At 40.5% G+C, this 121896-nt stretch overlaps 11 protein-coding genes and 3 long non-coding RNA genes across 32 annotated transcripts in view; 9 read left to right on the top strand and 5 right to left on the bottom strand.

Annotated features, from left to right (window-relative positions):
- Positions 1-213: 213 nt before the first annotated feature.
- Positions 214-3030, bottom strand: hccsb (holocytochrome c synthase b). The gene is made up of 8 exons (XM_088363585.1): positions 2910-3030; positions 2227-2340; positions 2102-2152; positions 1899-2032; positions 1663-1811; positions 1458-1577; positions 1285-1371; positions 214-795 (listed from the first exon to the last, which is right to left on the bottom strand). The coding sequence occupies exons 2-8, from the start codon at positions 2333-2335 to the stop codon at positions 597-599; spliced, it is 849 nt and encodes a 282-aa protein (XP_088219711.1). The 5' UTR covers positions 2336-2340; positions 2910-3030; the 3' UTR covers positions 214-596.
- A 3031-nt stretch (positions 3031-6061) lies between these two features.
- Positions 6062-22800, top strand: reck (reversion-inducing-cysteine-rich protein with kazal motifs). 2 transcript variants are annotated; one of them, XM_088363959.1, is made up of 21 exons: positions 6063-6252; positions 11865-11923; positions 12966-13040; positions 13362-13398; positions 13531-13616; positions 13692-13739; positions 13847-13880; positions 14014-14211; positions 14544-14808; positions 15345-15518; positions 15698-15910; positions 16121-16257; positions 16481-16624; positions 16759-16947; positions 17495-17617; positions 18691-18862; positions 19450-19639; positions 19876-20086; positions 20203-20276; positions 20420-20575; positions 20642-22800. In XM_088363959.1, the coding sequence occupies exons 1-21, from the start codon at positions 6180-6182 to the stop codon at positions 20855-20857; spliced, it is 2874 nt and encodes a 957-aa protein (XP_088220085.1). In that variant the 5' UTR covers positions 6063-6179; the 3' UTR covers positions 20858-22800. The 2 variants fall into 2 exon arrangements, with proteins under 2 accessions (XP_088220086.1, XP_088220085.1); XM_088363960.1 differs by lacking the exon at positions 17495-17617 and having other exon boundaries at positions 6062-6252.
- Positions 22801-23034: 234 nt separating this feature from the next.
- stk17a (serine/threonine kinase 17a) lies at positions 23035-31589 on the top strand. The gene is made up of 8 exons (XM_088363933.1): positions 23035-23476; positions 25700-25912; positions 27826-27973; positions 28050-28176; positions 28277-28325; positions 28425-28601; positions 28679-29354; positions 31449-31589. Exons 1-7 carry the CDS (start codon positions 23292-23294, stop codon positions 29016-29018), a joined length of 1239 nt encoding a protein of 412 aa, XP_088220059.1. The 5' UTR covers positions 23035-23291; the 3' UTR covers positions 29019-29354; positions 31449-31589.
- vopp1b (VOPP1 WW domain binding protein b) lies at positions 31225-35823 on the top strand. The gene is made up of 5 exons (XM_088363934.1): positions 31225-31647; positions 34582-34640; positions 34773-34850; positions 34921-35054; positions 35365-35823. Exons 1-5 carry the CDS (start codon positions 31597-31599, stop codon positions 35559-35561), a joined length of 519 nt encoding a protein of 172 aa, XP_088220060.1. The 5' UTR covers positions 31225-31596; the 3' UTR covers positions 35562-35823.
- A 614-nt stretch (positions 35824-36437) lies between these two features.
- On the top strand, positions 36438-40576 carry lancl2 (LanC lantibiotic synthetase component C-like 2 (bacterial)). Its single transcript, XM_088363922.1, has 10 exons — positions 36438-36642; positions 37169-37362; positions 37443-37560; positions 37631-37838; positions 37911-38058; positions 38380-38526; positions 38621-38803; positions 39231-39407; positions 39589-39661; positions 39727-40576. The coding sequence occupies exons 2-10, from the start codon at positions 37198-37200 to the stop codon at positions 39801-39803; spliced, it is 1296 nt and encodes a 431-aa protein (XP_088220048.1). The 5' UTR covers positions 36438-36642; positions 37169-37197; the 3' UTR covers positions 39804-40576.
- Positions 40577-42977: 2401 nt separating this feature from the next.
- On the bottom strand, positions 42978-60569 carry tgfbr1b (transforming growth factor, beta receptor 1 b). The gene is made up of 9 exons (XM_088363525.1): positions 60471-60569; positions 52316-52567; positions 51685-51951; positions 50929-51159; positions 50063-50230; positions 48880-49036; positions 48161-48285; positions 47824-47954; positions 42978-47732 (listed from the first exon to the last, which is right to left on the bottom strand). Exons 1-9 carry the CDS (start codon positions 60532-60534, stop codon positions 47607-47609), a joined length of 1521 nt encoding a protein of 506 aa, XP_088219651.1. The 5' UTR covers positions 60535-60569; the 3' UTR covers positions 42978-47606.
- A 7847-nt stretch (positions 60570-68416) lies between these two features.
- Positions 68417-70076, bottom strand: LOC148380743 (cytochrome c oxidase subunit 7A2-like, mitochondrial). 2 transcript variants are annotated; one of them, XM_088363927.1, is made up of 4 exons: positions 70058-70076; positions 69191-69313; positions 68984-69118; positions 68417-68654 (listed from the first exon to the last, which is right to left on the bottom strand). In XM_088363927.1, exons 2-4 carry the CDS (start codon positions 69257-69259, stop codon positions 68514-68516), a joined length of 345 nt encoding a protein of 114 aa, XP_088220053.1. In that variant the 5' UTR covers positions 69260-69313; positions 70058-70076; the 3' UTR covers positions 68417-68513. The 2 variants fall into 2 exon arrangements, with proteins under 2 accessions (XP_088220053.1, XP_088220052.1); XM_088363926.1 differs by lacking the exon at positions 70058-70076 and having other exon boundaries at positions 68418-68654; positions 69191-69417.
- On the top strand, positions 69242-71991 carry LOC148380742 (uncharacterized). Of its 2 annotated transcripts, none has more exons than XR_015854707.1 (3): positions 69242-69431; positions 70341-70443; positions 71687-71991. It is a non-coding gene; the product is annotated as an uncharacterized LOC148380742 (long non-coding RNA). The 2 variants fall into 2 exon arrangements; XR_015854706.1 differs by having other exon boundaries at positions 71690-71986.
- Positions 70873-75147, bottom strand: LOC148380741 (voltage-gated potassium channel regulatory subunit KCNG3-like). Of its 3 annotated transcripts, XM_088363925.1 has the most exons (4): positions 74796-75147; positions 73527-74232; positions 72950-73448; positions 70873-71895 (listed from the first exon to the last, which is right to left on the bottom strand). In XM_088363925.1, the coding sequence occupies exons 2-4, from the start codon at positions 74099-74101 to the stop codon at positions 71845-71847; spliced, it is 1125 nt and encodes a 374-aa protein (XP_088220051.1). In that variant the 5' UTR covers positions 74102-74232; positions 74796-75147; the 3' UTR covers positions 70873-71844. The 3 variants fall into 3 exon arrangements, with proteins under 3 accessions (XP_088220051.1, XP_088220049.1, XP_088220050.1); XM_088363923.1 differs by having other exon boundaries at positions 70873-73448; XM_088363924.1 differs by having other exon boundaries at positions 70873-73448; positions 73527-74146.
- A 310-nt stretch (positions 75148-75457) lies between these two features.
- On the top strand, positions 75458-77134 carry LOC148380740 (uncharacterized). Its single transcript, XM_088363757.1, has 2 exons — positions 75458-75705; positions 76234-77134. The coding sequence occupies exons 1-2, from the start codon at positions 75607-75609 to the stop codon at positions 76894-76896; spliced, it is 762 nt and encodes a 253-aa protein (XP_088219883.1). The 5' UTR covers positions 75458-75606; the 3' UTR covers positions 76897-77134.
- A 207-nt stretch (positions 77135-77341) lies between these two features.
- ubr2 (ubiquitin protein ligase E3 component n-recognin 2) lies at positions 77342-88770 on the top strand. Of its 2 annotated transcripts, none has more exons than XM_088363756.1 (45): positions 77342-77484; positions 78322-78605; positions 78841-78919; positions 79158-79268; positions 79352-79482; positions 79565-79703; positions 79896-79958; positions 80034-80154; positions 80230-80337; positions 80414-80601; positions 80723-80886; positions 81045-81144; positions 81210-81338; positions 81415-81598; positions 81666-81727; positions 81845-81955; positions 82058-82123; positions 82202-82318; positions 82393-82456; positions 82549-82673; positions 82754-82806; positions 82895-82997; positions 83067-83115; positions 83233-83387; positions 83509-83611; positions 83685-83794; positions 83887-83970; positions 84044-84225; positions 84432-84643; positions 84736-84829; positions 84922-85083; positions 85196-85284; positions 85351-85411; positions 85478-85626; positions 85699-85754; positions 85903-85999; positions 86078-86145; positions 86308-86446; positions 86520-86610; positions 86668-86795; positions 86930-87038; positions 87168-87299; positions 87378-87548; positions 87614-87715; positions 87834-88770. In XM_088363756.1, exons 1-45 carry the CDS (start codon positions 77398-77400, stop codon positions 87973-87975), a joined length of 5274 nt encoding a protein of 1757 aa, XP_088219882.1. In that variant the 5' UTR covers positions 77342-77397; the 3' UTR covers positions 87976-88770. The 2 variants fall into 2 exon arrangements, with proteins under 2 accessions (XP_088219882.1, XP_088219881.1); XM_088363755.1 differs by having other exon boundaries at positions 81666-81745.
- A 357-nt stretch (positions 88771-89127) lies between these two features.
- Positions 89128-104944, bottom strand: hecw1a (HECT, C2 and WW domain containing E3 ubiquitin protein ligase 1a). 5 transcript variants are annotated; one of them, XM_088363895.1, is made up of 30 exons: positions 104772-104930; positions 102640-102729; positions 101628-101943; positions 101374-101481; positions 101041-101135; positions 99386-99461; positions 99101-99270; positions 98279-98421; positions 98110-98210; positions 96866-97749; positions 96145-96712; positions 95430-95528; positions 95024-95177; positions 94791-94900; positions 94613-94719; positions 94352-94537; positions 94149-94283; positions 93953-94067; positions 93761-93857; positions 93586-93669; positions 93386-93492; positions 93195-93309; positions 93005-93118; positions 92778-92930; positions 92593-92691; positions 92387-92516; positions 92156-92302; positions 91977-92091; positions 91690-91888; positions 89128-91616 (listed from the first exon to the last, which is right to left on the bottom strand). In XM_088363895.1, exons 2-30 carry the CDS (start codon positions 102664-102666, stop codon positions 91505-91507), a joined length of 4866 nt encoding a protein of 1621 aa, XP_088220021.1. In that variant the 5' UTR covers positions 102667-102729; positions 104772-104930; the 3' UTR covers positions 89128-91504. The 5 variants fall into 5 exon arrangements, 4 of the variants coding, with proteins under 4 accessions (XP_088220021.1, XP_088220022.1, XP_088220020.1 ...); XM_088363896.1 differs by having other exon boundaries at positions 102640-102697; positions 104772-104909; XM_088363894.1 differs by lacking the exon at positions 102640-102729 and having other exon boundaries at positions 104772-104944.
- Positions 96222-104819, top strand: LOC148380738 (uncharacterized). The gene is made up of 4 exons (XR_015854701.1): positions 96222-97232; positions 97891-97953; positions 99135-99282; positions 104723-104819. It is a non-coding gene; the product is annotated as an uncharacterized LOC148380738 (long non-coding RNA).
- A 2145-nt stretch (positions 104945-107089) lies between the features above and the next one.
- The window catches only part of LOC148380735 (uncharacterized), a 183964-nt gene continuing 169157 nt past the window's right edge, over positions 107090-121896 (top strand). For all 9 annotated transcript variants that reach the window (XR_015854696.1, XR_015854694.1, XR_015854691.1 and 6 more), the window contains exon 1: positions 107090-107427. This is a non-coding gene — a long non-coding RNA (uncharacterized LOC148380735). The remainder of the gene's footprint in view (positions 107428-121896) is intronic.

Here is a 121896-nt window from a genome sequence, read left to right as displayed (position 1 = left end):
CACTTCCCCCTTTTGTTCATACTTGAAACTGCATCCATGAGGCTGGAGGGTCACTGTTTGTTTCAATTCCCCTGTTTAAACATCTTAAGCATTAATTCACAATTTTAAGAAAATATAATTTAAAATGTCTCATAATAGTTTGGAGATTTTAAACCACAAATGTGACCCCCGAGGAAAAGTTGTTGATATAAAGAGTCATTATTTTGTGTCCAGTAGGTTGATGGAAATCTTTATTAGTTCCAGAAATACAGTATATTGATATAATATGGAAAACAGTGGTGTCCAAACGTTAACATGAGAATTACTTTAACAATTAACTACTTTGTTTTATTTATTACATAACACTTGGTGCAATACAGTTTTTGTGATATTTCAAGGTAATTTGGACAAATGAAAACTTGAGCAGTAATAACTTATCCTATTAAAAAAAAATAACAATAACAGTGAACTTCAAAGCAAGTCCTAGTCATACAATTAGCTGAAGATTATTTCTTACAAGCCGTGATTAGGTCGCCAAAAGCTGATTTGTCTTCACACAGCAACACAAAAATTGCAAAGAGCTGAAATGAGCACCTTGAAGTTCATGCAAGAGTTCTTCAGGAGGTCCATCGCCACCAGGCCACTTTCATGCGATCCCATACGGCACCTAAAGAGTCAAAAGCCGGGCGTACATCCAGGATGGAGAACTGGTACGTTTCTTTGTCGATTTCCCCATCATAATAGTCGATGACGTAGCGGACCTCCTTTCCACAGCGGTCAACGATCCAGTCGTGACGGTCAAAGGGCAGCTCGTAGCTACGAGAGCGACGACGAGGCATCGGAGAGGCAAATGAGGTACTCGCTATGCTACTTTGTAGCGCTTAAGTGCCGTTTCTCAACCAGCCTCACATAATGAAGCCATTGTTTGTATGATTATCAGAGAAGAGCAAAGCACAAAAAAAAAGAAAAGATGCAGCTTGTGTTTGATCTGACTAGAGGCTGCAAGTGGATATGTTATTTATATATATATATATATATATATATATATATATATATATATATATATATATATATATATATATATATATAAATAAATTCTGTTTATTGCTTTGCATTATGGACAATTTTTATATACTGATGATATATCTCAATACATTTTTAAAATGACATTAAATTAATGGCAATTTACATTTCATTTATAAACCACATTTTTGTGTAAAACACAATTGAATTCATATTTGATGAAATCAATAAAAGACAAATACCCAGATATCAATATCCACATTAAATTGAAAATTGGCTTACCCCATCCAATGACGGAAACGAGCCCTTGGCGAGTACTCTTTGGCTTTCCCTCCAAACCTCTTCAAAGATGGACCACATGGACATTCACTGCAGGAATATTTTACAGTAGATCAATTTAAATACAAATACGATGGAGGAAATATTCTGGTTCTATCGATAAATTCATGCCTCACCCTGCATGCAGGGCCTCCCACTTCAGGATCTCATGCCAGGCTTGTTCATTGTTCTTGTTGTGGATTTTGATGATGTTGGTCATGTCGCCAGCAGCAAGGTCATCGTCACGCCAGCGCCACCTAAGTGTTCAATTAAACAAAAGAGTTAAAATACAAAATGATGATTATGATAAATAGGAGAAACACTTCAGGTTTACACACTGACCCCTTCCTCAGCATGGCATTCCAGAACATCTGTTCAGATGGGTACACCCAGTGCTTTTCGCTGCCATGGCGAGGAATGTTAGATTCTTCTCTGTTGAGGGATAACTCGAAGGGTTGGTCTGGAGCAGGTGTTTGGTTAGGAGGAGGCATCTGAGGAAATGAAAGAAATGTTGTGAAAATGATATTCCTTTTGTAGCCATTTCAACAAATAATAGAACAAAAAAGGATTTATTGTACCATATTTGTGGGGTCGATGTCATTCTTCAAGCCTGCTGCAGCTTTCATGGGACACTCCACAAATTCATAGGCCCGAGCCTGGTGATCTGGGCCGGGTTCAGCTTTATGCATCGGACACTCCGGTGGCGGAGACGCTGCAAAATGATATGATGTGTCACAATGCAGACAGTAAGCTGCAACTTGACCTATTGACCTGTCCCTACCTGCAACTGGCTGAGTTTTATGCATGGGACACTCTGACGGGGGAGATACAACTTTAAAAAAAATACAAGACAAGTATTAGATAATATTACCACAGTTTCTATGAAAATAAAATATGCATCAGCACCTTTAACAGGCTGATTTTCTTTGTGCATAGGACAGCCTTGAGGAGGGGCGGCAATCATTGCCTCTGCTTGAACTGTAGAAGTTGCAGGTGTTGAAGTCAAGGCCCCCATCCTGCCTGAATTGATGTGCAAACAAACAGAGAGACAATTAAAAAGTGGAAGCAAGCGGGAAAAGAAAAATCAATACTTCTGCAAGCTTGGGAATCACATCCAAACAAGTAGGTAAATGTTTTCTTATTAGTTTGTCTTGTACAGATACTGGGGGGGAAATAGAAGTACTAATTTGACTCCTTTACTTGAAAATCTACTCAATTACGCAATTGCGTCATAATGTCCCTTTTAATGCATGCAAACAAATAATAACATAATACCTCTGTAAAATAACCTCAGTGCTAACTAGCATCAGCAATTTAGCAGCGACACTTGAATTCTGAACCCGCATACTTGCGTTTTATTAAATATTATTAAATTAAAAACTGTGATTATTAAAGTATCAAACAGCTGATATTATGTAGACGCTTATTTATACCCAGTCAAGAGTTTCGTAGCATTGCTAATATTACCTGAAGACCCAAACAAAATTCGTTTAATCCGGCGAAAAATTCACAGTGAGTAAAAGCTAGTTGTAAGGGTTACTCAAATATAATGTGAAGTGTAACAACAAAAAATCAAAATAACAACTTACTGTAGTACTTTTAACCACGTTCTGTTCCAATGTCAACGGTCCGGGTAGCTTACGCATGGGGTTATGTGATGTGAGTGTACGTAAGGACCTACGTCATGACGCACACAAACGTCACCAGCCACTTCTTCGTTTTGCGTGACTCTCAAACAGCGTTTATATACACTTCCGCCATCTACTGTTGGAGGGTAAGTATTGTAAAAATACCCTGTTCTTGTTTTTTACCTTGTTTTTTTTTTAAATGCTAGATTAAAAAAAGAAAAAAAAGAAAAAAATATTCCAAAATGACGAAAATTCCATGAAATTTAAAAAAAAAAAATCTGTGAGTGCCACTAGTGGTAGGCAGCCCCCTTCTAAGAATCACTACATTAATTTATGACCCCTTTTAGAACAAGTTTTTAGGTTAATTAAGATTCTGTGCAGCAAACAAACTAAAACAAACTGTAAGTACAAAACAATCAAACATGAAGGTATATGTACATTAATAAACACGAAACAGACGTGAATATACAATGGGCTTTTTTCAGCAGTGCTCATTATACCGGCTTTAACTCAAAATTATAGCTTTTGTGGCTGTCAGCAGAAGGCAAGCGTGCGACCGCAATTCATCTGCAAGCAAGCACTAAACTTGCTTGTTTGGCACCACAGGCTCTGCAGTATTCATTCTAATGCTATGTATAGGCCCACTGCATGCTAACTGTCCAATACAAACACAGAACTATTGCATTGGCATTGAAAAAAAATCCCTCCTGGACAGAAAAGAAAGAGGGACTGAGTAGTGGACCAGTGGTGTCCCAAATGCAATGTTTTTCATCTAGGCTCACTGCATATTCGAATAAAATTAAAGACAGAGTTAAATTAAAATGAAGCTCCTATGACTCAATAATTGGAATGTTTTTGCGTTTTATCATAAGTTGCTATATTAAAATTGTCCCACAGTATATATCAATGTTTCTTGAGAATGTGTTTTTATTCCGTTTGTGGGCACATTTGGTTGACATATGGCCTCAAGGTGCACTCCACCCAACAATCATGCTCCCCACCCAAGTAATAATTTGCCCCACTATTAAAAATACCCATGTATACAATTTTAGGTAGCATGTAGGGTGAAGTTTTTTTTTGTGATTTCAGTTTATGTGCACTCGAGTAAGCATCTGTGCTCTACTAGTACTACAAGTGAAGCACTAGATGTTTCCTAACCAATTGCAATTTGATAAAAACAACATGTTACGCTGGCTACCCCTTCAGCTCTGTGGTTTGTGTCATTCCCTTCTATTTTGCACTCAGTAACAATGTGTCATGTTCTGTCCCACTCACGTCAATGCAATCTCAGTCCAAACACTTGGAAATGAAGCTAACAGCCACACGCTAAAAGGAGGATTTAGTAGGAAAACAACAGTGGACCATATGTTCCTCTCTTGTCATCCATCTTTCTTGACACTCAAGCACTTTGTCCGTGTCTGTCTTCCCCCTCTCTTGTGTCGCAACAAAAAGCAAGACGGCTATGCAAAGTGTGTGTGTGTGCATGTGTGTGTCTGTGTGTGATGCATCAACACTACTGTACAGCTAGTGTTAACATGACAGGTGTTTGCTTTGGGTTTTTTTTCCTTTCAGCCACTTTGGCTTTCAGTCTTGAGTGTGTGATTTTTCTCCACATTCTGACAGATGCTGAAAGGCCATTAATTGCTGTCTGTGGAACGTAAACAAAAAAGTTGCTGCAATGGAGGGATGGGACATGTCAGATGCGGCGTCTGTCATGAAAAGCTTGGGAGGAAGGTTCCTCTGGCTCAAGCAAGCCTTTACTAGCCACGATGAGACATGATGCCAGTTGAAACTCGAACCCACAGTACAAATTTTAACAATGTAGCCAGAATCATAGTAGGACCCAACCAATGTATATTCTTTCAAAATTTGTCAGAATGAACTTTTGATAACCGATTAATAAAGTAATTTCAAAAAATACAACAAATTTTTTACAATACATTTGACTCTTATAATAATTTGTTTTCTTTTGCACGGGCAACCTAAGGATTTGCATATTCACATTTTTTACTTTATATAAACATTTATTATTATTAATGAATATTGAGACATCCATCTTTATTCCTATACAATTGCAAAATCCCATTAGTGGCTTCAGCAACAGGCCTAATGGAGAAACAAAATAAAACAACAGTGAATCGTTGATCTGGTCCAACCAGTACAATGAGTCTTTATGTTAAATCTGCTGCTAAAAAGAGTGCAATGGTGCAACAGGCTTCAGGGTTAGTATTGTACATTCAAGAGCAAACAAGAGACTCTCTCTTCAACCGTTTTCTTTTTTTTCCTCCCTTGATTGTCTAGTTTGAGAGATGGTGACACGGACATGGTCTTTGCTAATTTGAATCAATATATCCATTTGAAATCAATCAGCCCCACACAAATTTATGACATCTCACTCTTTCCTGGGCCCCTCACTAGTCATGTTTGCTGACATGATGTAGTCTCCTCACATGGAGCCAATGTGCTGACTCCAGCCTTTGACATCCTCCTTACGCTGACCTTTGACCCATTACAAAAGGAGGCGTTTCATTGGACACAGATTTCCCTGCTGCGAAATTCTCCGTGCAACAAAAAGCCCCTCGGCTCAGCCGACACGGGTTTTAAGGGGGACAATGAAGCGACACACTTGGAAAGCCATTGCCCCCCCACCCCACCCCACCAAACTTTCCTTGTCAAATATTGTGTTCCATTCATTCCACGATCATGTAATTGCGATTTCCTGAAGGTTTATTTGCTCAGATTAGAGCATTAAATTTGTGACTAACTAAAAAAAGACTGCAACTAACAATTACTTTAGTGATTGATGTTTCAGTGTATTTCACCATGCATTTCAATCAAAATATTGCATCTTAGAATTGTCAAAAAATATTAAATATATTCCTGTATTGCATTATATTGTTTTTATTGTATTTTTAAAACCTGCGAGAGAAAAAACAAGGGCAGATTTTTTTTTTGTTTTATTTATTTATTTATTTATTTATATATTTACTAAGTTTAACTTTAATTGGGTGAATTATTATATTAATATGTCTTCATGTGTGAAAAATGGGGTGGCCCAAACTGATTCCACCCTTCTGCGCATGTCATCGAGGGAGAGAGGAGAGGGGAGGGGTGGGGGGCATTGACTGAGAAGGAGAGCGAGCGAAGAGAAAGAGAGCTTCATGGACCATGTCACAGTTTCAGTCTTCTCCATATCTTCTCGTCCACGATGCACTTTAGGATTGCAATAAGATGCGTGTGTGTTTGCAGATAATCGGCTTCCTCTTCGCCGCAAACTTTTACCTCCAGCCGCTCCAAGCTCAGGGTGAGTCTTGGTTTTAAAATGTTCTCTATGACTTCTCCTCAAGACGACCAAAGTCAGTTGTCAAGTTATTCTCATTCTCCGCCTATTTCCTGACATTCTCTAGAGGGGGGAAAAAGATGTTTACAGCTCGAGTGTTAACTTCTTTTTCCAAAGTTTGTTGTTGTGGATTTAGTGACAGCTGACATCCCGTTGGCCCGATCGGTATGTCCTCTATTAACTATTTGCAATCCAATTTATTCTCTGAGTATGAATTATTGTGACTGAATAGCAGATTTTGTTTCATAGAATATCAAATTTCCTGCTATAAAGTTAAAAGTATTATTTAAGTACTCTACTTCTCGGGAGACTTGTGTTTGAATAACGGAACCGTTTAAATGATGATGCTGGATTATGGCGCGGCATTGGAAGAATTCACGTAATCATTTTTGCAGTTTTACCTCCAAAACTTGGCGTTAAATGTCATTTTAAGAATTGCAAACAATCCTACCCTGCACATAAAGTACGCAGTTTTGATTCTAAACAGAATCATTGCTCATCTATAGTGCAGCACTAGAATACAGTAGCATAATAGGCGCAAGTGTTCATCAAAAAATAGTCTGATTTTATTCCCAAAAAGTTTTTATTTAATATAATTGGAAATTATAACATCATACACAGATTGAATATCAACACTCTGTGTAAAATATAAATAAAATGTGGCAATATTTTTACTCAAACAGTTCTAAATGATTAAATGCACATTTTTCTCCCAGGTCCAAGGGGTCAAAGGCTTAGTATATAACATTATGCACAGTTTGTACATATAATTCAGTGATTTTCATGTACGAATGGCACTCATAGCACATTTTGGGATTCACATGACTGAACTATTGCATTATGTCGACAAGTGAAGAAAGTGAAATAAGCCTTCATAACTATTTAGCGAATAAAAAAAAGAATTAAATTCTGCAACTGTTCATTCCAAAACCTTCCTATTGTAATTTATTCTGATATCAGCAAAAAAATATATGGATTTGACTATTATTCTGTCCTTTTAAGTTAATTAGGTTAATTCTCTGATACTTGTCAAGACAGACAAACACTGAGATGTGTATTGGGGCTTTAAATTGAAGCTAATTCATTGCAATGGCTGGGTTAGCCATAGTCTGACATTGTTTCTTGTTATCACATTTGGAACCATTTTGGAAGGTGAGCTCCTAAACACCTTTTTGTGTTGCCGGTCTATTTAAATACGGGTCCAAATTGCATGCTTACTTTTTAAGGGTCTCATCTACATTATTACAACATGTAGGTCTTTGAAGTGCAAGTCCACATGGGTTAAGGATGTGGATTTGCTCTGGCTATTACTTTGAATTTTTTTTTCATTCACACATCTGCCCCAAACATGAAAGTAACACAGCTCTCAGATCCTCATTTGGGGTGCACATTGTCTACGATATAGAAAGGCCTGAAAATAGGAACAGAAGGTCTCGAAAAGGTACAGCTAACATCACCAAATGTGAGCAACAATATCGCCAGTCTTTCTCATTTTACGTCAGAATTCCTGGCATTTTTGTCTCGATCGTGTTTGGTGAAACTTCTTCTCCGTCATGTCTTTCATGTTGTGATTTTGTTGTGGAGGCAAGCCGTGATAGAATGCATCTGGAACCAATTTGACTCCTCAAAGCAGAAGGGGTGGAGAAGGAGGTGGAAAAAAAGGGGGGGAAGGAGAGTTGTGAACGGCTGCTCTTTTTCTTTCCGTGTCCACTGTAATCAAGAATGGGCTCCTATCCCGCAAACAAAATTATACTTTTTGGAACATTAGATTAAAGTGGACTTGAGCTTCTTGGCCGTCTTTCACTTTCGTGATTGTTGAATTGAGTATGAAATGTTGTTTTTGCGCAACAGGGTGACCTAGTGGTTAGCACGTCTGCTTCCCAGGCGAGAGGTTCCAATCTCTGCTCGTGCCCCTCCTGTGACGAGTTTGCATGTTCTCTCTGTTGCTTTTCTTTGGAGCTGGTGAATTTAAGTGTGAATTGTTGATTGTTTATTCCAACCTAATGTCGACAGGCCGTCCTGAAAATAGACGGATGTTGTTTTTGTCTGACATTGCCCAGTGAAAGTTAAATATATGGTATTTTATATATACAACATGAAGCCCAAGAGGCAAGTAAAAAATAAACACTTTTTAAAAAAATTTACAAGATTAATGTCATGCACAACTGATGCTACGCATGCTAAAACTAAAATGAATGTGAAAGGAAAATTGTGGGACTCAAAAAAAAAAAAAAAATTTAATATCTGCTCAATTAACCGAGAGGGAATTATTTACAAAAATGCAATATTTGTAGTGTTTGCATGTGTGAGGGAATTTTGAATTCTATCTTAACTGAGAATCACCGTTTTGTTTTGTTTTTTAATTTGGGCTGGTCATTAATAGAGCAACTTCTGTTTGGACCATGAAAATGGGAAATTGTTTTCGGGTTGCCACTGTTGGCTTTCCATTTGAATGAGTAATTATTGAACAAAGGAAATGCCCATCTGTGCAAATGCAATAATAATACTATCAATATTAAATTAGATTTATTGAGGAGAGAATAAACATTCACATTTGGCTTGTCTTGATTATGACGAAGAGAAATACTACTTTGGAACGCTGACAAGTGTTGGAAGTATCTTCTGCTTATTTCCTGTCAACCTTCTGTTATCATATTATATTATCTCAGCATCTTCAAACAGCTGTTATCATCAAAAACAGATTTATTTTTTTTCTATTGATCTTTAACTGTTGACAGCTGGTACGGACTCGACTAGTTGTTACTCACGAGCTCCAGATCCAATAGAACCACTGGTGATACTGGATGTAAAATTCAGTTCTTATTTTTATTTTAAAACGTCAACACTGACACTTGGTAATATTTTGTATGGTCAATTTCAAGCTCCATGTTTGCAATACTGATGTAATGCTGTGGTATGAATGGGCTGTGGTCAGAGGATGACTCTTATTCATGGTGGTGTGATATGTGGCACATCAATCTTGACACTGGATGCCTGTCGTTACAGTAAACACAAAACTTGATTCCGTTCCATGCTCTCCTCAGCTCTTCTTTTCCCAAACCTGCTAATACACCTTGCTCGAAATAATCGATTGATGCTCTGCCGATGAGAATATGTGAAGAAAAAAAATGAGCAGATGCCTAAAGAAATCAAACATCTATTTCAACTTCCAAACTCTGTCGACCAGATAATACCCAGCTCCTTATGGCCATTCATAATTAATCAATTCACAGGAAGTGACCTTGGACCCCATCCATTAAAATCTCTCCCCCCCCTCCCCGAGAGTCTGCTGCGGCTCTTAGGAATGCAGGAAACTGAATGTTAGGATAGCTTCTCTGGTGCTGCTGGCGGTATTGTGTGAAACGTGTATGTTTGTGGGAATGGGTTAATTAGTTTCGGAACTACCCTGAGAACAAGCAGAGCAAACAAAAACATTGATGCGTTCCGAAGGAAATTGAAGCTTCATTCGCAAACCTACTCTGTGTTTTTTTTAATGACTCCAACAAGAAAAGCATTGTGGGAAAATTGGCTGGATTCATAACTAGTCGTCAATTCAACTAAATTTGGGCAGCAGTTACTAGAAGATCAATAATGTGACTCCCATGGCGATATTGAAATTCATGGTTGATTTACAGCTTGTTTTCCCTTGTGAGTGAAATCTTTTTGTCATTGTTGTTTTGAGCCCATCACCCCCCACCCCATGCAGATTTGTTTTTCACTCACACTCACCCCTAAATATACACACTCAGATAACCCACGGTGAGCGAGTGATTTGGATAAACCCCACAGTTGGACCACATGTTTCCCCTGCAGAGATGTCAGAGCTCATGCTGGTATCACTTTTAATCTGTGATTAAGATGTTAGGTAGGTATTAAAACATCTGAGTACGGGTCGGCAAAAATCCACTTTTTTTTCTTTTTTTTATGAACAGTAGGATTACAGTGTGAGGTCGGACACAAGAGCTGGCTTTCATTGCGCAATGAATGTAACGTAATGTAAAGTGTGGCTGAAGGGGAGGACTTGTTCTTAGTACGCCGAAGCAAAATGGGGCCAGCGCTCATTAGCAGCAAGCGAGAGGCCTCATATTTGACAGAATGGCCTCTATCATCCCTCATAGATGTTATTTGCTATTGTTCGAGCAAGCAGTTATGTTGTCTCAGTTGTGGTATCAAAAATATTTTTTTGTTTCAGAAACATCGCCAATACAATACAAAAGCCAAGGTCAGTGAAAGAGCAGAAGTTGTTGAGCTCAAAAAAAAATGTGCTGAGTAACCGAATTTTTTACAGTATCGTAAAAGTTTTGCACGACAAATGATGCCGTTGAATATTTTCAGAATGAGAGTCTTAAAAAAAAGATACTTTGCACCAACTTAAAAATATACCAGGCTATTTCAAACCTTAAATTTGGAATATTTGTATATAAATCATATAGATAGATATAATTAAAAAAATTACATTAATATAAAAACAAGAGACTATTTTGACGTATGCTTCTTCCGTTCATTCTATTTCCCTTCAAATTCCTTCTTTCCTTTCCTTGATTCCTTCCTTCCCTTCCGACCGACCGACCTTATTGTCTTTCTTTTCCTTCCTTGTACGTATACTCATTTCTTTTGTCCACCCAAGCAGTAACTATATAGTATACCGGTTTGAACTAGAAATTTTTTAAAAACATTTTAGCCGAATAATGCAATCGTTTCACTTTTCCTGATTTGATTTTGAACACTATATCCCCAACTCTGCTGACCATATTTTTATTGTCCAATAGCTGCAAGCGTCTTTCAAACCAATCCTTAAAGAGTCCTGTTAGAACGCATTCTGTGCTCTTTCGCTTTAAATCACACAATGTACACCCAAATCACATACAGTGGTCGTCTGCTCTTCCTTAAAGCATCAAAGACGACCGGACCTGCTGATGGAATCCAGAATCCCTCGTGTCAAGCAGTTGAGGACACACCAACATTATTTCACCCCGCTTTCCAATACATATAAACCGAGCCACAAGTGTGCTTATCCATGACACATTGATAAGTGGCTGCAATGGTTGGTCATTTTAAATGAGAAGGTTAGAGCTAATAGATGATAGTGATTGGACCTGGGAAATAAAACACCTTATTGTCTGTGATCAACTTTGGAGATGGCGAGGAAAGTTTCACCTGTAACTGCACAAGAGCAGCTAAAGGTCCAACATCACTACTACGTTAAAAGTGTTTGGCCGCATGGAGCAGGCTGGAGATGTTTGCCAAGACATTTACTGGAACCCTAGGCCGTGCTGTGGTTTGGACCTCACTTGCCACAAAACACACCCTTTCTTGCTTCTGTGTGTTTGTTTATGGATGACAACAGCTGCAACGGGTGATACGGTAAAAATAAGCCCTCAAGTATAACAGCAAACAATAATAATCAGTATTTAATGCAAATAAATTTAGGTCCGATTATTCGATGGAATAATCAATAGAATAATCCTAAATTTCTAATTTGAGGTTTGATAAAAAAGTCAAGGAAATCAAGCACCTGACTGTAAACTCCAGTTATGCTGTCCAAATATTCAGATTGTAAATCTGTTTGTTTGCAGATCCTTCCTGTTGCCACCATGCTGCTGAGTTCTCCCCTTGTAAAGAAGCTTGTGATCAGGTATGAATATACACACACGCACACACACACACTAATCCATTCCTCAGTCCGTCTGTTGGCCCATGAAAAGAGGCTTTTGAACAGGAAGGGGTGGTGAGTTGTTGTTTTTTTTGAGTGTGTGTGTGTTTTTACGCTTTGAAGTCCAGCGTAAAAGTTCTCGCTCACCCTGCTTCAATTAGGAGCAGGTGACACAATGTCCCATTCTCAATCCACCACCGTGGCCTCCTTAACAAAACAGGACATGATGAAATGAAGCTTTTTTTTTTTTTTTCTTCCAACAACCAGCAAACAGGGCCAAGTCTAATTCAAGCTCTTGAAGTGGAAGCGTTGAGGAGGGGATGCATGTTTTAGGAAACGGCACAAAAGGGAAAAGAAATAGATGAGGATCAAAAAGATGGAGGATGAAGGACGATGGACTTTATACAAGTGGAGTCACCTCGCGATGTTTGGATGAGTTGGAGTGGCGATTGGTGTGTTCTCGGGCGGGATTTTTGTGCTAGGCATCAGACTTGATTATTTTGGACTGAAATAAAAACCTTCTGATGTTAGCCTTTGATGCCATGTTGCATTATCATCTACATTTTTTTTTTCCTGAGACACGCACTGAGATTGGCTCTATGCGGTCCAACTAATTTTGTTTTTTTTTGCTACAAAGAGTCAGACATCCTTTGTTATATTTTCAACACATGATTATCACATTGCCATCCTCCAGGTTTATTTTCCTCCCATTTATTTCTAGCACCACAGGCAGTGTTTGTTTTTCATGTCGTTTCTAATAACTACTTTTCTTGGAAAGGAACTAACTTAAGCCCAATATGATGCGCATGTGTGAAACTTACATCATTCTTGGCAGAGCTTGCGTTCTTCCAGTGCATATGTCGCATAACACCTAAAATGGTGATGTGTGTATGTGTGCCGTTGTGAATTTATCTAGTAAAAGCCATCCTGGATTGGATACTAAAAGTAAATCTGAGCCGTAGTTAAATAAAATTTGAAAACAATTTGAATGAAGAGTATTTTTGTGACTCTTCTTTTCCCGCAGCTCACCATGATAAAGAGTGAGTCTCGTTTGAAACATCTCCTGCAGAGGTTGCCAAGTTACTGTCCGGAGTCAATGGTAAGTAAAAGCAATTGATTTTTGGGATGTTCACTGCAGGAATAAAACTAATCAGGTAAGCAGAGCTGCAGTATTAGCGCAAATTAGTTTACGTTTAGCATTTAACCAGAACATGATTGATGACGGTGGACAGGGAGGGTGGTAATGGAGGATATGACTCAAGGAAAAAGAATGATTCTTAAGTCTGTTTATTTAAGGACTCATGGCCCCGTTGCACGACGACATGTCATAACACATCAGACGTCCTTCAACATCTTCAAGCTGTATTTCACACTGTTAAAACATTACAACATGAATATTTCTTATTTGTATTTTCCGTAGAATGAGCTCTGGGTTTGCATCAACTCTACACTTCCAGGTAAGATATTTCTTTTTTTAAATTAAATGTGTTTTTAATTTTAATCGAGCATGAGCAGTTTTATAATGCTAACTGCTTCTCATTAAAATGAGAAAATATTTCATCTTTCGAAACGGTTTGATTTGTTTTTAGGAGTATCAAGGAAGTCAGACAGCTGGGTCGGGCTGGGTTGCTGTGAGCTCGCTATCTCATCTGAGTGCCGCAGGGAATGCAGACAGGTATGTAGGATTGTAAATAAATCGTGTCTAAACTTTATTTTGCAGATATAATGTTCTCCTCTTTTCTCTTTACAGGCATCATCCAAAAATGACCTAACTAAAGTATGCAAAAAAGTCACAGAGGTTAGGGAAATTTATAATCCAGCTAGTTGTTTTCTTAACTTCCTCAGAATTTCTCTTATCTATATCGCTGTCAATGCATTTTCTTAACTGCATTTTTCATCTTGCAGAATCCTCTACACAGCTGTATCACCAAAAATGAAAGTAAGTTACCAACTACTAACAAAAGACCCACATTATTAATTATACATAACATTCACCATTGAAACATAATCACATCCTTATTAAGTACTTTCTTATGACTGTCATAAAAAGATGTTTGCCTGTGGTCTTCTAGTGGGCTCCACATGTTGCAGCTATGCGGGGCGTCACACCACATGTAGGGAATACTGTCAAGCCATCTTCAGGACGGACTCAACCCCCACCGTGTCTCAAATCAATGCCGTCAAAGAGTACTGTCAAAGCCACAGTGCTCAGCTGCTCGGCTGCGTCAGCAATTTCACCAAGTCCTACCCCATTCGAAGCCCTATAGACAGTAAGTCAGCACTATCTGACCCACATGACTTCATCTGGTCAAGTCAAGTCAAGTCAAGTCAAGTGACTTGACATGACTTCATCTAAAAAAGATTTGTTGTATGTTCCCTATGAAAAAAAACAAAATCGTGAAATACCCAAAGGTCAATTATCTGGTCTGGTACTTGGAGGAGATCCAAGTATATTTCAAGTGGAGCAGTTCCCCAACAGTCCATTGCGTAACTCCACAAGCGACTTCACCCTAATGGAATTTCCACCTTATTGTGTAATTTCAAAATACATTATGAAATAGATATGACCCGATTATTTCATCTTCAATCCCGTCACCTCCAGGTCTGTACTGCTGCGACCGAGCAGAGGCTCCCCACTGCCAAGTGGCTTGCCGGCGGATCCTCCGTACCTTGAGCACAGAGCATGAGATCATGGAGGGCTTGATTGACGAGTGCGGTTCCCAGCCTCTCCCCCAAGATCCCATGTGGCAGTGCTTTCTGGGAAGTGCCCATCCCCCATCCCCGACTGAAAAAGAAGTCCCGCATCCTGCCAAAATGGACTGTGCCAAACTGCACTGCTGCTCCAAAGCCAACACCTCACTCTGCAGGTACCGCCACAAACGATACTCTTTATTTAACCTTGAATTGTAACCAAAGTACATTTCAAACAAGTGGACAAGAAACTCATTGGCCAGGAAAACAAATATAATATTATTTGTCATTTAAGTTTGTCATCCAAAACCCTGTTGTGCATTCTTCCCCATTTGGTTCTTTGCTCTGCTTGGTCTTGTGCTTCGCTTAATGTTTACCAGACTCTGTCGCATGATTCCAACAGTAGTAACGGCAGGCAGTTAATGGCTAACAAACAAACAAGCCGTCTGTGCTTGGGTGGGCAAGGCTATCGCCTAAAGTTTTTGGTCCAAAAATAGAGAGGATCTCGATATTGCACGAGGGTGCACGACTGTTACGTCATACAAGCACAGCTTCGGTGGATTTGCCGTCCTTGGTGTAAACCACGCATTTGCGATCATCGTTGGCCCAAACTGGGAGGAAAAACAGCGAGTCGAGATAATCGGATAATCGGAGGCGGTGAACGATAATATATCATTCGCTTATTCTAATTGACATCTCTTTGCTCTGATAGGGACATGTGTCAAGAAATTAGCACAAATTGGGGCAGCCAGACATGGCAAGACTTTGACCAGCTGTGCGAGTACAACCCAGGGGAGACGGAGCTGATCAACTGCCTGGCCGACGTCAGAGAGCCCTGCCAGTTAGGCTGCAAGGATCTCTCCTATTGCACCAACTTCAACAATAGGTCAGACTCACAAAAACTCACCCTAATCATCATACAAATACACAAAACCCTTGCTGAAGATAAACAAAGCTTGATGGAACACACCCAAACTTTCTAAATCCAAGCGACGTCTGCTTTGAAGCACCAATTAGCTGACTCTGTTGAGACCGGCGGACGCCTCCTATTATCTCTTTCCGCAGGCCGACAGAGCTGTTTCGCAGCTGTAACATGCAGTCGGACCAGGGAGCCATGAATGATATCAAGCTGTGGTCCAACGGAACAATCAAGATGCCTTTTATGAACATTCCCGTGCTAGACATCAGGAAATGTCTGCCGGATATGTGGAAGGCAGTTGCTTGCTCTCTGCAGATCAAACCCTGCCATAGCAAGTCCAGAGGGAGCGTCATATGCAAGTAAGTCTAATCTAGTAGGTCTCAGAGATCTTTCTATTCAACCATTCTTAGCTTAGGAACAAATGAATATTTGATACAACACTTTTCATATTGTGCAAGTGGGACAGTATATCTTCAAATCAGAAGTCTGTTGACTCCGCTAAGGAGACACATTTAAGTATTTGTATTCTTATGTGTTGTTGACGCTTAAATAAGATTGATTGGTTTTAGGTCGGATTGCGTAGAGATCCTGACCCAGTGTGGGGACAGAAAACGTTTCCATGAGGGACAAACCCCTGAGAGGATATGTGAACTTCTGTCGCCCATCGATGACCCTGAACGCTGCATTCCCCTCCGCAGATACCTCAGTGAGTGACAATTTTACAGTACAGGAGAAAAAGCTATCAAGAGTCAGATTGACTACCGTATTTTCCGCACTATAAGGCGCACCTAAAACCTCCAATTTTCTCAAAAGTCGACAGTGCGCCTTATAATCAGGTGCGCCTTATAGTGCGGAAAATACGGTATGTCTAGTTCAGCAAACGCACCATCATCCAAAAGTATATGAATTGTGTTTATTTTCTTCATCAGCCCCGAGTTCTCTTGGAAACAACGTCGTCGAAGAGGTCATCCATCCATGCAACCCTAACCCTTGCCCGAGCAACCACTTATGTCAGGTCAACAGGAAGGGTTGCCTTGATGACCTCAACTGTCAACCATATCTCTGCGTGCCAGGTAGGACCACATCTGAACAGAGGTATCCAGATCCAGGAAGTCTGGTTCTGCACTTGTGGCTAAAGCCAAACTCTGGCTTTCTCAACCTGGATTTTAGATACCTCTGATTCTGAATATAGTTTGTCCGTTTTCAGGATGCAAACTCGGCGAAGCGTCAGACTTTCTAGTGCAGCAGGACGCTCGCTTGCAAGTGCCGACTCGCAACGGTCCGGCCGGATGTTATGAGGTCTGCACTTGTGGTACCAGCGGGCGCCTGGAGAACTGCGTGGAGATGCCTTGTGTGGACACCAACAAGGCTTGCATTGTCGGAGGACAGAAGATGAGTGAGTACCGTTGAATAATCGTTCGTGGGGGGGTTCTCTTTTAAACATCAAGGAGTTAATCTGAAGATTTATTACGTCAAATTGCCTGCGGGAGATCATGTCACAAGAAGTGTGTTATACTGTATGAAATTTTGGAGACGCTGCTCGAAACCACAAAAAGAACTTCCTCGGTAATTCCAAGCATACTTTTAAGGAGGAATAACCGATATGTTGCTGGGAATTGAGAGAAGTTTTATTGTATGCTCTTAAAATAATCCTCACACTGTCATGGTTTTTAGAGCAGCAGGTTTGTGGTTCCCGTTTTTTTCCAATTTAGGTATTGTGTGCCAGCCATTGTTTTGGTTGAAATTAAAGTTGTTTGCTTTCCTTGTCTCTTGTATCTTGAGGTCACTTTTACGTCTAATCGTTAACCGGCATGTTCAACGAGTAACCTTGAGGGGGGAATTAAAGATCAAATTTGTACGTCACACCATTTGAATCATCCAAGTAAAATTCAATTGTGTGTTGTGTGATGCGTGTTTGTGTGTGTGGTTTGTGTCTTCGCCAGATCACGGGGTATCTTATAGGCTAGACTGTGACACCTGCTACTGCTTTGCTGGCCACCCCATCTGCTCTGACAGAGAATGTCTCAACATTGAAAGCTCAGATGACGACCGTCTACATTATACTGGTCTGTCTTGCTTGTATGAGAGCTTTTCCGGATTTTTTAATCATACACAATGTTCTACATCTCTCTGTCATCATCATTTTTCAATATTCAGGGTTTAATGGGAATTATATTAAAGCTGTTGTATACCAGGCCAGAGTTTTATTGGGGCAGCAGAGGTTGAAATATTTATGAGAGCTTCTCTGCGAAGTTTGTTTGTTCACTGCTTCCGCAGGTTTACAACAGATACTCTGATATAAACTTAGAGAATATGTTTGGTTCTCCTGTCCAAAGTACTAACTCAAGATTTCCATCAGGTCTTCCTCATGTTTCTCAGTTCACTATAGTCTACATAAGGTAGTCTTCATTACAAATTGTCCCTCACTACTTCCAGTCCAACGAAAATTACGAGATCATCAAGACAAGAAGTTGAAAATCCAGGTCCAGAAGTTAGCTAACGTACGGCAGGTTTTTACTTTCTGGATCTGGATTTGACACGTCTGGCTGAAAAGCTATGCCAAATTGATATTCAGTGATTATCACACTTCATTATCACGTCACATACCTGGTCGATGGACAGTCTCGATGTTTTGTCCGAGCCCTGCTAAAAAAACAAAATGTTCTCATCTGCAAAAAATGTGTTTGTCTTCTGTCCATCATCCCGTAGTGGTCAATGGTAATCCCTCATTCTGTAAATACACTTGCATCTGGGAAAACAAACCAAGCTTGGCTTGAAAAGATCTATTCAGACAGCTATGATAACATTTTGCCCGTGCATAAATTTAGAATACGGCTAACCTCAACAAACTTTCCTAGACTTATCCATTCTTTTTGCGTGAGATCTAACATATGGATTCTTGAATTTCCAGCCAAAAACGTATATAAGCGGTGGTGCTAATTAAAGTTAGCGACACTAATGTTATGTTTTGGGAATATGGAAAGAAAAAACCAAGACCAGAGCCGAGAATCGAAACGTCAAGACCATATGCGCTCATGTACTGTCTAATTGAAATAGATAATCTGATAATAGCATTTCCCCAATCTAGTTAGATCCAGTCAAGGCTAACTGACTTCTTGCCTCGCCTGTCTTTGCTCAGGTCTTCCATGCAACTGTCCAGACCACTTCATCCCAGTGTGCGCTAGCAACGGCCGCACGTATCCAAGTGCCTGTGTGGCTCGCTGTATCGGTTTCACGGACGGTCAATTTGTGTACGGCCAGTGTCGTTTCACGAATCCCTGCGCCAGTAAACCCTGCCAGCGAAACCAGAGGTTGGTACAGCTGGTCTATTCCCAGCTAAAATGCAGCCACTCATGACAGTGACAAATAGATTTAACCTCACAAACCTATTATTACGACATCTATGGCATTACCCGCTTATATTTTTTTGAATTTCATAAATTCAAATGTCCGCTCAAAGCTGAGGAGTTTCACTTGAAGCATCAATGTGGTCTGGAAAACATTCTTCATGAAAATTCACCACCCTCATGCCGTTTTACCACTTTCATTCACACCCCATGATGTCTCTGATCCCTTTCAAAAAAAAAAAAAAAAATCCCTAAAGTCTTTTTCCTGGCACACCGATCAAAGGAACATGCATGCAGTCATCACTGCATGATTGAATGGATTGAAAGTCACAAACATGCACATACGCTGCGAGCATGCACGGCTCTAAACAGTTTGACCTTATGAGTGTACACACTAGAAACACAAATACATTTTTTGTTTGATCATAAATTATTTGCTGTTTTCTTTGGTTGCGTAACTTTATTTGCATGTTACGTGAAGCAGCCGGCTATTTGTTTGTCTCACTATTTCTCTGCATGAATCCTGGAAACGATTTAAACTGTATTCGTAGGTGCATCCCGAAATATCAAGTTTGCCTGAGCGACTTGTCGGACTGCCCGCAGTACGAATGCGTCGGCCGGCAGTTGGCCTGTGACAAGAACAGCGTGGAGCCTGTCTGCGATACGGACGGTGTCATTCATGCCAGTCTGTGTCAGCTACAGCAAGCTGGGAAAACTCTTGCCTATATGGGCCACTGTCAGGTGAGAGAAGAACCGCAGACATTTCTCCTCCTTCTAAAAAACACAATCATTTAAAGACATCTTGAGATTCAGGCCTCAAACTAAACTAATTAACCACAACAAGCCGTCCAGGTCTTGACGGCGCAAAGCAGCCCCAATACAACTGAACATTATTATCTTAACAAACTCTGCACTCTGTGGTCATCGTACGTAATGTTTTGGTCACCAGCGAGTTAATTCGAGGTATTTGTTTTTAGGACTCCTGCAAGAGCCGGGAACAAGTTTGCGGCCACAACGGCGAGACCTATAATACGGTGTGTGAGGCCTACTCAGACCGGGTGGCTCTGGACTATAAGGGACATTGTCAAGCCGTGGGGGTCGCGTCCGGCACGGCAGCTGAGTCGGCCTGCAGTCTTATTTCCTGTCCACGTCTATCACCTCCGGGCTGCCAGCCTGTCACACCCCCAGGTGAGTCATTCAGCTCACTCATAGAACTTTAAATGGCCGAATGTATATTTGTTTATATTAACTGCTATAAAAGAAGGATTTTTGTGTGGTGAAGGCATCATAACGTCCTTTTTCAGGAGCCTGCTGCCCAATCTGTGCCAGTATGCTGCAGGTCCTCTGGAATAAAGAACAAATGAACACATTCTCTAAGGTTTGGATACAAGCACGGTTCTGTTGCTTTATGATCCTCCGTATCGTACTTTTCCTCCACCTTGTGGAATCTACTAGTACTGCATTTTGGGTAGTTTGTTCGAATGTTCCGAGTGTTGTTTGACCTCATACTTTTTTTTACAGCTAAATAAGAACCAGCCAGTGTCAGTGCACGACGTCCTTCAAATCTTACGACTTCACGTGTCCGTCCCACAGTGTGATGTCTTTGGCTACCTCAGTATTTATCACGAGCTTGTGATCCTCATTGCTCCTGTGGATCAGTCTCCGACGCCTCTGCAGGTAACACATAAACGTATTTATTCACCAGTACTGTACAAAATAAAATATCAAATGCATATTTTCCAGATTGAAGCCTGCAGTAAAGAAGCCGAGAAGATCGATTCCCTTATCAACTACGCTAGTCCAACACTCGTCTCCCACGTTCCCCTCTCTGCTCTCGTTGCCTCTGAGACCAAAACATCTTCCGTCAATTCCTCAGGGGAAGCTCGATTTTCGCCTCTGAACCCCGTCCTGTGCTTTTTCTTGAGTCTCTTTATGGCCTTGAGTCCCCAACTGCTGTAAATACTCCCTTCCCTCCTGTTATAATTTGCCAACTTTGCAGAAGGAAGCCACGGCGGCACCTTCGGACAATCACAGTAATTGACTCGCCAGCGTGTAAAACAATCAAGGTGGAAAAGCTTTTAATTTGAAAAGCTTTGTACATACAGTATTATGAGTGCCTCACTTTATTTCCCTACACTATGGTGTGAATTGGTGAGCTTGTGATTACAATGTCACCTCTTGTGGCATCTTGGTGCCAAAGAATTATGTTCAAATGTGTGGAGGAGATTTGTTGGCTCTGTCTAATAGAAAAGTAGTGCTTTGACACTGACTTTGTGTGTGTGTATGTTTATGAAGCATCTGGCTTCGAATGATCAGTGTTAAATCCCAGCAGCAAGCTCTTCTCTGACATTAATTTGGTCAGACTTGTATTAGCCATTCGAGTTTATGTAAGCCTTTTTACGTGTGTACTCTTTAATGCTCATACACACGTCAGGATTTTGTTGTACCAGCAGTGCCAGCAATCAATCAAAACGTGCATTGATTAGCGTTTGAATTAAATCCTTTAGCAATTCACCATAATTTCACAAAATATTTACTCAAATGTTTTTCTGTAAATTGGACCATAGTTGCATCACTACAACTTTGCACATTCCTTCGATCACGTAAAGTTTCAGGTTTCAATTTTGATGTATTCAGTATTAGATTTCAACTTTTGGAATTTTCTTTGGGGCTATGAAGGTTTGCGACATACATGACACTAATGGGTTATGAAATTAAAAAAAAAGTATGATGTCGTCCTTATGTCCCAGGCAAATCTGATTTGGAATCACAGATGACATAATACAGTCTGATTTACTAGTGAATTATATTTTCTCTATTTTGTCCTTAAGATTTTAAGGTGGGATCCTTCCTGATGCCCCCCCTTTCTTTTTTTATATAAGGCCAGTCGCTCTTAAGTTTCAAGTATTAAAAGGGAATTCACCTATTTACAGTATAAAGTCGAAGCCATCTAATAACAAGACAATCAGCTTCTTGCTACCTATACTCCTCTTGGGGTAGAGAAGACTTGCACTGTATGCCTTGCATAATAGTGTCTTATGAAGTATTATCACTAATGCAATATCTTTTTTTTTTGTTAAGAAAGTTCTCTATATTTGATAAGTATCTGAAAATGTTTAAAATATCTATCATGTGTGCCGTGTTTTGAAATAAATAGATGTTATTTTTGTGCATGATAATGGTAAGGAAGTGATTTTAAATTTTTTGGTGTTGTTTTTATTTGTATTATCTAACTACCTGTACAGCACACACGTCCCAGACTTTACCAGTATTACTGTGCGATGTGGATTAGTTCAGGGTACAAAGGAAAATTAGTGCCACAATTTGTTAAAACAAAATAAAATGTATGAGAATAAAGCTAGGAGAATTTTGTCATATTTTAAAATAAAGTTGTAAACTTATGGGAATAAAACCATAATTTTTTTTAGAATGAATGTAAAAAAATCCCATTTTACAACTTTAATCTTCTAATATTAAGATTTGACACATTATTTTGACTTTAATGTTCAAATATTTCCAATTAATTCTCACAGTTGTATAAATGATTTTTTTATATATTCCTTCATAACAGGGAAATCTCACCTGACTCCTACACGTATTATTGTATGTATGTATGTATGTATCTGTCTATTATTATTTTTAATGTCGTGTGTTATAACTGAATGTGTTTTGTTTGTTCATGTCAATATTGATTCCTTTAAAAATTTAATGTTTGTATATGCATTGATTTCCCTACAACAAAGGGATGGATCTAAAAGTCTTTCCACATTTGACGTGACTTTTCAAGACTGAAAGACTAAAAATGTTGCAAATAAAATGTGAAGACTGAAATGGATAGAATGTGGCAGAACAGCATGGCTCTGTCTAAAATTGAAAACAAAATAAAGATGAGGAAAAATTGATGGTCCGTTTTTTTATTATTGCATTTTTCTGCATGCATTTCAAATGGACATTATTTTATTGTCAGTTTGTTTGATTTTTACCAGATATAAATACAAGTTTGCTGTTGAGAAAATAATAACTTACAAGCTATAAAGTAATACTGCCTCCTTTGCTAAATCTGATAGGTTACTCAACCTGTCAATCAAATGGTTTCCATGGTTACTGCAAGCTCTCAGCCCGAGGAGAGTCAGTTGACAACCACTCGCCGAGCCAAACGGACTGACAACTCCAGCACGATGAGATGCTTTGATGCCTTTTTTATTCATTTTTTGACTAAACATTGCAATTAATTTAAAATTTCCCCCCAGAATTTGTCCTTAGGACAAATGTTTACTCGCTTTTTTTCGCGTCTTTTGCTTATTCAGCAAGTTTAGCTTCTGACCGAGTGATTTCACAGAAGTTCAAAGTGACCTCTTTTGATATAATTAACATTTTCATTTTCAAGGACGCCATGATCCCCGAATATCCAAGTGCCGTTGTGGAGACGGTCGATCGGACCAAATACCAGCACAGTCCGCCGGCCGATCGGATCCAGAGCACAATCGTTGGAGGCTTGTTGAATCAAATTACAACCGTAATCAAGAACGAACCTTTCAACGACCATTACACCATTATACCTGGCAAAGAACTTGGAAGGTAAGACTACCCTCTGACAATTTAATTTAGATCAATTCCTCAATAATAATCATTTAAAACCCGTTAATGCAAATTTAATGAAACTTGCAAAGGGTGTGATTTCTTTCTGATTATACACAATGAAAAAGTACATTTCTATCTCTGCCGTGGTCGCTTTTGGTTAATTAAAATCCATATTTTTTGTGTCAACTATTATCTATATTTGTGCAATTTTTTTAAAATTAATCTTTTTGGCCATGGAAGCCTATAGTTTATGATCATTGCATTTTAATGGAGCAATTGAATGGCTCCAGGAGTTACTCCAGGTGCCTCATTGCAAAGTTTGAATCAGCGTCAACATGTTTGTTTGTCATTGTGTTTTTTATTTTTAACAGCTAACATCATTTTGTCATGTGTGCACGCATAGCTACCACAACAGCTGCACCAGCACTATAAAACAATGCTCATGCCAAACCATATTTATCTGACCTCTATGCATTTGCAGTCTTGTGGGGCGTTATTTTCCAGCCACTTTCTAACTGTTGTTAGTAAGAATATAAAATATATTAACCCCTGTGAGACTCAGTGGTAGACTCAGTGGTCACCAGAACCCCCCGCCCCCTTCAAAGCTCTTCAAAATAGATTAAATCCTGAAAGTATTGATTGATTTCATTATGTTTCCATTGTTCACTGTGGGTGGTCTGTCACCAGATTAAAAAAAAAACACCTCCTGACTATTGGATTACAGTTTAGTGAAATGAATTCCTGTTCATATTTCAGTTCTTCTGGGTAATGATGATTAATAAAGTCACAAGGCCTGCATGGAATATTCTTTCATAATCACCCACACTGACTTTAGTCACAGTGTTGGTGTGAATTGACTCTTTTTTTTTCAGCTCACCTCAAAGTAACCTTTCAGATAAGATTTGTTGGCTGAGTTCAAGTTAAATCAGCCACCAGTCAGTTTCTTCTTTGAATAGCTGCAAGACTGATTGAGTGCGTGTGCGGGCGGGCGGGCAGGCGCGTGTCTGGCTTTGCATCGTATGACCTGACATTGTGACTCAGCTTAACTACCAAATCAAAATCAAAAGGTTACATTGATCTGCAATGCCCGAACACTCCCCATACTACGGGATTGTAGTCAGCAAGTCATCTGACACAAGTTCAAATGTCGCCAAAGATCACGGAATCGTCAAATCGGAATACACGATTTTTGCAAATGTCGTTATTCCCTATAAGTTAGTAATGTTGGTCAACTGGATGAAAAAAATGATGAAGTTTTTGGACGATTACGATTTTAGTCAGACTTTTCGGTACGGATTAATCCCAAAAATCCCACTGTACATTTTCAGATACATATTATTAGCGTAATATCATGATAGTCAAAAGTCTTTCAACAAAAAACAAATTGGCAAATCAATTGGGTCACATTTTCAAGCCCTTTTTTTTTTGGGATCACAGCCACTCGTGATAACTATTAAGTTCCCTGAGTTCTTTCCCCAAGTCTTCCCTACGACCCTCACCAGATGGTTACCGAGCTGGGCTTGAGGATGTAGTTTAAGCTAATACTCTGCCCCTGCAGCGGAGTCCCAGATGGCTTGTGGCCAAGCTCATTCCGTAGAGTCTGCAAATGTGAGGCTACAATGGAATTCCATATGGTTAAGACACAAAGCTTTTTTTTCCTGGGTGCGTATTAGCTCATGTGCTACTCACTAGACTAAGCTTTTGAGTGATTGCTCCTGCAACTTGTCTGCCTCCAAACACATAAGACAATATAATAGCGGTCACATGCGTTTTTATTTTATAGGCACAAAATTGAATTTTGAGAAAGTCAAATTGAATTAAATTAAACGCACAGGACTTGCTGCCATGCTCACAAATCAATTTTGAACATTTTATATCAGCTTAGTTTACACGCACACATAGAAAACCCAAAGCACCAGGGTGTAGTCTGTTAGTGAGGCTGCCGGCTTTAGAAATGTGCTGACGCGGCTTCAGAACAGGCTGTGGTCATCCAGGATGGTTTCTAAAGAGCAGGCCTGGTCTCCCAAACCACTCAGCGGTGTATATCTGCTGTTTCCAGTTGTCGTGACACCAAAAAACGCACCGGAGTAGCAAAAATGTCAGCTTTTATGTTGGGGTTAGCAAGATACCACTTTTTTTTTTTCTTCCCAGACTCAAGAAATTGGGTTCATGACACGGGGTGAAAGTACTGGAAAAAAATGTCTGTCTTTTTGTCCTCAGGGGAAAATTTGCTGTGGTTCGAAAGTGCGTGAAGAAATGTTCCGGTCAAGAATACGCCGCAAAGTTTATGAGGAAGAGGCGAAAAGGGAAGGACTGCCGTATGGAGATCATCCACGAGATCGCCGTGCTGGAGCTAGCTACGGACAGTCAACGTGTGGTTAGTCTTCATCAGGTCTATGAAATGGCCTCTGAGATGGTGCTGGTCCTGGAATTGTAAGTATCGAGCTTATAGTCTAAAAAATACGGCATTTAAACAAAACTTCACCTTGTCAAAATAACGGCAAGGCAACACAGGATGTAAAAACCCTGTTTTGATTCCAAGCACCAATTAGTGGTTTGGTCTTAGAAATGTCAACAATACTAACTGGGCTAGATTTGATTTGGTCCAGCTAACACGAGTTATTTCAACAATGCATCCAGCGCCATCAGCAACACACACACACACACAGACACACACATAGCATCTTGCTGAGTGTAGTAAGTAGATTCACCCGTTGTCAATGATCTCATCTCACTGGACGTGTCAGGGCAATGCTTGACCTGGTTCCCATGGAGAGAAAGAAAGTGTGTTTATGTTTGTGTGTGTGCGTGTGTGTCTTTTAATGGTCCATGCCGCCAAAGAAGGTCCCATCTTTTTTTTCTTTCTCCCTCCCTCCCTCCCTTCTCATGTCATTTTCATTTTGTCTCCTCGCCAACGCACACATGCACAAATTGGGGTCGAAGGGTGTTCACAACATTGAGGGCAGCTACTAAATTAGATGGTATTGACCTACAATGGATCTGTTTCCGTGACCTCTACGTATGTATGACATCACTCCCGTGACACCAACGTCAAGCTTCGCTCCCCTGCTGTCGTCTCGCTGGCTGGCATTGACTATTTGTAAAGAAATAAACATATATCTAAATAAAAATTAAGCATCTGTGGCTAAAGCGAAACCCCGAAAAGATTGAAGTTGAGATTCATGCTAGCCGAACTCCAGTTGTGATGATAACTGCAAGTGCACGTGACTTGCAAAAGCATGGCCCCTCGCCCAGAGAAAGAGTCAGGTCACGTGAGCGGAAAAAAAAAAAAAAAATAGCAGCCTGACAGTTCAAATCTACTTGTCAATATTCTCCATAGCAGATTTTCCAGGCCAACAGAATTTTGGCACCGTCCCAACTCCTACATTTCGGGATTGGTGTATATTGTCAGAGCGACAACCAAAAAGCGAATCAACTGAAACTTTGCGGGGCCTCTGAGTGTATGAACGTGACCTCGCATCAAGAGGCAACACGCGGGCAGTGGGCCAGTCAGCTTTTTGTTGCTTTTGTTACCCAGGGGTAGCTGCTAACTCTATTGTTCATTCGACGTATAATCATTTTTAATTGAGTCATTCATCGTTCAGCATTTTGCTTCTGTGGAAAAAGCAAGCATGCATGCAGGCGGCACGTTTTGAGTATTTGCCACTTTGATTATGCTTGATTGGAAAATTTACTTCCAGTTGAGGAATTAATGAGGTCTGTGTCCCATTTTGAAAAAAAAAAAAGTGTGACAGGGAGGTGGGTCCGTTTCTCTTTTGGTCGATGGATATTTTGTTTGAATACAAAAAAAAATAATGATATTTTCAAAATCATTTTTACATCCATCGTCAATTTTGAAGTCTTTTTTCCAAAAACGTTTTTCTTCTGACCTTGACTAAATCCTCACATACCTTCCACTTCCTCCAACCGTCACCTTCCTCAGAGAGCCTATTTCAAGGGCACCCTAAGGGGATCCATCGTCTATTCCTGACTAACCTGCCCCTATTTCCTTTCTTCACTCATTGTCAATTTGTGGTTATCACAAAATAGGAGATTAACGGTGTTTTAGGCGATCACCGTATTTTTCTAACCATAAGGTGCATTTCTGGATATTAAGGCAATGTTGTGCAGCAAATAAATCAAATTCAACTTCAATTCATCATCCAAATATGATGATAAGACTGATTTGATTTTTGAGAAATTGAAAGAATTTTTCGTGCGCCTTATAAACTGAAAAATACGGTACATGGTGGGCATCAAGTTTTGTCATATCAGCCGTTAAGAGTGTTCTATATTTATCATCGTATCGGTGCATGTTTACATCATCTGCTTGTTTCTACAACCAGTGCTGCGGGAGGAGAAATCTTCAACCAGTGTGTGTCCGATCAGGAAGACGAGAGCTTCAGTGAAAATGATGTGAAGAGGCTGCTAAGACAGATCCTGCAAGGAGTCGCCTTTTTACATCAGAGGAACGTTGTCCATCTTGACCTGAAGGTTTGTGGATCAAGTCGTGTGAAATTCATTTTTTCTGGCCCTAAGTAATATTTAACCTTGTTTGGGTTTTCGTCAGCCTCAGAACATCCTTCTGACTGGCAACTCTCCTCTGGGTGACATTAAGATTGTGGACTTTGGTCTGTCCCGTATCGTCAGCAGCCATCAGGAGCTTCGGGAAATTATGGGAACTCCTGAGTACGTCGGTGAGTGGAAGTTCCTCTACTCAACCACATTGATGGTTATTATATTACTAGAGTTTATATTAGATTATTGGTGCTAAAGTTTTTTTTACTCTTCTTACAGCTCCAGAGATTCTAAATTATGAGCCCATAAGCACGGCGACAGATATGTGGTGAGAAAAAAAAAATCATGACTCTCCATTGTTTTGAGTACATGGACCAAGCCCACAATATGGAAAAACATTTTTTCCACCATCGTTGTCCTTGTTTAGGAGCATAGGTGTTTTGACCTACGTGATGCTGACGGGCCTGTCTCCCTTCCTGGGCAAAGACAAGCAGGAGACCTTTCTCAACATCTCCCAGATGAATGTTAGCTACGATGAGGAGGAGCTCCAGGAACTGGACCAAGCCGTGTCCTTCATCCAGACTCTGCTCTGTAAACAGCCACAGTCAGTCCAAATCTTTTTTGTCACGTGCACGTTTTGTTTTCCACCCATTTCAAGATGGGCTTTCTATCTGCGTTTAGGGATCGAGCCACAGCCGAGGAGTGTCTCCAGCACCCGTGGCTTCAACCCGAAGACCCTCAGGAGACAGAAGTCCAGGATGCATCCAGCACAAGCAGCAGTAGCTCGGAAAGTCCCGTCACGACTACGACCTGCACAAACCGAGTCGACGAGGAGGCGGATGAAGGTCCGCTGACGGAGGACCTGATCGTCATGGCCGCCTACACCCTGGGCCAGTGCCGCCAGTCGTCCGTCGCTGAGAAGGACGCCTTGGTCCCCGAGAAGAAGGCCAACTCCAAACGCTTCAAATTTGAGGAGCCCTTCAATGTCCTCCAGGAGGTTCCTGGGGAGTTCATCTACTGAAACAGCACCCATGAGAGGTAGAAAGAGTGATTGAGCTGTTCATATTCAGGGGTTCTCTCATGTCCGTTCTGTCATGCCCTTATTTGGATTTGCTTTTGATTTAGACTTTGGTCTTTATTTCCCTGTGTACATTTTTTTTTCCAATATTTGTTGGAAGGTTATTGTTTCCACCTGATCTTGTCAGCCTCACCCAATTGCGTCTTCCAATCATCTCCCTCGGCCATTTTGTGCCTTCTCCAGGTGTTTGTCATTTTGTTTGTATTTAGTTCCCTGCTTTCGCTTCAGTCCTCTTTGGCTCATTGTGCTCTCAGCTGTCACGTTTTGTCTGCTACCCAAGTAAGTTTTTGCTCCTGTTAATTTTGCTCCGTTGTTTTGAATTCTTAGTTTTCCATGTGCATTAGTGCCTTGTTTGCCTTTTTGTTTCATTTAAATCAAATGTTCTTGAGTGAACCCTGTTCCTGCTTCCTTGCTTCACTTGGGTTCCTTTCCCCAAAAGCCCTAACACATTTAATGTGTTACTTCATTGGGAGTGTTGACTTTTTTACATTAGTTGCCCTGTCTACATCACAAAAAATACTATCTTTATAGTTGTATACATTTCAAAATGCACATGTAATAAGAACCTGTACAAATGACATTGAAAGAAACACCAAACATAAAACATTGTGGCCCAAAAGTGACAGTTTTGTTTTAACCAATTTATTTCTGCGACTATCTATGACATTTTAAATGGGACATTCAGTAAAAGATGCGAGACGGGAGATTAAAAAGCAAAATAAAAGGGATGCAACAATGTGTAGATGGAAAAAATGGAATTATCTAATGTAGTGTACAATGAATTTATAAACAGGCAAAGGAAGATGTTGGCGTCCTCTGTTAGCCAAAAAACTCAAATCGTAAATCCTAAACTATAAAAAAATTCTTTCAAAAATGTGTCACAAGTTATCAGTTAAAATATAAGCTAAACATTCTCTTTTTATCTCATTGAGGAGGGAAATGCCAGATAAAAAAGCTCTTATGTAAATACACTGCAAAGCATATGTCTGATTTGCTTTTATACTAAAACAAAGAGGAAAAGCTTTCTCATTATTTGGTTGATCTAATCTTGACTTTTTTTTTTAAAGCAGATCTTAACTCAGCACTCACATTCAGGCGCATGATGTATTTTTATTTGTTTTGGGTGCCCCAATTGAAAGTTTTGCAAGTGTTACATTTACAAAATAACGTTTTTTTTATTTTTCAAATTCTTTTTTGTACATAATGGTTGTTTATTTAATTTAAGCATACTGTTCTGTTAAATATACATGTCACGTATTTGTGTAACATTCAGTGCAAGGTAAAATCTAAGCAACCAATAAATATTTGTTCGAGTTGTACATGTCGACTGTGAGTATTCTAGACTCTTTGGTTGTGGGAAGTAAACATTTGAATAAAATGGGAAAACATTTGTACATGAATGTCTTGTACCGCAAATAAACATTCGAAATGTGTTGGAAATTATTTTCGGTTTATGAAAAAAATATTCCAGTATGTAAGATAACTGGAAAAAAGATTAGAGTATATATATTTTTTATTTCTGTTCAAATAAGTTGTTGGAGGAGCTGCGCACAGTCACCACTGGGTGGCAGCAAAAGTAAGAAATTACATTTAATGTCTAAGCTTGCATGCATTGGAGGTTAATAAGAGTTAAGTTCGTCCATGGCCATACGTAATACGCACGTTCAAAAATATTACGTTGAAAAAGATGAAAATATTCCATTAACAGTGTAACAGTGTACAGTAAACAAATGGCCTTTTTTATTAAATCAAACTAACAAATTTGTCATGACACAATATACATCAATAATCACAATAAACACACATCCGTTGCTTTTGAGATATTATTCATCCCTTATTATTAGTATCCGCAATGAAGGTGTACAAAAAAACACAATTATAATTTTTTCTGTCTTCAATCTTCATCGCAAAATGCATGATTAAATTATAATTTCCCATTCTTGAAAGCACCATCTGCTATTCCCATGCAAAATTCACAACGGGATGGCAAATTAACACCGCCTCTGTCCTAGATTTGAATGTTCTACTTTAGAGTCATTAGTTCCAATTTAGTCCTTGACATTCTCTTTGTATTATACATTTTTTTTTGTAATAAAGTGTTGTTTCCACGTCACAAAGATGGGGGGAAAAATCGGGATTGGTGGTGTAATTTCCGTCCATACCATTAAGATTATTCTTCCTCAATTTGGTCAGGGAATTTATGATTAAGGAACGTCTTGTGAGCCTGGTGGGGGACTAGGGTGCGAAAGGGGCGTGCTGCTGGAAGCAAGCAAGCGAGCATCACACAGGCAGGCTACCATTGCTTCAAACCAGCCTCGCCATTAATCCTCACCGACGCTGTCTTGTCTTCCTCCGTACCCGGCCGGGCGCCAGAGACGCACTCCCGTGGTGGTGCAGGGGGACCGACCGGCCGGATGTGATCTCCGTGGATCCCCGGGAGCAGGAATGAAAGCGACACGGCCATAAAGAAAGCGCTCAGCCTCCACGTCGGCCTATTCAGTGGAGCGGTTACGGTGGAGATATGAGGAATCCTCGGACCGATTTAGCCTTGACATTCTTGCTATTTCTAGAGGTGAGTCAAGCTCGACGTTGTTATTTTTGTCCCGGTATGACAGACATGGTTGCTTTTCAATTCTACATTCTACAAAAAATAATAATAACAAGGCTCCAGTCACGTGTGCAAGCCATATCATAATAATTTAATTTGAGAATAAAAAAGACGCAATACATAGAGGACAGGTTAGGACATCACTGGGATGTAGGACATGTTTTTGGGAAATCAGTTTGCAAAAAAAGGACGATTCTAACTTTAAGATGGACACTCTGCTTGTTTCCAGAACGCCACAAATAATAGGTGCTGAAAGGTGAGAGATTAGGGGTACACCCTGGACTGGTCACTTGCCCACTATTTTTTCACTCATGCCAATAAAAATTTCGCTTTGGTGCCATCTAGTGGTAGCTTGGTGTCAGGAATCTTTTGAAGTCAGTTGAGGAGCTTTATTTAGATAAAAGTAGTTCCTTATAGGCGGGATAGGTTTGTTCTGACGGTAACGACCTGGTCCCCATTTTCCGTTACAGCCCATGTGTGACACTCGTACATTCATTATTAACTTGAATCATTATTATTTTATCATCACTCAGCTGACTGAGCTCATCCATTTTAAATGTACACGCACAGCGTGGTCGGAATCAAGCCTGCTGTGTTCACTTTGATCAGTGGTTTGACTTAAGTCAGATGTTGTCAATTTGCAGACTCAGGATATTTTGTCACACTAGACCAGATTTGACTTAATATTTTACTTCAGTATTTTTCCATATGCTGTTTTCCTGCACTGTGGAAATGTAAGAAAATGGATGTTTCCAAACTTAATTTCTAACTTATCATGTCTAATGAAGCAAAATAGAGGATGCTGGTGACTTAGAAGACCTGGGAAAAGTAACCCATAATTGTTTCAGACTCTCCTGCTTTCTTTTCCGTGCCTATATTTAGAACTTGATGACATTATCATGTGACCTTACGGCCAATGTCGTTTGTCTTCTAGTTATATTATATTTACACTGACCAGTTGGAACATCGTTATACAGAGGCTGCCGTATATGGTGTGAATATTCTCTCTGCTTATTTTCTTTGAAGCATAAAACTGATTTTTTTCGAGCCCCATGCATCCCAGTCATTTGAGCAACATAATTTACGATAAACGCACTGCAGTTTTGATAGCTCTTAGAAAGTATGGACAGGATTTACTGCACAGAAATTGCTGTGGGAATTTAAATTCACAATAGATTAGGGGCTGCAACGATTTATGGCTTTATGATGCATCCTTTCCAACTGGGGAAGGAAAGATTTTTATTGATCTCAATTAAACGTGAGTGGTCAGTATTGTTTTCATGGCAGTCTTAAAGCAGTGTCACAAATTTGTTTTGTATTTTTAAGCACAGTGGGTGATGTGTTGTTTCAGCTCACTCTGACAATCAAATGTTTCATGTTGGCTCGCTAATGGCTCAGGGATCTGTGCGGTCAACAGGGATCAATAAAATCGCTTTGATGCCGGGTGAATGGATGCCAAATGGATGGGACAAGATTGCACCGGATGAGGGGAATCAAGCAAGAGTGGTCAGAAAAGAAATGGATTCTATTCTCGTTTAAGAAAACACTTTGACTAGGATTGAATAGTTTCAAAGATGTCCGATACCATTGTTTTTTTTTTAACCCGATACTTGAAATAAGGCAGCTGGTATCGGTACTCGCTGTAATTATTTTCCTGTTCCATAATTGAATATTCATCCTCTGAGAGTAGAATGCAAGTTAGGGAGGCCTAGTATCAGAGCAATGTGGTTCTTCCTTATTGATCACACGCCTTTCACAAGCAGCAACTACAAAGGCCATGCAGCCGGATCACCACACACACACTTTTGCTTCCAAGGGCTTAATGTTTGGTGTAGAATCATTTGAACTATTCAACTCACCCCTCCAATGTCCTTTGGCTAAAACCTCCGAGCAGCTTTTAAAGCGGTAGAGCACATTGGCTGCTTGTGTAAGACTCATTTTTGTCCCACGGGAGCACAGAGAGGGGCATTTTTCCTCCTCTCTCAGTTTTTTCGCTTTGTCTAATTGGAACAAAACAATGAACGAAGTGATGAAGAAAATGGATTGTGGCAAAATCTGGAATGTGAAATCAAAACTTTTCATTCAGAGTTGATTTGGATTTATAATTAGAACATGGAAAAGGAAGTAGTTATCACGAAAATAACTTTAACTGGACAAAAAAAAGTTGATCTGACATGGCTGAAGGATGTAACTAATTCAAGGTCACAGTTTTTTTTGTTATCTTATACTGGGTGAAATAAGGTTGCTTCTTTTACAGACCGAGACCATATTTTCCACAAAAACTGTTACATAAATTACTTTTATTCCCCGGAGCATACAATGTTTTTGTTTTTTTTCCCTATCATGACTAAAAATAGTTTAATGTTCACTGTTGTAGAGCGGCTTTCATATCAAGCCATATCCAAAATCATCATTTTCATTCATTTCAGGAAATCACACCATATGCATTTTGTTTTGACCTCATCTTGACCTTGCTAGGTCCGGCATGACTCTGTAAAAGTGCCAAATGCGGCCCTTGGGTCGTACTCAGCCCCGTTCTTCTTCTGCGGCTCCTCTCAGTACTCTGAGCTTCTCGCAAATCTGATCAAGTTGGCAGTCTCATGAGCACGCAGGGAGATCGTTTGGAAGGCAGTTAATTAAGCAGACAGCAGGCAGCGGCACTCTGGATTCTCCAGAAAGCAAAAGGGAGCGCTCAGAGGTTGCTGGGGGGTCGTTTTTCTGTTTGGAAGGACTCTAAGATTAATCACAAATTAGACAATGAAATCGTATACAGAAGGGTGTTATGATTAGACGGTCAGTGGACACTTCATTAGGTACACCAGCACAAGATTTGTTTGCAACATTGTCTCTGTTGTAGCGTGTGAATCTTACAGTATATTATTTTTCTTATTCTTTTAGGTCGTAGAGGCCAAAAAGTACTGCTGGTATTTTGAAGGCGGGTACCCAATATACTTCATGTAAGTGCTGTGATTCGAGACAAACTTTAAAAAGGCCTACTTTCCAGTTGACTACCATGAAATCGTATTAGCCCAAAAAATTCACTCATTGTTGGATTGCTACTGAGTTTATCCGTGTCACCGTCAATCCAGATGTCGCTCGTACGAGGACTGCTGCGGGACTCGCTGCTGTGTGAGAGCCCTGTCCATCCAGAGACTCTGGTACTTCTGGTAAGTACCCTCAGAACATCCTACAACTATTTATTTCCATTCTCCATCCACCTATATTGTTTTGTCCCAGGGTGCTGCTAATGATGGGCGTACTCTTGTGCTGCGGGGCCGGCTATTTCATCCGTCGAAGGATGTACCCCTCGTCTCTGAGAGATGAGCCTGCCTTCAACGTGTCCTTCACCAGACACCCTGTCAGCACGCCGGGTAAATAGTATTGAGTAAAAATTCTTTTAATCTAAATAAAATAAATTATAGTAATGGCCACTCAGCAGAGCAATTGTAGTCCACTAGCTAAATGCTAACATACAATGCAAAACGCTGTAGAGGGGCTAACAGATATTAGCATATACCGTAATTTTCGGAATATAAGCCGCACTGGACTATAAACCGCACCAGCTAAAACTTATGTTCAAAATTTGTAAAAAAAGCTACTGCTTATAATCCAAAATTTACGGTAGTACTGAATATTCAAACGACTACATTCCTCACAAGCATATATTGTTGCTCTGTGTAGTTTCCCAGCAGCCAGGAAGTATGCAAGGCTTCGGCGGGATGACGGCCGGTGACCCGACACTTGCCATGACGCACCCCACGTACCCGCCCCAGCCCAGCACCACTCACATGATGGCCACCTACCCCCCACCGCCATCGTACTGCAACCACCCGCCACCTTCCTATGAACAAATTTTCCAAAACGGGGGCAAGAAGTAACATCGGCAAGCACAAAAAGCAGAAGGAGGAAAGCTGTCATTTGAACTTTTAACTGTTGGCGTGACAACACACAGTTTGTTGTCCTGCAGAAAAGACAACCAAAATCTTGATGCACCCTCACGCATTCATTTGCATTCACCTCTTATTTTCTCTTCATTCAAGTGGACCAGGCGGATTCACTGTCACCAGCTTCCTTTTGCCTCCCTACTGCACAATGTATAACGCCAATGAAATGCAACATGTAATAAAAAATGAGATATGATTTGTGTCGATGCAATTTTTTTTTCAGATTCAGTCCAGAGAAAGTTCAGTCCACTAGGAAACTGTTGAAGTATGATGATGACTTGATATGACTTGACCTCAGCCACCACAATAATTGATTTAATATTTAGAATGTTTTTTTTTTTTTAGGATTTCAAAAAATGTGAATATCTAATTGTACCTGTTGGATTTAACTTTTTTTAAGTTTTGCTGTTTTAAAAATTGACTTTAGAAAAAAAATGATTACAATATTAATTAAATTTGTACTACATTAATATGACATTATTTGGCATGCAAATTGATTTAGCCAGTGATGCTGACTGTATCATCTTGTGCGCGTGACTTTTATATTGCAGAATAAAATGGTCCATGGGATCGGGGTGGGGTGAAAGTGTACTACGTAAGGATGGGTGGTGGCATGCGAGGATTTATTTGCAATGATGTCTAATCCCGATAGCACAGCATCATACACCAACACCATCTGCCACGATTCACAGTCGGAGTCAGCTGCAGGCGGGTACTGATTGTTACAGGGACAATTTGAGAGGCGGTGGAGGGGAAGAAGGGGGTTAGATCTTTACCCGCAGTGTGTCTGTTGGGGTGGGAGGGGGTGCATTTATATTTGTCGAGCGGCACCCGCAGCAGGGTTTGAGGATGCTGAGGGACTACAGCTGATGGAGGATTCTTGTCCCACCTGATCGCCTTCTGCGGCTTCCAGCTCATTGTGGAAGGGGTACTGCAGGTTGAGCTGCGGGAGGCTGCTGGATCATCCTCATCCACACAAACTCCGGGGACTCCGTAGCCTGCTCGTCACATCCCGGTAATTCACAATTTTGCATGATGTATTTTGTGTTTGAAGAGTAAATGGAGGCTTATTGAGGATTGCATTCGGGTGTCAAACCACATTGTTATGGTTTCCCTCAGAGGGCTGTATGACCATATTAATGTGCTTTATAATATTCCATATTATTGCTTATATACAGCAAATTGGTGCATAACTCATTTTGAAATCAAGGGAACTAAAATAGTTTAAGCATATGTTTACATTTAAAGGTTAAGTCTGAACACATAATCTCAATATTTATTCTCCAAATTTGAATGTTCACAAGAACAGTTTTAGTTTATAAATAGACAATTAACAAGCAATCATAAAAGCTGGCTCTTTTTAACGAGATTACTATTTATCTTGTAAAGTGTCAGATTAATATTAATTTCTATATGTCACAGTTTTGTATGGTAATTCCAGAATGAATGACTATACGGGGGGAATAGGTTTCTTCTTTTATTACGCAAATATTAAATTCAATTGTTATTGATAATTTACGAAACGCGTTGTATGAATGCAGAATTTTGACCCTCCGGAGCCGCCGTAGCGATGGGAGACAACATGTCAAAGCGTCTGAAGCTCATCTCGGTAACAGAAGCTGAGATGGAGGAGCGCTCTTTTCCAAACCCATACCCTGACTGGGACCAAGGAGTCCTCTCGTCCAATTCAGGAGCAGAAGCGGATTATAATGAACCATTTGACGGGGAAGGAATGGTGAGTTGCTTTGTCGTTTTGCAGGATTTTATGACACATTTTGCATGCTAACGTAAACAAGGGCATAACTCCTCCATCAGGTCAGCTCATCCTTCCAAAGGAAAGTCCAGAGTAAGATGAAAGATCTTCTTCAGCAAATGGAGGAGGGCTTAAAGACTGCTGACCCTCATGACTTCTCTACTTATACTGGCTGGACTGGTCTGTCACCTGAGAAGATGTAAGATCTCCACTGAAAAGGTTCCTCCATAATCCTCTCTCTTCTATCCAGGCATTGCTTTACTGTACGTACAGCTCTATCGTGGCTCCAACGATGTCGCACACCTGCAAAGAGCCTTGGACTATGTGAAGAGATCCATGAGGATCCTAAACGGACGAAAAGTGACTTTCCTTTGTGGAGATGCTGGACCGCTTGCAGTGGGTGCAGTGGTCCATCACAAACTGGGTAACACGGCTGACAGCAGCGACTGTCTTTCGAGGTGAGTGTTCCTCACCAGGATACATTTTTTTATATACTTTGGTATCATTAAATTCATCGTGTTCCTCCTCAGGCTCCTCCAGCTGCAACGCTCGGTGCTCAGTCCAGATTCGGAGATGCCAGACGAGCTGCTGTATGGACGCGCTGGTTATCTGTATGCTCTTTTGTATGTGAACAAGGAAATTGGTGGAGACACTGTGGATGAAGCTACTGTTTCAAAAGTGAGGGACAAATCATTTTTCCCCCTTGCAGAAGGGCTTATTTGCTTTATTCAGGGTCAAAGGGCTACCTAAAGGGGGCAGTGTGGTAAAAAAAAAACATTTTGCATGGAAGCAGCAGTTGCTGTTCTCATAAATCCTGCCTGGGCATCACAGCTTGTTTCCTCAAGTGTTGTTCCCTTTTTATTTTTCGTGGTGTTGTGGGACTTATCTTTGATCGTCACTTCGCTTTACGGCCTTGTTTAAAATTTTTATTGGACGCAACCTTGCTTCATCTTCCTGACGTCAATTCATAAGTGTCTCTTGGTTGAATCCCAATTTCAGGTCGTGGGCGCCATTATTGAGTCTGGGAAGAATTTATCGGCGGAGCTTAAGAAGACAGAACGTTGCCCTCTTCTTTATGAATGGCACAAGAAGCAATATGTTGGCGCTGCTCATGGCCTGGCGGGAATCTTTTACATGCTCATGCAGGTAAGTCCAATTTCTGTTTTGATTCTTAAAATTAATATTTTTTCTATAATTATTTAAATTGGCCAATATCACATGGCAACATGTCTCCGTCCAGCCAGAGGCGAGGGTCCACCCAGACATCCTTTCCGAGCTGGTTCGGCCAAGTATCGACTATATCCGTCACAAGAAATTTCGTTCAGGCAACTTCCCTTCGTCGCTGAGTAACGAGAGCGACCGATTGGTTCACTGGTGCCACGGAGCGCCTGGCGTCATCCACATGCTCATCATGGCTTATAAGGTAAGAAGAAGAAGCATGCAAGATAAGGTTTCATTTTTCAAGTTGAAATCTTTCCATGGAAATTTACCAAAGTCTGAGTCTGAGGGAACTTAGAAAGTTTCCAATATCTAATATTGAAGAAATTGATTCGTAATTTTCCATCCTTTTACAAGCCTAATGTAGTAGTTCACAGTCAAACTGTGATTCATCCGCTTATAAAAACAGAGTCGAAGGCGAGAGAGACGAGCAAGGTAAGATATGTGCAAAGGATCTTGGTCGTATTTCATTATAATAGCCTGACTTTACACACACCACGCGCAAACTCACTGTAGCTATAAATTGTTGGTGAATTCTCTCCCTTCTCAGGGAGCCACTTGGCACCAAATGTGTCGTTAGCGCTCTCGCTGCAGTCACGAATCCACAAAGCCTGGCAAATGTTCTTCCCCAGGTTTTTAAAGAGGACAAGTATCTGAAGGACGCGGTAGAGTGCGGCGAGGTGATCTGGCAGAGGGGGCTTCTCCGAAAAGGTTACGGCATCTGCCACGGGACGGCCGGCAACGGCTATGCCTTCCTGTCCTTGTATAAGCTCACCCAGGAGAAGAAGTATCTCTACCGTGCCTGCAAGGTAATCAACCACTTCATGGAGGAACCGCACAAAATAAAATCATCTGGATCCGGATATTGTTACCCATTTAAATACCGGCCTTTGTGAAGATTGTTCAGCTCAGCCAAAGTCATCCAAATGTCCATATATGGTGAACGGGATATTTGAACCACTATGGTCTGCTTTGTTCTTGTTTATTCAGTTTGCCGAGTGGTGTTTGGGCTACGGGACTCACGGCTGCCGCATCCCTGACAGACCTTACTCACTTTTTGAAGGTGCGGAAAATCAAATGTGAAGTCATTTCTGGTCAAATATATATGAATCGTGTTTTCCCCACCAGGTATGGCGGGGACCATCCACTACCTGTCCGAAATGGCCGCACCTGAAGCTTCCTGTTTCCCCGCCTTTGAACATTGATCTGCTGGAGTTAAGAAGGGATTGAATTTTTAAGCATATGTCATTTCTTTTGTGTCATTTCACTTCGGCAAAGTATTTGGGTTCAAACTACTTATTATAGAGGTCAACTTTTAAGGCCCCTGCCATATGAGACGTTAATTTGGACACCTATGGTCTGTATTTGTGGTGCAGTATTTGTATTCGGATGCATGCCCAAGTGTTTCTTCATTTCCTGTCAGTGTGATTTTTCTTTCTCCCATCCCCAATATTGATTTTGATTCGTAAGAAGCCAAACACAATGCATGTTTGATGATAAAACTAGAAATGACATCATTAGCCTTCGAAATAGACGCAAGAACAAATTGGTACATGAATGATTTATCAAAAGCTTCAGTTCATTTCAAAGTTTTAACGGCAAGTCAAAAAATACTTGCTCATAAGTTGAATAACTATTATACCTAAATGTTTGCAAACCGTTTATTGTACATAGTGCAATGGAAAGGCAGTGGATTTAAAAAAAAAGTTTAATTCAGTGTATTTTTCATTATATTAAGCACTGATGCAAAGCTCATTTGAAATTGTCACAGCCCACTACATACTGCAGCTAACAATAGTTATTAAGGCCGACAGCATATGAATGCCTAATTGTCTTCGTGGGCTATTGTTACACAAGTCTCATCTGCAATGTTATTATGTCCTGTTTGATAAGCCAATGTGTGTAATGATCCGATATTGTCTGTGTCGGGGTGTCAAAAATGTGTACCACTTGTTTTGCAGTATATTTTGGAAAATAACCCACCAGTTTCTCAAGTGTGTTTATTGTGGTATTCCATTTTTAGTTTTGAAAGAAAACAACAAATGAGGGACTTAAACCGCTGCTCTGTGGCACACCTAACCAAAGTGGCTTTCGCGTGAGTTCAATATGGTATTTTCGTCAAACGCGCATGCGCATGAGGTGAAATAACATAAAGCAGGTGAGGTGAGCCCATTTGAGTAAACAATTAGTGTCAATTTCGCACTCAAAATGGCAGGGAAAAAAAATGCACGGCTAAAGGAAAATATGAAGATGAACACAGGACGTTTTTAACAGAGTGGGAATTTTTTTTTTTTTTTTAACGTAATGGCAAGCCATTCAGCCTGATATGTCAGACGCCATTCAATTACGAAGCACTCAGAGACTCACGCTTGCTTGGAACATTGCACGGACTAAAAAGCCATGCAATGAAGGGAAGTTTGTTAAAAAATGCTTCAGTGGAGTTGCAATCTTGTCTCCTGAAAACGACAAACTAAAACGAATCCAACAAAAACAAAAAGAATTGCTTCGAGTTGCAACAACGGAATACAAGCCAGATTTCAAGAGGATTGTTCAAGGCAAGGAAGCAACATGCATAGTAAGTGAAAAAACGCTATTCTAAATTATGTTTTTGTTTGTGGACTTTGTTGAACTGAAAGTTTGTGTGCATGCGACAGTGCACACAATGTTTATTGTTGAAAAATGACTAAACCTTAGAAAAAAGAAAAATTGACAGGACTGATGGCAATATTCATGTTGTTTACCTTAAAATAACCTTAACCTGGATATGTAAATCCTCACAGGGGAAACTGTTTGACGGTCATTATTTTATGTTGAAAAGTAATATTTTCAATTGCTGTAAAGTTGACGTGAGGAATGGTTTGTTGAGCGGCAGTACCCTCTACCGGCCACTAACCGTAATTGCAACGAGAAGGTGTCTGGTCATTTTCCTGTGACAACTATAAAATAAATTGTCAGGTCAGCATAATCAAAAAGAATGTGAATTTCTTTGGAAATAAACATAATTAATTTAGATCAATTGTACTTAAAATTTGAAAAATAATAATTAAAAAAAAGCCATACTGTCACAATATGCAGTTCAACGCCTAAGATCGGTAATTTACCACTAGAGGGAGCCTCCATACCACAAAGAATTATTTAATGGCACAGGAGACTGCTTGCAATTTTTGTGTGATTTCAACCATGTATTTGACTGAACTAACTCAAGAATGCCCTTTATGGAATTTGCTTGTAATATTTCATCTTTTTTTTAACCAATTGTATTTTTTATATTGTCCAATCAGTTTGTGTAACCAGCATTTTATTAGTTTACTACCTCCAAAAGTAACTCAGCAGTCTGGTAACACCCTTAAGTGAAACTGTCCAGTGAGTGTCAATATTCAGTGAACTTACCATGATTATTTTTTCCCTCTCCAATGTGACTAAACTCATCATCAAATTGCAAGACCACTTTTTTTTTTTTGCACAAATCTTGCATTTCATTCCCTTTCATCGTCCTGCTTTTGTGAATAATAACACATGCCGTGGGAATTCCGAGTCGATAACGAATGAGGGAAATGGATGCAGTGGATCATTCAAGAAGCTGTTTGCACACTGCAGGGCCTGCTTACTGCTGCATTACCCCGCAAGGGAAGCCTTGAAGTTACACCGCCTTCTAATGTATAAGATCCTAGACCATGCTGAAAATTATTCAGTGTCTTCTTGTCCTGCAACGGGTGAACAGATTTCCCCTGGGGAAAGTCGAAAGGAACCAAGTTTTTTTTTTTTTTTAACATTTGCAGTCCCGATGAATAATGGCGTCCCCCACCCCCACGGTGGCTAGGCCTAACATTTTGAATTCTGCCCTGTGTTTGTGGGTAATGATGATAATGCACTGCACGCTAATTATGCTTGTGGGAGCCGTGAGACAGGGAGGGGCACTGTTTGTCCTGACGTAAAGAATTGCTTGTCAAGGCTGCAGACAGCATGCCGGTGATGGATAGCGGCGTATGGATGTTGGCCCCGATGCGGCTCTGCTCCGCTGAGGGCCGTACGGAGGAAGTGGAGCACATAAATGCGTATCTATCTGCGTGATAATAAAGCTTTAAAAGGAGACATGGCATGGGAAACTGACTTTTTAAGTGGTCGTACAGTGAACCATCGATTAGACACGCTCGCAGTAGGTCAAAATCTGTGCGCTATAGGCAGACCATATAAAAACTTTTTTAAAAAGTTTTGCACCAATCAGATGTTTTAACTACATTTAAATGGATTAAAATAGTTTTAAAGCATTGCTTCGCGAAAATGTGTTTCAATGTTTGGCTGTATAAATGCAGTTTCTTGTTTTTATGACAAAAATTGTAAAGATTGTACAGTGGTGACAAAAAAAAACCCATCAAAGATGTAGTGAAACATTCTTTATTCACACCATTTTCTACTCCAGCTATGTTAAAAGTTAACATGTTTCAGTCCTCTAGTTCCTATGATCTCTCATTCACCTGTACACACGATATAAAAAAGTCAAGATATTATGTTTAGAAATCCAAGAGGGGTCACGTGGCGACACCAACACCACTTTGACTTTTTTTTTTTTTTTTTTTTTAAATCCCCCTCTCGTTTAGTTTTAAGACAAAGAGCATATTGAACAAGGCATTTGTAGCAGAGCTCAGAATGGGGCTTGACATCTGTAAAGCACTTTTGACTGTACAGCAGACGTACAACAACACTACCAAAACGGGTCATACACAGAGCATGAATGGCAACGTTCCATCAATGTTTGGACTCACAAAATACAATACGATGCCGCGTGATGGAAAAAAAATGTACCACAGAAGAAAGAAAACAAAATTTCTCTTTAATTTCTTAAACATTTCATAGAAATAAAACAAATCGGAGTAAACAAATAGACTATATGTACAGTGAGGTAAAACACATTGGTCTTTAAAATGGAGGTATTCTCTTTTAGAATTTTTTTTTTTTTTTAAAGGTTGATTATGATTATGATGATGTTTAGCTTCTGGATGACTTCTGCACACTGGCGGAGCTAGAGTGTTTCTCCTCCGGGAGGGGGGGGGGGTCAAGTATATGTCAGGGGGTCCACAAAACATTATTTTTTACCCCCTCAAAAAAATTTTGTATAGTATTTTGTGAAAATGTTGAAAAATGAAAGTCAATGATCTGTCGTGGCACCTGGGGGTCCAAAGATATTTCCGGGAGGGGCAGTGCCCCCGCGCCCCCCCTCTAGCTCCGCCTGTGTTTCTAAAAAAGCGAATGGTCAATCATGTGCAGTCTTGGCATTTCAAAACGTAATGAATAAAAAAACAGATAATAAAGCTTTCTGCTACTTTGCCACAACAACTTAACTGCAGCCTTTGCAATCACTTTCTGACCCAAGCCTTCTCTGAGTCATATTTAAATCCCTGTTGGTGAGCGGTGGGCTACAACTTGCTCATTTCCTGAACCGCTTTCTGATGCTCTGGCGGTTTTTGCATAAAAAAAGAGAGGACGACCAGTGTTGCGGATATTTGCATGCTCACAAACTGCCGCCGCGACCTTTGGGTTGTGACGCAGGTTGAGCTCCGACTGGTCGTACATGCTCGGATGCTGGCTCGATACATTCACAGCTGTTTATGGTCTGAGGTGGTAGCGCTGCTGGCATAGTTTTCGGTGTCCCTCTTTTTAGAGCAGGAAAATAAATATTTTTTCAAGAAAAGGCATACAGTACACCTGACAGGCTTGGGAGACACAAAGTGGCTCAGAGATTGCAGCTCACGTCTGATAGATCAAATTGCAAACACAATTTGCAGCCATTTTAAGAGACCTGAATTGGTTTGAATTCAAAGAACCATATAGAAGTGGACCAAGCTGTAAAAAGTCACTTCTAATATATATAATAGAAAATTGCAGTAGGGACTGACTAATCATATTTTACAGTGAAAAATCAACCGATTTTTGTGGCTTATATTGGCCGATGAATCGACCAAAACTGAAGTTTTGAAATGTACAATCCCTGTTTGCGCCTGCATATCCGTTTCAAATGTTAACTCGGAATGAAATAGAAATGTGCAGTTTCAGTCAAGTGAAACCTGAGCTGAGCTGCAAACTGCAGTGAAGTGGTGGCCTTTGTAGCGATGACTTTTCGAGCACATGGAATGCATGACAAGACAGAAAAATAACAAAAGAATCGAGGTCGTGCAGAGTTGCTGGGTGAAGACCAACAAGATCACGTCAAATGTGTTTTGTACACTTAAGTCACCTTGGGCTTTGAAAAGAAAAGAAAGAAAAAAAAAGTACAAGGCTGCTGGTGACGTTTAAGACAAGATGACAGTTATCCGAGTTGACACATACTAGAGTTGCTGCAGTTCTTTTTTTTTTTTAATAATCCCAGAGAAATGACATTGCTAATGGAACACACAAGCCACCCTTAATTTTGCTCTCATCTCACCAACCCCGCCAATCCTCCAGAGCCTAGACACAGATCAGTCCATCATTCCAATCAGTAACCTTATTCAATTTGTTAGCACAAATAAAAGCCACTTGAGTTCTTGTAGCGTGAAACGACTTTCAGTCCTGTTCCTTCTTAATCAACACAAGTGAGAAGACAGCACCAAATTATAATAAGAATTGACAAGGCCTTGCCGATCTCCAAACTAAGTAACAATATGAAATCACCAAGCCTGAGGAAAAACAACCAATCACAGACTGATTACCTTTATGTAGGGGGAAAAAAATAATTTCAACTAAGAATGACAACCTTGATGGAACAGAATAAGTCGATTTGAACATATGTGAGGATATTTACATCCAACGGCAGCGCGGGACAAATAGGCAACATGTCGATACGTCACAAAGCTATTAGAACAAACGTTGGAAACAAACACGGAGGGCGAGGGAGGTCAAAGTGATTTCTATTGGCCATGTAAAAAGCTGCATTGAAATCAATGTTTTGGTCTCTGTATTACAATGGCTTTTGACATCAAGAGCAAATGCAAACAATGTACATTAGAGGAATCTTGGCAGCAAAACAAAAACGACTCCAAAGAGTGACACCGGTTGCTACATGTGATTTTGGCTGTACAGTAGACTGAGATCCACTTGCAAAATTAAATTGGGCATATTTTAATCAGAGATGGCGGCGTTGTGGAGACAATTTTTTCAAGCATGGGCCTAATTAAATTTCCAATTCTTCGTTGTGCTAGTTAAAAGGATGATTTGACGCGAATAGTGACCAACGTATTGATCGATTCTAGTTCTTTTGCATGACCTCTTGCATATGTACATAATGTCGTTGGTCCCTAAAGGCTCACAAGGATAATTCTGCGTTTCATCGATGTTGTAACGTACCCCGAAAAATATATTTACATTTCCAACCTATGGCTTGTCCTACTTTGAAACGTAGATGTTGTTGCACAATATTTTCCAAGACGACGTTTGACATGAAATCCAACAGATTATATTCAAAGTTTTTTTCTTTTTAAAAGTTTGTCTTACGCCGTTTGCCTCCAGAACATGCGGCCATCGGGCATAGAGTTGTTTGCTGAGGCGTTTGTGTGTTCAGAGTCGTGAAATGGCACCAGAGGGTCGAGGCTGGGTTGTTGTTGGTGTTGTGCGCTGTGACGTATCTTTTCCTTCAGAACTTTTCGGGTGTGCATAGTTCGAGCTACTGTACGCTCGGCCTCCTCTCTCACACACACGTACACACACACAAACAGCAGCTGCATACACAACAAAAACAAATGCTTTGCACAGCAGCTGGCATGAGTTGTATTTTTTTTTTTTTTTTTTTAGCACTGGCACTTTCCGGTAACAGCTGGACTGGAAGGCATGGCGGCAACTGATTGTTGTTGTTGTTGTTGTTTGTGATTTTTAGCAGAGTATATAGAAAATACACGTTTATCTTCTACTGTTAATTGCATATGGTGCAGCATGTTTGCCAAAAACTCAATGAGGTCATCATGTCCAGTATTCAAAAGGGGGGGAAAAACAAGATGCCCTGCCACTCAAAAGAAAAAAAAAGGAAAAAACAATAAATTAAACTGACCTTTCCATCTCTGTGATAATACAGGCGGAGATGGGGAAATCACATATCAACAAGAAAATCAAAACCAGGTGCAACTTTTGCACCAAATTCTAACTGGACCTGCTCTTAATTCTGGTCCTCAGTATACTCGCATCCAACATCTACGATGAGTAATAATCCCGATCAAAGCAACTTTCCAAATAGTCCTGGCAGACAACAACTTCCCTTTGCTGCTCCCAGTACAACAAAAATACTTTAAAGAATCACAACTGACTTTCTGCATTTTCATAATGTAGAATTCAAAAAGCATCGGTTTGCTTAAACTAGGCCGATTAGAAACGATTACCCCGTGCTGTGTATTTTTCACTGCAGTCAAACTAATGATGGTTGACCCAGTACTAGAATTCATAAGTGTTGCGGGAGCACTTTGTATCACATCACGACATTCTTTAAAGAATGCGCAGTTTTTGTTTGTAAATCGTCTCTGTGGACCGTGACAGATCAAAAAAAAAAAAAAGTAGTGAATGAACGCGAGTAGCTTACAGTGAAGAATGAAAGGCTAATATACAAATGAGGCGATCAATATGTAAGGCAGCTCAGTGGTCTCTCGGGTGGTACCAGCTGACTGTCTGCTGTTTCATCTACCTGAGGATGTCTGAGTGATGAATGCCCGCGTCTGGATGTCTTCCCGTTGCCCTAATGGGTCTTGAAAAGTTTTCCTTTAATGAGTCAAAGGAGCATGGAGGAAAATGGGCAAAGGCTTCCTTTAATGCAGACGTCCCTTGTCAGATTCAGCCGTTGATCCATCCGTCAGTGGATTCAGGTCTTGGGTTTTAATTGCGAAACTCACGTTTCGGTGAGTTCAGGGTGAGGAACAGACACCACTCGGGGGAAATGGTGTCTGAGCTTTCCTTCCGATCCGAAGGAGAGGAAACTTGAATGAATCACGATGTAATGCTAATGATATGGATGCCAGTCTGAAATGTGTTTGTGTGTTTTGGTAGTCTGCGGTCTACATCTTAATTCCTTCTTGTTGGCTTAGCTGGGATAGGGTCTTCTTGATCCGTAGCGCCGTGAGCCGGGCGGCGCCGTTGGCATACCAGCACTCTCTCATGATCTTGGCCATTACGCGTAACGCCTGCGGAGAGATCAGACGACAAAGTTGGAGTTTATTGAGTTGAGTTTAACGTAAAATAAAAATGATCAAATATTAGGTTTTTTTTTTTTACCTCGCAACTCTGCCAGCGGTTGGGAATGTTAGGGCGAAGCTTCTGCTCACAAACCACCTTCCTCATCTCCTCCACCGATGGATCTGACTGAACCAGGTCATAGTACGGCAGCTGGTAGTCCTCATGGATTCCTGAAAAAAATTATATTTAAAAACAGGTCAAATCCCATGAGGTTTCTTCTTGTGTTTTGCCTGCTATGCTTTTTCACCCCGTCCCTAATAACGGAGGTGTCAAAAATGACAAATAACCGTATTCTTATGTTCCGTTTAGCCGTCATTCATGCGGTCAATTTGTCAATCTTCCAGTTATATGATTAACCCGCACACTGCAATCTCACCTCCCATGGAGCAGCGACTGGCAATCTCCCAGAAGACCAATCCCATGGCGTAGATGTCAGCTCGCTTGAAAGATTCAAAGTGTTTCATGTTTATGGAGTCGTCCAGTACTTCTGGTGCCATGTACCTGGAAAGAAAAAACACGGAATCTATTATTTGAAAAAAGCATCTTTGTTGGGAGTTAATGAAATGATTCAGGATGTATCCAGACAGAGCAATAAAACTGTTAAGTCTGCAAAATGCCCAAAAAAAAAAGACAAGTCGACATCTCGACTTGCCAGCCTGGCTGCGCAACGCAAACTACTGCAGAGTGTAAATTGAATTTCCCCTTAAGGGATTGCAATCAGTGTAATAAATTAAAAATACAATCAAACCGATTGTTTGTTGGGCTTTTCAAATAAACAGCGTTAATACAAGCTTTATTAGTTCCCAAGAGGAACTTGCTTCTTTTTAATCACAGTGTATGAAGATGGAATGCGTGTATACAAATTGGATGATAAAGTAAATATTATCCTATCATGCAAAAAAAAAAAAACTAAAGAGCATCGCAGCTGCCTCGTTCTGCAGAAATTATTTATCTAGATTGGGATGACTGTCAATAGTAATGGTTGACATGTGGCAATGATGATTAGGAAAAAAAATGACAAAAGTTGTCTCTTCAAGTTTGATTTTAGCTAGTATTAAAAGTTCCGGCACATCTTAAGTGATTGCCCCTACTTACCTTTTGGTTCCCACTCTGTGATTTGGAGCAATGTCAATCGTGTCAGTGGCCGAGTCGTGGCGGACAGCTAGACCTAAATCTGCAATGCAGCCCGTTCCGTTCTTCTTCACCAGAATGTTCTTTGATTTCAGGTCTCGGTGAGCAATCGCTGGTTTACCTGAGGGGGGGATTGTAGATAGCATTTACTCGCTAATCAATTGACCGTTTGTAACTCTCAAGAAAAGTCCAAGTCTATCTTGCCAATACCGACAATCAGGCTAATTTTTGAGGGGATAAATACAATGTGGTTTGTTGTGGTACTTTTGACCCTGGAGTTCATTTTCCGCGTGCTGCTATCGCTAACCTACGCAATACTCCCGACAAACGTGTGCCGTGTTTAACATTCCGAAGGCCTCGCAGACTTCTTAATTTAAGTGCTTTGCTTTGCGCGGTCTGACCTTGGAGTGAACAGAAATTGCTCAGACAACCACGACTGGAAAAATCGGCGAGAATGCTTTTCTGTAAGTAAGTGATCTTTCTGGGTGTAGCGTGATGGAGTCCCAGATAGTTTGTAAACGGCCTTAAAAAGCTTCAAAGTGATGAGGGAGCATCAACACAGCAGCCAAATTGCTTGTGTCGGTTGCGTCGTATTAAACGGGCTAGACGAGCAATCGGAATTTGGTCGAATCAAATAGTAATGATTGACAAATTTTTCATGGACTGCTGCGGTTAAGGGAAATAAGTAGATATATTTTGTGCACTTTAGCTAATCTAAAGAAATCAGGAGTGCTTTGAAGCACTTAATACTTAAACCCTTGCATTGGAAAAAAATATTTTCTCTTTCACATAGTTTAGAATATTGCACTCGCTCCCAAGATGCTTGACTGGGTGAAACACAAAACAGTTTTTTGACAGTTTGGAGAGGCTCTTTTCGTTTGGAGCTTTTAGCCTCTGGCAAGTTCAAGTTTCTCGATTTGTGTGTGTAGAAGCTCAGGCAGTTTTTCAACATGGGATAAAAACCGATGCTATTTTCAGTGACTTTTATTTTCTCTCGCCGGACGGACTTGATGCAAAGCGTGCAAAAGCATTCAACAGCCTTACTTTATTGAAAAGGTTTCGTTAAATTTTCCACATTCTATTAATGAACTCGTCATTTCGGCAGTCGAGTAAGATGACTTGAATTGGTATTAGCGGCTAGGCTCACCTTGTGTGCCAACGATTTCCATATGGAGATGGGCAAGGCCACTAGCTGTGGACAGAGACAGCTTGATCATGCCTTCCACGGTGACCGTGTAGCGGTTAAGGTAGTCAAACAGAGAGCCGTGCTCATGGTAGTCAGACACCAGCCACAGTTGAGTCCATGTCCCGTTATCTACAGAGAAGAATACATTTATTGAATCTACAACAAAAATAATTGTGTACAAGTAATCCTCAACTCAAATGTGCATGCAGAGTACTGTATACATTTAACTCCGGTCCCGTGTGGCAACCTTGAAGCCATAAAATGTTTTCTCTAGGTCTCAAAAGGCCCATTTAAATGGGCAGTCAGTGGAGGGAATAATAAGCCGCCATTACTTGGTACTGCACTGCGACAGTCTTGATGAAGACCTGCGTTTCTGCGTTCCCTCTCATCTCGGTTTCAGAATCCTCCAATCGGAAAATAACGTGTGTATGTTGGTTCGCGTGTACGCTCGTGTGTTTCCGTTGATGTTAATGTCTGCCGTGTCTTCACTGGGGAGCTTTACTCCTCCACACCGTCTAGCAGCCTGCCCGTTCCCGCCGAACAACCGCCTGCACGTCTTCACCTTAAGCAAGTTCCCTTTGTACGCTGAAATCTCAAGGCTCACCTGTATTCAAGCAGCCAACGCAGATGAACGCATCATCAGAAAGATTTATTTTAAGGCGCCTTCAATTGATCGCTAAGCTTTGAGGTACCCTATCAGACTTTCCACATTTATTTTTTTTATTCATCTCTGAAATATTTTTCTTATACAGCTCTACCGGATGTTGAACTTAATCTTCCACATAGTATAAGCGCCTCCGAATAAGAATAATCTTGGAATCACTCACCTTTATTGTCTGCGGCGATGAAGCCCAAAATGTTCTCATGTCTCAGCATGACGGTTTGGTAGATCTCAGCCTCTCGGAACCAAGACCTCTCCTCCCGGGAGGAGAAAATCTTTACAGCCACTTCCTCGCCACGCCATTTACCTCGCCACACCTCCCCAAAACGCCCTTTCCCTATGCTCTCCTGGAGGATGATGGTCCTAGCAATGGTTCTCTGGACAAGAAGTGGCAGACCTGTCGAAAAAAACAAACGTCTATTTAAAATCAAAGTTAAACAGCGGAAAGGTTTATCTAGCTTACATGCTTCAATCAAAAATTCGGCAAACAAGAATTCATTTCAACTCCTCTGGTGATAATAACAGACTGCAACACAGTCTGAGAAAAGTAATTATAAAAAAAAAAAAAAAGAAGCCCACAGAGTTACGCCACACCTCACATTTACACATTGCGCCAGTCACATGCTCAATTGCACATTGTGCAATATGGTGTAAATAGCTAGAAGGACTGGCACCAAGCGCTCTCTTGGCAGCATACGAGAGGTGCCACACTCTCCACAGAGAGATGACTGGAGCCAGAACCGATGAGTATGTGAGCGAGAAAAGTGTAAATATTGCAACTATGCTCTTAATTACTTTGTTGTTGATCCTCCGGTCAAGTATGAGTCAATGTATATTATACATATTTAATGTGATTATGAAAGCGGCGGAACTGCACGACTCCAAATATAAGATTCAGGTTACATAATCACTAGGAGCATACCAGATCCTGAACCCGAGGTGGTCATATCATAGATGAGGTCCTTCAGTGTTGTTCCAACAGAGATGAAGGGGTGGTCCATGGAGGGATCCTCCTCATTGGGCACGCGGTGGTGGTGGTGATGGTGGGCCCCTGCCCCCCCAGCGCCCAGCCCCCGGCAGTGGCAGATGTAGAATGCCAAAGCCAGCAGCAAGCAGAATATACACACTGGCCCAGCAATCACTGCAGCCAGAGCCACGGGTCCCAGAGACGGCGTTTTTGCAGTCGGGACTGCAGGAACAAAAGAGGAAACACACAGGAGACATTTTGCATTTTTCTTTGAATGCTGTTTTTCAGGACTTCAAATGATTTAACCTCAAAGTTAACAGCTCAGACAGGAATTTCAGCTAGTTCAGGAAATTGAATAGCCTTTGATAGCTCACTGCCACATCATGTCTACTTTTCAGACCAAAAAAAATATCAGGATTTAGGTGGAGGTTATCTATGAGCAAATATTGTACAGTTATCCAAATAATTGCATTTGTTCGTATTTTGTTAACAGTAATCTGTTTCGTTTTACAAATGGCATTTTATGCTCAATCCATTTCTTGTGGGAACCGTATGAAAATATTCAAAGAATTAAGTACGGGCTCACTAGGGAAAACGGTGAGGTCAGGGTCCTTGTTGCAATAATCGGTGGTACAGCAAATGGGATAAAGGCCCGTGTCATGCTTGAAGGATGGGGCGCAGATGAAGGGTCGATCCCGCGGGAACAGTTCTTTTTCGGAAACACACTGGCGCAGCTCCGTCGTTAACCGGTTGCCTGTCTTGCGGATATTGACGAAACAGACGCCATCTGTTGTGCAGCTCGAGTTGGCACTGCAGCGCTCGCAGTGACACTGGAGGGCTGGAGGGAAAAAGAAAGAAGAAGAAATGGCCGCTGAGTTGCAAATGATGTCAAACACATTGTCACTTTGTCCCTTTAAAGAGAAATCAATAGTTTGGGAATAGAAAGTCTCTGCAAAACACTTCAAACTACTACTACAGCAACAAAAATAAATAATACAAATGTGAATGTTTATATATCTCGTGGCTTCCACCAAGAACAAGTAGTAGTGGGAAGATTGGGAGCCTGCCAATACTATGACCTACAAAATTTAAGATCTATAGTAACATCCTCCTCTTGTCTTACTACTACTATTCATTCATTCCGGTTTTTAAACATAAAAGTGCTTCATATTTTTTTACAATTAAACATGTACCCAAAAACAATCGTTTGAGTCATCGGGATTTCAATTCTTACTAAAATAATCGTCATTAATATTTTTTTCCAAGCAGCCCTACTGCAGAGAAGTAGTTAAAACATTTGTTGAACTTTCCGGCATGGAAACTCTTTGACGGAATGAGACGATACGTCACTTAAATGATACTTGTACCACACTGTTGCTGTTTGGAGTGCACTAAAACTCAATTTTTTTTACTCATAGTGTGTGATTGGGAATGCTAACTGGTATCTGAGATGGAACTGGAACCCCCAGGATATTAGCACACTATCAAAGGGCACCTCCAGAATGTGGAAGTGGAGAAGATGGAATGGTTTGATGTGAATCTAGACCTCAGTCCAAATGAACACTTGCTTAACGTGGGGCCTTCAGCTTCGGCTTTGCGCTGTTTGCGTGCCTTGCCCATGACTCAACGATTGACATTGGAGCTGAGGAGCAAAACTGCTGACTGGCAAGATGTAATTATCTCCCCGACCGACTGCAGTTCAATCCCATCTTGAGAAGCTTTATGGTCGTCAAAGTTGGGTTTCTACTTTCTGGACCTAGATTTCACACCTCCGCCTACTACGACCACCAACGATGAAAACACCAACCTGTGTGTAGATCACTTCTCTACCATTATCACGAGGACTCTCAGCTCTTGGGGAAATTAGTGGTGGTACTCCAAAGGCAATTTTCAAGCCATGAGAAAGGGAACGACATGCATTCATAATCTACAATGAATAAATCGTCAAATGCTAATGGCCGTTTCCAATGATACTTACAATGAAATAAATGAGACATTGTTCTCCATTATTGTTTCATTCTGACTAATGCGTTTGAGGTGGCGTCGTTTTTAACACTTCCTCTTAGTGGAAAATCAACTGACCCATACTGTTCATGTGAAAGCTTTTTTTTAAATACTTTTGTTTTTGCTTTTGTAATGCACAGTCCCACCAATCAGTCTCTTACTGTGAGTCCTGAATTCATGTTGGCCTGTCCTCATTTTTTCATTATCATTAAAATGTCCTTCCCTCTAGCACAAAGTAGACATTAGCTCAATGATAGATCAGTCACGACTGATTAGATAAAAGCAAAACAACACATCAGTTAGCGCGAGATCTTTACATAAGTAATCACATGCACATATATATAGTCGCTGAGTCAAGGAATGATTTCATCTACCAGCAGACTTCCTTATCCTGGAAATGAACTTGTGATGAGGGCAAAGTCCAGACAGGCAGTTCCAGAGTATTTGCGTGATGTTTTGGGCGGTTCGTTGGAAAAAGACTCAAGACACCAGACAGCTCAATAAAAGCCAGATGACACAGATGTACTGTGACTCGAACTGTGTGTGTCAAATCGGGAGAGCAACACGCCCAGAAAGCTGTCTAGACAACAAAATAACTTCCCCATAATGTCAAGTAAGAATTACCTGTGAATTCTCCCAGTTTATACAAGACTGCGAAAAACAAACATGGCAGCAGTCGTTTGGAACATTCCTACAATATCTACTACAAGTAATTTATTTGTACACAGCTCTCAAATATTATTTTTTCACAGAGGGACTTGAACAAATCCAAAGTTCAATCCCTTTGAGAAATATGAAACAGCAGACAGACAAGGCCAGTTTCAGTTACGATACAGTTGACTTAATCTAAAACAGAGCTTTGAATGACGCCAGTTGGAGAGGCAGACTAAACAAACAAAACATGGACCAAAAAGTCTGCTACTTCCAAGGCTTCTTCTATTTCGGAGAAATTGTATATTAGTTCTTAAAGTCTCTTTGCAATTTCCCGTCAACTCAAGCTAATAAAGCTTCGAATTCACGACCGATTGTTACAGTTTGACGAGGCACCGGTGAATGGCTGAAATGGTATTCTTATTTATTATTAGCTAAGGAAAATGGCTTCAGCGGCTTATGGGAAATATGGCCAACTTTAATCTAAATCACAAATATCATAACATCTGCCTTCTAATTTAGTACTACCGTATTTCTTCACTGAGCGCTCACTTATTTTATTCAAGGCCATTTACTACTATTATGTCACATGAACAATGGAACCTAAAGCTATCGTCAGCGGCTGAACCACGTTTATCTCCACACCCTCTCGTAGTAAAAGCTAAATGGAGCTTCTCCTAAAATCTCTCCCTTCTGCCGCATGAAGCTTCCATCTCGGCTTTTCTCCGCCTGTCTTAAAGTGCCTCATGCTACATCGCCTTTTGCCAACAATGGAGGGGGGAGAAAAAAAGACACACTTAAGCAGGCACGAATGATTACCCCGCGGCAGTAGAGGTTCACTAAAAAAAAAAGAAAAAAAAGTGGAAGTAGATCGTAGGTGTGAATACTGACAGTTTCTTACTGTATATAGCTCACGATTAGAAGTTGGAAGCCCCAGAGGATGTTGTCACTACGACAACATACGGTAGGCCATCTGAGTAAATCCCTCATTTATAGAAAAAAAACTGATTAAGTGATGTCATGAAAGTCACTTGGCATAAAACCAGAGGTCTTCTCCCTCTCGTTGTTCCTCTCTGGCACAAACCTCACGTAATTAACTCGTGCAGCAGATCGCCAACATATGTCAACGGAAGTTTGGTGTCTCTGTTTTGGCCCAAGACGTATACAAAATTTTACCGAACAGAATTTGTATCATAAAAGCAAATTTATTCATGCCAGCTACCAGGAAAAATAAATTTAATTTCTATTCATAGCATAAAAGTAAAATTTGAACGCGTTTCTGATGTGACTCGCGCTGTTCTACTGATGGCTTGCTTTTTATTTATTTTTTTTTGTTTGCATGCCATACAAATTATGTTTCCTCTTGAGTTACTCATTTAGTGAGTCATGGGAATCATTTACAGTGCATTTGGCAAGAAACGTTTCTGGCTCGGGCTTCCTGTGGCGATTTCTGTTTTTCCTGCTTTTTTTGTTTTTGAACGAAAACCGATAAAATGCAACATTTTGTTTTCTTTATTTGCTTTGTCTGTAGGACTATTCAAAGTTTGTTTTTGAACAGAATATCCAAAGCGTTTATCTTTCTGAATGGAATGATTAAGACTCAGGGTGAAATAAAATGTCTGGCACAAACACTTGAACATTTATTTTCGACAATGCGGCGTATCTCAATCATTTTGTCCTCTCGTCAATAAACCACTCTGACCAACCGTTGTCTCCAGCATCCCCTCAAGGCTCTTGAAATTAAAAGCCAAATCCTCTCAGTAAATAGAAAGGGGAAAAAAGTGGTTTCATATTTCACGAATCAATATGAATTTAATTTTACCAGCCCTTAACAATATTGTTACACACGTGGTTCGAAGGCCAACACGGACACAAAGGCTTTAAGTACCCGAAGCAGTAATGGAATTACCGCTGAATAAATGTGCTCAATCCAGTCATTGTTTAAGAAGTCACAAGAGTTTATCTTGAAGCTTGGCTCACAAATACCAAACGCTACATGGGAAGGGAAAGACTTAGATTAAATCTTTTTCTCTACTTTTGCATGTTAAGTAACTCTTGAAATATAGATGCCCTGTCTTTTGTAGTTTCTCGTTTCTTTTCAAGACTTGACAAGGAGAAATGTGTCAGAGGAACCAAAGTCCTTTTAAAAAACTTAAAAGCCCTATTTTGACAGGAGGAGCTTGAAAAGAATTCTAAATGTTCAACTGCTTTGGGATCTGCAAGAAGTGACATTTCAAAACACCTTATCTTAAACTTAACACTGCAGCTCACATAAGTTGTGTATTTTAGTAGTTCCTGCCAGCTTCTTGCCCTGCCCCCCTATCTCATTCCTCAGCTCATTCACGGGAGTGGACCAGTGTGTGAGCAAGACCTTTCACCTTTGAGAGTCATTTCCATAGGTTAAGGCCCCACAAAGCGTATCCTCCCTGCCCCCCAGCAACCATTCCACCGTTTCATTATGGCCCGGCCTGGCTCTTTTGTCTACACCAGATGTGCTCTTGCAAAATCTGTGCTCTTGCTTATGCTGGGCAAGAAGAGGAGACCAGCTAGCTATCTGTCCACTGAATTATTTGTCCTTGCTGGAGCGGCGTGATATAAACTAAATTGTGTCTCACACTATAACAGGGTCAGAGGACCAGATAGTGTCCTTGATATCCGATAACTGGAAATCAATTGTAAGTTCTAAACGTGATTTACCGTTATTCCTGACGTTACATCACCATTAGGTAAATGAAATGATGGCTTGAGTGCTTTGAATACCTTATAAGGTAAAAATAAAACACTTGCAAGGACGCTTTTTATCATTTGTGGTTTTGCAACTACATCGTTATGTGAGTTTTTTTTTTTTTGGTTAACCAAACAAAGAAATTGAGAATGGGAGGAGAATCGGGCTGTACATCTGTCTGAAGCGCTTCTCTGATGAATATGTAGCAGTTCGATCAAAAGGTTAAAAGGCCAACATCACGACAGCTGCAGGAACCAGTCAAAAACATTTCCATAACTATAATTCCAAATGTTCTTTCCCCGCTTCATCAGATCTGACAGACAATGCTACACAAAAAATAAAAATGGAAGCTACGTCGAATATCTTATCAAAATTTTGGTATCAACAAAGCGTGTGGCTTAATTTATGACTTTATTGTGACTTCCTGGGAGGATGAGTGCAATTTTCTTTTTTTTTCCCCCGATACAGTCCTCTGGTCAGTCGAGTCAGACAAAATTGGTTCGAACAAAAGACCCTTAGTGGCCACTGTGCCTCAATTAGCTACAGAGTGAATCATCCACAGACAAAGAAATGCTTCCCTGAAATAGCCAACACCTTAAGAAGAAGAAAAAAAAACAAGGCAGTTGCTATAGCTATCTGTAGGTTTGGACAGAACAGATTCACAAATGGCTTTTTCATGAGCGTCTGCCAATGAGATACATTGACTCATCAGTCTCTGCAACTGTCTTTTACAGACAGCCTTTGTGGTGTCTGTGAGCTTGTCTGCAAGCTGTGGACGATCGGCAAAATGACAAGAAACAATTCGGATTTTGTCACTACTACGGGGAGAAAAAGTGGATATTTGTTTCGATAAATCAGGCTCAATTTGCGATGAATTAAGCAGGGAGTCGGAGGCTGGAGAATCATGGGAGGCACCTGAAAAGTCTTTTGGTGACAAATCATTCCTTTAAATTTCCATAATATATTGCTTCAGTCCTTCCTTATTCTGTATCCAATCCGACAAAGAAAATGTTCACGCTTTACAAATAAAACTCGAGAGTCTTCATTAAAGCAGAGCGAGGGAGTGACACTAACGCTTTGCTCAAATCCAATGGCACAGCTACAACCTCGCAAATTAGTTGTGGTTCCTTGAGCCAAGACAACGGACATCCAGGGTCACGTGAATGCTTTGCATTTCTCCGCTGCTCAGGACCGACGGTGGCAGCTCGCCCGCGGGACAATATAACAACAGACGGGAGGAATGACAGTGTAGTCAACTATGCAAAGTGTGTGTTGGATCTACTGTCTCTGCTTTTGTTTACATGCTGGAAGGTGAAACATTTGGATCATCTTCTAGGGGAACACTTGGCCGGTGGCCCGGACATCCCTTAAGATCATGTCAATTTCTCGATACAAGCACCAAATATTGCGAGAACACACTCGAGAGAACTATCTAAAGCAGACTCGGTTGAAATTAGGAGGTTTCCGCCTTAAATGGAATCTCACAACTACCGAGATAACCTCCCAAAAGGATCTCCAACATCCTCGCTGTTATTTATTATTCCGAAAAGGGGGCGAGGGGAGGATCATGTGATGTTGAGCAGACAAATGAGCCTGGGGATGGGAGGCTGAGGGAGAAGAGGGTGACAGAAAACAAGGACACACAGCCTATTACGTGGGAACTACTAGGATGCCATTCGCAATAGTGACACCACCTAATTTAACCCGCTGCCAGTGTTTGGATGGCTGTTTTTCACGTGTGTAAAACCCCACACACGAGCCCTAAAGACAAGCGTAAGCCTTTATGTTGCTGTTAACAGGCGTGTAAGCTGCAGGGGGATACATCTTTTTTTTTAGGATCACCAAAAAAGCATAGGATTTTTTTCTTTTGCTAACTTATATTCTCTACATATTCCTGACTAACGCGGAGGATGCAACCCCCCTTTACGGTGGAGCCATAGCATGACAATCCAATCGCAGGACAAAGAATGTGCTTTCCACGTGTCCTAAAGCCAACGTATCAATTCGATATCCTCCCCTAATTCTGAGGCAGCGGGGTGTTATGTGAGGACACCGCTCTGATTTTAGCATGGGGAGGATGCCATCAGCCCCCCATGGATGCTGTGCGTGAAAAGCATGCGCCCCTCCACTCATGATCAGGCTCCCATGCTTTCTACACAAAGGGAAGACACACAAAGAAAACGCTTGAGTCAATAGAAAAGCTCACAATCGGATATTCCGAAGATAGAACGCCTTTTTTGGGAGAATGCACATTAACTAATGAAACGAGCCAATCAGCAATTTACTGCAAATGGGTGTGTTACGTTGCAACATTTGTGAATGCGGATGAATCAATGACGGGTTGCATTTAAAACTGTTGAATTTTCATTGTAGTTACAAATCAAGCTTATTACACAGGTTTTTTTTTTTTTTGCATATTGCACAAGGTTTCCACTGTTCAATTGAAACCGCAGCGCGTTTCTATTCAAAAGCAACACGCGGAGCAACACGCGCTGAAATGCAAAATTCCACAGCAGCAAAAAGGCTGGTATGCGTAATAAGCACGTTACTAAGCACATCTATATAAACAGGGCGGATTAAGTGAGGTTAATAATGAAATGACTCAACCAGTGGTGTTCCACATCATGCAAATAGCACGTCCGTGCAATCAAATCGTTATTACAACAACGTAATGAAGTTTAATAAACAGTCGACGATGCATGGCGGTTAGGGAGCATAGAAGGGAGAAAAGCGTCAAACTTTCATCTGTTAAAACAAAACTGATCGGTAAACCTAATAGAGGAAACTAGTCAGGAATGTCAACAAGTGTATTTCCATTCCACTAAATGTGACAATGTCGCCTCGAACTATAACGGTACATTTAAAGTGGATGAAGCGATGACATTCTTCCCTGCGGAAATTTGTTCAAATATTTGCCACAAGCACTTCTAAAAAAACACACGTTCCTCCACAACGTAAATGAACAACTAAAGCTTGACAAATAAGCAAACATCCAGCACAGTGATGAAGCCAACTTTGCCTTTTGAGGAACTGGACACAGTCCGGATGTACTTCTGAAACCCCAAAAGTAGCAGCGAGAAAATCTTACAACTTACACCGTGAGCTTTTCTCGTCACCCCCTAACCCCCAAAGTGTTTTTTTTTTATCACCTCATTGCTTTTTCCGCCTAGACAATAAACATTCCACAGACAGGCAGCAGCAGGCTAGCCACCGACACCGCGCCATCTTAGTTTGACACAATCCGCTTCTTGGGGTTTCTTAACAAAGAGATTTTCCGTCCAAACTCGCAACAGTGTAACTAAGTAGAAACATATGGAACACAGCAAAAACAACATGTTATAAGATCTTAATAGTTAGTTACCGTTATTTTCCTGGATCCTTGTTAAAGAAAGCAGGACGAGCAAAATGCATGGTATTGTATCCATCGTGGCTACGGACCAGACTGGCACCCGAGCGCTAACTTCTCCACGCGCTGCGAATGGTGAGTGCTGATTGGTTGATGAAGATGCAGGTCCCGCCTACAAAATCGGAAGACTGCATCTGATTGGTAGATAGACCTGAACACCGCGCCCATTAAAAAATCACTTTTCAATCATTGTAAACAAATACTGAAAAATACTGTACTGTACTGTACTGTACTGTACTGTACTGTACTGTACTGTACTGTACTGTACTGTAAGATTCTGCATTGTATTGTGACAAATACATTAAATTATAAAACAATATATTAATTATATATATATAGTATTTAATTGTATGTAATTGTAATATATTAAATGTAACAATACACTGCATAGTCCACAATTAACCGGGACATAGCAGGTATTATGTAATTATAATTCCCATGTTGCCCGTTGAGTTATTAAAGTGTTGACTTTTAGAACAACAAATATTATGTGCACCTGCAAGTTGTGGTGTCATTTCAGACGATTAAGAAAAAGTATGAACCGAAACAGAAATCTAAAAACAATATTTGCATGCTGTTGACAGAAATAGAAGGTGACATTCACCTCGTTTTGAAGACAGTGTCACAGTGGCTTTGAACGAAGGAACATATCGTAATGATAACATCAACAAACACAGATCATATTCTTCCCGCTGCTCTCTTTTGATTAGATTCCGTCAATGACATGCTGTGACTGCACCCGTGTGCATCCTGCATATGCTAGTCTTTCAAAAAATGCACACACATTCTTCATAGCTGATAGAATTCTCAAACAAAGACACCCCTCGTATTGTCCTTAAGGTTATAACCCCTCCTTTTGTTCACTCGCATATACTCTCATCCCATCTGTAGTCTGGAGCTGTCACAGAACAGAACCTCTGCCCCCATCCCCCACATCAGCACCTTCTGTGGCCAACGTGACAGAGATTGATGGTGCACCATTATTTGATGTCCAGCTGAACCTTGCACAGCAAACTGTCCATGCACACACACACTCATGTTCGCAAACTAATGGAAGCCTTCTGCATGCTTTATGCGGGTACACTGCATCCACCTAGCCTCAAAATTAGTCAAGACCATCATAAAATAAATGCGAGGTTTGGAATAATGACCAATCCAAACCGAACTACCTATTTTTGTATTTTTAACAAGCAGCATTGTACTAGCGAGCTAGCACAGCTATTAAAATATTCCTGTTTGTTGTACTTGTCTGATTTAAGTGCTCGCTGAGCCTGCAGATATAATTGTATCCTAAAATGTTGGACATTATTGATTGGGCAAGTAGCAAGGTAATGCAAATCTCCTTCAAAATCTTCCAACGTCCTGCAGAAGCACATATTTAAGTGCTAAAAATGAAGTTTCTGTGTTACATTAGGGGCTTCCTATTTTTCTTTTTAATGATTGTCATGTAGAGCTGGATAGATATCTTGCAACGGAAAAGTCACTTCCCTGGAGAAAGAATTACTTTCCTGCCACATTTTCACTCCAAAAGGCAACAAGGGCTGTGATGGTAGTCTTCACAGCTTCCCAGAGATAAGAAGATGCCAAAGCAGTGGGAAAATGCTTGAGAACAGAAACAACTGTTTGGCAAAGCCAGTGGGAGATTTGGCACGTTCACTGGCTTGTCACATGCTCGGTTATGCTGCTCATCCGCAAATGTATGTTCCTTACAAAATGCAGCATGATTAAACCCGTAGGCTTATGTTTTGTCCATTTCCCATTGTGGAAACGAAAGTTCGAAATAAAAGACAAGAAGACGTTCCATTAGTTTTCTGACTTCTCTTCGATTGTTTCACGTCAACCTGACAGTAGGAGTTTTATTTTTTTCATAGAATTGGTTTATAAAGGATGAGATTAGATTTATGGATCTGTCTAGGTAAAAAGAACAAACTGAGCTGGATGAAAAGTGACCTGAAATAACCCCTGCTATGTTTTGCCGTATTATAAAAGCAATTTCCCTTTGAAATATTGATCGGAAAAAAGAAAGAAAATGCCATCAAAAAACATTTGCTTGAACTAGATTGTAAGAACCTTTGATAATTGCAACGTTTACCTTGTGTACATTCTGTATTTATCAATGCAAATTATATGCTTTATAATTTATATGCCTGATGATGTTTGTGTTTGTTGACTTTATTATTTAAAAAAAAAAAGGTTTGATAGCTTTTTGAATCCTACTATAACACAAAAGTGCCCACAAGTACTTAGTTCCGCATTTAATGGTGAAAAGAATAAAATATATACAGTCAGCTTTATAAATCTAATAGCCTTGTAGCAACTCAGCATACTTTACTGATTACTTTTTTTTTCCAAGTCGACTGAACTGTTGAGACACTCTGGAGTGCATATTGAACCTTCTATGAACCAAGCGCAGTTCTACACAACGAGTAGCTGCGAGCACTCTTTTATGCAAATGAATCACGTTTGAATTTACCCATGATATGAAACCTATATAATTCTCTGACTCCTTTATTCTGTATTCCCTTGCTTGTTTAAGAGGAGGAGTGAAAGTGTCAGGTTTAATGGTGTGGAGGATGGTGGGCTCGATTGCATGAACCTTGGACTGAAGAGCTGGAAGATAAACTGAAACTGAAGGCAAACAACAGATAACCTAACCCACAGAGGTCCAAAGAATAAAATTGGGATTGCATTATGGACCACATTTTTTAAGATAGTAGGAGCAAGGCATATATTATCTGAGGTGTTTTGGTATTTTCTTGCATGCAACTGCTTTCAGACCCCATCTAATTCTTTGCTCAGGTTTCATAAATCTATTCCAGTCTTGCCTCCTTCTCCCCCCAAAAACATATTTTGTGATATATTTTAAATAATTAAACAGCTTGGACCACATTTCTTGCTTTGATTCTCTGGACATTGTGCTACTCCTGCACCTTGGCCACAGGAGGGCAGTATAATGCAGAAATTCATGAAAATGCATGATAATCCACCACACTCAAAATTCTACACACATACACACACAGACACACACACACACAGAATGCAGTGTAAGGTTGCAAATTGAAAGGTTTGCAGAATGTACTCGATTCAAGGTTCTCCCCCTGGTATCTGGTGGTGTGACTGGAGCTCGGCATATTATCACTTTTTCAATGCAATTATTTAATTCTGTAACCTTGACATGAAGAGAGCACATCCTTTACATAAACACAGAGATAAAATTTGATTAAAACCCTCCTTTGATAAAGTCGCAGACAATGCGGCGCTGTTCAACTCACCTTGTCACGTGTTGTTTGGCCCTCATTTTTCCACCCACGTGTTTTTTTTAATTTTGAAACCTTGGAAGACTACTTAACCGTTCATTAATTGATCATTCCTTGGAAACGTTGAACTGAACATGAAAAAAGAACGAACAGAACTCGCCAAGACAGAGCTGAGCAAATGAGAATGAGTACTTTGTGTAACTAACAGTGAGGTTCCATAAAGCAGGCATTTGCCAGAGGGTAAATGTGGAGTGACAGGAAAAATGGCCAATTTTCTAGCCTTGTTGAATTAATTTTCAATGTCAAACTGACACCGACAGCTCCTTTTGTACGATATTTTCAGCTAGCTCAATAAAATGTCTAGGCTCAGGTTATAGAGTGCACTGCATGTCTATCAAATGGCGGATTGTTAAATGGGTGACTGACTGAGGCAATCATGTAAAAGTGCTTTGTGTGCTTCCGGGGCCATGCAGGCACAATGTGATATCATATTTGAAGAATTCTTGACACTCAACCTAACTTTTTTTCAATGTATACCTTACCATTGCAGTCTATACAATTGCAAATCCTTTATTCACATTGTACACAACTTCATTGGGATTGAGGTTTGTTTTATTAGTATCGTTTTTTTTTTGATTGACAAGAGAATCGAATCGATAAGCAATAATCCACGCAGTGATCATCTGCAATTGTTATTTCACTTCACACTGTGTTGTGTAATAATTCCGTAAATCATGGAATTATCTCGTAGCAAATAACATCTTTGAAAGTGAAAGTAGTTCCTTGGCCTAAGAGAGAGAGAAAAAAAGCACAACGCTGTCATACGCTGAATTCAGAGATTAATTTTAATAGGAATAGAGGTCAAGGGGATTGGAGAATGAAGCAGACCAATCGCCTCCGGATGTAATTCTCCTCTAAAGCTAAAAGTGCAGCTTGATGCGATGAGACGACGGTGAAGAAAAAAATCATTGGAAAATCTATCCTTTTAAATTATGCATGGCTTTCCGATATTGCTGCAATTTTAAAAAGTATATAGTGAAGAAGCACTGTTAGGAAATACAGATGAGTTCTGCTTTGATTCCGACATAGTCTTTCTTTAGGCTACATGTCAGTATGTATATACTTGGATTTGCCTCATTAAACTTTAAATGAGTATAATGAAAGCACATTTTTTCTGTTTAAGTACCGGAATCATCGGAACAAATGGTTGCGGGTTATCATTTCCATCTGTGCAAGATAGCAGCTGTGTGTCTTGACAAATCATCATTTTTAAAAGTACTTTTCCTGCACAGTGTTATTAGAGAAGTAGACTTGTTAGATTTACATATGCTGCCACTACACTGTAAATACATGTGGTACTTATGAGGGAATTAATTGAGACAAAAAACCCGTTATCTGCAAACAATTAACAGAGACGTCTTTCAATCTTCTTTTGTTCAACCCTCACACTCACCAAAAGGTCGTACTTAAAAGTTAAATACTTAAAACTGTACTTGACTTACATATATTTTTCCATTTTGTCAACCCATAGGCTGAGTTAAAAGCATCTTTTCAAAATGTCCTTCAAATAGACTCTTGCAGTGGAATAAATTAAAACCTCTGATCACCACTTCAGATAAACATTAAAAATAACATTTACGCCTACTAGCAATTTAAAGCCTGTAATGATCCCACTAAGCACGTTTTGGCCTGTGGGAGGGAAGTGCCAAAAGGAAGCAAAAGCTAAGACTAATGAGGTTGCCTTTTTTGGGGATGTTTATTACAGTAGGGTGGGCTCACTCCATTTCTGGTTGGGACCGAAGTTGTTTTGATGTTCACAGCGGGATGCAAAGAGGTCGGGGGTCGATTGTGCCCCAGGCATTCACCTGAGGGGGCGTTGTCATCCAGGTCAAATGAAAAAAAAAAACAATCGTTCAGATATGCTAAAGCAGTGCAGCAAAAGAATAAATAAATTTAAAAAAATTTGAGGGTGATCCTATGGGCAATATTTTTTTTTTTAGACTCATAAATTTGGTTTGGCTTGAGCCTCTTTATGAAAATTATTGATGATCCTCAGAGGGAATTTCTTGATTTGCTCATTTTTATTGCCTTCATCACGCCCGATCAAGCACTTACACTTATTTATGTTTCAAGCGTTGGAAAGTGTACCGATTTCTTTGGCTTCATAAGATCTGAATGATTTATGAGATTTTTTTGAGTTAGAGCCAGGTTTTTTTTAGATTCCATCTCAATAAGAAGATCCATTTGAATACCCGATAGCAGCTGGAAGTTTGAATGCTTTAATTCTTCCATACTGCTTATTTTTGATGCACTCATTAAGGTAATTAAGTTCCGGGTTGATTTTCATCCCGGCCAAGAACGCTCTTGTAATATTTGTCTATAATAAATTATGAATTACAGATTGAAAAATATGTTAATAGCCTGTCTGTCAAATTTTAGGATTAAAGAATGACTTTGTGGGTATTTTTATTTCAGTCAAATGGATGTGACCTATGCATTAAAACGAGGCATTTATTAATTTCTCAATGAATATTTGAATGTGTTATCATATAAAGCCCAAGACTCCACGATGAATACATTTTCCTCTTCACAGCTACACTTGTCATTGACTTTCATTTCATAAGGGCGTCTGATGAGTCACACTCAGAATGCATCTTGCACAAAAAGATCTATACGCACGCCATGTTCAGTCTCAACATGAATGTATAACCTTGGACCGTGGCAGTCAAGAATGTCTCAATTATAGAAACTTTACAAAATGTGCAATATTAATACATCAGACTCGATAATTATCTGAGAACATGATCAGATATTTAAATACATACCATCTCTAGTTGTTAAATATATTCAGAATTAGCTAGCTCTGCCCAATCAACTAGAAAAATAATATTATTTCTTCCCTTCTGGAAAAGAAAATAATGGTGCTCATGGGTGGCTGTAAATTGTAATTACCAAGACCGATGTTTTGGTCGACACTCGTAAAAATCATAATACATTAAAAGCGTTGGCGGTTTCTGACATGTGCAATATGTGCGGCTGTAATATGCTTTTTTCCCCCCTTTTGGTTTTTCCTGTTTGCCATAGCAAATTAAAACCCAGGAAGCAATTATTAATAACACCATTTTCAATTTCATAACCCTCACCGTATACTATACATGCTTCATTACACCTGTGGGCCTACGTGAGCACTCTCTTGTAGGGAATTGAGAATATATTTTATTGACACATCACATTTATTCTTTTCTTTACAACACTTTAGCATGACATGACATTATTGCATTACACAAGGTGTTACAATGGCTGAAAAACGGAATTATACTTTCAACACCATTTATTTCGAGGACATTAGGGAGTGACTACACCATAAAAAATAAGCCCAAGGTGAATAATAAAATTACTTAGATATTGTGATGGAGTGAACCAAGCTGAACTTGTCAGCCATAAAAGTACAGATAGGATTATTTATTTGTCACAAATTATTTTTGATGATGACAAGACATGGTTTAATTGTAAGAGTGGAATTTTTTTTTTTCACCCTTTACAGTGCCAGTCCAGTTAAAATCATTTCTTTGACGGTACTTTATTGCCATCTAGTGGAAATAAATGACTATTGGACAAACTGTATTGCATTTTACACAAAAATACTAAAAATAAAAGATTATATTTAAATTCTGTTTTAGTCTACTACATTTCTACCACATTTCCATAGCGCTTATTCTGCACAGGGCTTAGGACAGTCCCCCACCGTGTTGACTCAATTTTACTTAGGAGGGGAAATTATTGTTTTTTGACACATTTTTATTTTAATGTAGTTAAAAAAAAAACAGATTTCAATCTCTTTAGTGTGAAAAAAAAGTACTTTAAATTCAATTTTCCAGCATCCTGCCGCATCTCCCTAACATTATCAGTGGATGCTCTGTTGTCATGGTGACTGCTTCATTGTCATGTGTCCTGTGTAGAACTCAAGGTGAATGTACATAAATGTTTCTCTCCCTTGAATGATAGCTGATCATTAAGACCAATTGCTAAATGGAGATCATTTTGTTTATATTAAACCAATTATGAGATTTTGTGTCATAAGTCTGAAGCTTGGACTCTCCTTGTACGTGGCAATTGACATTGATGGACTGAGTAATTAAATGGACTGACTAATAAATAGAGCTGTTTATTGACTTGAAGTTTCATAAATCACGTTTATTATTTCCACAAAAAGCTGTTGAAACAAGGTACGGTGGGCTCCAACGTTGTTTCACTACCATGGCAACTGGGAGAAGGAAATAAAAGGATACAATTTAACAAAAATAATAATTTTATTAAGAATATCCATGACCATGTGATTTTTGAATGAAAGTATGGTGGCCCTAAAGGCCCAAAATGTACTGGATTGGTGGACCTATAGGGAATGCTATAAATCCACTATTCTCAAATAAGTGAGAGAACAGCAAATCCTAAATAATCCATCAGTATGAGCTTGTTGAGAAACATTAATAAGGAGGTTCCAATTTCATAAAGAGAGGATCAATTGGGCTCAGGAAAAGCAGGGGTAGATTTGATTTGTGTTCGATTTGTTGACAATATAAGCCTTAAGGTCAATCCAAATGCTCTTTTTCTAAATGCAATAAATAATGATGACAGCGATACTTGAACAAAAAAAAAAGTCATCTTTGAATATAATGATTTTATTGTGCCGGCATACATCTTGAATCCCAAAATGTCCTTGAAAGCATCCATTAATGCGGAATCACTTGTTCCCAGGCTGAGCAGCAAAGTAGAGCGTTACAAGGCAGTAAAGCGCCCCTCCAATTGTGAGTCCCATGGTGGTCCTGTAGAGCAGCTTGTCCATCAGACCCCCCTTGAGGTAGACTGGGACCCCATCAGACCGCTGGGAAAAAAAAAAAATTAAAAAGGTGAGGTCACTAGAGTGATTGGGGAGAAAAATACACCCGTTTATCGTGGGGCAGCATTAATCCCACTCTGCATTAGTGAGTTCTTAAATCAAAGTCCTTGGTCTGTAAAAAGGTGTCAGTGCTTCTTATGACGAAACCATAGCAACATGCTCCATTCAGGAGCTCAAGGCCGATGTTGCAGAACAAACACATTGTAAGTGGTACCATTTCATTTCACAGAGTTGCAGCCAAGGAACTAGCACCTTTTAAAATGATTTGCTTTGACAGGTAGAGAACAGAAAGCAATCAAGGTCATCAGAATTACCTGGAAGAGTCTCTGCAAATCAGGGACTTTGTTGGCTCCCAAATATTTCACTTGCCTTCCTGTTTCAGACTCCAACTTGATAGGAGACGCAAAGATCATTGGACAACTAACAGGAGGGACAGCTGGACGCAGACCCTAAATAAAACATTCAAGTTAAAAGCACCAAACTTAAAAGTCATGTTAAATATACTTTCGTATGACTCTTACTTGCGGGGTGTATGCGTTGGCAGTTGCTCCAGTGAGCCGTTGTGTCATGGCATTAAATTTATAGTACATAGGTCAGCTGAAATTCACCTTTAAGTTGCTGCAGAGCGACTTCACGACAGCTAACTTGCTCACCATAAAAGTGAGGAAAACAACAAGTGAGAGAAGACATAAGCCTTCAAAGCAAAAACGACAAGATGATGGACAAAGGATAATCATAAACACCGAACAGCAGGCCTGCTGGGTGAGAGGCAAACGCCGTATTGAATATGTTGAACTTGCATTATGTCTGGAAATAAGGCACTCAAACCAACATAATTAATTTTATAGTTTTTAATTGGATGATTAGGATTCCAAGTGCGTGCGTGCGTGAATAAGTGGCAGTGGTAATCTGCTCTGTGCATGCATCGCCTTTAGAATACAAATCAAAATGCTGATTACTTAAATCAAATTTTGAATCACGTCAGTTGCTCAATCATCTTCTAGCACAACGAAAGCCTACAGTCACTTCGAGTTTTTGATATTGAGGATTGAAGTGTTTTTCGCATTAGAACAAATCAGTGGAGATTCTTTGTCACGAGGTCAAAGATATATGTGCATTTGGAAGTAGATCATGTGTTCATAATAGATAAATATGTGTTACACAGCCATCTTATTGTTACCGATACAATTTGAACTAATGGTAACAAACCCCTAAACTCATGCAAAGCATCACAATCGAGAGACAAACTTTTATACTACATGAATATGCTAAACGTATAATAAAATATTGCCCCAAAACAACTACAAATATTTAAAATAAAGTTTTTACAGCACAAAGGCTACTGGGAGATTGTTGCATTCCCGGGTTGGCTAGTGACGTACTGTTACCTTCGCTTCCTGTTACACGCTCCTTCAAATCCCTAAAAAAACTGGAAAATTGTGACACTGTGGGATTCGTATGGAGTGTTAGAAGACCCATGAACACGCAGTTCAGTGATAAAAGCACGTCTCAAGCAGAAATGCATTTCTGTTATTTCCTGTTATATGTTTGAGCCTATTTGCCGTTGTATGCATTCAAGACGAGGAGGTTCACTCATTTAATAATTGCATAGAGAAGCAGACAAAAAGCAAACGATTTATAATGGCTAACATGCTTTTTGGTGCATTTTAGTGCTGTGATTTCTTCCTCCTTGTTGCAACACGTTGACAGCCTGCAGATTAACAGACACAGGAGGGGGAGGGGGAGTGACATAATGAAGCTGTGAAGAATGAATGTGAGTTTTCAAGTTTTTTCACATTGACAGAAAAATATCAAATCTAAATGAAATGCAAAGAACAGAAAAGCAAATGTAGGTCATGTTGTTATATCCCCTTCAGGCCAAACATGCACAAGTCTCAACCTATATTTAAATAAAACTATGACTAAAATATCCCCAGATAACTCGTAACAGACATTTGTGACTCATATGTGAAAAGAAGCTTTGTCAATCTGATCCTTCACACCTTTGCTGTCTGTTGTCATGCCTAAGGATTTTTTTGCACCTTGTGACAGTGTTGATATGATAACTTCACACCCTCTCATGATTTACATAAAATATCACATTCTCAGTTGCTTTCATTCATCATCTTCATCATGAAATTAACTAACTAGCAATATGTTAGCTGGACAAATTCAAACGTCAGATAAAGACAGACAGACAATAAACAATTTAGCTGTTGTTTAATTTCATACTTGATGGGTGGGTTGGTACAACAGTCCCATTTGCATACAAAGAATTTAAAAGTCATTTTGAAGAACAATCTGCTCCAAGATGTCCATGTCACACTTTTCCCAATAGTAATGATAATCATAATAATGTTGATAATTTTCATCCTAGAATGAATATAAAATTTTGGATATAATTGTTCCACCAGCAATCTGTTCAGCTTTCGTCAACCTCCTATAGATGTCTCAGACAAAATATTTTCCTGTGATCACCATCCCAGTTTCAAAGAAAGCCCCCTTTCAGAAAACAGTCTCAGTTATTTTCCCTGATGGATATTTGGGAAGCAGACCATCTGGCGAGTCGGATTACAGTTGGTGCATCTACTGATGAAGTTTAGTTTCCCAAAAAGAGGCACTGCTTGTTTCTTCGGACTTAAATAATTACTGTAATAATAATAATAATAATAATAAATCAGAGGACTAGAATATACTGAAATCTTCGTGGGCATACTGTGAGGACAAATATGAAATCTGATTGGATCAAGAAAGTCATGTTGCTTATTTAATTTATAGAAATCACATTAACCAGCACAAATGATTCTGAAGGCCTTGGGCAGATTAGATTAACAAGGCAACACATAAAAGGCTGAAAAGTGATTCACTGAACAGTGAACACAAAATGTATTCTTGCTGAAAACTGTCTTGAATCTAATGTATCAAGAAATTTATCAAATTATGAGAACTTTTGTTGAAACTTAAACTGCGTCGCTGGAATTTGATTTAAGCCCCGCGGCATTTTTTTTTTTTGGAAGAAGAAGAAGGATGAGTGAGATACGAGATTCACACTCGAGCAGCTCGAGGAGCCTGACATTTCCACCACTTCAACTTCCTTTCTCTGGGTCTGCTGTCTCCATGGCAACTGTCTATACTGCCCAAACTGTCCACCATATTCAGTTGCAGACTCATCTGCTTAACTCCTGATGCTCCAGAGACTTCCGTGTTGAATCGCCGCTGACTCAATCTAAAAATGCAACAATTTCATAATTCCCTCCAAATGTATTTATGGGGCAGGAATAAAATGCACAAGAAACAATGAGTGAAGTTGTTGTACATTATTCTGAGAGATTATGAAACGAGTCAGAATCACATTCAGTAAGGAGCAAACGAGGTGAGCATATTTTGGTACCTGAGCGAGTGAGCAAGATGTTCTTCTGCTCTGTTGTGAGTGTCGCTTTTTTTGAAATTTGTGCAGAGTGATGCAAGGCAGTTCAAAGACTGTGGCAGATTTATGATTTGTTATACAACAGCAATGTGCTGCATTGTGAATGTGAATTGCCAATGTCTTTGCATTTTTAACCTTTTAGTACAAACTTAAGATGCATTGAATAAGTGAGGCTAAACTACTGACTATTTAAGCAACCAATAGTACCATCATAAAATTCCATAAAGAGGTTTTTAAACTCCACGTATAACAAATTAGCAATGCTTTTGTTCTCCATCTTCCTTTCCGTGCTGATTTCTGTAAAAACATTTTTACACAAGGTTTTTAAAATACGGAAAAGATGACCTTCTAAAAATTACTGTATAGGTGGAGCTATATTCTAATAAGATATCATCTACAAAAACTAGAAACAGTACGACTGCTTGCACTTGCAATAGCATATTTTGAGTACTGTTCATCTGCATGCATAGCGTCACAATTTGATGCCTGAAATAGTAAAGATCAATAATTACATTCATATGATGACGTCCATTTTTCAAAACCTGAACTTTATGTAACATTTTTAGCCTCTAAAATTGCAGTTAAAAAAAATGTTAGCAGGCCCTTATTGTAATCCTACCACATTTATTAACCTGTGAGGGACTGAAAATATTCACAGACATGGCAATTGACGAAAATGTCAACTTCTAAAATCCTCTGGATATTCCTTGCTCTATCGTGTCTTTCAATCAATAAAATCAGTCGATGAACTGCGGATGCAGCGTGCCGAACGGATCTTCAGTTCATGGTAGCACTGCACAAAACTATGGTAAATAAAAGTGATCGGGAGGGCTAGAAGGACTATTCCACTCACCACGCAGAACCCGCCCAGTACGCGACCGGCCATAGTCACCGGGTACATGTCCCCGTAGCCTACTGTAGTCATGGAGATAATGACCCACCAGCTGGCAGCAGGGATGCTAGTATAGTCCTGGTTACCTCCTTCTAAAAGCTGAGCCAGCGCACTGAAGATGGCCATGGCGACAAAAATGAACACCAGAAGCATAACCATTTCACGATAGCATCGTCTCAGCGTCAGGCCGAGAGTTTGTAGGCCCAGGAAGTGACGAGCCAGCTTGATCACCCAGAAGATTCTCATGATGCGCAACACCCGTAGTGTCACGCCGGCTCGCTGAAGCTGAGAATTCTCTCCCGTCAGGACCGTGGCGGTAACGGAAATGTAATACGGAGTGATGGCCAGCAGGTCAATGATGTTCAGAGGACGGCGTACAAACTCGCATTTGTCTCGAGACACGATGAAGCGGACGATGCACTCGGCGGTGAACCAACCAATGCACACCGCCTCGATGATCCTGGGAATGATAAATCAGAGAATAAAAATGTTTCAATCAAATATTCAAATTGCAAATCGTCAGTGCCCATCTCACTACCTGTGCTCATCCAGTGTCTCCGCGTTCTTCCACTCTGGTAAAGTGCTGGCACACATCATCACCATAGAAATAAGAACAAACAGCACAGACACAGAGGCCAGGATTTGCGCCGCCACTGAGGATGTGGGTTCCTCAAATGTCCGCCTCATCCTTTCCAACCAATGATCGGACGGTTCCTCTGGGCCTTGTGGTTCCTCTTCAGGGAAGAAGTGAACAAAGCAGTCAGAGAGACGTTCATCCAGCCGGCGCTGGCAGCAAAGTTGCAGGTCAGCACTCTCCAGGCCCCAGTAGAGCATCTCATTGTAGAAGGATAGTTCACACATGTGTGGGACAAAACGTAACTTGCCATGCTGCAAATACAGCATGATGAAGCTGAAGGCTTCGGAGTGGCGGTCGAAAAAAAACTCGTTTCTGTCGCGGTCGTAGTCATCGCACAGTTCTAACAACTCGCTCTCTGACACGCAGCGATACAGGCGACTGAGTCTGCTCAGTGGGAGGTGCTTCATCAGTTCCACCGTGAAAGGAAATCTTCGACCGCCAACGTTCAGGGTGCAAAAGCTACTTCCAAACTTCATCTTCTGTCAGTCCTTGTTCCGATGTTGTCCTATGTTCTTATAAAACTATAAAAACAGGAATGATTTAGTTGCGTTTCATCTCGCGCTGGGACTGTTCTCCATCATTGCTTGATCAGCATTCTTATTTTTTGCTTAAATAAAAAGAAAAACTTGCATTAGTCACCAAAACCAAGTACAATACAGTGTTGTTGTTTTTTTTAGTTAGCTGTTATTTAAACTATAATTACTCTTAACCCACTTTGGTCAAAATGACCTTAGGGGTAAACGAGTAAAGTAACAGGTGGGGCAGAATATTTTACCAATAAGGTGTGATCATCTCTGAATATTAAAAAAAAAAAAAGCTTCCCAGAGGAGTTAGCAATAACAGATGTCTCATATAATTATGCAAACTAGATGACACAGAATCAACAGTGGTTGCAGCCAAGTCATGCACTCTATTTTGCCTCCATTGCTTTAGGGGGAAAAAAAAATCTCTTCCTCACAATCATGCACCTGTTAATCTATAATTCTATTATTTCCTTTATAAAAGTAACAGATCAGTATAACATTGATAACTGGAAATACAACCATAATACAGTTACTGCTTCAAAATAATTAGGTCAGTCCTAATAAACGGAACTGAATGACAATCAATGTTCCAAACACATACGATCAAATTTTTCATGATTATCATCATTCTGTTTTTCAAGCTTACCTCCAAACATCTTCCCAAAAGTGCATCAGAGATTTTGTTTTGTTTGTCTTACTCCTCCAGCATCCAACTTCTGTTGAATCTATCAGACTGAATCCCAGCAAGCTTCTCCTATCGCCTCCTCCCACTGCTCGTGTGATTTCGAAGGGGGGGGGAAAAAAAAGGTCGATCTGAGCAGATGAATTGCTGCTCAGTGACTGATGTGAGTAAGACACTTGCCCTCCTACACGTCCCTCATCCACTTCCTTGTCCTTCTTGGGCTTCTCCTGTTCCTCTTCAATCCTGCCTCTCTTGAGGTTCCCTACTCATATTTCACTCTCTCCACCCTCCTCCTTCATCAGACCTCACAATCCATCAAATTCACGATTGATGGAGTCTATGTCATTATTTCATGATATTACATCAAATCATAGCAAAGATGAATCATTGACTTAATTCATTAATAAGGAGAGCAGTTGATTCTTGTGAAATAGCGCCCTCCTGTGGATATTTCTCGTTTTTTACACTTTCATCTGACAACATGCATGTTTCTGGGATTACATATTACTGTCTGGCTTTGTTTTTGCAAATCATACAGTACATTTAAGCAACTTGGCCACTCCCCCACAATTTCAAAGCTTCTGTCCTCCTCCTTCCGCTTTGTGATTTTACATCTTTAATCTTTTGTGGCTTTATTTCCCAATTGCTGCATGACCCTTCAGTGTCAATTTCCATGCACTTAAGTGCAAAGCTGAGACACTCAGACATTGGAAGAAATCCAATAAGAGACCATTAAGAGCCATTTTCATCCTGAGAATTTACAGCAATCCTAAACATGGAGAAAAGTTCCTCAGGAAACACAAAGAAAAGGAACTTGGGAAACAATTATAAAAAGCAATTTTCACATTTCTCGCGAGGGAGCTTCTCAAACAGGGTGAGTTTATATTTTAGTGCGGTAAGGTGTTTGTAGTCATTATTTTTATTTTCTGTCACTTATCCTATTTGAACAAAGTGAAATGAAAATGAATAATTATTCAAAATGTATAGTTATTATTTTTTGATTGAACCCAAATAAATTTCAGATAGTCTATTAGGCTTTTCATTACTTTTTTTTGTAGCTTTCTTGTTTTTGCTTTTATCTTGGCTGCACTTAAGGAATGGAGAAAATCATTTTCTTGGTTTGTATTAAGTGTTTCATCTCATGTGTTATGTAAAGTGCTTTGTTGCTTTGTTTTGCTGTTGCCAAAGCACAAAACTTGGAGTGCTAGCTAACACTAACTTGCTATTTTAGACTGTTGATATGGTGTGTTGACACCCATTTAACAAGTTAGAATGTCATTTGCTAATTCTAAATACAGCCACAGCAACACAAAGTTCTGAAATAATTTCTCCTGGTCTCATGTTGGTCTCTCAATGTTATCCAAAGTATTAACAGTTTTATATATCCCCCCCCCCCCACCAGCCATATCATCAATTGCACCCTGGAATGAACCCGGGGGGAAGTTACCGCCACCCCTCGGAGAACGGCCTCATCCTTTGCCAGTACTCAAACGGCGAGCTGGCTGCAGAAAATGCAGCCCTAAGAGAGCAGCTGGTGCTGCAGCACCACCGACATGATCATGAAAGGCAGCGGCTCCTGAGAGCCCTGAAGAAGCCGAACGAGTCCAACTCGGAAAACCTCATTGCCGTCATAAATGAACAATGGCAACAGTGGTGGGCGATCCGAGAGCAAGAGACCGCTGCCCAATTTCAAACTCAGTTGGCGGGCATGCAATTGTACATGGATGAAATGGCTGCTCATTTTTGCACTGAGTTTGAAAGTATGCACGAGCACAATGTGGAAACTGTTTGCTATTTTCAAAGCGAGATGCAGTACATGCATTGGCATATGGAGCAGGCCATATCGGAAAAGGATGACATCATTAAAAACCTGAAAAAAGAAAATTCCTCCCTCATGGCACAGAATAAAGAGATGTCCTCCCATCTTAGCAAATTCAAAGCGGAGAACACGGAGGCACGAGATACTCTCAAAGCTCTGGAGGATCAGTTGCAAGCTGAGCAGGAGGTGAAGATGAGCCCCACCATTGAGGAGCTCCTTGAACAAGTGGAAAAGCTAGATCTTTAAGACCCTCACAGTGCAGAAAGAGATTGAAATACACCAGTTTGGCTAATCGTGACAGAATTCCAGTAGAGTAGGACTGGCTGACCCCCCCAAAAAATTGAAACATGAATGAGAGTGTGTGCTGATTTTCTTTTGTTCGACAACCACTAAAGTCTATTTTCCAGCTGTCACAACTGTGTTTGTACTATGTTAAAATAAATGCTCATGTCAAGTTTGAAAATAAAAAGCCAACCACACACAACCCAGCTGATCCTGTGTTTATTCATTGCCATGCAGAAAAAGGGGTACCACCCAGTCAGGATAACTAACATAATTAATTTTTAATTTCTAAAATAATATTCAAAATATATTAGATTCTATAAAAGTTATTTTCTGATCAGAATTAATTTCAAAATTTATTTCCTACTTTGAGAGGTTTATTCGACGACATGGCTCCGCCCCACGCCTACGAAATATTTCCGCTTCCGGGTTCTTCGTCTTCGCCACAGAACTGTGGGAGGAAAGATGGCTGAGGCAGAACCCGACAGAAGAGCCCTAATGTCCGATCTATGCTCGGAATTCTTGAATTTCTCAGCTAAAGACACCGCGTCGGTAAGCGTCAATACCATCTGTCAGCTGTCGTGACTGTCAGCCTTTCCGCCGTTACGTCACTCTCAACCGATTGACCCACCTAATGTGTTGTTTGCGGGATTAATTTGCCGATCACTAGGTTACCGATTGCTAATGCTAATTTTAGCTTCTCGCTGTATACAACATCTGGATGTCAGGTGAAGCCTGTCAAAACAACACGTCAGTGTGTCAACCTCAACGTATAACAGAAACACAAACTGTCGATAGATCACTTGCGTCTAAACCGTTTCAAACAGCACGATTGTACGTATTTTAACTACTTTAACCACAGTGATTGTTTTTATAATCATCTTAATTTACATTTTATGTGTCTCTTGATGGTAACATGTCTTATTTGACTAATTCAACCCTGCTTACATGTTGGCAAATTTGTACACGTTATCACTTTCCAAATGTCATAAATCACAAGTAACCTTTGAGAAAGATAGAAAAAAATTAAACAATATGATGGAACTCGTGTCTAATGCACTGCAAAGGCCTTTCCAGGTCAAATCCCTGCTAATAAAGATTTTTTTTTTTATATGAGTCAGTTTAAATTGAGTGGATGTATGCCAACAATATAGTAGAAAGGAAGATCACCTGCAATGTTGCTTCCCAACTTCTTATCTAGTTAGTGGTTAGTCAAAAAAAGAAACAAAAAGTTGTTGTTGTTTTCATACTCATTGCAAGTGAGTAGTGTGACGTTGGTATTACGACAGCATATATGCTTTGCAATACAATATAATTTCCAAATGTTATGTTGTACGTACTGTTTGGACACAAAATTAGCACTTTCTAAAATCCTCTTGTTTTTTTCAGCGGTGGTTGGCAGAAGGAAATCTACAGGTGGAAATCTATCGCCACTTGGCAGAAAATGTCCCCAGAATCCTTTGCTTGGGCCCCAGTGGCTGCAGTAGTCGTGAGGAGCAGAGAGAGGAGCAGAGGGAAGAACTGGCATGTCAGCTGCTTCTCTTGGCTCCTTTGGAGTGGCTGCTTCTGGGCGAGGATCCAGCTGTAGGCCTCCCTCAACTGCAGGAAAACAATCAGCCGTCACCACTGTGCGGGCATGTCTTCAAGGTTGGAGAGCCCACCTATTCCTGCAGGTAAAATCCAGACAAGTCGTACCAGTTACGCTTTGAGGCAACAAACACACACACTAACTACAAGTTACGAATGTGCAAGCATTCTTGACGTGCCGCACAAGCTACACTTTTGCACACAGGTGACAATTCTGTTAACCAATCAAGGGAATGCACACCATCGAGGGTCGCACGCTAACATGTAGCGGTGGAAAAACTATGATTTTAACAATTATGATTTTGTGTGTGTTTACTTCAGGGACTGTGCAGCCGACCCCACCTGTGTTTTGTGCATGCAATGTTTCCTGGGCAGCGTTCATAAAGATCACCGATACAGAGTGAGTGGACAAGACTTGACAGAATAAGTACAGGATGCAAATATGTAAATATATCGACACTTTCCTGTTTGCCTAAACTGTTCAGGCGCTTGATAATTATCATGAGTCTGTCTTCCTGTCATCGGAGCACTAGTTAGTGTCAATATAGGTCAGGGACTTTTCTTGCGATAACCAACCCTGAAACCGACAGCAGCTTGTCATCTGGAGGTGACACACCCGACTGTATGTGTGTATTCAGATGACCACGTCCGGCGGCGGGGGCTTCTGTGACTGCGGGGACACTGAAGCCTGGAAGAAGGGTCCTTACTGCCAGAAACACACACCGACCACCAACAAAGACTCAGAGGAGGTGTGTCTAAGCTACCGTTTCCCCCCCAACTACGGAAGCTTTACATAAAATTATTTAAATTGACACGAGACCAATACCCGCAGGACCCTTCAGCCCAGCTTCCGGCTGACATGGTCGTCCGCAGTTACAACATTTTTTCCATCATCCTCAAATATGCTGTGGACATGCTTACTTGGACACAAGAAGATCAGCTTCCCGCAGGCCTTGAACCACCGTATGTAAACTGTTTTGAAATACAATCCTACAAAGTGCAGTGTCATTTTTACCCTTTGTGTTTTTTTTTTTTTTTGGTCCAGTGAAAGAGGAGACAACTACTACTGCATGTTATTCAATGACGAAGTCCACACCTATGAACAAGTGATCTACACCCTGCAGAAGGCTGTCAACTGCAGCCAGAAAGAAGCCGTCAGCTTTGCCACCACTGTGGACAGAGATGTCAGTATTGCTTTCCTTTCGCTTGCCTCGAACTTCCTGTTTTCCGGTAACACACCCTCGCAACTGAAATTAACTTTTAATTATAGGTTAGTATTACAGAGTAACTTAAATAATTGTGTGTACTGGTTATTCATGGAGATAAAAAGATCAGCGAGGCCATTTGGTGCTAAATTGGACTTTGTTCTTTTACAGGGCAGGAAGTCCGTTCGATATGGGGACTTTCAGTTTTGTGAACAAGCCAAGACTGTTATAGTGGTGGGTTTTTTATCCATTTGGCTTCTTATTTCTCCCCTGCAAATAGACCTCTTACGCTTGATTATTTGTCCTCAGAGGAACACCAGCCGCCAGTCGAAGCCTCTCAGAGTTGAGGTGATGCACTCATCTGTTGTTGCCCATCAGTGTTTTGCTCTGAAAGCTCTGAGCTGGTTGGGACAAATTATTCAATACTCAGGTATGTTTTCATTTGAACTGCGTCTTTACACTTGTTGGAAGTCAATATATTTATTGCTTTGTGTCCTTCTTTCAGATGGCTTGAGGAGGATATTGTGTCAGGTGGGACTTGAGGAAGGTCCAGAAGGAGAAAACTCGTCACTGGTTGACCGCTTGATGCTCAACGACTCCAAGATGTGGAAAGGTGTTGTTTTATTTTCCATAGCGATATTGAACAATTTCTCATTTTGGTAACTGTTGTTTTTCCACCCACTGTGAAGGAGCAAGGAACATCTACCACCAGCTGTTGATGAACAGCCTCCTAATGGATTTAAAGTACAAGAAGGTCTTTGCTATCCAGTTTGCCAAGAACTACAGACGTCTCCAGACAGATTTCATGGAAGATGACCACGAGAGGGTTGTGTCAGTGACCTCACTGTCTGTACAGCTCTTCACCGTGCCAACAATGGTGAGTTCTCCTTTTTTGCCAGCACACCCCTATTGCCTCATCAGGCCAAGTATGTTCTCATATGTCAAGAAAAGGTCAAAGGGTGAAAAGTTGCGTAATGTATCCCTGTGATTTATTTCAGGCTCGGATGTTGATGGTGAAGGAGAACCTGATGACGACCATCATCAGGACGTTTGTCGATCATCTCCGTCACAGAGATCTGCAGGGACGCTTTCAATTCGACCGCTACACCGCCCAGCAGGCCTTCAAGTTTGGACGAGTCCAGAGCCTCATCGGAGACCTCAAGTAGTCAACTCAATAATATATGCCATTGACTGTATGTGATAAAAATGGATGACTAGATGATTATCTGTCAAAAGATGCATACAACAAATACTTGTTGATTATTTAGACACCATTAGACCAGCGACGCACCAAACTGCAACCATTTTGCGTGTGTCCAGGTATGTCTTAATCAGTCGACCCTCCGAATGGAGCGATGAGCTCAGAGAGAAGTTTCTCGAAGGTTTGGACGCTTTTCTGGAGCTCCTTAAGTGTATGCAGGTAAGCACAAGTATGCAGACACATGCACAGAATACAGAACTTTATAGATAATCTCCGTCTTTCAGGGCATGGACCCGGTGGTTCGGCAAGTTGGGCAACACATCGAGATGGAACCCGAGTGGGAGGCGGCATTCACCCTACAGATGAAATTAACGCATATCATATCCATGATCCAGGAGTGGTGCTCCACTGATGTGAGACATTTGAATATTTTTTGTCTTGTCACCACAATGTGAAAATATTGATCTTTCTTTCCTTATCATGCGCCAGGAGCGTGTGCTGATCGAAGCCTACAGGAAGTGTTTGGGTGCAGTCAGCCAGTGCCACAGTGGCCTTCCAGATGGAGAACAGCCAATAAGCTTAAGTCTGGCTGGTCACTGCGTGGAGACATTTATGTACCAGGTGTCTCAAGACAAAGTGTCCATCCACCTGCCTGTCTGCAGACTACTTGCAGGTAAACAAATGTGAATTTTTTGTCCTTCAATATAAGATTGTGGTTCTGATGCACCATTCTTCCCTAGGTCTCCATGTTCTGCTCAGCAGAACAGATGTTGCAGCTCGCCTACCTGAACAGCTCCCATTGGTTGGTAACAATTTTTGTGTGCGTTACCATTGCATATGTGAGCATTTTTTTAGATAGAGGCCGAAACTTCCTTTTTTTTTAACTTGATTTCGCTGTTGGTTGTCTTCTTGCCCGCAGGGGGAACTCAGCCCTCCGCTTCTGATTGAACTCCCACTGCGATGCCTGGTGCTCTGTGCTCAAGTACTCGCTGGGATGTGGAGAAGGAACGGCTTCTCGCTAATAAACCAGGTCAGCTGAAATTATGTCTTCAGTATTGGTTTGACTGTTGACGTGAACCCGGTGACGAGAAAATGCAACATGTAGAATGTAATGTCTATTTTTTTGTTTCAGATTTATTATTACCACAATGTTAAGTGCAGAGTGGAGATGTTCGACAAAGATATTATTATGCTTCAGGTACGAACCAAATCTAATGATTCCACTGACAGATGCAGAATTTTTTTGTAATTTCTTAGTCGCTGTCTCTTTTCACAGGTCGGTGCCTCAATGATGGATCCAAACCACTTCCTGATGATCGTTCTTAGCCGTTTTGAACTTTTCCACATTTTTAGGTTCGCAGACTGCCGAAAGAGATATAAACCGACCAATAAGGTTAGTTTTGGATTCGGACGCTCTATTTTGCTTGTTTTCGCCTTGCTTATTCCCCCCCTACCCTTTTTACCCAGGATTTGGTCCAGCAGAACAATACCTTGATTGAAGAGATGCTACACTTAATCATCACTGTGATTGGTACGTTTTTCTTTAATCCCCCCCCCCCTTTATTTTATTCATGTTTGCAACTCAGAAGAGCAATTGAAAATTTGGTGATTTGTGTTGGTCAGGTGAACGTTACGTGGCAGGCGTGGGCCAGGTGGAGCCATTTGATGAGGTTCGAAGAGAGATCATCCACCAGTTGTCAATCAAACCTATGGCTCATAGTGAGCTGGTGAAGGCTCTTCCAGAGAATGTAAGTCACTTGCAAGCTAAAGTTGTCATCGCACCATTCTCCATATTGGATCTTGATGAAGTTTGCTGCTTGTTCTTCAGGGAAACAAGGAGACTGGTCTAGAGCGCGTCATTGACAGCGTCGCTTCGTTCAAGTTAGTGTGTTCATTTGATTTCATTTTCAATGCAACCAAAGAAGATTAAAATACGCGACAGTGTTTCAAAATCATCTCGATTTAACAGGAAGCCAGGTGTGACAGGGCGTGGTCTTTATGAACTGCGGCCCGAGTGGAACAAGCACTTCAACCTTTACTTCTACCACTACAGCAGAGCCGACCAGTCCAAGGTAAACAAATACTTACCGTTATTGTCGATTTTAGTTTTTGGTTGTGTATCATGCATATTATGTGTGCAGGCAGAAGAGGCTCAGAGGAAGCAGAGGAGACAGAGTGGAGAGGACCCAGGTGAAAACTAGCAGGGATTAAACTTGTTTTGGTGTCTCACAGACGGACCATATAGACTAAATCTAATAGACAAACCCTTCAAATAAAAGTACTAATGTGTATTTGTGTTCCACACAGCCCTTGCCCCACCAGTCCCTCCATCGCTTTGCCCCCTCTTCGCTAGCCTGGTGAACCTTCTGCAGTGTGATGTGCTGGTGGCTGTGGAGGGGGCTGTGCTGCAATGGGCGATGGAGGCACGAGGAGGAGGCTGGACAGAGTCCATGCTGCAGAGGGTGAGACGCCACTGTGATACATTTAAGCAGAAAACAGGGAATGTATCGTATGGGTTTCAGGGATCGTCAATAAACATCTCAACCTAAGGAACTAAAGATGTTTTGTGTGGCTACTTTATAGGTGCTGCATTTGGTAGGCATGGCTCTGCTGGAAGAGCAGCAACAGCTGGAAAATAGTAACGGCGAGGATGACGTCACCTTCATATATACCGCCAAAATCACACGTCAGTGCAGATAACCGTAGCAACATATTGATTTCTTATTTGCGTGTATGAAATGTAACTTGTTTATTTGCAGGTCCAGGCGATGCTCCTAGTAATTCAGGAAGTGTTCTTGCTTTATTGGAGAGTCTACAGAATGCTCCTCATCTAGAGGTCCATAAAGACATGATCACCTGGATTCTAAAGGTACAATAATTGAGCTTGATCATCAATACGTTCCACCCGGACCCACCTTGCTATCTTTTTCCTCGACACACTTGTTTAAAATTTGTGTACAGATGGTGGCGAACATCAAAACCATTAGAGAACGTTCCTCTTCAGCCTCCACTGTTACCATCAGCCAAGGACATGGACCGGAAGAGGTCAAGCTCAAACTGCTTTTATAGTTTAAAATACATTTGATAATTGATGGGCGTGTTTTCTGTCTTCCTGCAGACGATACGGGACAAAGACAAGGCCGAGCGGAAGAGGAAAGCTGAGATGGCTCGGCTACGGAGGGAAAAAATCATGGCTCAGATGTCGGAGATGCAGAAACACTTCATCAATGAGAACAAAGAACTTTTCCAGCAAAGTATGGAAGAGCTTGAGGCGTCCACGTCTGCCGGTGCAGACCACAGGTACTCTAATGAAGCTTCAAATGTGCTTCATAAAGCAGCTGCTGTATTTTTTGAGTCCTCTAGATGGCAACATTAGGCTCAAACCCCTTTAATAAACCAACAGTGCCATCAAGAAGAGTCAAAAAATACATCATGAACTTAATTTTGCCATCACTAGATGGTACTGTTGGCTAAATATAAATTCCATCACCTCTCACTTTTTGCAGTCCCTCCAGTTCGGAGGCATTCTGCATCTCTCAGGTCTGCGTTGGCCCCACAAGGGTGGCAAGAGGAACCGAGCGGCGTCAGCTTGTCACCTGCATCTTGTGTCAGGAGGAGCAGGAGGTCAAATGTCACGGCCGAGCAATGGTGTTGGCCGCTTTTGTCCAGCGCTCCACCGTTTTAGCCAAGAAACGCTACTGCGCTTTGCCCAATGCAGGTGCAATTAACTGCCGTATTTTCATTTAGACATAAGCATACTCAATCAGTATTTCTTAATTGTTTTTTCTTTTTTTTTTTTTTTTTTTTTAGAACAACATGACCCTTTGTTCATTCATCCTGACCTTTCAATGGGTATTCACACTACCAGCTGTGGACACATCATGCATGCCACCTGCTGGCAGAGGTGATGGACACAGTCCTTTTGCAAATATTGAACATCGAGTCCAGGTTCAATTGTGGGAAAGATTCTCCTTGACAGTCCTTTTTTGCTTTCAGGTACTTTGAAGCGGTGCAGTTGAAAGAGCAGAGACGGCAGCAGCGTTTGCGAGGGCACACCAGCTATGACGTGGAGAACGGAGAGTTCCTTTGTCCTCTGTGCGAGTGCCTTAGCAACACCGTCATCCCTCTGCTGCCACATACACAAACACCTGACCGAAGGTGTGTGTACGCACGTTGCATGATAATTACGTAATGTGTATTTTCACAGTCTGATTAATGGTCATGAGAAGTTAGAACAATATCGATCATACTCTTCCATTTGTCTTTTAAGTGTCGATCACCCCAATATGGCCGTTTGGCTAAAGACCACCAAAGAGGAGATTGCCGCTCTTCACCATGCCCATCAAAACCCTTCAAGAGGTCAGTCCTACGTCATGTGCAGTCGATTGGACGTGCATTTACGTCTGTATGGGTTTTCTTTCTCAGACGCAGGAGAAGAAGTGGCACCTCCAGTACCCGAAGGATTCAGGATTGATTTCACTCCACTGTGAGTCAGTCATTTATCTCCGTTATTGAATCGGCAGCTGCTAATGTCATTCCTTCTCTCCGTCAGAAACCCCTTCTCCAGCAGCATCATCGAGATGATCACCACGTTTAGTATGTCAACCTACAAGGTGGGACTAAAAGCCAACCCGAACGAGCAGGACCACAGAGTCCCTGTGTTGAGTTGGTCCACTTGCGCCTACACCATCCAAGCGATTGGTACACACGCACACACTCACTAAATCAGTTCCAATGTGCACAACGTCATCCCAACTATGCTTCTGCTTCCAGAGCGTCTCCTGATGGATGAAGAGAAGCCTTTATTTGGAAGTTTACCCTGCAGACAGGTAATGGTATCTCCAAACAGACCATTTTTTAGGTCTTTTCTATTGAGCTACGCTGAGTTTATTATTCTGGGATATGCCAAGTGTGAATTAATATATTCCTTTTAGACCATGTTTTGTGAGTCATTGACATCGTAGCGTACTGTTACAGGATGACTGCTTAAGCTCCATCACCAGGTTCAGTTGGGCTTGCTGGACGTCGGCTTCATTGCATGCAGTCCACAAACACTTCATCAGACTGTTTGCAGGTAGACATTTTAATGTTACTCGCAGAAATCAAAGTATCAAGTGACATCGTTTTGAATGTCTATTTGTCTCTTTTGTAGCTCTCATTCCAGACCCTCAGGTTGAAAACACTCCATGCATCTTGGATATTGACATGTTCCACCTTTTGGTGAGTTAGTTATTCCCCTTTGATATTCCAGAACATCTTGAAATATGTTCTTCTGTATGACAAGTCTTAAAAGAATCTGACATTTAAAAAAAAATTGCAAACACTCTGAAAGTACAATTGATTGTTTGGTTACTTCCTGATCCAAATCAATATCCTTTGCAGGTTTACAGCGTTTTGTCCTACACGTCCGTTCACAGTCTGGACCAGTCAGGACGACATGCCATCGACTCTGCTCATGTCCACCTCCTTCACTTAATCACTGTTGCTCACCTGGTTCAAGTTCTGCTCACTTCCAACACGGGTACTCGCAAAACAATTTTTTTAATCTTGTTTTATTTTTACATATCCATATTTACCTGGTGGTCTGTTTGCAGAGGAGTTGTGTATGGAGCAGGACGGCACGGGGTCAGAGGAGGAGGAGCTCACGTGTCAGCTATATAACACACTCAAGAAACACCTGGGCAGGTGAGGTCAAGTCACAGCTGATATTTGGCAGCTCTAAATGTCACTCTGTGTCTCTAGTCTTTTACCCGACGTAGCTCCCTGGCAGCTGTGGCGTTGTGTGAAAGCTGGCGTCTCACCGTTCCTGCGATGCGCCGCTCTCTTCTTTCATCACCTAAACTCGACAGCGCCACCGACTGACCTTCTGGGTAATAACTTCATGACTTGTGTGTGGCGGTTCTTTGAAAATGGCTCATTGGTAGCGTGCTGACTTGTTGCCGGCGAATCAGAGTGGAACTTTAGCACAAACAAGCAGTGACATCATATGTACTGTGTGTTGTAGGTACAGGGCCTGGCCAATGGGAGGCGCTGTGTAGCTACCTCAGTCTGCCTTCCAACCTGCTGCAGCTCTACCAGAGCCAACAAACGCTGCTCGAGCCACTCATACACAGGTAGATATTTTTTTGAATAAAACAACTTCAGCCCCCACCTTTTTTTTCTTCTTTTTTTACCCCCCTAAACCTTCAAACTAAGTCATACACACAATATTGATTTTAATCTGTATGTTTGTGTGCACGCAGTTGGTGTTGCCAGGCATCGGTCAGACAGACGTTGCAAGGGGGCGGCGTTATCAGCTTCCCGCGAGAGTCAAATCGACTCATCGACCTGCCCGAAGATTACAGCGTCCTGATTAACCAGGCGTCGAGCTTTACGTCAGTACACAGGCTGTCCATATTCATTGATGCGAATATCTAAGTAACGTCCTCTTGTGCATTGTCCAAATGGTTCAGGTGCCCTCGGTCAGGGGGAGACAAGTCACGTGCTCCCACTCTATGTCTGGTGTGCGGCGCCATGCTGTGCTCGCAGAGTTATTGCTGTCAAACCGAAGTGGACGGTGAGGATGTCGGCGCCTGCACTGCCCACACCTTCACCTGTGGGGCAGGCCTCGGGCTCTTCCTCAGGTAATGACTCTTGACCTTTTGGCCTAAATTGAGCACAATATAACGGCAGCTTTTTGTCTTTTCAGGGTTCGAGAGAGTCAGGTCTTGTTTGTGGCAGGTAAAACAAAGGGATGCTTCTATCCTCCCCCGTACCTGGACGACTACGGGGAGACAGATCAGGGTCTCAAGTAAGCACTTTTATGTTCTTTTGGAAAGCACTGAGCTAAAAAAAAAACAGTTGTGAAAACTCAGTTATAACACTATCCAATTTAATTTCCTTACGATTTTTGTGCCGATCTGTTACAGACGGGGAAACCCACTCCATCTCTGCATCGAGCGTTACAGGAAGATTGAGCGTCTGTGGCGTCAGCACGGTATCGCCGAGGTCATAGGTCACGCTCAAGAGGCCAATCAGACGCTGGTGGCCATCGACTGGCAACACCTGTGATGTTGAGTCAAAACCAGGTGATTGGATAGCAGATTTTTTTTTTTATTATTATTATAATGTCCACCCGCTTTGTGGCCGGTCAGCTTTCTGCCGCTCAGCATTCACTTAAATTCAGATTTCAGGGATTTTTTTTGTCCCCACCTATCAACGAGGCAAAAAAGTGTCAGCAAAAAAAGAAATATCTCACACATTGACCTGTGATGGTTTTTGGTCTGTATTTGATTGGCTCTCAGATTGATCAATGGTGATGACGTCTGACTTTAAAAGCCTTTAAATCTCAGACTGAAAATGTGAACAAACTAGTAGCAGCACATTCATGTTTAGTTTTTTCCAGACTGAGTTGAGAGAGGCGCTATGAGTCACTTTTACAACATATCAAGTCGCATATCAGATTTTTCTTATTTCTTATTTCTGATGCTCATGATGCACTTTTTATGAGGTTTTGTTTTTGGTGTGCTTGCTTGCTGAGAGAATTGTGTGGTGTGACCTCTTAACAGTGCTGAATGCTTCATTTTTTTTTTCAAGGCTTTTGAGATTTTCCATTGGAGGTTTTTTTTAAGAGAAAAACAGAGTTTGATTTATTTTCCTCTCATCTATTGTGAAATAGCAAATTTGAGATGGAATGTGACAAGATTATTTTTGGGGCTAATTTCTTTGCATCTGCACAGCATGCTGCCTGCCTAGTCAGCAGGGCTTCATTATTGAAATATGACTTGTCAATATGTGAATTCTTGTATAAATTAGTATATTATGTACAAAATTGTATAAGAATAGCTAACAATAAAAAAAGTTGAAAGCAGACAAGGTTGTAGGTACTATTATGAGTTCATGAGATTATTTGTGTATTTAAAGCTACTTAAATGCTAGGGCTGAATGATGTCCTAACACTGTTTGTCCACTAAGTGGCGCTGTGACTTCATTTACAAAAGACAACTACAGCCACAACTGCATTCCAGGAGGTAAGTGAAATTAAGTGACTCCATTTATTTTAGTTTAACTTTGTCATGTGCGTTTTTAAAGTTGTAGAATAACCCACCTCCAATATGCAGCAAGTACAAGACCAGAGGTAGGCCTATTTCTAAACTCAGGACCTATTTTTAAATTTTAATGAAGTATAGTTTCATGACAACTGAATTCCAGCCATAAAATAAATACATTTTGCAATATTTTTATTTTAGACAACAGTGGCAAACACTGCCTTCACTTCATACAACATAGTCAATGTCAGCAAATGAACATCGATTCATCCAGTGGAATAGTGGTACTTGTATTGGAGGGACTGCCTGAGCAAATATTTCAATAAATAATAAAACTTTTCAACATTATCTACATATGTGAATAACCAACACAAACAAATGTACACACAAAATGCATGCCTCTGTTTTCAGCCCCTTCACAAAAAAAAGACCATGAACCACCATTTGTAACTGACAAATATGATCCATTCTCAAAAGCTTATTTTCATAAATATTTCTGTAATTGACAGTAACAAAATTTCATAACCATGTTTATTACCGGGATTTATTTTTTACCCCTATTTAATATCATTGTGGGCAAAATATCTCGATTGCTTGTAACATGCCGCACACTAATAAATAATAGTCTTGCACATTTGTGATTTGAAAAAAAAGATTGACAGTTTAGCCCGACAACATGATTAAAAAACAAAAACATAATAAGTGAGCTACAATAATAATAGAAAAGCCATAAATATCAAAATGCAAAGGCTTCAAAATGAAGGCAGGCTCTCGTCGTCAATGAACAAACAACATTCGAGGAAAGCTTCAAGTGAACCCCTTGAATTAGAATACAATACCATAGAAATAACAGTAGAAAAAAATTGGTAGCAAAAACATGGTATCTGCAACATAATCGTCTTTGCCCTCTCGAGTTTTGTTATTTAGGCCTCCGCATTAATCATCTGGTCGCTAATATTTGATAAGAATCAAAATGGAGATCTAACAAGCTATTGTTGAACAAGTTCTGGAGCTACACTACTTTATAAGTTTGTTTTTCTTGCACTAAAATGGCCAAATTTCTTCATAGGAGAATGAACTAGAAGAATTGTCAATCTTGCACATACACAAAGACCAAAAAGTCCTCATCAGTCCCGAGACGCCACCTACACAATGTATTGTTGCTGCACCGCAATCGTTGTGGAAGACTTAAAGATTAGTTCAAGGTAAGCACTTTGTGTCATGATCACCTTGAGCAAGAAGGAATTTGAAGCGCCATTGCAATCTTTGTGTTTGTGGACTATTCATTGTCAGTAACAAAAAGATGAAGTATAAGCTTGGAGAAAAAAAATAAAAAAGAGCTTAAATGTTCAAAATGGAACACGGATGGTAATTTGGGAATATTTTCATCAAGTTCAGACAGAACATGAGAACCGTCTTGCTCATCTTTGGTGCATATTGTTTGTGTGATCGTACTACAGAAATGTCTTATTTCCTTTTCGGGGCGCGTCTCAGTCCTGGCGTAGGCAAGTTGATGACAATAGAAAGAAATCAATGTTGAACTATTTTCATTATTTTCTTAAGGAACAGACCGCCTACTGTAAAATGCTTTTTAGAATTATTAGTCAGTTGACATTGCATAATATGTGGGGAGGAAATGGCTTTTTTAAATGCTTTGTATATTTCTGGCTTATTTTTCCCAGTGGTTCAGACCCACAAAAAGTAACTTTTTTTTTTTTTTCCTTCCCCAAATACACGTATTTCCTTTATTTGGGTCAATTCAAGTAATTCTAACTCAATTCTCTGAATAAAGAATCTTCCCTGCTGCTTTTACTGTTACATTAATATATTAAATATTTGATTGAAAACTTGCATTGCTCACTCCAATTCTTGGCTTTTAAATAATTTTACCAAGCAGGCTTTACTATGTTAAATACTACATATGATTTTTTTCTTTGGCGTCCATTTCATTTGTATTTGTAACGTCCAATAAACTACCTGAGCATGTAAACCATTAATTTGTTACTTTAAATTCACACCTCATTTCTGCAACAGTCTGTATATAAACAGACACAATATATATTATTCATTGCAATTCTGAATAGCATTTCACGTTTTCATTCAATTATTAAAATTTCAGCATGATTGTTGCGTCTTAAAAGATCATTTGTGCCGATTTACATATTTTAAAGTAACTAAGGATTCATAAAGGAACAGGAAAAAAAAAAGTGGCAAGATGTTAACTGTTAAGTTGTCATCAGTGGTTTTATATATAAGCTATATTTGTTGCTATTAGCATCTGGCTACGTGCATGCTGGCTGCATGTTTTATGATTGATACCATTGTACATCCTCTTAACGCTAATGTAGTTCTGGTGTGATGCTCCGACGGCCCCTTCCTGTCACAAAGACCCTCAAATGTGAGACTAATACACTGTACCATAACATTCATTTGACAATATCCACGTGAGCCACATCTTTGCTCAGTCTGCACAATCACAGAATCCACAATGCGTCGGTCGCGCGACGCTTTCCGGTCAACCTTCCGAGAACGACCTTTGCCCTTCGTACGTCTCACTCCAGGCCGAATGTGCTGGTTTCCTCCACGGCCGTCAGCAGTTTATCGTACAACATAGTGTACGAAGGATACGGAGGCAGGTCGAGACGGTTAAAACACGTATGGGCCCTGGAAGAACGGAAACGAAATGGTAAAAGAAATTAAAAACATGGCTTATGACAGATATGATTTTTTAATTTACCTGGGTAGAGAGGTCACTTTGCCCCACTTCTCGATGCAGAAGCGTCGGAGGCCGTTGGATCCGCGCAAGGCGGCAAAGCCTTCATACGGCACGCTGGACGTCCCGGTTACAAACTGGAGTAGGCGGAGACGCTGCTCATTGTTGAAACGCTCCACAGCAGCCCAAAACCATCTCATCACGATGTGGCCATCATGGTAGCCTAGTGAGTAGAACAGTTATGGAATATTGACTTACCAAGCAATAGTTGGGTTATTAAGAAATTATCTGGAAAAAAAATGGATTCTAACCTCCTCTATACTCTGTATTGCTCCGCCAATCCCCAAGATCAATCTCCACAGTCCCGGCAATAACCAGCTCCAGTTCTCGGGCGTCGAACACCGACACTAACCTGGAGTCGACCACCTGTGATAGAAAAAAAAAAGTAGTTGTCTGTCTATTCTTTTTGATAATGTAAAGCTCAACCAACCTCGTAGAAGCCTCTGACTAGCGCTTCCGTCTGTTGCACCACTCCTCTTTCCACCCTCCACTTGGTCATTCGCTCAATGTAATCCTTTTTGTTCTTCTCAGTCACTTGCAGGTTGGAGCCTCCAGACTTCAACTCCCGTTCCGTTACCTAGTAACAAAAAAAAAAAAAAACACCACAATGAACATGATGTATTGAAGACTACGGTTTGTACCTATTTTTGTGCACACTCACTTGGCCAAAGACCTCCTCGTTAACAGTAAACGTGAGGTCCAGGATATCTGTGATGTCATTGTCTTTCATCCACTGTAGAGATTGATGGAACTCCTCATCAAGATACTCCAAATCAGAAAGATCTGTTGGACTGGAAGGACAAAAGGTTCACCGCAATGACGTACGTTCCAGTATGGAAGGTAATTGAAACGCTTTATAATGCTCACAGCCTGAGTAGCGCCTTGTAGAAAGGTCTGGTGAAGAAAGCATCGAGAAGGTATTGATGAATCAAAGCCAGACCTAGAATGCGCCCACTGAAACGGAACCTGGACACTCACAAAGTACATTTGTAACGGTAAGTCATGTGACCTCTTGGAATGAAAATTGGATTGACTCTTTATGGACAACTTACCATTCCAGATGGTTCTCCACAAACGCCGACATGGGGCTGATTTGAACAGTGTATGTGTCATTGGCTGAGTATTCAAAAAGACCATAATATGGATTAAACAACTCCTGAGACAAAAGGAAGAAAAACTCTCTGGAGGGTCCGCTGTAATCCAACCTAGACGATGGAGGGAGGAAACCGATTAGTGCTCCGATTTCCCGGCTAGAAGAACATTGTGATGGGATCCTCACCCCTCCTCTCCCAGGAAGGTAACGTAAAGTTTGTTCCTCTGTAGCTCTTTGCGGGAATATGCCATCACCTGGTTGAAGGTGCCTTCCAGCAAATGTTCTCGCCTTATCAGGAGTCTGCAAGGATGAGAAGATCATGACAATCACCATCCTAAATGAGGATGACTGCAATTTATATTGAAGTCAGTCTTACTTAATCTTGCCCGGCCCCTGCCCGTAGCCCTTTGCTTCTAATTTTCTGTAGAAGTTTCTGAGCTTGGCTTCAAAGTCTCTCCGGTAAGGCGCCGGAGCCCTGGCTCTCTGTAAACCTAGACAAACGCATCAAAAGATGACAAAATAAGATGTTGCAATTGCACACAAATCATCATCCATGAATCGACCTACCGGGAGAGTTCTGCGGCGAGTTGCCGGGTGAACAGCGCGGGGAGAAACTAAATCCAGGATGGATCGGGTGAGGCGGAATATACGACATAATCTCCTCTTCAAACAAACTGCAGGGGGGAAAAAAAAAAAAAGCATCTTACCTTCTCTTTTCAAGATATCCGAGTAAAAATGTTGGTTTATAGTGCAGTGGAATTGTTTACCTTAACAAGATAACCAGGTCTGCATCACATGATAGTTTTTCAACACCCTGGGTACCTTCGGATCGAAGGTAATGGATCTTTTCCCTATTAAAAAAAAAAAGGCACCAGAATTTAAGACACCAAAGACTAAAATAATTAAAGTTGTGAAGACCAAACCACAAATATTCCAACGTACCTGAGCGCATAGTTTCTGTTCAGGTTGGGTTGCCGCTCCTGCAACATGTCAAAAATGTTCGGCTGGCGAAGGAAAGCCACGATCTTCTCGTTGTACGCTAAAGAGAACGGGAGAACGGAAAAAGATGGTGAACAGGTTAAAAAGCGTTTCATTTATGTACTTTAGTTCCCCAAAATAATTAACGGTGCTTACATGCGGCGGTGGACTGTTGGGGGTCAACGTGATGTTGGCTTCGTATGGCGGCGACTAGGCTGTTTGCAGGCCTGGACATAAATGAAGCTCCTCGATTCCTGGACACATCAGAAGCCTACAAAAAAAAAAAGTTCACTTTTCTAGAGGTCTGTCATTTAATATTAATATTGTCAATTTCGAGAGGATGAAATATTACCTCTCCGGCGCTGTAGCTGCGTAACCTCTGCAAATGTTGCCTGTGGGCGAGGTGGCCCGGTAGTCGGCCGTTCTGAAGAGGGATTCGAGGGTCGATGAAGGTTGTGGCTCGACTGTTGTGATCCACAAAGAAAGACTGCAAAGCAGATGGGAATAAACTCAAATGGTGTAATCCAAACATCTCCAAGTTGAAGGTGTTCTTACCTTGCCCTGGGGGTCAGTCTTGATTTCCCAACCCCGTGGCAACTCCAGTTGAGTGTCTGCAAATTTGTTGAGGAACACCACCAGGTCCCGGTTATGTTGGTAGCGCTCAAAGTTTTTGGCATCACGCCGCACCTTCAGGATCATGTGTTTCACGCAGCTGCTGCTGGTGAACATCCGATAGGCTGACTGGGAAAGACGGAGAAAAAAAGATTGACGTGGAAATGGAATTTCGATTTGGAGAATGCCGTGTGGGGCACTCACGTAGTTACTATGCAACATCGTGAAGAATTCCGGATGGGTGATGAACTTAACAGCGGGTGACTGGAGAAGTTGGCTGATCTTCTGGTGATTGACAGGTGATGCTGGACCTTGTGGACACAAAGATAAATCGTAGTGTTGTCCATCCGGCGTTTAGAAAATCAAGGGACGAGAAGCTCACCTGTCGCGGTCGGAGGAGCATCTGAGTCGGTCTCAACGCTGGGAGTTCTCTCTAACCTCTGACTGCCACCTTCCTCTTCAGTGGCCATGGTTCTCTGGATGCTCTGATACCTAGCAAAATAGTCATCATGGTTGAAAAGCCTGCTCGAGATGTGAAGATGTCCAAATTATGGAATCGAGTAATCGTTTCGAGCCATTGTCGAACTAAAGATGATCTGCATCTTTTGAATTGACCTCCTGTTGAGCTGCTCCATCTGTTGACTGGATCCAGATCGGGGAATCCCATGACTACACTTGCCGCCGTGACTTGGTCTCTGCCAGGTGGTGGTGCGGTTGACGTGGTCGACGTAGAAAACTCTGCCGTGGCTGTCTATGCGTGCTTCCCAGTCTGAGCCACGGCAAACAAAATCATTAGCTTGAGATGATATTTACAACTGATTCTCTGTCGTAGTTCTTTGAAGGTATCAAATGTAACATTATGCTAATTTCCCTTAGCTCGGCTTTGGATTGGCCCTGAGCAAGCATGGGGGAGCATGGGAGGAAGTGGAGGAGGGAGCGATGGCGACAAACGCAAAAAGGGATGACATCACTTTGAACACAATAAGGCATGTTGACTCCACAGTAAGATGTTGCTGCTTACTTGGAGGTAAGGTTTGGTCAGTGGCGGCAGGAAAATGGTTTAAGTCAAGGCTGGGAAGAAGGACTGGAGGGTGGCCAACGGGAGGTGAGAAGCCTGAGCCTACGGGAGACAGTTGGGAATACGTGAGGGCGGGGGGGGGGTTCACAAGCTACATCTCTTTGCCAATCACCAAATGGCCAACGTCAACATAACATAAAAAAATGATGCTTAACAAGCCCCACATTTAACCTCCATCTCCATCATTGCGACATTTTTCTTTGTGTGCTTTGAAGGTTGGATCGCATAGGCACTCTTGGGTTGTCATGGCAACGAGATAATGAGAGCAAATTTCCAAAGATGATTACACAGTGGGATCTGTTGGAGGATAACGCGACACATGTCAAGCCGCCGCGGGTGTCTGTGGTATCAGTGATGCTCCAAATTGGCAAAACGTGTTTAGAAATTCCGTTGACCCATTTCATATTTTGAGAGATTTTTTTTTTTCTTGCGAGATGAAACAAAGTACACAATGGTTCTTTGAAAAATTATTTGGAAGGGAGATGGAATGATAGGGGTTAAAATGATTTGAAGATGCTTGGACAGATTTAATTGACTTTTGGATCTTTTCCATTTTTTGAATTTTGCAGACCCCCTGAGTTGGCCTTGATCCCCCCCCCCCCCCCCCCGAGGAGTCTCGTATTCCACCAATCATTCCAAAACATTTCCCATCACTTACTAGTGCTGTTGGTGTCCCGTGACTCAGCCCCAGCTGATTCTCCACGTTCCTCTCCCCTGGCCTCTTTCCATCTTCCACTCCTCTCCCCACCGGCCCCGCCCACCTCCTGGCCCTCGGGACAGTTGTTTACGTCCGGTCCCGACTCAAAGGTGCTCTCCTCCTCCTCTTCGTCCTGTGAGGAGAACACCGTGCTGCCGGAGAGCCGGTTGCTGTCCACAGAGGAGAGGCGGGTGTGGCTGCAGATGCGGCCCCTGCCCTCGTGGCCCGAGTTGCTGTAGCATGACGTGCTATAGCAAGACGTGCTGTAGCAGGATGTGCTGTAGCAGGAGGTGTCACACAACTCGCACTCATTTTCCCCCCGGGTCCGATGGCCTGTATTTGGTTTCCCAACTGTGCTACCGGAATCCCCCTCCTCGCTTTCCAAGTATGAGAGAGAGATCCTTCTGACTGCTGCGTGCACTCCACCTCCTCCGTCACCTTCCAGGAGCTGGTTTAGTTCCGACAGACGTTCAATGGAAAGGCTGCGTGGGATGGAGCGACAGCAACACGGACCCGGACACTCTTCCACCTGAAGACATATTACATAATTCAAAATGTGTCATCATGAAGTGAGCTTTTTAAAGTAGACATATAAAAAAAATAAGTGAAAACTATTGTACTGGAGACTCCGCTCCTCTCACAGCACCTCAGTACAGCATTAATATTATATTTCAAGTCCTACCTGAGAGGGTGACTGGGTTATCTCATCTTCATCTTCCTGTGTGTCTTTGGTGTTTTTAAGTGTTGGTGATGTGTTGTCCTGAATTGTGCTGGTGTTCTCCCCTTCTTCCATATCTTCCTCGTCCTGGCTCGGAGCTCGATGCTGTGCCGAGGGAAGACTGTGGAGGAGATGGTGGATGCGGATGTAGTGCGATCGAGGCGTCTCCGGCTCGCCGCACGCCGAGGCGATCACGTTCTCCAGCTCCGACACCGGCAGAGAGCAAGGGCGAGTTTTACGCCGGAGAGGACCTTGGGAATTGTAGTTTGAGAAGATGCAGGGACAGGGACCGTTGCTGCTTTCTCCTCCCGGGGATACTTCAGTTGTTTCCGTGAGTAAATCTTGCGATGTGTCGTTGCTGTCTGTAGTCACTGCGTCGTTATTTGGACTTACTGCTCCAGTATTTTCAGTTGGTCCATCTGATTGAGCTTTCTTGTCATCTTCTACTGCTACCCCCTCCTCAGCTAGTGTTACATTATCTTCTCTATGCGCTTCCTCTTCCTCCTGCGGTGCATCTTCCGATTCCCCCTCCACAAGCGTTCTCACGGTGTCGTCGGCCGATGGGCCGTCTTCGCTCTGCACCTGCGGCTCGGTCGTAGTCGGTTCCTCTCTCATTGTGCTCTCGTCCTCCATAGCCCCTTCTTCGACCTCTCCGGACACGTCGAGGTCCTCGCTGGGTTGGGCTGTCGAGGCTAAGGGCGTTGGGGTCGTGGGGTCGGGAGGGGCATCCATAGGGAGCTCGGCCGTATCGTGTCCTACGCTTAATGTGTCATCATCGGCGGCATCGTTGGCATCGGCGCCGACTTCGGGGCAGGCTGATTCTATGACCAGCGAAACGTCCTCATCATCTGGGAGGAGAGAAGTTCGAAAGGGAATATTATGCTTCGGGGCCTCTGACTCACATAAGCGAGTACATTTCTGTAAATATTTTATCAATTTGTTTTTTGATGTTTTCTTTTCTCTCTACTCGCTTTTGTTTAGTGTCGCAGGAAACGAGCAAACAAAAGACAACAGATAGATGTTGGCAATCACCAGGGCTGAGAAAACACTTGGTAAGTGTTGTAACGATCTTGAACTTTCCCGCTGTGGTCTCGCTCACTGTCAGTCCACACCACAGCGTGTATTTTCCTCATCCCTCAATAGCACCATGACAAATAAATCGACGATGAAGCAGAAATGTAAAAATACTTAGATACGACATAAAGTACCTGGATGAATGGAGGTGGCGAGCTCAAATCGAAATTGTAAATGTCCGCACACATGATCAGTTGGTAGCCTGCGACCCAGAGAGTAACTGACGACCCGGTCTCTGTTGACCAAAAAGAGCAGGTTAAAAAAAATATAATAATAAAAATAATTTTTTTCTAAGAGTTTTACCCAATGGCATGCTTTTCCAGCAGCCTCTGAACAGGGACGGACAGCTTCCCCAGGAAGCGCTTGATGATTGGCCGACTTTTAGCAAACTTATCCTTGACTTCAATCTCCAGAACATCAGTGGGTAGCGACAAAAAGTTAAATCTCTGCAGGAACGGGAAAAAAACAAAGGAAAAGCGCATTGTGACATTTCGATCGCTCAGCGTTATTGGATTTGAGGGCTACTTGATATGTTTGCTCTCATCGTGTCGAGCGTAATATTAGTTTAGCTCGTCTTGTGGTTTGCTTCGGTTCTTGCGTGGCTTGTGTAGCTGCAAGATGGATGGCTCGAAAATCATATTGAAAGAGCTTAATGATAAAAATGAGGAATTAGATGACATCAAATGCCATTGCCTTGCTGAAAAAGTGAAATAATCCTGCGAGGAAGTCAAGACACATTGTGCTGGGGGAGCCACAGTGATATAGGAGGAAAATAGAAAGAAGTGAATAATTTAAAAGTATGAACCAGGGAAAGAGCAGACGGCTGCATGTGTGAGAAGGCTGAGGGACTAACTCAATAAATGAGGATGGGGAGAGGCTGGGAGGAAGAGGATGTGCACTCAAAGTGCTCGTCTGTGTGTAGCAAAAACACGGATGCTAGGAATAAGTGAGGAGATGATTTTTTTTTTTCTCCCTCTGCTCTTTTACACAACTCTGACTTTTCATTCACCCACGATTGAAACGCTTGAACATATAAACGACTGAAATGCTCCAACTTAAACGATCACACATACAAGTCTGTTCCTCAAGGACAAGTCAGGCATTTTTGATGAAGAATATTTATACCTCTGCACTCCATTGAGGGTTGATTGTGTTGCAGACAACGCCGGAGCGTTTCTCCTGACCGTGGTGCGGCAACGAAGGGAAGATGCTATGCTTTCCAGGCTGAATGGACAGTTTGAGGTACGGGTCGGGATTAAAGAACATCCCCTTCTTCAAACCAACAGCTTGGAGGTCTGCGGTGTGAGGTCAGTGGAGCATAAGAGAGAGCAAGAATACAAAAAAAATTAGCGGAGAAATTCTCAGGATGAAGTGGATGCGAGTGTTAAAAGGTAGAGGTTCATTTCCTACCTGACAGTGAAAAGTTAATGAGTCTCCTGTTTCCTCGTCCTTGGTTGACCTCAGGACTTACCACTGGCTTTAAAACCTATAGAAGCAAAAAAAAAAAATCATAAGTTGTCGTATTATCAACAAAATAATTCTCACCATATTGAAGTAACAGAACTGTCGAAGTTAGAAGGAACGCCGTTAAGAATTTATGTTATCGCAATGTGGCAGTGAGTCAGACTTGTTCAATTTTTTATTCCCAAAGCTGAAATGCTGTATGCATTTTGAAGGCTTATGCAACTGTCAAAGCAAAAAAAAAAAAAAAAAAACAATCCACAGAGACAGCCGTGAAAACAAAAGGATTACAAAAAGACAGATGTTTGGAGCAATCCAGTCTAATGAGATGCTAATCTTTTTTGGCTACTAGAGCCCGAAAGAAAAGCGCCGGCGCAGATGTCCTCTATTTATTTCACTACAGCTTGAATATCAATGTCCTGGTTCTGGTATTTTCCCCCCATTTCTTGAATGCATCTTGATGCTTTTAGGACAAAGAGCTAGAAGCACTATGCCAAGTAAGCGTAAATATTAAGCTTTACCCAAGCTATCCAGCAGAGCCTCATCCTTTTTGCGCCGCTCCTTTCACGATGACCGGGAGGTAACAGTCCGAGTTGAAGACACATGCAGTCCATCACATACTTCACTTTCACCAAATTGAATGTGATCCACCTTTCTCCAGTCCACTGGACTGTCCTCTGTTATCTTGACTCCACCCTCCTTTGCTCCTTCCTATCTGTGGTTATTTTTATTCCTTTGTGCTGAAGAAGCCAGTATGGATCAAGTTCTCATTTCATCAGCATTTCCAAAGTGCCCCAGGCAGCAGATTGAAAAGGCACACATGGAAATACAATCCCTTCTCGCACTACAGGGTCTGACTGATTAACACTAGACGTACTTTTGTCACATCATTTAAAAATGTTCCTCTGACCTCTATGACACATTTCACAACTTTTGAGATCATGTCAGAAATTGTCCATGAATCTAACACGATCATTTTGAATCAAAAGTTGCGCTACGGCCCACACGAAACCCGCAGTGACAGAAAGACTTCAAAATTGAAGTGAGTAGGTCTGATCGTTGCCAACTAAGATATGAAGTATGCTTGAGCAGATGGATTTAGTGAGGCTCCAAGTCAGATTCAACCAGATGATAAAAAGAGGTCAGTGTATAAAATCAATCCAACATTTGGAGAACGATTTTGTCGCTCACAGCAAAACACTCGTAGAATAATAATTTCTTAAGTGATGTTTCTGTCAACTCCATTTTAACAGCTAATTCTTTTCATGTGAGTGAGGAGCATCAGCAAAGACAGACTCAGGAAGCTTCCAAAGGTTAAACACATTCCCTCGGGTCTCAGCAGCGCACACGCAGAGCAAGCAATGCGATTAGCTGTTGAAGCGACAAGGACGTGATCTTTCACTGGCAAATACTTCCAGCTGTGCCCAAGAAGGTTTTTAGGGGGGAAAAAGCTGGAGGCACAACTGTCACAAGTTAAACCGTGTTTTTTTTCCATCTGCTTCTTTCGTTATCAGTTGTGTGCACAGATGATTAAAAAAATGCAAGCGTAGCATAAATCTGGAAAAGCAGAATTTAATCAAGCTCTGATTTAAAGTCATACTCACAGGCACTGGTGCCTTTTTGATGGTTAGGCTGGGTGTGGTTGCTCTCAGAGCTCCAGTGACGCCATGGTAGTACTTGAAGCAGACCAGTGTCTCAGCTGTAATTCAAATTATATTTGTAATGAAACACTTTCAATGTTTTTGAAGATTTAAAGCAGTGCAAATACATTTCAGCAAAGTGGAACATCTCAAATATCCTTGACTAAATAGACTTTAGCGTAAATGCCATCTAAAATCTAAAAATCGATCTATATCTAAAAATAAAATAAAAAAATCAGAAAACCTTTTTGTTTTCATTTTTCTTGAGGGAAGAAAATTGTTGATAAAGAAACTTACTGTCACTGAAGTGAGAGCTGCAGTCAACTTTCCAAACAATTTGCCCTTTATGCGATCCATTGATGCCTCGGTTTTTATAATCCAGAAAGTTCTCAGATAAAGGCTCATCTAGAAAAAAAGAGAAATGACATTTTATTCCATGATCGCCTTTAGGTGTTCTTGTTACGAAACAAGCCTTTGCTGGCTTTAAGGCAAAACACAAATGTCACTAAATAATGAACGCTGACAACCAGAACTTTCTCACACTCACTCACCCACGAGATACATTCCGATCCAGTCCCCAGCATCCACCTCCTCCTTGATGTCCCATGCGATCACTAAGTCTTCCGACTGGCCGACGGTGTAGTGAGAAGCGCTTACGGTGAGGGTGGAGCGAGTGTCCGGGGAGACCAGATCCGTGTCGCTGGTTGACCGTGGCAACCCTAACACGAAGGCTTCCTGGTTCAGAGCGTTGACAGCGAAGGAGTCAGGCCCGTAGCTGTGACGATCCTTACATCGCTGGCGGCTCTGGTTGCTGCGGGTCGGGGAAGCCATAGCCGCCAGGCCAAAAAGGCGATTCTGGTACAGGTTCTGCAAGACGAGAAAATCACTTTATAATAGTGATTCCTGTTTTGTAGAATTATGCTAAAATTGAAATACTATGTATTGGACTTTAGCAACCATCAATTAATGTAATTTCTGGACTATAAGCCGCACCCGAATATAAGCCGCACCAGCTAAAATTGGGAAAAAAAATCCAGTTTTGTCTATATTTAAAAATCGTACTGGACTATAAGTGTTTCATTTCCATATATAAGAGAATATGCACAAATCATACGATATAGAAATCATGAAAAATCCATAGATAAGCCACTTGTGCAAAAAGTAGCGTCTTATATTCTGGAAAATACGGCAATTCTATGAAACGACCCATGCAATCGTTGTCTTTCTTCAACGTGGACTCTGTGGCTACAATGTAGTTGTAATAAAGGAAGACAATTTTCCATCCTAGGATCTCATATCATGGAATGCTCCAGTTAGAAAGGAGCCTAAGGGCACGGCTCAGCCAGCCTTGACGGGTCAGTCGAAATGCTGAAGCGCTTTGAGCATGCAGTCGGTGAAAGAGAGGCAAGGTTATCAGCACACAAAGCAAAAATACTTGCTTTTGCTATTGTGCGATGGAGAAAAGGCAGCATGAATATTTTTTGGGCGAAGTACTAAATGATGGTAAGCAGGCAAATGAAGGTGGTATAGGTGGCAGGAGGGGGGGGGGGGGTGCACACTAACCTTGATACTACAGAGCTGCATCAGCATAATGACCAGTCAACCCAAAGCAGACCAAAACCTGAGGGAAGCGTGAGGAGGAGAGGGGGTGCTCTGTTACAAACCACAAAACACAGAGAAGCAGAGGCAGCGAATGAAGCAGGTGTACATCCCCAAAAAGTTTGGTGAGACAAAGGGAAAACCGTCACATCGTATTTGACTTGATGAAAAGAGGCTGACATGTATTTGCCATTTATCTTTCTCCAAGTCACAAGCGTCCATCAAAAGCAAAGCCGCAGACGGTGCCGCCCACTTTGTTTGGAAGGAGATGGACTTTAACGTCAAGAGCCACTTGCCATTACTCTGATTTATGGCGCCAACTGCCTACAACCTTGGATAATGACTGTAATGTTTTGAGCTGAGGATACTAATTGCATTGAGCCGAGTCAAGCCGATTCACACGATTCAAAATGTGCTGCTTTATGTTGATATTTTCTGGAGGCAAGTATGTTCTTATAAGCGTAGAGCTGAACGATACTCAATCACAAATTGTAGCACGTACGGGGTCACGATAAATAAAAGACTTCCTAATCCGTTCGGGTTCAAATCCCCAGAGTCCTCATTAGTCTTTTAGTTTCACATTATACCGGGTGGCACAGCTAGTTACACTCGTGCAAATGTTGCAGTCTCTGGGGAAATATTCAGTTGTTCTTTCTTGTTCGGAAAATTCCCAAGATAAATTCCTATAATTGCCTTGGAGATGACATAATTATTCGTTGAGCACACATGCGGAGTTCGGTATAGAAGACAGGAAAGCATGCAGGAAATGAAATTATCTCCTATAGGAGCTCAATAATTACTCATTGTTTACAGTAAAGCTTGTCAGCCAATCATTGCAATCCATATGGACTGGAGATACTATGGAGGCTCCATTTCACGCTTTACGACCCATTTTGAAACCATTAGTAATTTGATCCACAAATTCAATTAAGAATTTGTCATATTGTCACATATTATTTAAATACAGCACTCTGGTGACTCTTTAACCTCGACTACTATAAGTTAAGCATGTATGAAAGGCTCGACTAATGGAGGAAGGTTAGCCATCCTTCAGTGCTATTGTGTCCCATTTGTTGTGCTTCTCAGCACACAGTGGGGAAATAAAAAAGTCCCTTTCTCGGTTGAAAGCTGACTTTTGTCAAGACATAAAAGCTCGTAGCCTCCAGTCAGAAATGAAACCTCAAGACATAGCTGGATACATTTATGAAATAACTGTTGTTGCATATAATGTGCAATCTGCCGCAGCATCTTTCTTTCTGCTGTCAATGGGCTTATTCTTATAGTGCTTTTCACTTTTTCGAGAAGACTAAGAGGAGGAATTAACGAGCAAATTCAGCATAATTATTCAAGTTTGATCATCCGGGAGTAAAGCGATGTTATATGACAGTCTTCCTTTGCAAAAAAAAAATAGAATTACTGAAAGACTGAGAATTTCTGTAGGACAGATGATCACTTTCTATGACACCAATTATGATTTTTTTAAATACAAGAGCATTAAAGAGTGTTTTCAGGTCACGTGTTTCTCTAATATTTAAGAGGATTTTGAAAATGGGGAATCCCCAAACAAAGGAGGGGGAAATCCATATTTTACAGTACTAGTACAGTATTACAAAAAACTAGTTCGCCTATAAACAAATCTTTAAAATCCACCCTGACCCTGCAATATAAATGTATTGATAAGTGCAATTTACAACAGATACAATCAATTGAATTGCTTGACTCAACATAAAATGACATCATCAGGTTAATTGTAGAAGTCCTCTTTTCTCATGTTCATGTAAAAAAAAAAATCAAATGGAATGTGTCACAACACATACAAACATATATATATATATATATATATATATATATATATATATATATATCTCTTAGCCCTCTCTGGGCTGAAAACTGATATTTATTTCATTAAAACAGATATTAATGAAATTCTTCTTCAAACATTACAGCTACTCGTGCAATGTTTTAAATGTCATTCGGCATGTCGTTGTAGAGGATGCAATGAAAGATGCGAGCTAACGGGCGCTGTTGTGGGCCGCTGCTGTTTCAGGGCTGCATCATCTAACGTTACACTGCAACAATGGGGACGATCGACCTACCTGGGATAAAATAACCTGAGAGTGGATCATTCTCCAGATGTAAAAAACGGAAGTGGTACACGCTGATTACTTTCCATCGAGCTCCATTTGAATGAGAACAGGTAAAAACAGAGATGCGGCACAAGGATGGAGGGCTGATGACAAACACGAGAGGCTGGAGTCACATCCTTTCCTCTTTCTCTGGACCAAAGTCAAGCTAGATTAAGTGAGGAATTCGTTTCCGGTTATAGAAATGACTTCAACGTCACAAATGGAGAATTCTACTTAATATTTTTAAAGAATTCTAAAGAAAACAGAAAACTATAAACATTTCTCGTACATTATAAAAACATATTTAATGAAAGGAAAAAACACATCGAGAGCGATTGGACCTTGAGAGACCAATGTGCTTTTGCTTTGAAAAATTGTCGAGGTTTGTCGATGCATTAGTGTCACTTGATACATGGGGGAACGCGAGTGAGGTGCCTCACAGCCAATCAGGAAACGCCCCTTCCCGACGCTTCCTCTCGTAATCATCTCCCAAAATATACAGACAGAAACTACAACGACATTCTACTACTACACTAATAATAATGATAATATAAATAATAATAATAATGGGAAAAAGATGAAGATTTATTGTTGTATTATACATAATATATTATTTCCTCTTTGTTTTCCAAATGTTCAGTAGAAGTATGTTTTCTATAAAATATCAGCGCTTTTTATTATTATAGTGGCAGCTGGTGTTAGGTTTTTGGTCATTTTTGGTCATTGTTTTCGAAGCAGATATTACAAATTGGAAAAAAGTACAGCATTCTTGCGATTGATATGAAATCAATTCATCCCTGCATGGTGAAGTCATCGGTTGGTGCAAAGACTGATGGGACGTTGTCGCCACCTTGTGGTCAGTTAGCGAAATGGCATCATGACAACCTCAGGGAATCCCAAACAAATGTCTATTTTTGTTGAGGAAATACAAATTGAAAATCAAACTATTGTTAAACTTAAATAGCCAGTTTTTGTATTTTTAATATATGCTGCCAAACGAAATATCCAATGACCAAAAGATATAACACAAAATATGCAGTTTCATGATAAACATTTACTCTTCAATCATCCTCCAATGCATCAATAACAGTTTCAATTAATGCCTTGCTATAATGATTTTCTTTTTTAATTTTCTTGAGGATGTTATTCACAGTCATCATTCAAGAGGAGTACTCAGAGTCTATTGTGGCACCTTCTGGATAGGTGCCACTTTTGTTCCTTCATTAATTACATTATCATCTGACAACCAAACTACTGTACATTGTTTTCAGCATGACAGCTGCACAATATTTATATTTTATTTGAAATAGCACCCGTCTTGTTTCGGTTATTACATTGTCAAGGGAATTGCAATGCAATAAAACTTGATAGTGGGTTTGCAATTTTTCTGTGGGTGGAACTTTGATTGAAGAGAAATTGCTTCTGTGAATGTAAATGAGTATACCCGACATTTACATCTTACAAGGTTGGCTGCACTTGTGGTCCCCTGATAACCACCTGTCTCGCTGTCATTCCACTCTGTCAAATGATCTTCTATTCCCTTTCAATGCTCTCATTTCCACTCACTCTTTTTTTCCATCCCACACATCACCTGTCTCTTCCTGACCACCATCTCCTTGTCCTTCTACTTCTTACAACTCCAAGGCATAAAGGCACAGAGTGAATGTGTTGCACAACGACTGCAGCATCCATTGTGTTTTGGTATACAACAGATCTCAAGGCTCTGAAGTAAAGTGAGTTACAAGAAGTTCCCTTTCGAGATACCAGTGTGCCTGCCGAGTTTGCAAAGCAGACTACTAAAGTAGAGACCTCATTCAAAACGCACATACATTTTGAATTTGCAGTCCCACTTAGGGGAGTCTCTCACTGTATTCAAGTAGGCCTTCTGTGTTATTTCTAGCCATGTGTTTTCTCAGAATCATCTGAATGTTTTAGAATCGTAAATTTTAAATGGCTAAATCCCTTTAGAGTCTAGTAAGCGCACTATTTCTGTTATCTCTTTCTGCTGCTTTTGTATCACAAAGCTTTCTTAAAACTATGATGCAAAATACACCCCATGCAGAGTAATAAACAATCTGGAACTATAAAATATATATAATTAACATTTGTCTTTATGAATGACTAATTTAGAATTCTTTTTTTGTCAAAATTGCTGAAATTGCTTATTTCCTGTTCAAATACAAAAGCAAAACGCTTTGTTTTGCTGGTGGGTCATAGAACTGCAGCCTCAGGTTGAGGCAGATATTACTCTGCCGCACTGAGGGGGGCGTACAAGAGCCAACAGGTATTTCATGCTGCCCCATTTGTTTGCTGTCAAGGTGGACGAGACAACACCTGTCAAACAAATCACAGATCTCTGTTATTTTGCACGAAGTAGCTCCAAGTAAAGAGACTTTTGGGGGATTTGATGTGATGATAGACGAGCTCCTGCAGTAGTTTTGTATGTCTTGAGAGTTGGAGAAATGTGAAAAGTTTGTAAAACACATGACGGATCTGCTGTCAGAGCTTCATGGGGTGCAGTCCCAAATGAAATCAAAGGTGCATCAATAAGGAGGACCTCTACAACAAAGTGATGAAGCTTTTTTATGATGAAGGATAAGCGCATGGACTTGATCTACAATTAAAGGTAAGACTACAAACTGTGTGTGTGTTTGTGCACGCGCGTGCGTGAGTAGAATGCTGATAAGAACTAACCAGCAGTAGGCCTGGCTGCATCAATTTATTTTTTCTGTGTTTTCTCCAAATTTGAATAAGATCCCCAACCAAAGTTACAAAGGGTACTAATTCTAACAGCAGCCCTATTATATTAAGTCAACCCTTCCTTTTTGACTTATATATTTATAAATCTGCCTCACCAACTATGAACGTCACCGTACGTCACTGTATAGTTATAGCAATGGGTAGACAAGCACTGTCGTATCCCATGCCACCTGTAGGGGTCAGTGTTGTCATTCTGTCTTCACGCCTGTCATTGCATTTAGCCCCTCCCCTCCCCTCCCCAGTGTTGAAGCATTGAGAAGCCTTGCTGTGTGCTCTGTGTAGCATCATGTCGTTCTATCTATCTGCTTTTGTCATACCAGTGCGGAATCGTGTATTTACATAAGGGGGATGGATGCGTGTGCGTGTTTTTGCAGGCCAACAGCAGTAGGGCACACAATCTGCTGCATTGTACAATGCGTATTGTAACTCTTGCAATCCTCATTCATCTGCTGCTCATTCCTCTATATTGATCTGGCACTTTTTCCCAATATATTTAGGTAGGGAATAGGATCAAACAAGGCTTTCTACTTCTGAAACATTTTTGCTGTTATGTGTTTTTTGCCCGGTGGGCTCTATGCTGGTTGTTTGTTCCACTTTGAATTTCTTTCTTTTTAATGCTAAGTCAAACTTCCAAAAGGTGTTGTTTTTTTTGATATTGTAATTTTCAACTTCACGTCAGCTCTTCAAAAACATCAATAGTGTTTCATTTTTCATTGCTGGACAAGCTGTCAAGAAAGATAGGTGGATGTTATGTACTGGATTGAATCCTACAATCTCTTGAAAATTATATATATATATATATATATATATTTTTTGGTGAGAGGGGTGATTCTTCCAGATTACATCATTTATCGATTTCTGGACAAGGGAGCAATGTGTAATATGTAATATTTATGTTTCCACAAAAACGTGCTAAACAGCTTACTGCTCTCCAATGACCAAAATGGATGACGCAATTTTGATTTTAAGAAGTAAAGCTATCCTCTGTTGCCCATGGAGAACACTTTAGTTTTATTTGAAGAAATGGAAGCTCCCTCCGGTTGCTGCAGTGTACCGCTAATTTATCATTGCATATTTTTCACAACCAGCCTATTCTGCAAAGAAACATCATTTGTAAACTTTATGCAATAAAACACTGCAAACAGTTTTACAAGCCGATAGCTTGCACATCAAATCAAAATCAAACCAGCCTTTAAATGGCTCACTGACAATACTTGACGCTGATGGCAGTTGATTGAACCCTTTGTCCCCTTACAGCCCCTGCCACGATTACTAGAACAAATGAAGCTTAATAAAAGTTCAGCTACTAAGACCATCTCCTTGTGAATGCCCTCCAAGTCACAGCCCCAGTTTTTCCACTTTCTCTGCCACGCTCCATTAGTTTAGTCACATGCATTCCAATCACACTCTAACGTGCTGCCCTTTCAAGCCAATTACTTTTACGCTGTCACATTTATGTGTTAGCTCTCACTTTGCTGCTGTTAAACCATCATGACAGTGTTGTGAAAACAGTGACCCTCCTCCGCCCACACAGCAATTCCACAGTCGTTACGACCCACGGATTGGTTGTGCCCTTATGTAAACAATGCTGCACTAAATTCCAGTGGATGAAGTCCAACTTGCAGTTTCAGCTTGCTCAAGGTGTAAAATGTTATAAAACCCGAATGTGAATTAAATCGGTTGAGTATTCTCCTGATTGACTTGTGTAATCACGTCTTAAAGCAATTGAGGCACTACTTTGCGGTTTGTTACTTAATGGTTGTAATATGTGTGCCAGAGCGTGTTGAATCATTTGCTTATATGTGTTGCTGCTCCATGTGGTTCATTAAAATGACCAAATTTTTTTTTTTTTAGCCCCTCTGTGGCGTTATAGATGCTAGCAGACTTTCATTAGAATATTGGTTAGTTGGACAATGCTTAATTCTCTAATGTGAACTTTTACAGTGAACTATTTTTCCTTCCTTGAAAGAAAGGGGGAAAAATAATTCGGTAAATTTTTATATGGTCTCACCATATTACGTTTTTGTACCTGCGGGTAGGTTTGGAACATATCCACTGTGATAAATGGGGTTTACTGTACATATATCAGCTATAGGAAGTTGAGTTTCTACGGCATAATGGGATTTCTCTGCTCAGTGCAACACTGGCAGCTGTGTGGAAAACTGAAATATGGAAGGGTAACTTAAAAAACAACTTCAGGTACAGTTGGGATAAGTACAATGTAAAAAAAATCTAACATTTCTAATGGATTGAAATGATCAGAGGTCATGATAAAGTTTAATTTTAAGAAGCAGCCACAGGCAAATTACATTTTATATTTGAATCTTGGATTAATGATATTTTTCCAGTGTTCAAGGTATTTTAAATTATTCTTTTCAATTGTATTTATTAAATATGTAAGCACATTAAAGTTAAAAAAAGCCCCAGATTATTCAATCATGCATTTATACATTTTATTTCCTCAGTACTTATTCTTATAGAAATACTTTTTCGTTTGTCTCTTGAATGAAAGCAGAAATAAACCTGCTACAATTGATGGAATATGTTTGGCACGTTAAAGCTCAACAGAAAAGATGACGTTTAAAAACCACCAATTTTACCTGGTCTTTGCCTTTATTGCTATGCATTATACTCTTGTCAAAAATTTCCCCTTAAAAGCAATTCCAGCTCAATTTATAAAACCAGACAACATAGCCACAATTTTTCAGACATCATTTCATACATCAAAAGTGAGCACTAGGGAATCAGAAAACTAATATTCACGTCCAGGTGCAACTACACACTCACAACAACACATGAAATGTGAAAATAAGATAGTTGCTCTTTTCATGCCCAGGCTGGAACATCTCAGGAAAGGTGGAAAGGATGTTGAAAATGACATGACACTTGGGGCCATAAGCCTGCTGGGTCATTGAGTCATTTGCAATGAGTGAGAATTTTACAAGCTACCTTTAAAAATAAACCTTCTGAAAGCCGGGAGCTGGAAAAAACCCCGATTATATTTAAAAAAAAATATATATAAAATCAAATAAAAAGGGCAAACAATAGTTCAAGGATACATTTCTTTCATTTTAATTGCATTCTTAAAACTCTTACCGAGATTCCAAAGCAAAATACTTCTTGGAGATACTTATATTAAAATAAATTCTGAGCAGATCCCAAAGCACTTGGCCTGCCGTATTTTTAACAAGCCCGCATGTCGGTAAGAGGACATAATCCTCTGTGAGGAGGGCACAGGGCTCTACTTCCTGGCGATCTCTTCCACTATTTTAGATCCCTGCGAAGTGAAACTTGATTTTAAAGCTGGAAAAGGTCTTGCACTCTGATCTCTTGCTAAACATTCAAGAATACTACTCTGCTGCACAGTTGCATCATGTTTACACAACTGATCATGTGATTGAAATGAACAGTTGAGTTTTTTTTTTTATTATTATTAAAAGAGCAACTAGAAACTTCCGAAACCAAGCATTATTTTTTGCCCTGCAAACCAGCCAGCCTCACTTGTGCATTTCCGATTCTCCTTCATCCGCACATCAAATGAGCGGAAAGCCAGCCAGTCACACTTGCAGAATCTCGACGTGATGTATAATTGAACAGTGAAAAGGTACGAGTGGTTAAGAACATTCATGAGGAATTATATCACAGGTGTTATGATCCAGAAATCTAAAGAAATTTTGAATGTATTGTTTTCAAATGCATTTTCCCATACACGCATTTAACTTTTGAAAATGTTTGGCTGACCCTCATAATGTTAAATGTGATTATGATTTATTTTTAATTGAAAATAAAGCCGCTGTAGCAGCTGGAATATTAAAACAACATAAGGGCCGAATTTGTCGAGGTTACGTCCCCTCGCATTTTACAGCAGGCAAACGTGAATATGCTTCTCTCCGAGAGTTTTCAGAATCCTATATAAGCTTTCTCATCAAATTATCTGAATTAATTTTATATAGAATTTAAAAAACATGCCATTCCCAATTTAGTGGTAAAAAGTAAAAAATGGCAAGGGCGCAGATTAATAAAGTTACAAAGATAATAATAATAATTCTTGTGATTAATTCAATATTAGCATCTTCCTGTTTGATTGTTGTAAGTCAAGCACTTTGTTCTCAAGATAAAGATCAGACCATAAAGCAACATCTCTTCATGGTCAATATAAGCAACCATATCAAAGATAGCATACTAATACTGCTGTGAACCCCGGATGCACTCGTCTAAATTTGTTAGGTTGCTTTAGGCTAATATCACATATGAATACTAATTTCAGACCCTCATCTAGTACCCTTGACATTATCCCCACAAGACTGCTCAGAGAGATAATAGGGGCCGCACACTCCAATGGGCGCTCTATTATTAATAGCGCTCATTTCTGGACGTCCACCAGACCATTAGTACATGTGTTCAACTGCTGCTTGAGCAACCTAGCCCAAAAAAATTTGCCGACACAAAAATAAAGAATGATTAAAGACACACTGGAATGCCTGGACTACCATAATGCATATAGAAGTTTTTTTTTTTTTTTAAATGGGTTCAATATATTACAGTCCGAGTCAACAGCATCAGTGTGATGTCACCGATACGGCAATTTTAGTTTGATAAAACTACTCAACAAGCGAGACTCTTGGCAGACATGAATCGGGCGCTGTTATCAGACATGACAAATGTGTTATCACACAACACAAGAGGTTCGGGAATGATTCATCATTCACTGCGCACTCAACCCCTGCATGTAGTTGCGCTCATTGGAAATTAATTTGCCTCGGCTTTGCCATCATAACCGTCAAAGGCACGTTAACAGGGCTACTGACATAATTATAGCGTTTGCAAAGGACACATCATATCCACTCTCATAACTTGTCAGAATTATACCAATGGGTGAACCACTATTATCTTGCAAGGAACTGATGTTAAACAAGGAGAATATATATTTATTTGATTTAATAGCAGAATACTTCAAACACTGATGTTCTTGACAAAAAAAATGGTTGTGCTTCTTCAGACTATAAAGAAGGAACAAAAGATCAAAAATCTCTTTTTAATGTCATGCTTGAAATACTTCAATACATTTCAGTGCAATATTGGTACAAAGGGGCGGAATATATTCAATGTTTTCCTGAAACTCAAAGAAAATCAGGAGGAGCTGTTTGAAAATTTTAAATCAATCTAATATTGTCTGCAATCCAGTATTTCGCAGTTTGGAGTCATCAACGTGTTTAAGCAAACAAAACATTCTCAGTTTGCGAAAATAAACACAACTTTAAAAATAGTTTGGCATCTTGTGGGTGAACCTGTTTGTATTCCCACTAGGCTTGACTTCATTGTCTTCCGTCACAATGATTGTCATCATTGTTTGATGAATACAGATTAGATGATGAATGGATTTGGAATAAAAAAGGGTTTGGATGTTCAAGATGAACAGACACGCTTCATTAAAAGAAAGTGCAGGCAAACTCGATGGAGAGCTCCCAAATCGGGATTGCTCATTTAATCAGCAAAGCATAACGAAAGCATCTGAGAGGAAGCAGTTGATTGAGTTAAGTTGAACTTAATCAAAGAGATTGTATTTATCAGATACTGCATAGTATAAGCAACCAGATTAACCCCTGATTTTTTTTTATCAAGTTCATCGTTGCGTTAGAATAAAAGCTACACATTTTGTCACACTATAAATGTCAAGGGGCTGCTAAACAGCCCAACTTGCCACAATTGAAGACTGACATGCACAAATTTGCACATTAAAATAAAAAATAATCACACTTGTGTTGAAATCATGTGGAAGGAAACCCAAAAATTTGGAATGAAGACATCTCTTGTGTTGTTTGCAACTCGGGATCATGTGTCGACTTAAAAATTCTGTCCCTAGTGTTTGGATATTTGCCCATGGCCCAATTTATCAGTCACTGGTTGTTTTTAAGCCGCTGAAACCTAACTTGAGATCAAATGCCGGCCTATTGCTTCTAATTCTGAAACCTTGACTGGGTGTTTTCCATCTATTGACCATAACAGATCAATTTGAGAAAACGCTAAATGATGCCCTCGCTCCCTTTGCCCTTGAAGACTTTTTAACTCATGAAAATTCACTTGAGTTTTTAGAGAAATGGAAGGGCACTTAAGATGGTTGCGAGGATCCCCCGAGGAGGGCCCCAGGCAAGGAATGGAGGGCATGTTAAACCACAATCAGTCAGGGTTCCATTTGTAGTTTTTTTTTTTGGAAAAATGTTTTTTTTTAGACTCTCCCTTGTGTCAGACGAAGTAACTTGAATCAATTGGGATGAGGAAAACAGGTTTTAACTGAAAATTTGCATCATTTTTTAAATTATTAAATCACTTTATGCACTTGTGTAACAATCTCAACAAACTGCTGCAGTCAATATTAACCACCAAATCATCAAGACAGCTATACATTGCCATGAAAACGTTACAAAGAAATGTATGGAAACAAATGCAACCCCTCAAAAAAAAAAAAAAAAAAAAAAATCAATATCCATAAACGCGACTGCTGGTGAGGAGCACAAAAGTTTCTGTTCAATACAATCATCCGGTTATTGAGCTGAAAAGAAGCTCCGACTATTATTTGCGCTTTCTTTGTATGGAGGAAGAACTTTTCAACATTTCAAACAACACTGGAAAAACACAAAATATGTCGATAAAAAAGAAAGCGTGTAAACAGAGTGACGATAGAATGTGATGTCCTTGAGTCTCAATGGGGTTTGTTTCAGTGTAGAAACACACGGACAAGTTATCCATGACACAATTACGGTATGTCCATTCTCGAATCAGGCCTCAGGTTCACTTTTGCAATATGGTTTAATAACACAATTCTGATGCATTCAGGTATTGCTTGCTAGATGATTAACTTGTATAACTGTGATCATTTCTACAATGCTAGGAGCAAATAATAAAAAGCTAATATGTACATAAGGAAATTTTTTTTGTTGTTGAATGGAAATGAAGCTTCAAATTTGCTTCATGTAACAAAACCGGCAAAAGATATAACTGGTTCATGAAGCAAATTTGAAGCTTCATTTTCCCATCACATACAGATTGGTCCAAATAATTATTATGAATTCATTGGAAATATAACTTTGCTCATCTAGCTGTCTTCTTTGAATAGTGACAATTAAATCAATTCAAGGCTTCATAAATACATTCAAAACTCGATCTACTGCATTAACGCTGATAGAATCGAATGTCTCTCAAGTCTTACCTGCCTACAGGGAATAGAACCGATAAAGTTTGAAGCTGCTCCCAACACCTCTATTGAAATAAGTGCCATTAGGCTGACACCAGTTTAAGGAAGGACACGTAAGTGGCCCTTTGAGATAGAGCTGGTGTTTGGACACACTATCAGCAAATTAGATGAGGAGCTGTTGATGTGGAAAAAAAAAAAAAAAGACAAACCTAGTCATTTACAGGTGTGGAGGAGTGCTTAAAGAACAGATGGATTTTAAGTGAGGAAAGTTGGGCAAGGTCGAACGTAGTCGTGGAGTAACTATGTAATTGCATTTAGCATGGCGATGGAAAAATCTTGCTGATCCAAACTTTGAGAGTAGCTCAACCTGTATTTTAGCTCCCCACCTAAACATCATTCTCAACACCCCTTCCATTATATCATAACCCTCAAAAAGCTGCTCAACCTGTGGGGTTTAGCACTTTGCTCCCCATAAAGCTGTCACAAAGCTGTGGATGTCTTCTCCCCTCATCATTTCTTGAGTAGCTTTCTCCGCACTCCTTTTTCCCTGAGTGTAAATCTTTTATATTGACTCGGCTCACTAACTTTTGGCCCCGTCTACCGTTCTTGGAGAGGCTGAGGTCTGTCTGGAGTTGTTGACAGCGCTTTTCTCCAAAAGCGATAGTTCAGGACTTTTTTTTTATTTTTTATATTGGTTTCTACTTTGCACAACAGCTCAAGAAAGAGCATCTTTGATACTTGGCCATTTGTTCTGAACTGTAAAAAGTGTATTTTGGGGGATTTGTGAGAAGTAAGCAAAACGTGTTCACCGCTGCATCATAGCCTAAGGCTTTGCCCATGGCTTGAATAGGAGGAGGGTGCTTTAACCTCACGAGTCTCTATAACATCCTCACCGTATTCAAGATGATGAGAAAAATAATTCGGGCTGAAAAGAATCCTTCCCATTTTGCAACACAGTCTCTGTAAACATGTTCAGGACAATTCAAAACAGTCAAGGACCCATAGAACGTTTATTATAGGCTCACGTTTTCAGGATCTTCTTGAGAGGTTTATGATACCCAACAAGGCCAAGCTCGTTGAAATTATGGTGCTCTGAATTTTTCCTCTTACAATATAAAAACAGTTTTGTAATTCAAGTTTAACACCTGTAATTTGACACTTAACAGCATTTTTGCCATCGTTAAACACCGAGTGGTGTCTTAATGAAAAGCCTTCTTGGCGTTGAACGTCGCTCGTAATAAGCATATATTTATAAATTATTCTTGTAAATGTGAAATGAAATTTTTGGAAGCGGGTTAATTTTACTGTGTGCATTTTCAGCCAATTGTGCACAGTGCTTGTTAGGGAGATTAGGTGCCAGTTTTTTGGAAGTGAGAAATACAAGAAATGGATGATAAGTGAGTGTTGCCACGTTGCTAAGTTTGAAATGCACTGCAGACATGAATTGCATTCATTAAAATGTTTAATCCCATTTTATTTTATTTTTTTCTTCCAATTTCCTCTTTTTAATTTATAATGCATCCTCCTCAATGTGCCAGTGTTGGGGTTTATTTGGCCACCTTGAAGATACCGCTCAATAAAATCGCAATGATTAAGGAGTTTAGTCGACTAATTTGTCCTTTGCCTGTTTGGTTTAATTGCTATGCAAGATCAGAGAAACTTTGTTTATTTGACCTGCATTTGCTCCAAAATCAATAAGCTCTACCTGGAAGTCATTATCACCCAGCATGCTTGCAAAATGTGACGATGATCCCCGACAAACACTCTCACTTTAGAGTTGATGCACTGAAAAATTAATCAAATCATCTTGCGTCATTTCTCAAATTAGTTGGACTCACAATCACTAGGTGGCGCTCTGCACCAATGGGACAATATCAAAGACGGTTTTCCCTGTCGCTGCAAAGTATGCAATTTCTGTAGCATACATGTGTTCTATATTCCCAATTGCATTAATCAACATATCAATCTGGTAAAGGCTATGTCAGGGTTATCTTAAATGCAATTAAGCTGTCATGAATAATGCTTCTTCATAAGTGCACGTCAATTTAATGTGAATAATGATCCACACATAAGAAAAAAAAATCGGATATTTAGAGTGGTCAATGTAGGACAAGACTTAGCTAATGTGTCAAGGTTAAAGAGAAACCGTTTAAATATTAGGATTTAATTTGCTTCTCTGTCTGCTTCCTCAGGATATTATTTTCCGTAGCCTTGCTGTAAATTTAACTACCGGTATTAATCATAAATCCAATTCTAAGGATACAATCAATAATTTGGCTAATTCCCTGTTTCTCCGAGGCCATCTAATTAAAATCTAATTATTGTTATTTAGTGCAAGATCTGATTTCAACTGGGATCCAAACTTTTTGAAAGATGCCAAAATATCTCCCACATAGTAACTGTTTGCAGTAATACGACATACTTATTAAGAGTGTTATAAAATGTTGGCCTGAGTGGATAACTTGAAGCTCACATTTGCTGAGTGAGTTGGCATCACTCTCCAGCATTATGCGGCGGGTCTTTTACTCACACCACCCACTAGATTTAGCCTAAGTGCTCTCCACATCATCAACACAGTCAGTAAAGCTGCCATATGTGTCTATCTGCACTTTTCAAACCAGTTAATGTTTTGAGAGAGTCTGCAATTACAAGAGTCTTATGGCTCCTCTGCGTTTAATAAGCAACACCAAGTGCCTCGGTTAACAATTCTATAGTTTGAAATACACCCGGATGTACTGTAGATAATCAAGATAAAGACACACAGCTTCAAAATTGTCAAATAAAACTTTATCACTTGTGTCATTAGCTGTATGAACAACTGCTCGATTAGATTCATGTAAAAAGTCGGCAAGCTTTCCAAGAAATCAAAACAATGGTGTTAATTGAAACAGTTATTTACTAATAAAAAATTGGAATAAAATGTCCAAAGCATTAAAAAAAAGTATTAATTCACTCATTCACTGCCTCATTAACTTATTTCAGCTATTGAAGGATGAATTGGTATAATTTAATTTAAAATGTTTTGAATATTTACTAATACAAATTTGGAATAAAATCTCCAAAGCGTTAAAAAAAGTATTAATTCACTCATTCACTGCCTCATTAACTTATTTCAGATATCGAAGGATAGATTGGTATAATTTAACTGAGTCGTTTAGCATCAGTAGCTAATGGGAAACTTGAAAATCTGTATATGTTGTCATGGCAACCGCCGCATCTTGGAATTTAACTCCACACCGGTCAAGTATTCGCGTACAAGCCGACGGTTAGGAATCCATCAACGTTCACACATGTGACACCCTTAGGACTTGAACACCGAAACTGAACAGTCCGGGTTTTGTGTTCACTGGCATGACGTGGCGAGCGGGGAAGAGTCACTCCAACGTTTCAATTGCTTTTGCACAGCTGATGCCCGAGGGAGCTTTGTCAGAGAATACCAGTAGCGTTTTATATGACTCAAATGATTAAGGATGGAGCAGAAAAATAATCATTTACTCTCAAATATGGTTTCATGTCTTGTCTTTCAATGTCTATACAAGAACAGTATTGTAAACAACACTGGCTCTCAAAAAATAATGCAATAAATAAAAATACTTTCTAGTATTAAATGGGACGATTGTGAGTTTGCACGCTTATAATTTGTCTGTCCGGCTATGATTGCCGTTATTGTGTGTTCAAAGTGCCGCAATGAAAGCACCCCATTGCGCAACACCTCGTCGGTCATTGTCTCGGCTATGGGTACATCTGCTTGATGGTGATCAGAGGAAGAACAGCAACGTTGCCTCGGGAATTTGCACAGCGCAGCTGTTGCAATAATCACTTGGCAACATCTCCCAGTAGTCCAATATGGCGGCTTTCTCTGAAACTGAGCACATAACAATGAGTTCAGAAAAACTCTTGTCACGAGTTGCACCTTTCCAATAAGCAACAGTATTTGAGGTATGAGTGGATACAGATTGAACTGACTGATGGAAGATTGAAAGGGAACATTGATCGAAACAGTTAATAATGCTTATAGATGCTACGAGATGGTGGAAAAAGCAGGCGTCAAAATGAAAAAATTCTCGATTAATCGACAACAAATTGATGATCAAATTAACACCCTCGTTTTTAATAATCAAATAATCGTTTAAAGCCATTTTTTAAACTAAAGATTGTCCTAAACTTCTGATTTGAGTCTCCCAAAAGTAATAACCTGATTTCTCTAGTCCTTCGTGAAAGCACTTTATTTTTTGCGTTGAATTAAAATAAGACATTTGCAAATATCCGCTTTTACGTTGGAAAGCAATTTCCACCAATTTTAATTCAGTCTCCACGAAGTAAGGACCGGTTCTTGTGAAAATGTCTTTTTAGTGCTCTTCCACTGCTGCTGGGAGCTATTCCCTTCTTGATTGGAACTTGTGCTGCTAGAAAAAAAAAATAAAAAACCTCAAAAATAGTCAAATTGCTCATTGAGTCGGTGGTAATTCCCACTCTAAATGAAACACCTGGCTCGGAATTACTTTATTCATCTGCACTCTGAACTCTCAGATGGCAACATTATCATTCAACTTCACATCCTAAGAAAATAAGTTTAGATTCACGAGCAATGTAAATACGTAGACGCACACAAAAATATTGCATCAGGGCATTTATGGAAAACTGTGATTTCAGTTTTGATTGGACATTATTCTCATCACATGATAGCTCATCCATCAATGTTGGAAGTGAGGTTTTACGGCTCAACTGGGATAATGTGGGTTAAACGGTCTTGGATGACTGGTGATGGATGGACGTTGATTATCTAATATGGTTTTCGAGGCAGTACTCGAGTAAATTGGCAATGCACCGTTGAGGTTGCCCATTTGATAAAACTGACTTGCTTTGTTCACAAGCTTGTGTATGAATGGATTATAAAAAGATTACAGCACAACTAATATTCCATATATTGTTTTGTTGCCAATGATGATTGGCTGTTAAACATTCACAGACCTTGAATTAGGATCACGTAGCTATGGGGGCTTAATTAATTGAGTTAAAGGGGACTGTTAGGTTCTTGGCAGAGGCACCGAATGTGTTGTTCAATTTTTGCTCCCTGGGAAATTTGGACGGTAGAAGCAAGCCAAAAAAAAAAAAGACAGTCAAGGATGAAGAGGCTGCAAAACAGAGACGAGGCAATGAGAGAGTGAGTTAGGAGGGCTGACAATTGGAGAATGGAGCTTTCTTCGGGTTATGTTTGAGGTCTTTTTGACAGCTGGATTCCCTTTGCTCCCTATTCTTTCAGACCTTATGTATCAGTCTTGGCTAGAAAGTGTAAGAAAGAAAGTAAAACTGATGAAGAGCATAACCTCAGACACTCTGTTTAGGCTGTGCTCCCTCCAAACGAGACGGAGGATCTGCAAAAGGAATACTTGCACTCCAAGTCTTGTTTTATTCTTCAACTTTTCATTGTGATGCTCAAGATCTACTCTTCAAAAAAATGTCTGTTCTTATCACAGAAGAATCAGACACACACACACATATATATATATATATATATATATATATATATATATATATATATATATTTATTTTATATATTTTAAAAATATTTTTATATTTATTTTATATATTTTTTTATATTTATATATTATAGAGACACACACACACACACACAATATACTGTATATTTTTAGATTCAATCATTTCTTCACACAGAATTCAAGTACTGTGTATACAATGTAATTCCAGGGGTCCGCATGACATTTTCATTTTCTATTCAGGAGATGGAGCCCGATGAGTACATCATGAGGTTGTCTAGGTTCAGTTCAATATAATCAACTGAAACATGGATGTCTCTTCTCCTGTCTAAACATTTGTAACTGAGGACTTGGATAATATTTGTTCAAGCACAGATAACAAATTTCAAATGAATTTTTCTTCCAAAGGGTATGGGGGGGGTAGCTCTACTTGAAGGAAAAAAAGAAAAATTCATCGGTCAGGTTTTTCAAAATGGCAAAAAGGGGAGAAAATGAGTCATCTTGCTTATGCAACGGTTCATTAATTTGTTGCGTGAAATTAAAAGATCCGATCAAGTGTGGAATATCATAAGACTAGTCGCTCGGAAGGCTAGCAGACACCATGTGACAATCGATCATTATTCATGACAGGGGAGTTACCTATTGTGAGATAAAGTTTTGTGTGTTTGGCAGGTGATGCATCAGGGTGGGTAAGCAACGCTCTGAGGCATATATAAATCAATGATAATGCTTTTGGCTGCCATCTTGGCCTTTTCAGATATTCTGCACTGCTCAACAAGAGTGGCATATAGCAAAGAGAGCAGACTTGTGTTTATCACTCCCTGTTCATCCTTTGCACTGTCTGCCACATTCAGCATGGGATTTAGCCTCATTTCACCGAGTTGATTCACTCACTTCAGTGCCAGCAGAACTTGTTGAATTATGGAAATGAAAAAAAAAAAAAGGCTTGCCGCAACTAACAGCTTTGTGAGCGAGGAGTGTTTGCGCAGAAATGATCACCTTTACATCTGCGGGTGTTAACAGGAATTTGATTGTTGTTGCAACAAAAAAGACAAACAGATGGCAATTATTTTTATCTGCACTCTGAGCTGTGACAGATTCAACCCCAGAGTTCCTTTAATTACATATTATGTACGCTTTTTGATTACAGATGACATAGATGATGAGCAAATACGGTAAATGGATGGATGGATGCAATTTTTCCTCAGTGCTTTGAATATTTCCCAGTTGAACTTCTCTGATCTAATATACCAACATCATAAGTGGTCAAATATTCCATCAATTTACCAGCGGCACTTAGCTCTGGAAGGACACTTTAAAAATATCGCCGATACGAACAAGACAGCTGACACCGCACACTGCTCTTAAATTTGTCAGTTGGAAAGATGCAATAAAATCCAGACAGGAGTCTTTCTGTAGAGTGACTGCTACCGTATCACTTTTATCTAAAAATCAATGGACGGTCATCATAGCGCTATCTCCTGTCAAATGAACCGGCTTAACCTAGATACACGATCCTAATTAGTATTCTTATGTAATATAACAAATAGAATATTTTGTTTTTACAATATGCACATTCCGTGCTAACTAAATTAACAACCAAAATAGGTTTTAATCGTCACCATCATGGAATACATGATGAAAT

Source organism: Syngnathus floridae, chromosome 20 (genome assembly GCF_059516105.1).
Source record: "Syngnathus floridae isolate MCC-2025c chromosome 20, RoL_Sflo_1.0, whole genome shotgun sequence".
Lineage (NCBI taxonomy): Eukaryota > Metazoa > Chordata > Actinopteri > Syngnathiformes > Syngnathidae > Syngnathus > Syngnathus floridae.
Note: the sequence above shows the minus strand (reverse complement) of the source record. Positions and strands in the feature narration are given on the sequence as shown.

Coding starts and splice junctions, on each gene's coding strand:
- hccsb (XM_088363585.1), bottom strand. CDS start 2,335: ATGGGGGCCTTGACTTCAACACCTGCAACTTCTACAGTTCAAGCAGAG. Junction 2,033..2,101: donor TAAAACTCAGCCAGTTGCAG/GTAGGGACAGGT, acceptor ATCATTTTGCAG/CGTCTCCGCCACCGGAGTGT. Junction 1,578..1,662: donor AATGCCATGCTGAGGAAGGG/GTCAGTGTGTAA, acceptor TTGAACACTTAG/GTGGCGCTGGCGTGACGATG.
- reck (XM_088363959.1), top strand. CDS start 6,180: ATGCGTGTGTGTTTGCAGATAATCGGCTTCCTCTTCGCCGCAAACTTT. Junction 16,258..16,480: donor TCCCCTCCGCAGATACCTCA/GTGAGTGACAAT, acceptor TTTCTTCATCAG/CCCCGAGTTCTCTTGGAAAC. Junction 20,576..20,641: donor AGTCTCCGACGCCTCTGCAG/GTAACACATAAA, acceptor CATATTTTCCAG/ATTGAAGCCTGCAGTAAAGA.
- stk17a (XM_088363933.1), top strand. CDS start 23,292: ATGATCCCCGAATATCCAAGTGCCGTTGTGGAGACGGTCGATCGGACC. Junction 27,974..28,049: donor TTGTCCATCTTGACCTGAAG/GTTTGTGGATCA, acceptor GGTTTTCGTCAG/CCTCAGAACATCCTTCTGAC. Junction 28,177..28,276: donor GGGAACTCCTGAGTACGTCG/GTGAGTGGAAGT, acceptor CTCTTCTTACAG/CTCCAGAGATTCTAAATTAT.
- vopp1b (XM_088363934.1), top strand. CDS start 31,597: ATGAGGAATCCTCGGACCGATTTAGCCTTGACATTCTTGCTATTTCTA. Junction 31,648..34,581: donor CATTCTTGCTATTTCTAGAG/GTGAGTCAAGCT, acceptor TTATTCTTTTAG/GTCGTAGAGGCCAAAAAGTA. Junction 34,641..34,772: donor GGGTACCCAATATACTTCAT/GTAAGTGCTGTG, acceptor CCGTCAATCCAG/ATGTCGCTCGTACGAGGACT.
- lancl2 (XM_088363922.1), top strand. CDS start 37,198: ATGGGAGACAACATGTCAAAGCGTCTGAAGCTCATCTCGGTAACAGAA. Junction 37,839..37,910: donor AGCAGCGACTGTCTTTCGAG/GTGAGTGTTCCT, acceptor GTTCCTCCTCAG/GCTCCTCCAGCTGCAACGCT. Junction 39,408..39,588: donor ATCTCTACCGTGCCTGCAAG/GTAATCAACCAC, acceptor TTGTTTATTCAG/TTTGCCGAGTGGTGTTTGGG.
- tgfbr1b (XM_088363525.1), bottom strand. CDS start 60,534: ATGGATACAATACCATGCATTTTGCTCGTCCTGCTTTCTTTAACAAGG. Junction 52,568..60,470: donor AAGGATCCAGGAAAATAACG/GTAACTAACTAT, acceptor TTTTCCCTCCAG/CCCTCCAGTGTCACTGCGAG. Junction 47,733..47,823: donor ACCGCTGGCAGAGTTGCGAG/GTAAAAAAAAAA, acceptor ATCTCTCCGCAG/GCGTTACGCGTAATGGCCAA.
- LOC148380743 (XM_088363927.1), bottom strand. CDS start 69,259: ATGTACTATAAATTTAATGCCATGACACAACGGCTCACTGGAGCAACT. Junction 69,119..69,190: donor CCAACGCATACACCCCGCAA/GTAAGAGTCATA, acceptor TGTTTTATTTAG/GGTCTGCGTCCAGCTGTCCC. Junction 68,655..68,983: donor ATTTGCAGAGACTCTTCCAG/GTAATTCTGATG, acceptor TTTTTTTCCCAG/CGGTCTGATGGGGTCCCAGT.
- LOC148380741 (XM_088363923.1), bottom strand. CDS start 74,101: ATGAAGTTTGGAAGTAGCTTTTGCACCCTGAACGTTGGCGGTCGAAGA. Junction 73,449..73,526: donor GAGACACTGGATGAGCACAG/GTAGTGAGATGG, acceptor TATCATTCCCAG/GATCATCGAGGCGGTGTGCA.
- LOC148380740 (XM_088363757.1), top strand. CDS start 75,607: ATGGAGAAAAGTTCCTCAGGAAACACAAAGAAAAGGAACTTGGGAAAC. Junction 75,706..76,233: donor GAGGGAGCTTCTCAAACAGG/GTGAGTTTATAT, acceptor CCCCCCCACCAG/CCATATCATCAATTGCACCC.
- ubr2 (XM_088363755.1), top strand. CDS start 77,398: ATGGCTGAGGCAGAACCCGACAGAAGAGCCCTAATGTCCGATCTATGC. Junction 82,124..82,201: donor AAGATATTATTATGCTTCAG/GTACGAACCAAA, acceptor CTCTTTTCACAG/GTCGGTGCCTCAATGATGGA. Junction 83,795..83,886: donor TGATCACCTGGATTCTAAAG/GTACAATAATTG, acceptor ATTTGTGTACAG/ATGGTGGCGAACATCAAAAC.
- hecw1a (XM_088363894.1), bottom strand. CDS start 104,801: ATGATCCACTCTCAGGTTATTTTATCCCAG. Junction 94,901..95,023: donor ATGGAGCAGCTCAACAGGAG/GTCAATTCAAAA, acceptor CTATTTTGCTAG/GTATCAGAGCATCCAGAGAA. Junction 92,303..92,386: donor ACGAGGAGGTCTTTGGCCAA/GTGAGTGTGCAC, acceptor TTTTGTTACTAG/GTAACGGAACGGGAGTTGAA.